Raw genomic sequence first — 109,930 nt, 5'->3', positions numbered from 1 at the left:
TGCTACAGGGGACAATGCATTAACATGAATTCACTGAATAGCCTCTCTGAAATCAAAGTCCCAGAAAAAGGTTTATTGACTGCCAGCACCATCAGCTTTACTACATGGGACAATGCATTCAACATTCAGAGGACAGTCTCTCTGATAAAAAAAAAAAGTCTCAGAGGATTCAATGACCTCCAACACCATCAACATAGCTAGAGGGGACAATGCATTCAATGTGAATTCAGTGGATAGCCTGTCTGATAACAAAGTCCCTGAAGATTCATTGACTGTCAACACCATTACCCCACTACAGGGAACAATGCATTCTACATGAATTCAATGGATAGCCTCTCTGATAATTTCTCCACCTCTGAGCCACCTCTGAATGGGAAATACATAGGGTTTGTGAATAGGACCTTCACTGAAGAGAAAACAGAGTAAGACAGGACCAAGGAGCAGCCCCAGGTTGTACCCACAGCCTCTGTAACCAGGCCACACTGGGGCTGGAAGCTAATGAAGTGAATTTCCTGTGCACTCAGAGCACTGGGCTGCTGCCTGCCCACCCAACGTGGGCAAACGGAAGTGGCCTAGGAGAATTTCAACCTTGGTAAGGAGGGCCTGCAGCAGGAGGGGGACAGGACAGAAGCTCAGTTGCTGTGGCCTGCAACCCAGGGCAACAGGACTCTGCATCCATACTCCAGCTCCAGGTTCAGCTTTCTTAGTCATGGAAGTCTCTCGATAGAAAAGAAATCCAGGTGCCCCTTCTGTGTTCACTCTGGACCTGAGAAGAACCTACTCACATGTGTGGGGAACGTGCATCCCTTTAGATTTGTCTGCAAAAGAACAATGTCTGAAGACACTAAGAACAGCACTCCCAGTGCCACACGTCCCCATGAAGAATGCGGACATTCTTTCTAAGCATTGGAAAGAAGTTTCACGTCCTTGGATTTCATTGAGTGTGAACAAATTATGCAGATTTGGAGTTTAGTTTTTATTTATCTCTAAGAAAAATTTTATTAGTAGATCTTAGAAATTCTCAAGTAAGTTCAATTTAAATGAGAAAGTAGTATATATATGATTTCCTCTCTGTTGATAATGTTTTATTTTAATATTAGACAGTCATTTGTAACTTTGAAAGCCCTACATAGACACTCAAATTTATTGAATAGCTCAAAACGAGAGAAACTCCTGGCTCAGACTTGCAGGAGAAACTTCGGTCAGTCTCCCCAAGCCTCTGTTAGCCTGCCAAAACGAGTCAACATGAGCATGCATGGCAAGAACTTCCTCCCTGAGCCAACCTAAGGGCTGCTGCAATATCCAGAGACTGCTGACCAAGAGAAATCTGACCAGAGATGCCAATGAAGGAAGGACAACATAGCACAGTTGGCCACTTGAGCCAATGGAACCCTTGGTTGGGATATGAGAGGCCTGCCCATACACTCAACAAAGGTGTTGGCCTTTGGTAGTCACCTGACTTCCAGAGTACCGACAACACAGGTTGATCATGGCTCAATTTTCCTTCAGATTTCTCTCCCTCCTTCTTTTCCCCTTCCTCTGTATTTTCTTTTGTGGCCTCTGTTCTCAGGTGGCTCTCTGGGGCTCACCTTCTCAGACATGTCCCAGTTCAGTAAGAGCCCAGGCAACATCAGCCCACTCTGTCCTCCCAGGTCACCTCTGAGAAGAGGATATTTAGCCCCAGTCAACCTTACAATAAGTCCTTTCACTGAGTGTCTTCAGCTCCAATTGCCCAGATTAGTCACCTGGCTATTGTTGAGCCAATCACTGTATCCTAGGTAATGTGAGGCTCTGATTGGCCAGGCTTGACTCATATGATCACATAGGCTGAAGATGAAATTAATTTCTTTAGAACCACAGACATTGAGAGTTAAGGCAAAGCAAGGGACAGGAAAAGAAGGGCTCTTATCAGATTAGGGTGCAGGCCAGCTTCCTACCAAAGAAGGGAGCAGTCACAGGATACCTGTCACAGGGATAGAGGGCTGATTAAGTTGGCATGCTGTTCATACCAACTCCACTGGGAGACTGACCCAAACCTTTTTGCCCAGAGAACACTTAAAATTTCTTTCTTCTTTTTTAGAATTTTAATTTCACATGTATGGAGTTCACAGAAAAAATGATCACCAATTCTCTCCTGCCATGTGTGTCCCAGGCCTTCACATTGGCAGCAAAAAAAAATACCTGGGGAGACTAGGGGCTCTGCCATGTGCTTGTAGCTCTGCCTTCAGCAGGAGAGTTTCAATTTAGACCATAGTTATCACAGTTTCCTTCTCTAGCCTACGCAGAGGAGTTCCTTTGTGACCACACATGGTTTAAGAACTACCCCTACTTTTCACTTGACAAAATTTCTGGTAAAGATTGGAGGTTGGAAAAATCAGATCTGTGAAGAAAATACAAGGAATAGATTTTAGTGGGCCAGGATGACTATGCTAAAACACACAATATAAATGAAGATACACTTAATGAACTCATCTTCCAAGAAAAGGAAAAAAATGGCATCAGTCATTGTAGGAAGCCACCTGGAGGCACAGGTGGTCCTGCAGTTTGGAGGTATACAAGTCCATACCTGGCTTAGCCACGTGGGGCTGAGCACCCTTGCCTGCACCCTTGCTTGCACATGCTCAGACCAGCAAATGGCATTAACCAATCAGGACAGCGTTCAAGCCTCTCCACCATTTAAAAGCAGCTGCCTCTGGGCTCAACTTCCTCTCTCTAAGCTTTCTCTCATCCGGGCTCTATCTTCCCTTCCCCCAATTTTCCTCAATCAAATGCTCCGAATAAAGACGTGACCAGGGAAGGAATTCTCATTTTTAATGGCGTTCATTCCTGCTGGTCAGGATGCGCGTCGCAAGTCATTCCTGAGGTCAGCTGAGGATGGAATAAAAAGCAATCCAGAACCATCCTTCCTCCCCCCCTCCCATTCACCCAAGCCATCCCCAATCCTCCCCCTCTCCCCTCTCCCTAACCATCTCCCCTTACTTCCACCCACCCCATCCCCCATGCACCCAAGTTTGCCTGGCAATCTTGCCTACTTCTAATATCCAGGAGGATAACTTTATGATTTTCTTCAGGTTCACCTTCTTATTTAGCTTCTCTAGGATCACAAATTATACACTCAAAGACCTTTAACTATGGCTAGAATTCACTTATGATTGAGTATATACCATATTCCTCTTTTTGGGTCTGGGTTACCTCACTCAGTAAAGCGTTTTCTATTTCCATCCATTTGCATGCAAAATTCAAGATGTCATTGTTTTTTACCGCTGAGTAAAACTCTAATGTGTATATGTTCCATACCTTTTTTAACCATTCTTCTATTGAGGGGCACCTAGGTTGTTTCCATGTTCTGGCTATTACAAATAGTGCAGCTATGAACATCGTTGAACAAATACTTTTGTAGTATGTTAGGGCATCTCTTGGGTATATTCCCAAGAGTGGAATTGCTGGGTCCTGAGGGAGGTTGACTCCTAGTTTCCTGAGAAACCATCACACTGATTTCCACAGTGGCTGTACAAGTTTGTATTCCCACCAACAATAGATGAGTGTTCCCCTCACCCCACATCCTCTCCAGCATAGGCTATCATTGGTGTTTTTGAGTTTAGCTATTCTGACAGGTGTAAGATGGTATCTCAAAGTGGTTTTGATTTCCATTCCCTGATCGCTAAGGAGATTGAACATGTCCTTAAGTGTCTTCTGGCCATTCGAAGTTCATCTGTTGTGAATTCTCTGTTCAGTTCAGTATCCCATTTTTTAATTGGGTTAATTAGAGTTTTAGTGTCTAGTTTCTTGAGTTCTTTGTATATTTTGGAGATCAGACCTTTGTCTGATGAGGGGTTGGTGAAGATCTTTTCCCAGTCCGAAGGTAGCCTTTTTGTCTTACTGACAGTGTCCTTTGCTTTACAGAAGCTTCTCAGTTTCAGTAGGTGCCATTTATTCATTGTTTCTCTTATTGTCTGTGCTACTGGGGTTCTACTTAGGAAGTGGCCTCCTATGCCTATATCTTGTAGACTACTTCCCACTTTCTCTTCTATCTGGTTCAAAGTGGACAGATTAAAGTTGATGTCTTTAATCCATTTGGACTTGAGTTTTGTGCATCGTGATAGATATGGATCTACTTTAATTCTTCTACAGGTTGGGGGGAAGGATGGTTATGGGCAGGGAACTTTATATCTCAACTAAGGGAGCCATTTTAGGGTTTGCAACAGACTTGATTCTGGAGGAGTTCCCAGGCCCAAGGAGAGGTCCCCAGATTGTACTCTGGGCAGCAGAGGAGAGGGTGCCTGATCTGGCCTTGGCCCATAAACATACTGATGAATATTTTGCATGTCACCACAGAACCTTCATATGGCGATGGATGGAGATAGAGACAGAGACACATATTGGAACACTGGACTTAACTCCCTAGGTCCAAATGAGAAGCAGAGGGAGGGAGATCGTGAGCAAGGAAAGCAAAATCAGAGGGGCCTTCATCCGATGATGGATGGAGATAGAGACGGAGACCCACATTGGAGCACTGGAAGTCAGGACCGCGAAGGGTGCATTCACCCACTGATACAAGGGGACTGATTGAATGAGAGCTCACCAAGGCCAGCTGGACTGGGACTGAACGATCATGTGATCAAACCAGACTCTCTGAATGTGGTTGACATGGGGGCTGACTGAGCCCCCAAGGTCCAAATGAAGACTGAGAAGCCATTGACAATGGCACTGGGTCTTGTTTCGTATGCATGGACTGGCTTTTTGGGATCCTGGCCTGTTTGGATGCTCACCTTCCTGGACCTGGAAGAAGGGGGAAGGAACTTGGATTTGCCGCAGGGCAGGGAACCCTGACTGCTCTTGGGAATGGTGAGGGAGGAGGAGAGGGAATGGGGGGAGTGGGGGGAGCAAGAGGGTATTGAAAGGAGGGGAGGAAGTGGAAAGAGTGTTTTCGGTACTTGAATAAACAAGTATAATGGAAAAAATAAAAGCAATCCAGGTAAATTAAACCATTAGAGAATAAACATGAAAGACATCTTTGTTCAACCATGGCCTAATTTTTAGTCTCTAATTGTGAGGCTCCTGGGGGCAGCAGAATAATGTAGTCTTCATCTTCCGGTGGCAGAAGATGGATGGACACCACAAAACTGTTCATTCAGTACTTTGTGAAACAGGTTCTATGCTTTTCAGAGTTGATCAATGGCTAAAAGTGTCTCCATTATCTACAGTATATCACCAGTAAGAGTGTTTGGGATGTGAATACCAGATACCTGACTTTATTGGTTGAAATGAATGGGGTGTGGAGGGATTGCTTTCCTTCATAACAAAACTATAAAGGAACCACCTGATGGCCCTGATTTGCTGGTCATAATTTTGGCTTTTTCTTCTAAGTTTACAAGATGGCTACTCCAACAGCAGATACCATCACCACCTTGTTTCCTTGTTCAGTGAAAGCTTACAGACCTGCGTGCAAGTCCCCAACACCAATGTAATGTCAGAATCATTGGTTTGTGAATCTGTGATCCCAGCACTCCTACATCAAGATAGAAGGTAGAAACAGGACAGTCACAGCAGATCACATACTACTACCCTGCATAAACAGTGGCCATGAAAACCTGTCTCCAACAGGTGGAGGAACAACACACAAAGAGGTCCTCTGACTTCCACATGTGTACTGTGGCACACATAGCTCTCCCTGTACTCACTTATATTCTTCACACGCACCTTCTCTCTATATTTGTCTCTCTCTGTGTCTCTGTCTCTGTTTTTTTCATACATGTACAGACATACACAGACACACACTGACATACACACACACACAGGCACACAGACAAACACCACTAAGAAGCAAAGAAGTAGAGAGAGGAAGAGGAAACATGTAATCAGGAAACTTCATTCTGCCAAGGTGAGCTTATGTTTTGATTGTCACCTCCATATGCAATGCGACTCAGGGGAAGGTGTGAGAATGTGGTTTACCAGTTCTACCCACAGTTTCTGCATCACCTCCAATACCCATCTATGAACAAGATGTGGACAAGTTTTTTTTTTTCGTAGCTAATGCATCCCAGGAATATCTAGACAGCCTCTATCAGTTTCAGTTTTCCAAGCCAATTAACCATTCACAGTTGGTCCTTGTACTTGTCAGTGTTCTCCAGAAGAAGAGTTGTGCATGGAAGGAGATTTACTTATCTTTCTTGTTATTAATATATCAGACAACAGTTTAATTCTTATTAGTATTTTGCTATTGTATATATGTAAGTTCTGGAGATCAAATCCAGGACATCAGGCTTGGTGACAATTATCTTTACCTCGTGATCCATCTCACTAGCCCTGAAAATTTATTGGACTGGGAAAAGCTTAACAGAAGGGCTGGCATAGTCCAGCATTGATAAATAGACATGCCTAATGTGGAAGCTGGATGCCTCCACAGTTCCAGTCCGCTGGATTCATAGAATCTCCCTTACACTGAGTTCACATTGAAGGAAAAAGGAGTTGGAATGATGTCCTTGGAGGATTGGTACAACACTGGGCAAATTCCTCAAAGAAGGGGCTTGCACACCCAAGTCTTCCTCTTCCCCTAATCTTCTCCCTGGCCTCCCAGCCCTTTGGATGGTACCATTCACAATCAGGGTGTGTCGAATCCAGTCACTGTACCACATGCCAACCCTCTGAAAATTCCCCTACAAATGCACAAGTGTGTAGTACCCATCCTATACACTCATCCAGCCAGGTTGAGAACCAATACTTCGCAGTTCTGCCTAATAGCTTGAAAAATTATTACCCACAAACTCTTGGTGGCAATGATTACCCCAGAGAAGATTCATCCACGGGACTGGACACATGCCCTGAAGTCCTAGTAATCTGAAGACCTGGTCCTGGAGCTGATCCTCCAGAAAGTCAGGTGATCTGGGCAGGCCAATCAGCATTCCTCCACAAGGCTTCTGACACAGAGAAAGAGACAGATCTCCCCATTTTCGGTAGTAGATGCAGAAGCAGAATCTTCTGGTAGAGAAACTGAAGCCCTAGAAGGGAAAAATGAGGGTGGGAAGTTAAAGAATTGCCTGCAGTAGACAGCAGCATATGACAGACCAAAGAAAAGCTCCACCAGGCCAGTGTGGTGAAGCAGGAGATTCCTGGGGTTATTTATGGGAGCGAGGAGGATGCACAGGCAGCTACAGTAAGTTTCCCTAGGTGTCATGCAGGCAGTTACACCACTGAAGATGCTCCACTTTGAAACCCACCGGCAGAGTTGTCAGTGTTCCCACATATTAAGGAATTTGGACTGTCTCTGTCTAAAGAGGCAACCAATAGATGTCCTTAACAAGGTTCTGCAGGTTTCTGACAGCACAGGCCTCTCATTCAGTGTTAGGCACCAGCTTCGTGAGCTGTTACCTGAAAAGAGATCGATCACGTGAACTGTCTGTGTATCTGTGCAGCTGCATATGCAGTGTGACTGTGTTCTGCTTCCAGGGCTGTGGTCAGAGTGGCACAGTGAAGGCTGGGACGTGTGTGACCCACTGTGTCCTTCTAGACAAACACACATTCCTGTATTCTAACCACAGATATCAAAGCCTCACCTTCTCAATACCTGCCTCTATCAACCTGTCTATGATGAAGCAAGACAGGGCTCTGTGTGTTTATGTATTTGTGCATGTATGTATGTGTGTGTGTGTGTGTGTGTGTTTGTGTGTGTGTTTTCATATCTCTAATTGCAATCCTTTCTGTATTCAATCTATTTCTCACCCCTTCCCCAACCTCAATATCCCCCTAGAAAGATTTCCAGGGTCTCTGAAGGTTTAGCCTCTGCTTAGTAGGTGTGCTGGATAGTTTTATGTCAATGTGATATATGCTAGAGTTATCTGAAAAGAGGAAATCTCTGTAAGATTTAACGCATTTTTAATATTAAAGTTTATAGTGGGGTACTAGCCCATTGTGCGTGATACCACCCTGGGCTGGTGGTTCTGGGTTCTATGAAAAAGCAAACTGAGCATGCTATAAGGAGCAAACCTGTAAGCAGCACCCTTCTATGCCTCTGCATCAGTTTGTGCCCCAGATATTTCCCTGCTTAAATTCCTGTTCTGACTTTCTTCAGCGATGAATCACAAGGTGGAAATCAAAAACATCCTTACCTCCCATAGTTACTGTGGTCATGGTGTTCCATCACAGCAATAGAAATCCTAACTAAGGAAATACGTGATCTAAAAGTGAAATGTTTTCTGGAGATGTGGCTCAGTGAATAGGAACTCTTGCAGCATAAGCATGAGGCCCAGAGTTCTACCCCCAGGAACCTTGTAAGAAGCCAGGTGTGGAGGTGTGCAACTGTAACCCTGGCACCAGGGAGTGGAAACAGGTAACTCCCTGCAGCTCACCAACCAGCCAGCCAGCCAGTCTAGACAAATCAATGAGACCCTGTCTCAAAAATAAGGTGGCAAGGGAATGAGAAATAAGCCAGGGTTCCTTGACCTACCTGGTTTATCTCCTTTAGAATCACCTGGTGGACAAGCCGCTGGGTGTGCTTGTGAGGGAGTTCTATATTGGGTTGACTGACAGGTATAAACCCACTGTAAATGTCTGTGGCAGCAGTCCATGAGCTGGAGACCTGAGCTGAGTCTAAAGGAGAGGAGATTGGAGGACCAGCATCCATGTCTCTGACTCTAACAACAGATGCAATGTGACCATCTGACTGAAGCTCTTGTCTGCTGTGGAATAAGCCTCTCGTCCATTTTAAATATTTGTTACTCGAATCGATTTAACTGCAGATTTGAACTGTGAGCTGAACCAAACCTCCTTCCTCAGGTTTCTCCCTATGGCATTTTGTCACAGCAAGGAGAAAAATAAGAAGTGCTCCTGCCATGTGTGAAAGCACAAACACGTGTGTACACACACGCATGCACACACACAGATATGCATACACACACATACAGGCACACACACACACACACACACACACACACACACACACACACACCCTTCAAACACCATAGCATTAGGGTCAGAACATGGGAGTACAAAGACTTCCAATGTACTTCCCAAGCTGGAGTGATGCAGAGAGTGGTGTCATTTACTAAGAGGTGCAGCAGAGGCGCCCCTGCTGAGAAGAAGGGCTGCCTTTGACCTAGACTAAGTTGCTCAGGCCATGGGAATGTGCTGATTTATGTAAGCTCCCCTCATGCCTGAAAATGGAGACTCTGGTGGGGTCTTTGGAAGTGGCCCTGTCTCTGTTATGGAATTCTAATCCTTCTATTACAAAGAGAACCATGCTCCTCACAAAATTCCACCTATTGCTATTGTTAGTGTGTCCACAGCAATGGACTCCTGTGTCTGAAGAAACTGATCAAGAGGAAGACAACTGGCTCACGTTGGCTCTTTTTTCTCCATTATTATTTGAAGTATCTTCTTTTTTTTCCTTTTTGATTTTATTAATATTTATTGAGCTCTACATTTATCTCTGCTCCCCTCCCTACCTTTCCCCTCCCCCTTCAATCCTCCCACAAGGTCCCCATGCTCCCAATTTACGCAGGAGATCCTGTCTTTTTCTACATTCCATGTAGAATAGATCTATATAAGTCTCTCTTAGTGTCCGCATTGATGTCTAAGTTCTCTGGGATTGTGATTTGTAGGCTGGCTTTCTTTGCTTTATGTTTAAAAACCACCTATGAGTGGGTACATGTGATAATTGCCTTTTTGTGTCTGAGTTACCTCACTCAAAATAACGTTTTCTAGCTCCATCCATTTTCCTGAAAAATTTCAAGGTGTAGTACTCCATTGTGTAAATGTACCACATTTTCCTTATCCATTCTTTGGTTGAGGGGCATTTAGGTTGTTTCCAGGTTCTGGCTATGACAAACAAAGCTGCTATGAACATCGTTGTGCACATGTCCTTGTGGCGCGATTGAACATCCTTTGGATATATACCCCAAAGTGGTATGACTGGGTCTTGAGGAAGGTTGTTTCCTAATTTTATGAGAAATTGCCACACTCACATCCAAAGGGGTTGTGCCAGCCTGCATTTCTCCCAGCAATGCAGAAGTGTTCCCTTTTCCCCATAACCTCTCCAGCATAAGTTTTCATTAGTGTTTTTGATCTTGGCCATTCTTACAGGTGTAAAATGGAATCTCAGAGTTGTTTTGATTTGCATTTCTCTGATGACTAAGGATTTTGAACTTTTCGTTAAGTGTCTTTCAGCCATCTTAGATTCCTCTGTTGAGAGTTCTCTGTTTAGGTCTATACTTATTGGATTATGTGATCTTTTGGTGTCCAATTTCTTGAGTTCTTTGTATATTTTGGAGATCAGACCTCTGTCTGATGTGGGGTTAATGAAGATCTTTTCCCATTCTGTAGGCTGTCGTTTTGTCTTGTTGACCATGTCTTTTGCATTACAGAAGATTTTCAGTTTCAGGAGGTTCCATTTATTAATTGTTTCTCTCAGTGTCTGTGCTGCTGGGGTTCTATTTAGGAAGTAGTTCCCTGTGCAAATGCGTTCAAGTGTACTCCCCACTTTCTCTTCTATAAAGTTTTCTGTGGCTGTCTTTATGTTGAGGTCTTCAATCCATTTGGACTTGAGTTTTGTGCATGGTAATAGATAGGGTTCTATTTTCATTCTTCTACATGTTGATATCCAGTAATGCCAGCACCACTTGTTAAATATGCTTTCTTTTGTGCATTTGATATTTTTTGTGTCTTTATCAAAGCTCAGGTGATCAAAAATGTGTGGATTGATATCCAGGTGTTCTGTTTGGTTCCATTGGTCCTCTTGTCTGTCCTAAAGTCAATACCAGGCTGTTTTCAGTAGTGTAGCTTTGTAGTAGAGTTTAAAGTCAATGATTGTTAAGAATCCAGAATTTCTTCTTTTTTTTAAGTGTATAGATGGTGAAATTATTTTTAAGTATTTATTTATTTATTATATATACAATATTCTGTCTATATGTGTGCCTATAGACCAGAAGAGGGCACCAGACTTCACCACAGATGATTGTGAGCCACCATGTGCCTGCTGGGAATTGAACTCAGGACCTTGGGAAGAACAGGCAATGCTCTTATCCTCTGAGCCATCTCTCCAGCCCCAGAATTTCTTTTATTGAACAATATTGTTTTGGCTCTCCTGGGTTTTTTGCTTTTCCATATGAAGTTGAGCACCAATCTTTCAAGGTCTTTGAAGAATTTTACTGGGATTTTGATAGGCATTATGTTGAATCTATAGATTGCTTTTGGTAAGATTGCAGAATTTGTTAATTCTGCCTACCCAAAGAATAGGAGATCTTTCCATTTTCTGGTGTCTTCTTCAATTTTGTTCTTCATAGATTTAAAGTTCTTGTCATACAAGTCTTCCACTTGTTTGGTTAGAGTTACTCTGAGATATTTTATTCTATTTGTGGCTATTGTGAATAGTGTTGATTCTCTGATTTCTTCCCCAGTCCTTTTGTCATCAGTGTACAGAAGGTCTACTGATTTTTTTTGAGTTAATCTTGTACCCTGATACATTGCTGAAAGTGTTTATGAGTTGTAGAAATTCCTTTGTAGAAGTTACTATTTCTTGGTAGTTTACTATCATATCATCAGCAAACAGTGAGAGTTTGACTTTTACTTTTCCAATTTGCATCCACTTAATCTCCCTTTGGTGTCTTATTGCTCTAGCTAGGACCTCAAGAATTATATTGAATAGATATGGAGAGAGTGAACAACCTTGACCCGATTTCAGTGCAATCGCTGGGAGTTTTTCTCCCTTTAATTTGATGTTGTCTTTTGGCTTTCTGTATATTGCCTTAATTATGTTTAGGTATGCTCTCTCTAAGACCTTCATCATGAAGGGATGTTGTATTTTGTTGAAAGCTTTTTCAGCATCTAATGAGACAATCATGTGGATTTTATTTTTCAGTTTGCTTATATGGTGGATTACATTGAGAGATTTTTGTATGTTAAACCATTTCTCCATCTGTTGGATGAAGCCTCCTTGATCATGGTGTATGATGGTTCTGATGTGTTCTTGGATTCAATTTTCCAGTAATTTATTTAGTAATTTTGCATCAATGTTCATGAGTGAAATTGGTATGCAACTCTCTTTCTTAGTAATGTCTTTCTGTGGTTTAGGTATCAGGATAATTGTAGCGTCATAAAAAGAGTTTGACAATGTTCCTTCTGGTTCTATTGTGTGGAATAATTTGAGGAGTATTGGTATAAGTTCTTCTTTGAAAGTCTTATAAAATTCTGGGCTGAAACCATCTGGTCCTGGGCTATTTTGGTTGGGAAATTTTGATGACTGTTTCTATTTCTTCAGCAGTTATAGGTCTGTTTAATTTTCTTATCTGGTCTTGATTTAATTTAGGTAAGTGATATTTATCCAGAAAGTTGTCCATTTCCTTTAAGTTTTCCAATTTTGTGGAGTACAGGTTTTCAAAATATGATCCTTTGTATTTCTTCCATGACTGTTGTTATGTACCCATTTTCATTTCTGATTTTGTTAATTTGGATATTCTCTCTCTGCCTTTTGGTGAGTTTGGATAAAGGTTTGTCTATTTTGTTGATTTTCTCGAGGCACCAATGTAGGGTCCTGGTCTCTCCTTCCTCCTTGGGGCAAATTTCTAGGATGCTTCTGGCCACCCAGCTAGCATCCTCTTTGCTCCTGTGCTCACTCTGCCATAGCCTGGTGATTTAGCTGTAGGGATTTGTTTTATCTTTGGTATGGTAATTTCCCACCTTCCCAGGAGAATTTCTACAGGGTGCCAAGTTTTCTACCAGCTGTTGTAGCTGCTTCTAGCCCCCAACCCCCTGCCTGGGAAGGTAAACCTATGGCACCAGGTCCCATATGGCGCCAGGTTCCCTATGTTGCCAGTTTCCTCTCTGGCTGGGAGAGAATTCCTTTACTGGGGCCAAGGTATATTAGCCTTGCATTAAGCTAAATAAAGTGGCATTTGGTGATCATTTGTTAAATGACTCTGCTCTCTTGTGTCTTTGTTCAATCTCCAGGCCTTTGCCCAAACTCGTAAGGTATGGAGGCACGCGACCATAACCGAGAAGGGTAACACAGATTTGGGTGTTACACACCAACTCTTTGTCTCATTGATTCTTTGTATTGTTTTCTTTGTTTCTATTTTGTTGATTTCAACTCTCTACTTGATTATTTCCTGCCTTTTAGTTCTCTTAGGTGAATTTGCTTCTTTTTGTTCTAAAGTTTTCAAATGGTCTGTTACTTCACTAGTGTGGGATTTTTCCAGCTTCTTTATGTAGGCATTTATTGTGATGAACTTGCCTCTTAACACTGCTTTCATTGTGTCTCATAAATTGGGTATGTCATGTCATCATTTTCACTGAATTTTAGAAAATCTTTGATTTCCCCCTTTATTTCTTCCTTGACCCATTGATGATTCACGTGAGCATTGTTTAATTTCCATGTACTTGTGCACTTGGAATTAGTATTGCTGTTGACTTCTAGTTCTAAACCATGGTGATCTGAAGAGGTACATTGTGTTATTCTATTTTTTTTTTGTATTTGCTGAGGTTTGCTTTGTTACCTAGTATGTGGTCAGTTTTTGAGAAGGTTCCATGAGGTGCTGAGAAGAAGGTATATTCTTTTCTGTTTGGATGGAATATTCTATAGATGTCTCTTAAGCCCATTTCAGTCATAACATCTGTTAGTTCTCTTATTTCTCTCTTCATTTTTTGTCTGATTGACCTGTCCAATGGTCAGAGAAGAGTGTTGAAGTCTACTTCTCTTAGCGTGTGAGGTTGAATGTATGATTTAAGCTTTAGAAGTGTTTCTTTGATATATGAGTGTGCCCTTGTATTTGGGACACAGATGTTCCATATTAAAATTTCTTCTTGATTGATTTTTCCTGTGATTAATATGAAATAACTGACCTTCTTTGTCTCTTTTGACTGATTTTAGCTTGAAGTCTGTTTTGTTAGATATTAGGATAGCTACACCTTCTTGTTTCTTAGGTCCATTTGATTGCTATATATTTTACCAACCCTTTACTGTGAGACAATGTCTGTCTTTGAGGTTGAGATGAGTTTCTTGTATACAGCAGAAGGATGGATTCTGTTTTCTTATCCTATCTGTTAGCCTGTGCCTTTTTATAAGTGAGTTGAGTTCATTTACATTAAGGGATACTAATGACCAGTGATTTCTATCTCCTGTTAATATAGTTTTCATTGTTGGTGAAGTAAATTTGTGTATTTATTCTTCTTTGGGATTTGCTGTAATGAGATCACCAATTGTCTGTGTTTTTGTTGGTGTAGCCATCTTCCTTGGGTTGGAGTTTTCCTTCTAGTATTTTGTGGGCCTGGGTTTCTGGCTAGATATTGGTGAAATCTAGTTTAATCATTGAATATCTTGTTTTGTCCTTCTATGGTGAGTGAAAGTTTTGCTGGGTATATTAGTCTGGGCTGGTATCCGTGGTCTTCTAATGTCTGCATAATGCTTGACCATAACCTTCTGGCTTTCATTGTCTCCAATTAGAAGTCAGGTGTCATTCTGATAGGTCTACCTTTATATGTTACTTGGTCTTTTTCCTTCTCAGCTCTTAATATTCTTTCTTTACTCTCTATGTTTAGTGTTTTGATTATTCTGTGGCAAGAGGACCTTTTTTGGATCAGTCTATTTGGTGTTTGTAAGCTTCTTGCATCTTCATATGCATTTCTTTCTTTAGGTAGGGAAAGTGTTCTTCTATGATTTTGTTAAATAAATTTTCTGTGCCTTTGAGTTGAACTCTTTCTCCTCCTTCAATATCTTTTCATGGTGTTTCATATTTCATGGATATTTTGGGTTAAACTTTTGCTAGATTTAATGTTTTCTTTAACTGAAGAGTCTATTTCCTCTATTGTATCTTTAACACTTGAGATTCACTCTTTCATTTCTTACATTGTGCTGTTCATGCTTGCGTTTGTGGTTCATGATTTCTGTTTCTATAATTCCTTCAGCTTGTGTTTTCTTTGTTTCTATTTTAGTTTTCAAGTTCTGGATAGTTTCTTTTATAGGTTTGATTTCTTTTTCTTGGCTTTCTTTAAGTGATTTACTGATATCTTCCGAATTTTTGTTGGTCTTTTTTTTTCAATTTTTTAAGGCAATTTCTCATTTCATCTTTAAGAATTTCAAACATTGTCTTGAAGCTATTTTTTAGTTCATTTTCTTCCTATTCATCCATATTTGGTTGTTCAGGCCTTGCTGTTGTAGGGTCTTTAGGTTTTACTGGTGTTGTGTTGCTCTTTGTGGTGTAGCCTGTGATCTTGCCTTTTCTACTCATCTTTTTCTCTGATAGGGTTGGTTAAGGCTGTCTGAGATTCTGTTGAATAATCTTCTAGGTGCCAGTGAATCCAAACCTCAGATGGTTGTTCCCCCCGGTACAGACAGTGTCACAGTTCTAGTTGCCCCATTGGTTACTCCTGTTCCTGGAGATAGCTCAGCACTCCTGTGCTTTGCTCTACTCCCCTGGAGTTTGCAATCTCAGGCCTACTTTGGCATAGGTTGCTGGGGTTCATCTGTTTCTATAAATCCTGGTTTGGATTCCCTCCTGTAGAAGTCCCTGGATTGAAGTTGTACCTGTTCTGGTGGAGATTGCTGACACTGGATCTGGTTACTGCCTCTATCCTGATCTGCCTATGTTCTGGGACTGGGTTGGCTTCCAGGACTGGATTTGCTCCTGGCTTCTGTTCCCTGTGAAGCTTGTTTCCTCAGGTGCTCTCTGTCCTAGGTAGTTCACATTGACTGTCTTTGCATATGGCTGCTGGAGTTCCTCCATTCAAATCAGAAAGCATTTAGAGCCCTGGTGCATAATGGGGCTTGCTGGAATGCTCTGGGCGTTGTCAAAAATGTCTACTGCTTATTTGGCTTTAGCCAATGCGCTGCATTCCTACAAACTGAAGTACACTGTGAATATCTTTGTCTTACTGAAGCAAGAGATCTGGGATCTAGTCATAGAATATTATTTTAAGATGGGTTACATTTGTTTATGTTGAGGAACATTTGTTTAATGATGCAAAGATGTGCTGCATTCTTTTAAGTTGCATTTGTTTAACTCCGTGAAGCTGATTACTTTGCCTGTCTGAATTACTTGATTGCTCTAAAAAGAGCTGAATGGCCAATAGTTAGGCAGGAGAAAGGATAGAGTAGGACTGGAGGCAGGGGGAATAAATAAGAGAAATCTGGAGAGAGATAAAAAGTAAGGATAGGAGAAGGAGAGGAGGCCAGCAGGGGCCATGACTTCCTGGATGTGCCTGAAGGTGAACTTGGAATTTCTCTCCAGTCCAGCATGGCAAGTGCAGGTGTTTGTTCCCCTCCCCCACTGCTGCTCAAAAGTTAACAAGAAAATCCAGAAGCTTCTGAACTCCTATTCCAGCTGTTCAGCTTCTCTTCCAGTTGACTCCCTCCTCCTCCATCCCTCAGCCTGTGGCCTTCTAAGGCTGTCATGAAGACTGCTGGGAAATAAACTCCGAGTCCCCCATCCTCGCCCTCCCTATATGATCAAGTGGGAACAACTGGAGCTCTAAGCAATTGCCCAGAGCTATTTTACTCAAGATTATTTCTGCTCACCTGTCTTCAGGTTTTGTGTTTCAGCATTGTTCTTCTGTCTCTCTCTGGTTTCTGTTGAGTCTAAAACTGCAAAAGAGAGAATAAGTATTTTGAAATACAGATTCCTGGGCACTCTTTATTAGAAAGCTGCCTTGTGAATTCAGTTATGTAGTGACACATATTAGAAATGAATATAAGCTGTACATATATTGACAAGTGATTCTTATGACTCTAATTAAATGCTAGTTTTAGGAATCGAGATATGACTCAGAGGTTAAAAGTAATTGCTGCTCTTCTTAATGCCCTGAGTTCAGTTCCCAGCACCCACAGGATTGCTCACAACTGTTTAATACCCTCTTCTGGTGTGCTGATATATATGCATAAAAAGCATACATATACATAAAATATATTAGTAAGTAAATCTTTTTTAAATACCTAAATTAATATATGCTAGTGTTTTTATGAATACAGCTCTTCGACCTTGGAATTAGTTAGGACAGTTCTTGGAACAACCTTTGCTGAGCCTTTCCCAGAAATGAGTATTGCGAACTTCAGAAGTAGAGGATGTGTGTGCAGGTATGAACGGACCAACATGGGATCTGAGATCCAACCTAGGGTCCTCTGGAAGAGAAGATAGTGTCCTTACCAACAGACCTCCTGTGTATATGCACATGTTTGTGCATGTTCATGTATATAGTTGTTTGTGTGCTTGTGTGTATGTGCAGGTTCTCATGTGCCATTGTATGTGTAAACCAAAAGACAACCTCAGTTGCTGACCCTCTGGTTCCATCAACCGTGTGTGTGTGTGTGTGTGTGTGTGTGTGTGTGTGTGTGTGTGTGTGTTTGTATGTGTGTCTATGCTCACTGGAAAAGGCATGTGTATGCAGGGGAGGGGTGCAAGTGTGTCACAGTGCTCATAAGAAGATCATAGGGCACCTTTCCACATTGTGGAAAGTCACTCACTTTACACATTGCTTAATCCAGGGTCTCTTTGTTGTGTGCTTCTGTAAATTAGCTGAGCCTGGAGTTTCTGAAGAGTTTCCTGTCTCCACCCCTCCCTTTCTCACAAAAGAATCCCTAAAATTATAGGCACACCCTACAGTGTCCAGCTTTACATGAGTTCGACTGGTTTGAATTCAGGTCCTCTGATTTCTTGCAAGGCAATTGCATTACCTACAGAGCTGTCTGCCAGTCTGGAAAAGACTGAATTGCCTTAAGGCAAGTATATAAAGGAACCTCTACCTCATGATTCTAAGAGACTCCCTGGAATCTTGTATGTGTGGGGAAAACTCTAAAGCGTATGGACCATCTACAAATACTGTGAATTTGGTGGCAAGAGAGATGGCACAATGTACTGGCTGTAACTGAGAGGACTTGGGTTCAGTTCCCAGCACCCACATGTTGACTCATCAACTCCAGGGCCTCCAACTCCCTATTCTGACCTATTTGGGGACTTCAAACATGGTACACATATATGAATGAATAAATAACATTTATGCCCTGGCAATGTTGAAGCATGCATGGTCAGCCCATATAAGGTGGTTCTGTTGAACTGGTCCATATTGGGTTTAATGGTCTAAGTTGATGATGGCCACTGACCAGGTCTCGTCCTCAAGAGGGCACAATATCTCATTACAGATGGTTGTGAGCCACCATGTGGCTGCTGGGAATTGAACTCAGGACCTTTGGAAGAGCACGTAGTGCTCTTAACCAGTGAGCCATGTCTCCAGACACACATCCAGTAAAACACTGATAAACAAAAAGTAAAATACACAAACTTTTAAAAGAAAAAAAATAGTCTGATTTTGACTACAATTTTGCATAGAAATTTGCCTGTGTGTTAATGACAGTCATGGGCACATAGACTGAAAATACTCTGTGGTCCAGCTATGTCACCCCCAGCTCCTATGACTGCTTTCTAGTCAAAGACACTAGCCTTTTGTCACATGCCAAACTCAGAGCTGCAGGCTCCATACCCAGCCACAGGAATTCTTACTAGAATCCATGAGCATTTTTGCAAGAAAAACTAGATCTTCTCTAAGGAATCCAAGTTAATCTCCTTTATGATGCCATTACCAGAAGCAACTCACCTATTGGTGGTAAAACAGGTGAAAGAGGGACAGGAAAATGACTGAGTTGAACATCTAAGGAACGAAAAGCTCTGTAAGTGTCTTGGTGCAGTGTTCTGATTTAGTAACAGGATGTAATGGCTGCAGATTGTAGCAACCATCTGGGATTTTCTTTTTTATTTATGAAAATTTATTTTATTTATGAAAGACTATTCATAAGCAGATACATAGAATGGTGGAAGGACCATCTAGACTTCCTGTGTCCTTTCACCACTTTCAACTAATGACCACCTCTTCCAGCCTATAAAACAGAATCTAGAAAATGCCTGGGAACATGGTGTCGAGACCTTTATAGCACATATCACAAGCATAGATCAGGATAAAGTTAGTGAAGACTCCAGTATTTTCATCCCTGAGAATTTCACACCCCTCCTTCCCTCTACCATTCTGCCTGGAACTGCCAGTGGCTACCCCGGCATGATCTCAGAGGCATTCCCTATAAGGTTTCTAGCAGAAGAAACAACAGAAACCATGGAACACTGCACTAGTTTAGCAAAAACATGGCCAGATATCAGAACTTGAAGTTCAATCACCTGAGACCCAGATACCTAAACATCAGTGTAAAATAAATCAGGAACAGCTAGGACAATATGTCTCCACTATAGACCAGCATCCTTACCACAGCAGACTCTGAGAAATGCAATACAGCTGAAGCACAAGACAATGACTTCACAATAGGCTTTATGAATATGTTAGAGGGCTTGAAAAAGAAATAAAAGGCTTAACATTGCCAGTACCTTTCAGAGTCAGACATGATTTATCAAGTGTTTTAGCTACTTAACCTCTTATTATTTCTGAAAAATCAGCAAATAGTGAATACTCAAAAGGATATATAGAATGTAAATACGACCCTATATGTATGAAAGATCTAAAAGACATTAAGTAATCAGTAGTATCTTCTGGCATACATTCACCATATGTAAGGCAGTTGAAAAGACATGGGCTTCAAGAAATAAGTTACTCGACAAGACTGGCTTCAGTTAGTCTCAGCTGTATTCAACCATAGTCCACAGCTACAATGGAAGAGTTACTAGAGAGAGGAAGCTAAGGATCTTGAACATCAAGGTAGATTCAGAGGTTTCGAGATCTCCCAAGATCAAATCCTTGGTGAAGGCCACTATGCAGATCCAGATAGTCAAGCTCTATACACTGCACACAATTTGTCCCTTTGTCGTACAGCAGCCTTGAATGCTTGTGACAGGAGTCAATAACCAGTGAAAAATAATTGAATATATACTAAATCTATACAAGTTCCAAGAAAACAATTCATTGTCTTTTTGCAAATATTAACTAAAACTGTACAAATAGGGGTAGCAGATTCAGATATTAAATGAGTACTCATTGAATTTCTGGTTTTCAAAAATGATAATTTAGATTGTAAAAAGATAATAGGGCCCTTAAATATCAGAACACCACCAATGGAGAAATCGACTCTACACATAGTCAACGTTGAGTACTTTGGCTCTAACATTGAGGGTAGGAGAGACAATTTGAAAAGGTATGAAGAGACATCAAAATACCAAATATTTTAATTGTAGTAGAATAGGCCATCTGAGAAGAAATTGTAGCCACTATTCCTAGAAAAACTTCTGGGAATGACCCAAATAGAAGGCCGAAACCTTCTGAGTTATGGAGAAGATGCAAAAAGGCCAACAATGGACCAGTGAATGTAGATCAATGTAAGCCATACAAGGCAACCCACTATCATTAGGAGACTCCTTGTGGGAACTCTCACTGGCAACCAGAACAAAAGTGGTTCAGTCATTCTCAGTCACTGTGGAGGAGATATCTCCCCATGAAAAATTAGAAAATCCAATGCCTTTTGTAAAAAAAAAATACACTTAATGACAGAATAACTATGGATGATGAATCAAAAATTCAAAGGGAAATTGGAAAACATATATTTTGGCAAACTTCTATGAATGATCAAAGGCCAAATGTGATAGTATAAATATGTAACATTTTAATTAAAGGACTATTAGACACAGGTTCAGATATGACTATTATTACCACAGAATCTTGGTGTTCACATGGGCTTCTTCAAGAGGTAAATGTCCAAATCCTAGGAATTAGAACCCTACCTCAGGTAAAGCATACCTTGAGATGGGTTGAATGCATAGGGCAGGAAGGACAGAGAGGAATGCTGAGGCCATAAGTGGCTAATGTAGCAGTGAATCCATGGGATCATGATCTGTTACAACAGCAGAATACCCACATTAACATTCTGCAGTCACAGAAATGGACCTTAAACCAACTCATATTTCTGGAAAGGATGTTATAAGGTACCTTAAAAAACAGTCACTGACTATTTAGGTTGTACAGAAACATAGAACAACCACAGGCAATCTCTCAGAGATTTTCTAGTACAAGGTAATGCAGAAATCAATCAACAACTGACTGGAAATGTGCTGAAGGTCTCAGAATTTCATAAAACAACATCATGTCAAAGTCAAATGTTTCAAAAGTGCTTTTTCCATCACATGGCAACCAGAAAAGAAAATTGTAGAAGAGGTCTGACTTGTTCTTTATACAACCAAACACCACTGCCTGCAGGGGCTAACCGAATCGGAACTCAAAGAAATAAAATCTGCATTGAAACCATCTGGTCCTGGGCTTTTTTTGGTAGGAAGATTTTTGATAACAGCTTCTAGTTCTTCACGACTAACAGGTCTATTTAGATTGTTCACCTGGTCTTGGTTCAACTTTGGTATATGGTACTTATCTAAAAAAATGTCCATTTCTTTTACATTTTCCAACTTTGTGGCATATAAACTTTCGTAGTAAGATCTAATGATTCTCTGAATTTCCTCTGTGTCTGTGGTTATGTCCCCCTTTTCATTTCTGATCCTATTAATTTGCAAGTTCTCTCTCTGCCGTTTGATTAGTTTGGATAGGGGTTTGTCAATCTTGTTAATTTTCTCCAAGAACCAGCTTTTTGCTTCATTGATTCTTTGAATTGTTTTCTGTGTTTCTATTTTGTTGATTTCAGCCCTCAGTTTGATTATTTCCAGTCTTCTACTCCTCCTGGGTAAATCAGCTTCTTTTTTTTCTAGAGCTTTCAAGTGTGTTGTTAAGTCTCCAATGTGTGCTTTCTCTGTTTTCTTTAGGTGGGCACTTAGTGCTATGAACTTTCCTCTTAGCACTGCTTTCATTGTGTCCCATAGGTTTGAATACGTTGTGTCTTTGTTTTCATTATATTCAAGGAAGACTTTAATTTCTTTCTTTATTTCTTCCTTGACCCAGGGGTGATTTAGTAGTTGACTGTTCAACTTCCATGAGTTTGTTGGCTTCCTGGGGGTACCATTGTTGTTGAATTCTAATTTTAATCCATGGTGATCTGACAAGACACAGGTGGTCACTAATATTTTTTTGTATCTGTGGAAGTTTGCTTTGTTACCAAGTATGTGGTCAATTTTCGAGAAGGTTCCATGAGCTGCAGAGAAGAAGGTATACTCTTTCCTATTTGGGTGGAGTGTTCTATAGATGTCTGTTAAGTCCATTTGATTCAGTACCTCCAGTAAATCTCTTATTTCTCTGTTAGGTTTCTGTCTGTTTGACCTGTCCATTGGTGAGAGAGGAGTGTTGAAGTCTCCTACTATTAGTGTGTGTGGTTTGATGACTGCCTTGAGTTCTAGAAGAGTTTCTTTTACATATGTGGGTGCCTTTATATTAGGGGCATAGATATTCAAGATTGAGACTTCTTCCTGATGAATTGTTCCTGTTATGAGTATGAAATGTCCATCTCCATCTCTTCTGATTGATTTTAGTTTGAAGTCTATTTTGTTAGATATTAGAATGGCCACACCCGCTTGTTTCTTAGGTCCATTTGCTTGGAAAACCTTTTCCCAACCCTTTACTCTGAGTAGGTGTCTGTCTTTGTGGTTGAGGTGTGTTTCTTGTAGACAGCAGAATGTTGGATCCTGTTTTCGTATCCAATCTCTAAGTCTGTGCCTCTTTATAGGTGAGTTGAGACCATTGATATTAAGTGATATTAATGACCAGTGATCGATGACTCCGGTCATTTTTTTGGGTAGTAGCGTGTATGTGTTTTCCTTCTTTGAGTTGTGCTTGTGAAGGGTCGCTAGATGTCTGAGTTAATGTAGGCAGTGTTGGGAATGTTGGATTCCTTGGGTTGTGATTTTCCTTCTAGTATTCTCTGTAAGGCTGGATTAGTAGCTACGTATTGTTTAAATTTGTTTTTATCCTGGAATATTTTGTTTTCTCCGTTGATAGTGAACAATAGCTTGGCTGGGTAAAGTAGTCTGGGTTTGCATCCATTGTCTCTTAGTTTCTGCAGTATCTCTATCCAGGACCTTCTGGCTTTCATGGTTTCCATCGAGAAGTCTGGTGTAAGTCTGATAGGTTTACCTTTATAAGTTACTTGACCTTTTTCCTTTGCAGCTCTCAATATCCTTTCTTTAGTCTGAATGCTTTGTGTTTTGATTATTATATGACGAGGGGATGTTTTTTTCTGATCCAGTCTATTCGGTGTTCTGTATGCTTCTTGAACCTTCATAGGAATATCGTTCTTTAGGATGGGAAAGTTTTCTTCTATAATTTTGTTGAGTATATTTTCTGGATCTTTGAAATGCAATTCTTCTCCTTCTTCTACTCCTATTATTCTTAGATTTGGTTTTTTTATTGTGTCCCACAGTTCCTGAATGTTTTGTGATGAGAATTTGTTGGATTTGCTGTTTCCTTTGGACAGAGTGTTTAATTTCTCTATGGTGTCCTCAGAGTCTGAGATTCTCTCTTCTATCTCTTGTATTCTATTGGTTAAGCTTGTTTCTGAAGTCTCTGTTCATTTACCCAGATTTTCCATAGCCAGCCGGCCCTCGGTTTGTGATTTCTTCATTGACTCCATTTCAGTTTTCAAATCTTGAACTGTTTCTATTACCTGTTTGATTGTTTTTTCTTGGTTTCCCAGAATTTCATTTACGGATTTAGTCATTTCTTCAAACTTTTTGGTATATTTCTCTTCCATTTCTTTACTCATTTCCTCAATTTTTTTGTTATACTTATCTTCCATTTCTTTACGGCAGATTTTCACCTCCTGTTTAAGTTCCTCTATTATTTTCATAAAGAAGCGCTTAGAGTCGATTTCTTCTATTTCTTCTGGAGTAGGGTGTTCAATTCTTCTAGTTTTGAGCTCCCTGGATTCTGGCGATGTCATGTTGCCTTTCAGGTTGTTGGAGGAATTCTTGCATTGGCGCCTGCCCATCTCCCCCACTCTGGATGAAACTCCTCAGCACTTTCTGGATAGAACTCCTCAGCACTCTCTGGGTAGGACTTCACAGCACTCTCTGGATAGAGCTCCTCAGCCCTCTCTGGGAAGAACTGCTCAGCAGGGCAACAGGGCTAGCTGGTCTTCCCAGGACTCAGGAGACAAAGGGCCCGCAGCAGTGGGGGGAGGGGAGGGGTCCCTTGGAACACCGAAGACCCTGCCGCAGAAGCTGAGGGGGGCAGGGCTGTGCTCCCTTCCCGGAGAGGCAGGCAGGCTGCCCAGGCTAGCACCCACAGACCTTGAGAGAGCAATAATCAAGTTTATATGGAAAAACAAAAAACCCAGGATAGCCAAAACAATCTTATACAATAAAGAAACTTCTGGAGGCATTACTATCCCTGACTTCAAACTCTATTACAGAGCTACAGTATTGAAAACAGCTTGGTATTGGCATAAGAACAGAGAAGTCGACCTATGGAATCGAATAGAAGACCCAGATACTAACCCTCAAACCTATGAACACCTAATTTTTGACAAGGGAGCTAAAGGTATACAATGGAAGAAGGAAAGCGTCTTTAACAAATGGTGCTGGCATAACTGGATGTCAACCTGTAGAAGAATGAAAATAGATCCATATCTATCACCATGCACAAACTCAAGTCCAAATGGATTAAAGACATCAACATCAATCTGTCCACTTTGAACCTGATAGAAGAGAAAGTGGGAAGTAGTCTACAAGATATAGGCACAGGAGGCCACTTCCTAAGTAGGACCCCAGTAGCACAGACAATAAGAGAAACAATGAATAAATGGGACCTGCTGAAACTGAGAAGCTTCTGTAAAGCAAAGGACACTGTCAGTAAGACAAAAAGGCTGCCTTCTGACTGGGAGAAGAACTCAAGAAACTAGACACTAAAACTCTAATTAACCCAATTAAAAAATGGGGTACTGATCTGAACAGAGAATTCACAACAGATGAACTTCGAATGGCCAGAAGACACTTAAGGTCATGCTCAACCTCCTTAGCGATCAGGGAAATGCAAATCAAAACCACTTTGAGATACCATCTTACACCTGTCAGAATAGCTAAAGTTAAAAACACCAATGATAGCCTATGCTGGAGAGGATGTGGAGAGAGGGGAACACTCATCCATTGTTGGTGGGAATGCAAACTTGTGCAGCCACTTTGGAAATCAGTGTGGCGGTTTCTCAGGAAACTGGGAGTCAACCTCCCTCAGGACCCAGCAATTCCTCTCTTGGGAATATACCCTAGAGATGCCCAAACATACTACAAAAGCATTTGTTCAACTATGTTCATAGCAGCACTATTTGTAATAGCCAGAACCTGGAAACAGCCTAGGTGCCCCTCAATAGAAGAATGGTTAAAGAAGGTGTGGAACATATACACATTAGAGTTTTACTCAGCGGTAAAAAATAATGACATCTTGAATTTTGCATGCAAATGGATGGACATAGAAAACGCTTTACTGAGTGAGGTAAGCCAGACCCAAAAAGAGGAATATGGTATGTATTCACTCATAAGTGGATTCTAACCATAGTTAAAGGTCTTTGAGTCTATTATTCGTGATCCTAGAGAAGCTAAATAAGAAGACGAACCTGATGAAGATTTTTTAGCTATCCGCCAGGAGGTAGGAAATAGTCAAGAGTCCCAGGTAACCTTGGGTGCATGGGGGGGGGGTGGGAGGGTTGTTGGAAGGGGAGAGGGTTAGAGAGAAGGGAGTAGGGGAGGAATGGAGAAAGCTCTGTTGACCGGGATGGGGGGAAGGGAGGAAGGATGAATGTGGGATCAGGGAAGAATATATTTCAACTAAGGGAGTCATATTAGAGTTTACAGGAAACTTGATTATATATGGGATCCCAGGTCCAAGGAGAGATCCCCAGATTGTTCTCTGGACAGAGGAGGGGGTGCCTGAACCGGCCTTGGCCCGTGACCATACTGATGAATATTTTGCTTATCACCATAGATCCCTCATCTGGCGTTGGATGACGATACAGATGGAGGCCCGCATTGGAGCACGGAACTGAGCCCCCCAAGATCCAAATGGAAGGAAGAAAATGACGATGGACTGCGAGGGATACTATCACCCACTGATACAAGGGGTCGGATCTAATGAGAGTTTACCAAGGCCAGATGGACCGTGACTGAACGAGCATGTGATCCAACCAGATTCTCTGAATGTGGCCGGATTTTCTGAATGTGGCTGGCCTGCAGTCTTACTGAGAAGCCATTGACAATGACACTGGGACTGGTTTCCTCTGGATATACTGGATTTTTGGGATCCAGTCTGTTTGTATGTTCACCTTCCTGGACCTGGAGGGAGGGGGGAGGAACTTGGACTTCCCACAGGGCAGGAGACCCTGACTGCCCTTGGGGACAAAGAGGGAGGAGAAGAGGGAGGGGGGGAGTGGGAGGGCGTTGGGAGGAGGGGCGTAAATGGAAACTCTTTATAATTTAATAAAATTACTTTCAAAAAAAATAAATAAAAATAAAAAAAAAGAAATAAAATCTGTCTCATGGATGTGTTCCATTTTGTAGGAATTGGAAAATTAAAGTATGTACACCACACCATTGATACCTATAAAGGTTTTCAATGGGCAACTACTTTGGGTTCAGAAAAGGCTGATACAGTAATCACACATTTACTCGATGTTATGGCCATTGTAGGTATACCTGCACAGATAAGAACAGACAATGCTTCAGCTATGTCTCTAAGAAGACAAAACACTTTTATGCTTATTATAACATAAAGCATATTACAAGTATATCAAATAATCCAACAGGTCAGGCATTTATAGAAAGATAAAAATCAAACTATAAATTGTATGTTAAAGAAGCAGAAAAGGATGATGAATCACCCCTATAAATAGATTGCATAAAACTTTATTAGCCTTGAATTTTCTTAATGAGCAAGGAAATACAGTTGTAAAAGGACATTGGACAATAGAAAAAACTTCTGAATTAAATCAGCCAGTGTACTTCAAGGATGTGTTGCCCTCAGAATAAAACCAGGAGATGTGCTATGTTGGAGAACAGGTTTTGCTCTTGTTTCCACAGAATAAAAAATTTGAATACCATCAAATTCAATCCAGATTCAATTTCAAAAGGAGAAAATTCGTGGTAAACAGAAATGACAACTCATCCACAAAGTTGACAATCCTACAAGCTACAAGGAAACCTCACAAGGGTTGGGGCAGGTTTCTTTTCCTGTTTTTGCAGGAATATAAAAAAATACCCATCTTTGAGACATCAAGAGACCTTAGACATCTAAAGAAGAAAGGTTCGCTATCCAAAAATAATCACTAGCAAAGAAAAATCTGGCTTATGATACCAATTTTCTCAGCGGGTTAATATCTCAGTACGTAAAATACATATCTCCTTTCTTCTAAGTATAACAATAGTCCCAACTCACTTAAAAATCAAAGCTGACTTTGGATTTGGACTGTGCCTCTCCTTCTCTAATCCAAGCATGTTGTTAAAAGAAAAATTCAGAGTTTCTGTCTCATATAAGAAGAACCACCTGATGTGGGACAGAAGGAAAATAAAAATCTAGGGACTAAAGTTATCAAAATTGTGCTTTCAAAATTCTGACTCTCCCTGTACTTATTTTTGTCTCTATGTTACCTTTATTTTAATATATTTCAATAAAAGTTTAGTCTTTCCATTTTGATGTGAATAACATTTAAGATTTTTCAGAGTGAACAGTAAATTTTCCTGCAGTAATCTTGGAAGTCTCCAGGACGAAGATGAAGCCCCACAACAATTCCATCAGGATCATATATTGCGATTCAGCTTATAGCACCACTTAAATAACGGCTTGGACTAAAAACTGCTTAGGACGATTTAGGTGGCTTGCTCAGATGATCATCCAAACAGACTAACCAGAACTTGAGACAAATCCTGAACTTTCCATTATGCATAGACTGCACAACAATTACTAAAGTTACCTTTCTCATAACTTGACAATTAAACAAAACTTCTTCTTTTCAGAATCCCCTAAAGATGCCATCAACCCAAAAAGTAGAAAGTAAGTTTAAGAATATGACACCCACATTCCCAAGGGGAATAGTGGATGGGTTTTGGTCATTCAATGCAATATGTATTTTGATTATTGTTTAGGAGTGTCGGTTACAAGTTATTATTAGTAATGGTCAGGAAAAAGCTAAACAAAGGAAATTATATTCAAGGGATGTTTATTAAATCTACTCTGGAAAGAAAATGTGAGGCTATAGATAACATAAGATAAGAAGTTAGGTTATTGAATCTACTTTTAAAAAGCAACTACAAGTTTTAGACATTTTACATTTGAATATACTTTTGCATATTGTATATAAACTTTGTAAATTGATACAAATTTGAGATTAGTTTTGTTAAAACATATTGTTCATATGCTTCCAATCTTGTTCAAGGTATTATACATATATAGCTCATTTAAAAATATAATGCAAACTTCCAGTCCTTGAATGTTTTATTACCAATTGTTTAGACTAATAAGGAAATTCAGGTTAGTAATTAGTCACTTGTTATAATATAACATATATTCATATTAGATATGTTTTCAAGGTCAAACAAAGATAAATTTTTGGTAGACAAGTTATCCTCAAATACTTCAGATTATTATAGAATATAGCACTTAAGATATTTAAGAACATAAGCTCTTTTTTATGACAATGTGATATGTCTGCTTCTGGCAGCACCAATCTACTTCAAAGAAGATAATCATTATCACAGAAACTCTACATAGAGTTTACATTCTTTGTTTCAAAAGTAATCCACTGGGCAAGAAAACGTCCTTGCCTCAACTGTTAACAGTATGCTGTTCTAATTGGACGAGCAGGATTCAAAATAAAGACAAGGAGGGACAGCCCTTCAGAATATTCCGTTTCAAAAAAAATCTGTCAGATATGCTAGGTCTGTTTGGTGAAGATGGATGCCCTGTGCTGCAGAGGAACTCAGGGTTGGGAGAGCCGTTTCTGTCATTTCTCACAATTTGGAAATCGCTTGCTTGCACTTCTTACTTACTCAGTTAATAATATTTCTTCTTGGGTCTCTGAGTGAGTTAAAGTTAAGATAGGTATAGTTATAGCTTTTCTTATGATAGACAGTAAATTAGGTACAAGACGTTGGACTCAACAAGATAGGGTAGACACGGAGTACTTTCTCATAATTTGTCAAATGCAAATGGACTAGACATTGATGATGTATTTATTGCCTGTATATATTGTATATACTTATTGTACTTCTAGTATATAGTTTTTCTTATATTAGTTATAGCCTTCTTTTTTATTTTAGTCAAAAAGAGGAAATGTAGTGATGTTTTATTCGTATTTTAATAAATAAAGCTTGCCTGAATGCAAAACAGCCACACTAGTCAGTCACATAGGACAGGCAGTGGTGGTTCACACCTTTAACCCCAGTACAAGAGAGGAATATAAGGCGGGAAAGACATGAACTCTCTCTCTCTTTCAGTCTGGGTGTTTCATAGAGATAAGAGCTCTCTAGTGCCATGGCTTCTGTGCTTTTCTGATCTTCAGGTTGAACTACAATGTCTGTCTCTGGGTTTTTAATTAATCATGCTACAGAAAAAAATGGTAGTATTATGGTAGGAAGAAGTTGGCTGAACATACTGCATTCACACTGAGATATCTTGGGGCGGAGAGGGAGTGGGAACACAGAAACCGGGATCAGCAACTGCGAAAATAAAATCGTCAATCTCAGGACAAGTGACTTCAGCAAGGTTCCATCTCTCAAAAGATCCATAACCTCCCCAACAGAGCCACCAGCTGGGAACCCAGTGTTCACACACAGGCATCTGGAGCGACTTCATAGTCAACCACAAAAGGCATCATGGACTCACATGAGCGCTGGAAACCCGAAGGCAGAGGTCTGAGAAGAGCATCTCCCACATGAACCTGGGATCCACATCATCCTCCGCTCTTCTCCGTCTCCCATAACCTACAACAGAGCAGGAACATCAGAGGTGCACTGAGTGGTCCATGGGGCAGAGGGAAGCTAGGAGCAGTGGTGACCACCAGGTAGGTGCTTATAATCCCTGCACCCAAAATAGTGCGCTGTTCGTTTGTTACACTCTGTCCAGTTCTCGGGCTCCCCCTTTGCACTGCAACAGAACACAAGCTGCAGCTTTTCCTTCCCCACTGTCCACACCTCCTGTGGATTAACACCAGCAAGCATCCCCCCACACCTGCCCCTTTAACACACAAGTCAAGCAGATCAGAAAAACTGGGAACACACACCCACGACACCCCGAAAATACATAGATAATAGAGAAACCAAGGAACAAAATACCCATGGAACCCAGACAAACTCTGAAATCATCCCAAAAACCTGATACCTAGTTGGCAGCATAAGAACAGAATCAAGGGTGGTGGCAGAGTGATCGTCCATGGAGTAACGGTTGACCATCTAGGAGAGGCTGGAGCAGTAGTGGCTGCTGGGAAGGGCGCGAGGCGATGCCAACTGACAGGGGCGGTATTGGGATGCACAGGCAGCAGAGCAGCAAGATGGACTCTTGGACATGCACCGCTGCAGAGCTGCTATGGTGACAGCGGAGAGAGGGGCCTCAGTGTCCCAGCCTCCTTCGGTCTTCAATGCCCGTTCCCCAGCTCGCCAGCTTTTTTTGTTGGAATATACTTTGTGCATTCATGGTAATTCTTAGTGTGAGTACAGACTTCTGTCAGGCTCAGCACAGCATTTTCGCTGACAAGTAAGCTCTGCGGATACATGTGTCATAGCTAACATTTCCTTGAAGACTCTGGATTCTGAGAATGGCCTCAGAAGTGGTAGACATTTTTTTTAACTTGCAAGCAAATTTATTTTATGACTCCAGTAAAATGAAACATCAAGTAAGCAAATGTTTTACCCTTTTAACTTGTCTCACTAGGGCCTTAATATATTTAAAGGCTGCTTAAATTTTGTATGTTGTTGGATTTTTTTTTTTTTTTGGAGGCTGTAAGTATCCATCTGCATTCATTTGAGACCGTAGTTGAATTTGGATTGAAGTGGATTCTGAACACTTCTGCCTGTGATGAAGAGAGAAGTTTTGTAAGGAGTAAACAAGTTGAATAGAGAACATAGTGATCAATAATAGGCATTTTATGGTCTTTTTAATGTTTTCCGCTGAGAAACATTTTCAAGATTTATTGAAGCTCCCCCACCCCATTTTCTCTACTACACTCACACTTGTGCTCATACTTTTTATTTGCCCTAACGAACATCCAGCCTCTGTAGAGATCTCTTACAAGAACATGTGCTTTCTGATAACTCACAACTCCACCAATCCTACTCTCAACGAGTTCACAGGAACTTCAGAAGTACTGAGTGACAACTTTGGTTCAAGTTTGGTGCTACCTATGATAAAGCTGCAGGTGCAAAAGGAGGAATCCATGTTCTAGATTGGCCATTTGATGACGGTGCTCCACCCCTTAATCAAACTGTAAATGACTGGCTAAATCAAGTTTGGTGAAGAGTCAGGTTGCTGTGCTGCAGTGCTTTGTGTGGCAGGCGTGGGAAGGGCCCTGTGCTACTGGCACTTGCTTTGACGTGGGATGCAGTGTGATAATTATCTTTCTGGGTCTGGGATACCTCACTCAAAATGATATTTTCCATCTCCATCCATTTGCCTGCAAAATTCAAAATATCGTTATTTTTTTCTGCTGTGTAGTACTCCATTTTGAGTTTCATCTTATACCTGTAAGAATGGCCAAGATCAAAACCACTGATGACAACTTATGCTGGAGAGGTTGTGGGGGTAAAGTGAACACTCCTGCATTGCTGGTGGGAGTGCAAGCTGGCACAGCTCCTTTGGATGGCAGTGTGGCAATTTCTCAGAAAATTAGGAAACAACCTTCCTCAAGACCCAGCAATACCACTTTTGGGTATATATCCAAAGGATGTTCAATCGTGCCACAAGGACATGTGCTCAATGATGTTCATAGCAGCTTTGTTTGTCATAGCCAGTGGTGCGGGAGAATTATCTGTACTCTGTCAATCATGTATTTTATTAAAACGCTGATTGGCCAGGCAGGAAGTATAGGCGGGTCAACCAGACAGGAAGTAGAGGTGGGGCAATGAGAATAGGATAAGGCTAGGGAGGAGAAAGCGCCCTCAGCCACTCCTGCGCAGACCACCGAAGAGGCAGCATGTAACTTGCCCAGCTGAAAAAGGTACCAAGCTATAAGGCTAACGTAGATAAGGATAATGGGGTAACATAAGTTATAAGAGCTAATAAGTAGCCTGACCTAATGGGCCAATGAGTTTATAACCTAATGGAGTCTTGTGTGTGATTTTTCTTTGTGGCTTGCCGGTTGTGGGGTACTGGGCAGGACAGATATCCCAAGAAGCTGGCCCGTCATTCTACAAGCCAGAACTTGGAAACAACCTAAATGCCCCTCAACAGAAGGATGAGGAAAATGTGGTACATTTACACAATGGTGTCATTCCATTTATAGTTTTCTTTAGAGCTGGGATTAAGGGCATGCACCACCACCACCACCACCAAGCCTCTATGATTTCCTAGTGTGGTTCCTGGGATTAAAGGTGTGTACCACCACTGTCTGGCCTGTATGGCTGACTAGTGTGACTGCTTTGTGTTCTGATTTTCAGGCAAGCTTTATTTATTAAAATAGATGTGAAAATCACTATACCTCCCTCTCTCCCTCTCTTCCCCATCTCACTTCCTGTACTCAATCTACTGAAACACCCATCGCTACAGATCTTTCGGATCTGCCATTGCAAAGTGGTCAAGGACTGGAATCAGGAGGTGTGAGAAGTCAGCAGGGGAGAAGAAATGTTGGTTGTCACTAACCTCTAACTGATGTTCATCACCTCCATCAGGAGAACAGACATCAAACCACAGCAGCAGTATCATGTGTCTCTTATCCCCAGGGAGCGCAGACAGTCCCATTAAAGACACTTTAAAACACACTAGTACATATGTGTACACTGCTCAGATGTTATGTATAACCCAGATCTTTAATCCTTCAGGATATTCATAAACTGAGCTTCCATTGAAATCTTACATATTTTATCTTGTGCATTCTCTGGGATACAGAAGACGTTGAGTCCACACAGAACTGCTTGTCTCTATTGATGTGGATCATGATTACACAGTCTTACCAATCTGGTAAAGGTATACGGTTTTGCTGGACCCTCATCCTGGGCTCCACCCTGACCACTGACTGGCATAAGTGGTGGGTGATGTCTTGAGCTTAGATGACAGGTTCTCTCCACTGAGAACAATCCTATCCACATACTGGACAGCATGGAATCTCAATGGCATACAGAGCGATGGTCTTTGAGGTTCATTTACAATAACTGAATAGGAGCCTGTGCAGGCTGCCACTGTCTTCTGGTACTTTCGGAACAGAAACCTCAGAGCATCTAGTCTGAGCCGTTGAGCCCTGGTGCTGGGGGTCGTGGTGTAGCCAGGTGGAGGAGTGTTTAAGTGGTGGAGTACAAGTCAGAGATTGTGCTCCAATTCAACAATAAATGCCATTTTTTTTAAAAAAAAGACCAAACTCTTCAAATATAATGTGATCAAAGAAACAATCATTTAACCAAATTATGTCATGGACATAATAAAGCTCTCCATCGAGTCCTCATTTTGTTTTGGATAAGGAAAGTGTTCTGTGGAGAGAGAAGGCTGGGGTGAGGGTGGACATAGCGGGGTGTGAAGGAGTTCCCGGAGAACTCAGAGGCATACAGCAGGATGTTACTGCTTCCACATTCCTGTCACTTGCTGCCAGGGCTTGGCTAATAACCTAGGCTCAGTTTAGACTTCCCATTTGTCAAAATCCAGTCATTATTTCCCCTAAATACTCTCACTGTGGAAGGAATAGGTTAAACAAACTAATGCATAAGGTTTAATGTTTATGTTAGGTTCGTTTGTGCATTCTGGAGCATCCTGGGGCATTCTGTTATTCCTCACACCACAGAATCCTGGAGTCCCCCTCAATACCCGACTGCTGCTGTACAATAGAGAGCAGAGGGTTGGTCTAGTTACCGTTTTCAGCCAAGAGAGCCAAAGCGGAGCAGCATGAGAATTTACCAAGAGCGAAGGTTTCCTGTCAACTGAAGCCTCTTTTCTGGAACTGGTTCCTTTGAACTCTAAGACTCAAAATGTTTTCCAGCTTTGGCGTTCTGTACCGTTCTTCCCGGACATCTAAGGCTGGCAGCCCTGGTCTCATAGCCCAGGATCTTGATGTCATGCCCACATCTGTCCGATCCTAGAGGCAGTAAACTGCAAGGGAACTCGGGCTTCAACCCAGACCAACTTGAATTCTTTGGACATCCTACTTGACATTTTGGAACGTCCGCTCTTCCACTGAAAACAGAAACAATTTGTAAAAACCTAGTAAAAAAAAAAACAAAACAAAACAAAACAAAAAACCCTCTTAGTTCATTTGGGGATCCCAGTCAAACCCAGGAGTCTCGCTGCACGCATCGGCCCGGCCGGGAGGGGGCAGCAGACTCCAGCCCTGCGCTCTGGGACCCAGGAAGCTCGGGTGACAAGCAAGTTCCCAGGGTCTCGGTTCCCGCAGCCCTACAGCAGCTCTCCGCTTCTGGGCACAGGAAAGCAGGAGGGTGTGGGATCAGGTGGCACAAAGCAGCTCCGAGGAGGACGCTTCTCTTCCCACTAAAACAGTACTCGGTGAGGGAATGCGCAGGCTCGGAAACTGCTTCCGGGATGAAGTACTGCGCTTGCGCATCCCCGCCCTTTTCCTTCTCCCGCTGCAGCAGCGGCTCAGGGCTGCAGGTGAGCCATGCATCCTTCTGAGAGATGGAGGTTTCTTTGCAACGGGGTGGGGGGTGGGGGTGGGGGGGATAAACGGGTCTTTGCTGAGCATGCGCCCTCTCCTTCAATCTCTCAATCTCCTAACTGAGAAAAAATTCAGAGGACCTGTGGAAAGAGAGATGGAGGCTGCCCTTCCAGAGATCTCCCCTGTCCTCATGCTGACAATTTCCTGATTTCTGCCTTCCTGGGGCCCTAAGTATAGCACTTATTTTACCTTCTACCACCCCAGGGGTGAGGTATGGTGGTCGGTACGGTTCAGCCAGAAGTCCTTCAAAAATGACTTTCATGCCTGCATAGCTCAAGGTAGGCAGTTGTTTTGTTTTTTTTAATGGGAAAACGCGTTGTGTATATTTATCTACAGATCTCTTAGTGGCCAGACCTTGGAGAACTTGGTACTGGGCAAGGCAGGAATTTGTCCTTCGGCTTTGTTTGCCGAGCAGTAAATCATTTCGGTGCGTTGCGTCCAGGAGGCTCTTTGGCCTTGTATCAGTACCTAGTCTCCCGTCTGTTTCAGGGACGTGCAGTGAGCACGCCTTCCTCTTCCAGTCACACCCCATTCCTTTCTTGTTCCTACAGCCTCTCCCTTAACGCTTGGTTGTGGTGGGGACAAGTGGCCTCTGCCATGGGGAAGAATCAAGAAATGTGATTGACATGTGTGCATTTTCTCAGTACTCATTGGTTGGAAATGAATTTCCTTTAGCCTTCTTTAGGGCAATGACGAGTTCTCGGTGGAGATGAAGGAACTGTTGGATTCCCGACAGTGTGTGTGGGGGGGGGGAGGCACTGCATGTGATAGTTTCAGGACATTGTGTGTTCGAGCCATCCAGTCACTCATTCATTCGGGGCTTTGAGCTTGGTGCTGTCTGTGTGCAGGTCAGCAATGGACGCGAGTGTGGTTTTGCGCTCAGAGAACTTGACTGACCTAGAAAAGAGAATCAGACAAGCACCACACCATATTTTATACCAAATTAAAGGATTGATGTCTAAGAGAGGATCACAGGAGCAGATTTGGGGTGCTCAGGAAGAAGATGAGTCTACTTTTCACACCTGAAGAAAAACTAAGTCCCTACTATTATCCAGTGATGAAGGAGCTGTCTTTTCAGGTCCGTATTTCTAAATAAGAGTATCTTCCTGGCTGTTGGACACCTCAGTCTATATTCCAAATACCCACACCTCACACACATTTGCTACTGCCCCAGGGCTCTGACTCAGGGAAAAGCATCAAGGCTTCCCACCCCCACATCTCTGAGAGGTCCAGGCCAGACAGCCATCCTTGCAGCTTCCCAGCCTTTCTGGCCCCACCTCCAGTTCGCCAGTTCTAACTGCTGAATCTCTCAAGTTCGTCCACGTTTCTCCACCGGCATTGTCGTTTCTGCAGTTTCTGCAGGGCGGATCACTCTCATCACCTGATTAGTGTACTGCATCAGCTCCCAACTTATGCCCCTGCCTGTCTTATGTTCCACTACCACAGCTAGGAAACACTGGGTAGACTTGCAGTCAGATTGCAAGGCTTGCTTATTTAACCCTTCGCTGACCTTAGGACAGGAGCCACAGCTACCCTTTGCGGGGCTGCTGAGTGCAGAGTGAGATTTCTGTCCTCACAGTCCATTTGTTTCCATTTTTAAGATTTGCTTTATTATTTATTAATTATGTGAGTCTCTGGGTGAGTTTGTGCACATGAGTGTACTTGCCCTCGGAGTTCAAAGGAGGCCATCAGATCCCCTGGACCTAGGGTTCCTGGCAGTTATGAACTACCCACACTGGGTGCTGGAAACAGAGCTAAGGTTCTCTGCCAGGCGATCCTCAGCCCTCCTCCACCCTCTGAATTTGCAGGCCAGCCTTCCGTCCCAAACCCTGGAAGCCTTTGCACACGTTCATTCTTCCGCCTGGAGCACTTGCTCACTGTGCATATTCCTGCTTTCCCCGCAAGATCCCAGCTGGGACCTTGCCTCTCCTGGACATCCTTCCTTGGGCTCCAGTGCCCGCCAGATGCCTGACATCTCGGGGCTCCTCACCCTCTGCTTCTCCCTGCTCTGTTGTACTGTTCACAAGCTTGTGTCCCCAACCTTTCCGAAACTGCTTCCTACTTCCTACAGAGATAATGCTCGATAAATACTTGTTGATAAGGAAGGAGTTTAAATATGCTTTATCGAATGTCCACATGACAGATTTACTCTGTCCGTTGGTCTCTTGTGTGCTGAAACAGTAATGACCTTAAACATAGGAGTAAAAATGAAAGAATACTATTACTGCAAGCTAATAATGGTTTCAAAATATACTTTTATTTTTAATTGGCACATAGTAGTTGTACACATTTATGGGATAGATTATGGCATTTCAATATCATATATTTAATGTTTTATCATCAGTTTAGAGCACTTGGCATAGCTATTACCCCAGATATTTATTATTCTTTTATGCTGGGACCATCCAAAATAATCACGCATACTAGCTACTGAGGAATCTGTGGCCAACCACAGCTATTTCACTTTGCTGAAGGATATTCCAAGCTGTTTCTCCTTGACAGCTACACTCTGTACTGCCAACCTCTCTCCCCCGACCCCATTCCCAGGCCCTGGTCATGTCTTAGCTTCCACGTGTAAGTAAGATCACACAGGATTTGTCTTTCTGTGCTTAGAACAGCTGATGTGTAGTGAATGCTCAGTGTGTGCCGTGGACTATTCTGGAGCTTGGATTCATTTTTAAGTAGCCATGGGAGCTAGACGTTTCTAGTTTCCTTCTGTGAAAATGGAGAGATGGTATTACAGAGCAATGAGGATGCACCTGATTTTACACAGCCTGTGAGCCACGGGATCAGCTTGATGCCCAGGTATGTGGTCCAGCGTGGCTCATCCCTACATAGTGCTAGGGAGGACTCACTGTGCACTGTGCATGGGGCAGAAGAGTGTGAGTCACCAGGTGGATGATGCACTGTGCTCACAGGTGTGGGGCCATTCAGGAGAAGAATTCACAATGGAGAACTCTGAAGCGCATCCCTTCCTCTGCCTGTTCACCTTGTTCAGCCCAATGACTCAGTTCTCAGGGATGCTAGGGCATAGTTTCTAACAACGAGACATCCCTGGTCCCAAAATCTTGGCTCTGTGTGGTTTGGACATTCCTTGCCTTTTCTGTGCCTGTTTCCTCACTTGGGAAATACATGGTAGCACTTCCCTCCCAAGTCCGCACAGTGATTGACTGGGATGGTGTGGAATCAAATGCTAGTAGCTCAGAACTGTATTTCCCATCACCTCTCTAACTGTTTCTTTTTAAGGTTTCCATTTGTTTATTTGTTTAGTTTTAAAAAGTTGAATTAGTTATGTACTCCGTGCTCCCACAGAAGGGTTCATGCAGCGCTGGATGGCCTAGAACTCATGGTGGAGTTCAGGCTGGCTTCAAATTCACATAGATCCTGACTGGGATTTAAGGCATATGCCACTATACCCCAGCCAGGGCCTTCCACACACAATGTGTGTGTGTGTGTGTGTGTGTGTGTGTGTGTGTACTTCATCACTGTGCTTATCCATTCCTTGTTTTTATTTTTTTCCCACATCACAATTCTTCTCTAGTTTTCTGGGTTTTTTTTTTTTTTCTTTTTAATGTTTTTGGGTATTTTGTTTATATGCCTGTCTGGACACCAAGGAAATTCCTGGTGCCCATGGAGACTAGAGGAGTGTTCCTGAGCCCCTAGAACTAGAGTTACAGGTAGTTATGAGCTTCCCTGTAGGTGCTGGGAATTGAACCCAGCATTATGGAAGAGTAGGCTGTGCTTTTAACCACTGAGCTGTCTCCAGCCCCTGCTATTATATGTTATCTCTTTTTCAGGCATCAAATGTTTTTTTAATGCAGGTCCTTCCTGTATATTTTGCATCTTGATGCTACTTCTTGGGTACAGATGACATCTGCTGGATTAGTTCTTCATGTCAGTGTGAGAGTTCTCTCCGTGCTGCCTTTTCTGTGACTCTGTGTGTGTGTGTGTGTGTGTGTGTGTGTGTGTGTGTGTTTGCGTGCGTGTATGGTTTTTTAAAACAAAACCTCATGCTGTAGCCTGACTGGCCAGGAAACCACTGTGTAGTGAGGTTGGTCTTGAACTCCTGGAAATTCTCCTGTCCCAGCTTCCTACATGCTGAGATTACAGGCGTGAGCCACCACATTTGGTTTATAGTATACTTTGAGTGACTCCGAGGAGAGTTTCGCACCTATCCTATTCTGAGTCAGTCTCATAGAACTGGTTCATCTACAGGAACACACAGGTGAGCCAGGGATACAACTCCGAAGTAGAGCAGTATGTGAAGACCTGGATTAGCTTCCCCATTAGAACACACATGCTCTTACGTATGCACACACAGACAAATGCACAGGAAACCTCAAACAACATTACCATGTTCATATTTACTAACATCAGTATTTTTCCTATGAACAAGTAGATAGAAAAATTTTAAAAATATAAAAATGTAAAGATTCCGTGGCTAGGTAAGTCCTAGGTCCTAGGGAGAGCCTCCTGCTGTTACCCTGATGAATGGAAACTGTATGGCAATGACTCCTCATAGCCTATTGCTGAACCCATACATTAGTGTGGTTTTCAGTCCTCATCAGAGAAACTCCCTGCAGTAGTCAGAGACTTCCAGTTGGTCACCATTCCGAAGATATTTGACCTGTGCTAAGCACTGAATGGGTTGCCTCTCGTACCCCTCCCTGCAGGCTCAGGAGTCATCCAGGAATAAGGGGTGGAGAGACTGCAAGAGCAAGAGGTTGTAGATGCTGACAGTGTTCTCTAGACACAGCCGGGCACGTGTGAACTCACATCGATTCTCACAGTGTGCACCAGGCCCGTGCAAGCTCCAGCCCGACAAATCCCAGGATGGAGAAGGGGAGATGGACACAAGTCCCACCCTCACTTGAGGAGCTCTTAGCATCTGGTTGTTGTGTTAGAGGGAAGGTCAGTTTCCTAAGTGTATGACCCTTGATAGGTCTACCACTGTCTAGGCCTCACACCCAAGAGCATTTTAGAAACGCAAATTTGACTTTATGAGAAAGAAAGAGAGAGCACAAAGTGTGTTTGATCTGGGAAGATTTGGGGGAGGTAAGAGAAGGTTAAAAATACATTATATGGAATTCTCAAAGAAATAATAAAAATATTATTAAAAAGTCAGTAGTCAGTGTAGACTTTAAGCAGTTGAAGAACCACATCTACATCCCTCACTTTGGGGACATGGGGAGATGAAGGGGCCTGACCTGTGGATCCACAGCCACCAAGAGCAGTGGTTCTCGACCTTCCCAATGCTGTAATTTTTAGTACAGTTCCTCACTTTGTGGTGACCCCAATCCTCCTATTATATTAAATGCTGTTCTGTAAGTGTAATTTTCTACTATTGTGAATCGTAATGTAATATCTGATATGGAGATGATCTTAGGTGACCCTGTCAAAGGGTCATCTGACCCCAAAAGGATTACAACCCACAGGTTGGGAACAACAGAGCTACAGCCTGATTTCTTTTCCCCTGAGACTATCTCACTTCTGTTGCATCCTGGGAGATTGAGGACAGGATTTCAGTGGAACTTCTCTCCATCACTGAGGGTGCTGTACCTGTCCCAGGATTCACAGGACAATCAATTAATTTCAGTGAAGGGCAATTATAATGCTCAGCGATTTACTATTGGTTACAAGTGGATGTCTTGTCCACTGGGATATTGGTAACAAAGCACATGGTCAGAGTGAATCCTCATTTAGAGGAGGCAGAAGCCACCACTGCAGAGCCCTCTCCAGACGAAGTCCAAAGAGTCGGTGAAGAAATAATTGAGAGCAGAGGCTGGGGAGAAGGTGCGGAGGACGATGGGCGCAGGGCTGGCTGTGTCTCATAGGGCGAGGGGGTGGGGAGAAGGTGCGGAGGACGGTGGGCGCAGGGCTGACTGTGTCTCATAGGGCGAGGGGGCGGGGAGAAGGTGCCGAGGCCAGTGGGCACAGGGGCTGGCTGTGTCTCATAGGGCGAGGGGAAAAGGCCTTGCAGGCCTGGAGTCGAGGATTGCTGGTGCTGTCTAGACCTCTGACCAGAGCGGAAGTCTCATTTAGAAATGAAACAGCAGAGGGTATGGCAGATCTTGAAGAGGGCATCACAGAATTAGCTGACGGATCCCCACTGCACATGCGTGTTTGGAGTGATGAGATGGGGGAGAGGAGCTGGGTGGTACAAGAGAGAAGATAGAGCTTCCTTTGTGTGGTGGGCCAGAGAAATCCCGCAGCTTCGTGGGATACCTATCATGTGTACACACATTTCTTCTCCAGAACGCTATATCATATGCCTCTCACCCTTTCCTTAGACTTGAATCCTCACCAATGGACCTGGTTGGTTTTGGTTATGCAGCCCTTGTGACAATTGGAAGTATTTTGGGATATAAGCGAAGAGGTAAGCCAAAACTTTCCTGTTTTCCGTCCCTCCGTTTCTCCCTCTCTTCCTCCCTCCCTGCCTCACTTTGGATACAGTGTTCCATGTAGCACAGGCTGGCTTCAAACCCACTGATCTGCCAAGTTCTGGGACTATAGGTGGGCACCACCACGTCCTACACAAATTCAACAAAGGAGCCGGTGGCTATACTGGGGAGTTGATGACTGAAGTTCAGCATTGATGGCTGTAATGGGGAGCAGGTAATTATAGTGGGGTGTCGGTGGTTATAGTGGGGAGTTATGTCTGTAGTGGGGACAGAAATGTAACTCTTCAAAGACTGAAATTTTATAAACCACCATGGAATAATTGTTGAGATAAGTTTTGTTAAAGATTTATGTAAATGTCTTCTATTGCTGAACTGAAAAGAATTTCTAAATATTTCTGCCTTCCTTGTTAAAGGGTGCTCTCTCTTTCTCTCTCTCTCTCTCTCTCTCTCTCTCTCTCTCTCTCTGTGTGTGTGTGTGTGTGTTTATGTGTCTGTGTGTGTATCTGTCTCTCTATTGTTGTAGGGTATTAACCAGGCTGCTTGAACATGGTTTTATTTAAACCTATAGTAAGTCTTTATTAACTGTTCCCCAACTACACTGGGTGTTCAAGATTCCAGTATAGTGGTGTGGGTAGTCATTCTGTATATGTGTTGTTGGTTAATAAAGAGACTGGCTTGGACTGTGATAGGGTAGAGTAGAGCTATGTAGAGAAAACTAAACTGAATGCTGGGAGAAAGAATGCAGAAGGGTATAGAGAGTTATAAAAGGAAGTAAATGGTTTTAAAAAATAAAACAAAGTCTTTAAAGAGATATGGTACAGACAGTCAAAGATTATAAGGAGTAAAAACTGAGGCACATAAAGATGGAATATACACAGAGAGTCTGGACTATATATATTATTGTGTTTTCTTTGAATTGTTTTGACTGTGAATGAGCTCAATACAGAGAGACATTTCATTAAATGGACTGCTAAGCTAAACCAACCTGTATATTTTAAAGATATCTTGATTCCAAAACTTGGGTCTAAGGATTTGTTGCTTTGGAAAGAGGTTTTTCTTTTGTTTCCACAGAGGATGAGAATCTATGTAATCCTTCCAGACTATTGTGGTTTGGTGGACTAAGACCCTCTGAAAGGTTGCCATGTACACTCCCCAAAAATTACTTGGTTCAACAAAAGCAGGACATTGTTTGAAGAGAGCTAAGCCCAAATTCCCCAAATGATTGTTTATAAATGTTTGATTATATTTAAAGGGGATATGCTATAGAGATTTGCATTGGTATGGATCTTTCTCTATTGATACAAAATTTAGATCAATTTTGTTATATGTATATTTCTATTCTTGATTAAGGTATTGTGTTTGTGCAGCTCATTTAAGAATGTAATGTATAATTAAGAAATATAGGTCAATAGAGAGTCATCTATAATAGTCAAGCTTGTAGTCATGTTAGTTACGTTTTCTAGATGTACAGAGATATATTTCAGATGGATAGCAGTTCTTCAAATCTTTCGAAGATCTTCAGGATATGGTGTTAAATCTTAGGACTTTTTATGACAATGAGACACATCTGCTCCTGGCAACATCAATTATTTCAAGAGAATAATGGGCATTGAAGAGGCTCCTCATGGAGTTTTCTAGCCATTTGGGCCAGAAATTGCTCTTCCCTGGATCCCTTAATGTTATACTGTATGAACTGGACATGCAGGACCCACAGAAAAATAACTGCTGAACGTACCTAACGGTGTGATGATCCTTCAGGATTCCTGCTTCATGAAAACGTCTACTAGACATTCTGTAGTGACTGACAAATAACCAATAGAGGCAAAACAGTCTTTAAAATTTCCTGCTTCGTGGAAAAGTCTGCTGGATACTATGTCCTATAGGCTGAAGATGGATGTCACAACAGTACAAAAGAACTTTGGGTGACTGTTCAGGCAGCAAGATGTCTCTGTCAATTCTAGAGTTTTGGAAGTTTTTTACAATGCACTTTTTGTTTACTTAGGTAATATGCCCTTCTGTGACCTTTGATAGACTTGAAAAATAGTTATAATTACAATTTCCCTTAGTTATGATAAAAGATAAAGTAGGTATAAATATTATAACTAATTTTTCTTGATAGCTGTTTTGTTATATATAATTTTACTATGTTAAAATTAAAATCTTTTTTTATTTAAAAGGGAAAATGGTATGGAAAGTTATTCTGTATATGTGTTGCTTTTATTGGTTAATGAATAAAGAAATTGCCTTGGCCTGTGATAGGGTAGAGTAGAGTTAGGTGGAGGAAAACTAAACTGAATTTTGGGAGAGAAAAGGCAGAGTCAGGAGAAGCCATGTAGTCCTTCCAGAGGCAGATGCTGGACAGCACCTTGCTAATAAACCACAGCCAAGTGGCGAAACACCTATTGATAGAAATGTAATAAATTAAGATATAAGAGCTAGTCAGTAAGAAGCTAGGGCTAATAGGCCAAGCAGTGAGTTAATTAATACAATTTCTGTGTGGTTATTTCGGGATTCTAGGAAAGGAGGGACAAACAAGCGACCTTCTACAACAGTGTAGCCCCAAACCCTTTTCAGGGTGAGCTTTTAACTACAGAAACTGATCTGAGTTGACATACTTTAGTTAACAAGAACAGTTAGGCAGAATCAGAACTACTGAAGCCCAAAAAGCTAAGTTAGTTACCTTTAGAGACTTTGCTAGAACTAGGGATTTTCATGGGTTAGGTCTGTTTTCATTTTGGCAGACGGGACTCTCTACATGCTGAGTTTTACATGTACATGAATGGTACTTTCATCATTGAGTCAGTTGTGCTAAAATCTAGAAGCCTACTAAGGTCTTGGACTCTGTTACACTATGTCTGTCTGTCTACAGGCATGCATGGATGGCTACAGTTTGTGACCCAGCAACATAGCTTAATTCTCTATGGGTATTTAACATATAGAGATACTTCGACTTCCACCTGGGACTTCTAATCTAAAAGAGTTTAAATTAGTTGAATTCTCTAAAGCAAGAATTACACACAAATTATTCAGTGTCTCCAATGTGCAGCTCTCTGTCTAGAGCATGGGAAGTACTTAGTATTTATCATGGTGCATCATGGTGGGTGGCTTGACTAGACACAAGGTGGCTGTGTCTTCTACTCTCCTTTTGTTTTTGAACGCTGCTATCTTGAGACTAGAAGATGATTATTCAAGACAGAGCCATTTCTTGACCTGCACTGCACTTCTCTCCTCACCCTCATAAGATAAAATATTTATAAAACCCATTTCCTGTCCTTTAACCCCTTAGTAAAAAGATGCTACCCAGGCGACTGGGGACATGATGGAAGAAGATGAGCAACTGAGGAAGTCTTTCTTACTCTTACCCATATTGCCTACCTGTGCAGTGTAGTGTTCATGTTCTCCCACCTTGCATTTAGTGTTTTGCAGGAAACTATCTGTGAAGAGATTCATACTTCATTTGCCTTTGTCTCTGTGGTGGTTTAAAAGAAAATACCCCCATTAGGGAGTGGCACTATCAAGAGGTATGACTTTGTTGGAGTATATGTAGCCTTGTTGGAAGAAGTGTATCCCTGTGTAGGCGGGTCTTGAGATCTCATATATGCTCAAGATACCACCCAGTGTCTCAGGCAACTTCCTGTTGACTGCAAGATGTAGAACTCTCAGCTATTTCTCCAGCATCATGTCTCACTGCCATTTCCCACCATGATAATAACGGATGAAAACTCTGAACTGTAAATGAGCCATGCCAATGAAATGATTTTCTTTATAAGAGTTGCCATGGTCCACTATTTAGGAGACCACTTCCTAAATATAACCCCAGAAGCACAGACACTGAGAGCAGCAATAAATAAATGGGACCTCCTGAAACTGAGAATCTTCTGTAAAGCAAAGGACACCGTCAATCAGACAAAAGGCAGCCTACTGAACGGGAAAAGATCTCCACAAACCCCACATCAAACAAAGGACTGTTCTCCAAAATATATAAAGTACTCAAGAAATTAGACATTAAAATTCTAAATAACCCAATTAAAAATGGGGTACAGAACTAAACAGGGAATTTTCAACAGAAGAATCTCAAATGGCTAAAAGATACTTAAGGAAATGTTCAACATCCTTAGCCATCAGGAAAATGCAAATCAAAACATCTTTGAGATACCATCTTACACCTGCCAGAAAAGCTAAGATTAAAAACACCAATGATATCTTATGCTGGAGAGGATATGGAGTGAGGGGAACACTCATCCATTGCTGATGGAAATGCAACTTGTCCAACCACTTTGGAAATCAATATTTCAGTTTTTCAGAGAATTGGGAATCAACCTATCTCAGGATCCAGCAATGCCACTCTTGGGCATATACTCAAAATATGCTCAACCATACTACAAAAGCATTTGTTTAACTATGTTCATAGCAACATTATTTGTAATACCCAGAACCTGGAGACAAACTAGATGCCACGCAACTGAAGAATGGATAAAGAAAATGTGGTATATTTACACATTAGAGTAATACTCACTGGTAAAAAAACAAAAACAAAAAAAAAACACCCAATGACATCTTGAATTTTGCATGCAAATGGATGGAATTAGAAAACACTATTCTGAGTGAGATAACCCAGACCCAAAAAGATGAATGTGGTATGTGCTCACTCATAAGTGGATGCTAGCTATAAACAAAGGACATTGAGCCTGTAGTTCATAATCCTAGAGAAGCAAAGTAATAAGGTGAATCCAAATAAAAACATATATAGACCCACCTGGAAATTGGAAACAGACAAGATCGCCTGATAAAGTTGGCATTATGGGGGTAAAAAGGAGAAGGGATGGTGGAAGGGGAAGTGAAGGGGAGAAGGGCAGGAGTGAGGAGAACTTGAGGGAATGGGATAGTCAAGATGGAGGAAGGACAGAGATGAGAGCAAGGAAAGAGCTATCTTGATTGAGAGAGCTATTATAGGATTAGCAGAAATCTGACTCTAGAGAAATTCCCAGGAATCCACAAGGCTGACTCCAGGTAAAACCCAAAGCTATAGAGGAAAGGGGGTCCAATCTTGATTTGCCCTGTAGTCAGACTGATGAATATCTTAAATTTCATCATAGAGCCTTCATCCAGCAACTAATGGAGGCAGAGGCAGAGACCCACATGAATTCCTTTCATTTTTAAGGTTTTCTCTCTCTTCAATATTTGCCTCTTTTTTCTTTTCTTTCTTTTTTCTCTCTTTTTAGGCCAGATCTCTGTATATAGCCCTGAAACTCTGTATAGACCAGGCTAACCTCAAAATCATAGAGCTAAAAGGCGTGTGCCACAACACCTGGCTGTAGTTCTCTTTTCCTCTTCTTCATTTTAAAAATACTTATTTTTGTTATTTTTAACTGTGTGTATGTGTGGATATGTATGCAGAAGTGCAAGAGCCCGAGGAGGCCATGCAAGAGCAGTGCTTCCTACTAACTGGATAGCTATGTATTCAGCTCATGTATCCTCCTCTCTGTCTCTCTCCTCCCACAGGCGGAGTTCCATCTTTGATTGCTGGTCTTTCTGTTGGGGTTTTGGCAGGCTATGGAGCCTACCGTGTCTCAAATGACAAACGGGATGTCAAAGTGTCATTGTGTAAGTGATATGTTTTCTGCAGTTCCAGAGGTTCAACCTGGAAGATGTTACCTTCACACTTTGTACCAGGCGTACTAGAAAATGAACCGTCAAAGTGTCCATGAGTCTGTGTCAAGACTGAACATAATTCTTGTTGCTTTCTGGACAGAACTGATCAAACTTATAATACTGATGGCCTAGCCTTCCACTTCATTTCTTTGCTTCCCCTGCCCCCTAGACAGGGTTTCTCTTTGTAATATTCCTAGCTGCCTTGTAGCGAGCTCTTGTAGACCAGGCTGGCCTTGAACTCACAGAGTTCTGCTTGCCTCTGCCTCCCGAGTCCAGGGATTAAAGGCATACACCACCACTGCCCGACTTCACCTCATTCTATAACATGTGTTGCAAGAAATTAAATCAGAATTCTGTTTAGTGCACCGATAGCTGTATGTACAGCTATGCCTTACGATTCTCTAAAGAACAGTACTTTTACTTGCTGTCCTAGAATATTTTTCCCCTGTGCACAACAGGAGAATGCCTGTTGTTTAACCCCCGGGGTACCTGGTTTAAGTTTTTTCACTAGCAAACACTGATAATGTTTAAAATTCTAATTCACGGTATTTGGGTTTCAGTTACAGCTTTCTTCCTGGCCACCATAATGGGTGTGAGATTCAAGAGATCCAAGAAAATAATGCCTGCTGGGCTGGTTGCAGGCTTAAGGTGAGAACCTTGCTTCTGATCTGTGCTTTCCTGTACAGTGTTCAGAGTGGTGACAGGCTACAGCAGTACCTCCCCAAATGTGCCCAGTCTTGCTAAAGTGTGAATTGTGTGAAGAATTCATTTTCATTGGGGATGGAGAGATGGCTCACTTCCAGCTCTTGCAGAGGACCAGGTTTGGCTGGTGGCCACCTGTAACTCTGGTTCTAAGGGATCCAACCCTCCCTTCTGGCCTCCGTGTGCACCAGTTACATACAAATATATGCGTGCGGGCAAAGCATTATTACACATAAAATAAAAATAAGTTAATATTTTTGAAAAGAAATTGATTTTCATGCTGGGGAAGTGACTTAGCAGTTACAAGCTGCTTTCCCAGAGGAACTGGATTTGGTTCCCAGAACCCACACTGGGTGTCTTACAGCCACCTGAAACTTTAGGTCCAGGGGATCAGGCAATGTCTTCTGGACTTTGCAGACACACACACACACACACACACACACACACACACACACACACACACACTGTATTAAATCTTTTAAAGTATTTTTAAAAGAATTAATTTTCATCTGAAAGGTCAGATAATTATTGCAATATTTTAACTATAACAGACATAAGCCACCATGGATTCAGTCATTCTTTGGTGTGACAACATTCCCCTCCGATGTGCTTTGTAGTATCCAATCAGATGTACACGTTTATCTTTATCAGACTTAAAAATTAAGTTCCCCCTCAATTTTCCTCAAGATTTCTTCACTTGTAAAATGATTTAGTAACAGTCTGAGTCATTGAATTCCAAAAGGAGATTTTTTTTTTTTTTTAGCTAGTAACCTTAAATTTCTCCTATTTTGAGTCAGGATATGCATTTCATTTCATTTATTTGTTTATGTTTTTGGTTGGGTGTATTAGTATATTAAATGTTTTTTGTTCCTGTGATAGATATCCTGACAAATAACAACCTAGAGGAGAAGAGGGCTTATGCCAGGGGAGTGTTCTGGAAGGGATGCTGTCCATAGTGTCAGCATGTTCCAGAGTGAATGCTGTCCATCATGTTAGCATGTTCCAGAAGGGATGCTGTCCATCATGTTAGCATGTTCCAGAGGGGATGCCCTCCATCATGTTAGCATGTTCCAGAGGGGATGCTCTCTATCATGTTAGCATGTTCCTGAGGGGATGCTGTCCATCATGTTAGCATGTTCCTGAGGGGACGCTGTCCATCATGTTAGCATGTTCCTGAGGGGATGCTGTCCATCATGTTAGCATGTTCCAGAGGGGATGCTGTCCATCATGTTAGCATGTTCCAGAGGGGATGCTGTCCATCATGTTAGCATGTTCTTGAAAGGATGCTGTCCATCATGTTAGCATGTTCCAGAGGGGATGCTCTCCATCATGTTAGCGTGTTCCAGAGGGAATGCTGTCTATCATGTCAGGCCAGGCACAGCAGCAGTAGGTGAAATGGCCTGGGAATCTGGAAGGGAAGTGACCATGTTCTGTGTACACAGAGAAAAGGAAGAGGGCCAGGCTAAAAAATCGCAAAGCCCACACCTTGGTAACACACTGCATTCAGCCAGACTTCTCTTCCTAGAGGTGCCATAACCTTCCCAAACAGCGCCACCAACTGGAGACCAAGTGTTCTACATGCACCTGTGGGGAAGACTTCTCATCCACAGCTGGTTATTAGTTAGGAACTGCAGCTCTTTCAATGCCGAGGACCAAACCACGGCCTGGCACGTGCTGCAAGCGCTCTGCCACCGAGCTACATCCCCAGCCTGATCCTGTGGTTCTGTCCATGAAATTAAACAGATTATCAATTAAAATATAGAAAAAAATGTGTCTAAGTCCTCCTGGAACCTGTCCTTGAGTGTTGAAAACCATAAACATTGCCTTCCTTTGGCACACATTTTCATTTCTCAGAAATTATTTCAAAGAAGCGTGTAAAGCCTAATGTTCACTTGGACTGTATTTCTAATAGAAAATAGTTGAGCCAAAAAATCACTAGAAAATAAATGTAAATATTTTATCTATTTAAGAAATATAGACAGGCATTTGCATATCATGATTGAAAACTATTTGACGTCACTGGAAATTAATAATGTCATAATAAAATATACAAACAGGATGAAAACACAGCAAATACAGTTTGACTCAGTGTTTAAAGATGTCTGTGGCAAAAACCAAGACAAGATGGAAGTACTTCAAAGTATCAGTAGTATTTAGCCCTGGGTAAAGCGTCCTGAGCAGTTTCATGCACTTGTGTTGCTGTTGAATTTTCTAGAACGGCTCTGTAATTCTCTAATGTGGTGGCTTTTTGTGCCAAAGGCAACTTTCTAACTGTGCCCCTGACATGAAGATGATGTTTGATGCTGGGAAGGATCAAAAGTAGGAGTTAGTGATGAAGAAAGGACCCTGAATGTACCTGATAATCTAAAAAAAAAAAAAAAAAATGCTCCCACTGAATTACTCCTTGTTCCATTTTCTTTTTGTAAATAGATTTGTCTTTTTCTCTTTGTCTGGATGTATATACATGTGCAAACACATGAATGTATATGTCATGTGTGTACAGGTGATTACAGAGGCCAGAAAAGGTCATCAGACCCCTTGGGGCTAGAGTTTCATATATTTTATTATTAGGATCACCTGCCATGGGTGCAGAGTGAACTCTGGTCCTCTGGAAGAACAGCCAATGCTCTTAACTGCTGAACCATCTCTCCAGCACCCTTGACTTTTTTCCAGTCACTTTCTTGGGTAGCTTTTGGAAGTTTTCATTTCTCCTGACCTTTTTCTCTTAATCCCTTATCCAACAGTGGGTTTGATTTTACTCATCTGTTCCGGTAATGTTTTTAAGTTAAAAAATAGGAAAAGTAAACCCCCCCCCCCCCTGCTCCAAGGAAGGCTACAGAGGCCACAGTACAGGAACAACACGACAGGCAGTACATGACCATCCTGTCCATCAGAGTGACCTTCATCTTTCTTCCTTTTGTATTTATTCAGCCTCGTGATGATCCTGAGACTGGTCCTGCTATTGTTGTAGCACCTAGAGGAGCCAAGACCCAACCTCCCGTCATTCCACTGTACCTGGCAGAGCAGCTTCTTCCATTTAAAAGATCTGTTTAAAGAGGTGGTAAATTTCTTACACTGAAATGGAAGTACATTGTCACCTGAAATTTAAAAGCTAATTGGCAATATTTGCTTGCCTCCCCCTTTTAATTTAAAGCACAAGTTTCACCTGTTTCCTTCTGTTCACCCTGGTCTTTAATGGGTTGTTATGTAGTCATTTGCTTTGTCTCATCTTGTGGGTGGAATTTGGGGGGGGGGGCTTCCTGTTTTCTGCTCTTGATAGTTCCAAGCTCTTATGGCTCAAATAAGATGAACGGCGACCTGTCATGTCATGGGTTCCCTGGAGTGAACCACAGACTGTTGATGATGTGTATGTCACTTGATACCCTTGCGATTTTATTTGTGTTGTTGTGAGGGATTTTTGCATCGACGGAATTCCGTCCTCAACTCATCAGTGGTGTAACGGAGTGCATTCAGTATTCAAATAAAATACCTTTTATCGTAAGCCTTTTTATTCATTTTTATGGCCTTTCTAGAAACTCAGGCATCGTTGACATTGACATTGTTTCACTACTAGTAAAAAGGATGTCAGGGGAGGGTTTGCACCAGCTCTCCGTACTTTGTAGGACCATCTCCCTCCCTTCCACATCCATGTCCTATCACCAGTCCATTTGTTTGTTTTGTTTTGTTATTTTGGAGACAGGGTTTCTCTGTAGCTTTGGAGCCTGTCCTGGAACTACCTCTTGTAGAGATCCGCCTGCCTCTGTCTCCCAAGTGCTGGGATTAAAGGTGTGCACCACTACTGCCAGGGCCTCACCAGGCCATTTTAAGAAGAGCTATAGCTTGTGATGTTCAAAGCAGTTTTAAGGACCAGATAGACCACCTGGAGATCCCCCCCTCATTCCCCACTGTCTCCTGTGGTCTCTGGGAAATCGGTTTTTCCCCTGGGGACTCAGTGTCTCATCCCTGAAGGGTTTCAGTGATTTTAGCATACCCCCCCCCCCCCAGTTCATCAAGGGTCACAGGTTCAGTCCTTCAGACAGCAGCCTTTCATGAAATGGGAGGGGTGGAGAGCTCCAGATGCCAGGCTGGTAGGCAGGGGACCTTACACTGCTGACATACTGCAGGTCGCTAAACTCTGAGCCATATGGAATTGAGAGAAGGAGAAAGCCAACCCACTAAGTGAACCAAATAGGAAACCCACACAAACTTCTTTGGCATACTTTAAGGGCTCCCTTTTTAAAAAGAAAAAAAAAAAAAGAATGCCAACTGACCCAGCAGTGCCAAAGAAATTGCTATCACACCTGGGCTGGAAATGTCAGGTGCCTGCCTCCTTGCCAACAGCCAAGGCTGACAATGGCTTCTATTCACCCTGTGATCGACACTGAAGTGAAGGCCAATTGTGTGACTGATTGTAGACATATTTACGATATGTATAAGATATAGTAAATAATGGGAATTTTTAGAAGGTAGTTGAAGCTATGCAGCATCCTGGACTTTTACCTAAAGGCAGTGAAAGTGAATGATGGTGATGCATGTGATTTTGTAATTCTTGTGTTTGTGTTTTAATCTGTGAGGGTCAGCAAGGTGGCTCACAGCTAAACCTGATAACCTGAGTTCAATCCCCCAAACCTACAGGGTATAAAAAGTGTTGTTCCCTGACCTCCACACATGTGCCACATCCAGGACAGATGTACACACACACACACACACACACACACACAGAGTGAAAACACTTTGACTTCCACTCACCACATACAAACATGTTCTAGCGCTGTACAGAGTGCAGAGAACCCTACTTGGGTTTTCTGGACTCATTCTTGGTAGCATGTCTTATCTGAAACAGGAATTGGCCTTCTGACGTATTGATAAGTTTTCAGCAGCTTATTTCCTTACACATTTATTTATTATCTCTTTATTGATAGAGCATCAGGATGTTTTCCTGGTCATTGATACAAACACTGTATAAAGAGTTTACTGACTTACATGGGCCTCTGTGTCTGACAATATCCAACTACAATAGTGCTCCTGTTTTTAAGAAACATACCTTTTTCAAATTTGAATATGTATTTCATGGTTCCAGTGGATTCATCATCCAATGGAGGCTTCCTCTGGCTTCCAGGTAGGAGAAATCTGTTCATTGTAAAGATCTGGCTGGTTATGACTTTGAAGTCCTGCAAGGTAAAAGGCCACAGTCCATGAGAAAAGAATGTAGCAAAGTAAATACAAAGGAGGCGTGTTCTTACAAAAAAGAAAAAATGTGTGAAATTTGTATTCCCTGGAGAGGTGGCTCAGTGGTTAAGGAAGTGTCCCACTCTTCCAGGGGACCTGAGTTCTGTCACCACCACCAGGTGGCTCAGTCACCTGTAACTCCTGCTCAAGGGGAACTAACACCCTCTCCTGACCTCCTCCAGGACCCACACACATGCTCGTGTGTGTGTGTGTGTGTGTGTGTGTGTGTGTGTGTGTGTGTGTGTGTGTAAGAGTATGTGCATGTGTGTGTGAGAATTTGTGTAAGTATATATGAGAGTATGTGAGTGTATGAATTTTAAAAGAAACAAACTTTGTTTTCTGTACTGTGAGAAAGGGGGAGGGTAATGAAATTTTCCTACATCGCCTATCATTGCCAGATGATACTGCCCTTGTGCAGTACAAGTTGCAATATTTTTATGATTAATAAAAACATTCATAAGCTGTAACCACTTGTTCTCATTTTTTAACTAATTGAATTTATTTATTTTATATCCCTTCTACAGTTTTGGGATTTAATTCACATCCCTCCCTCCTCTCCTCCCATTTCCTCCCCCAACCTTTCCTTTCTCCCAACTCACCCCCAATCCACTCCTCCTCTATTTCTGTTCCAAAGGGGGCAGGCCTTCCATGGATATTAACAAAGCATGGTGTTTCAAGCTGAGGCAAGACTAACCACCTCCCCTTGTATTAAGGTTTGGGTAAGGCAACCCTGTATGAGGAATAGGTTCCCAAAAGTCAGTGAAAGTGTTGGGGAGAGACTCTGCTCCCACTGTTATGTAGAGGGCCTAGGTCAGTCCCACGCAGCCTCCCTGGTTGTCAGTTCAGACTCTGTGAGCTCCTATGAGTCCAGGTTAATTGATTCTGTTGGTGTCCTTGTGATGTCCTTGATGCCTACAATCCTTTTTCTGTTATGCAGGATTACCCAGGCACAGCACAATGTTTGGCTGGGGGTCTCTACATCTGTTTCCTTCAGTTACTGGATGAAGGCTCTCTGACGACAATTGGGCTTATGCACCAATCTATGAGTATAGCAGAATATTTGTTAGGCATTACTACTTTGACATTAATTTTCTCCAGTCATGTTTGGTTCTGCCCTAGGTCTCTGGGCCAGCCAGCCTCTGATCCTGACACTCTAGGCAGTTTTAGGGGTGGACATGGGTCCCAGGCTAGACCAGTCCTTGGCTGACCACTCCCACAGTCTCTGTGCCCCAGCACATCCAATGTGCAGAACAGACTGTAGGTAAAAGTTTTTATAGCTGGGTTGGTGTACCAGTCCCTCTGCTAGAAGTCTTGCTTGGTTACAGGAGATGGCCAATTCAGCTACATATCCTCTATCGCTAAGACTCTTAACTAGGATCACCCTTGTGGATTACTGGGAGTTCCATTGCACTCGCTTTCTACCTCACCTGGAAGTGACCCCCTTTTCCAATTGTCTCTCCTGTATTCTTCCCCATCTACCTCTGAACCTGACCTGTCATGTTCCCATCCCCACACACAACTTTGAAAACATAAGAAGTGAAACATAAGGTAGCTATTCCAAATAAGTTTACAATATAATAGGAAGTGAAAAAGAATGAGGCATCAGAGTTGTAGTAAGTCTTGAATATTTTAAGTTTAGTTTAAAAATGAAAAACTTTGGAATTTAATCAGTCTGATAGTTGTGTAATCAGACAGATTAAAGTGTGAGTCCCAGTCCTTCTACCAATCCACAATGTTGAGGTTTTCTAACCTCCAAGTCCTGTGTCTTTACTTTGAGATGCATGAAATGAATGAGTAAAAGTGTGTTTGGTTTTTGGAGCAGTGGAAGGAAGATGGGCTTTATCTGTGGTTGCTGTTATTCTTAAGCAATGACTGTGTTGGGGGAAGCAGCACGATGGGCCAGACCAAGCCACACTGCCAGGAGAAGAAGCATGAACAGTAGTGCAATGGGCAATACCAGGCTAGGCCACCGGAAAGAGAAGTATGCGCAGCAGTATGGTGGACTGGGCCAGCACCAGACCAGCAGGAGAAGCTTGAGCCGCATCATGGTGGGCCATGATCAGTGGCCTCCAGAAATGATCTGACCATTGGGGTCTCAGCTGTAGTGATGAGGCGAGCAGGCCTGCTTTTTGTCCCCGCCCAACTCCCGAACAGCTAGCTTAGCCCCAGAATAATTACACGGAAACTGTATTCATTTAAACACTGCCTGGCCCATTAGTTCCCACCTCTTATTGGCTAGCTATTACATATTGATTCAACCCATTTCTAGTCATCTGTGTAGCACCACGAGGTGGTGGCTTACTGGGTAAGATCCTAACCTGCGTCTGTCTCAGAGAGGAGAGTCATGGCGACTCCCTGCCTCTGCTTTCTTTCTCCCACAATTCTGTTCTGTCTACTCCACCCACCTAAGGGCGGGCCTATCAAAAAGGCCAAGGCAGTCTCTTTATTAACCAATGAAAGTAACACATAGACAGGTGACCCTCCTCCATCACTCAGCCTCATACCTGCTAACACCGGAAGGAATGATCTTCTGAGCATTGGTCCAGTAATCTGGAGGAATGACCACCAAAGGCTCTCCTCTCCCTACACCTGAAGTAGCAATCAATGGAGCCATAGCTTCCAACTACACCAATTGGAGAATACAGGATCCCCCCCACCCCGAAATGCAGGCTCTACCTGTTCTGATTGGAGAAAGAGATGGTTAGACAACAGGGACAGAATACATCTGTTGGGAGCCACCTGGAGGCACAGGTGGTCCTGCAGTTTGGAGGTAGCCACGTGGGGCTGAGCAACCCTGCCTACACCCTTGCTTGCACATGCTCAGACCAGCAGAATGGCATTAACCAATCAGGACAGCGTTCAAGCCGCTCCACCGTTTAAAAGCAGCTGCCTCGGGGCCCAACGTTCTCTCTCTAAGCTTTCTCTCGTCCCTGCTCTATCTTCCCTTCCCCCAATTTTCCTCAAGGAAATGCTCCAAATAAAGATGTGTCCAGAGAAGGAATTCTCGTTTTTGGTGGGGTTCATTCCTGCTGGACGGGATGGCGCCCCGCAACTGGTGCTCGAAACTCCGGGACGCTGAGGGACCCTGACAACTACGCCGGGGGACCCTGAGAAAGCCCGGGAGAAAAAGCCAAGATCAGACACCAGCACAGAGAGCCTTGAATTTCAGAACTCTGAGAACATGGAGCGGTGAGTGACGTCGGTTGAAATCCCCAGAAAGGGGAGGAAAAGAAATGTAAAAAAGAATTTCAAAGGATAGGCCTAAAATAGAAAAGAAAATACAAAAAAAAATCAAAGTTAAGGTATCTGAAAGAAGGTACAAAAAGCAACGGGGAAGAAAAATCCCTTAAGTTCAGTGCAGGTGGAGCTGAGAAAAAGCGAGGTTTACGGTTGGGAGATCCGCGGCTTCCTCCGTGCATACTCGCTGATAGAGACTGGAGGCAACAGTCTCGTAGGGAGGCAAACTTGATCACTGCCTTCCCTGTTCTTAAAGAGCCACAGAGCTTTTGGAGGTGATTTTCGCCTAATTTTGTTAAGAGAGCTCAGTCTCTGGCTCTCACGTACAAAAAACTTTAATTTTTGACTGAGAAAGACAAGCTGCTTGATCGTGCTGAGAGTGCTGGCGGCAGCCGGCCCGCCTTTGAGCGGTAATGCCTGATTAAAAACACGGAAATGGGCCAGGCACGGTGGTGCACACCTGTAATCCCAGCTACTCAGGAGGGAGACGCAAAATTGCACTCTCCAGTGCTAGCTCGTTCGGGAGGCATGGCCATGCTAACCAGCTGCTGGCGGGAAATTTGCTGGAGTCCGCAGAGGCCTGCGAATAGAGGTCGCGGGCGGGCTAAAGTCCGTGTGACATCAGAGGCCTTCTGGCGGGGCTATGGTTTTTGGAGGACTTTTTCAGCACCTGAGCGGACTCGCCTGACTGAGGCGGAAGCTGCGTGGTGAGCAGCGGCGCCATAGAAAGCAGAGAGGAGCTGAATCGGCTCTGCGGAAAAACTGTGTTTCCATAGCAACATGGGCGAGCGGGGAGGTGAGTTCCCAGAGAACGGGGCTCTGCGCGCGGGCGGACCGGGCAGGAGAAGCCCCCCCACGGGTGGGCGGATGCCCCCCCCTCGCCGGAGCTTGGAAAAGGCTCACAGCCGGCGGTGCGAGTTCATTGCCTGAGGTGAAACGGCGAGCCCGCGCACGGCCCGGGGCAGAGCCATGCCTTTGGGCCATGCGGAGCGCGCCATTATGGGCTTCAGAGGCGGAGCTGTGGCAGCCGCCGCTGTCCGCTGCTGCCGCCGCCCTCAGCCAAGGTCGCTAAGAATTCAGTCAGATAAAAACATTTGTCGCCAAGAATTCAGTCAGATAAAAACATTTATCCCCTAAACAACGTCCCTTCGTCAGCAGGAAGTAGCCAGATCGATGCTACGCCCATTCTCCCTTAAAGAACTGGTCGTGATTATCATAATAAAGGCATGTTTACCTAGTTACCGTATCCTAGGTAACAAAGAAAGGCAGACCTTTTGCCTGAGGCACCTGGTGAGATAAACAATGCTACCTAGAGGTTTTTCCATCTGAATAGGGGAGCTGGAGAGATGGCTCAGAGGTTAAGAGCACTGACTGCTCTTCCAAAGGTCCTGAGTTCAATTCCCAGTGACAACTGCTTTGGTTTTTAGACATAAGAGGGGGAATACACTACCAGTGACAGCTTCCCCCAGAGAAAGGATTTCTCTTGCATTCTTTACACTTAATTTTTAATTCAAAATTTTGCTGGTACAGGCAAACAAGATTTGCTCTTTGAAACGGAGACATGCAAGTCTCTAAGTTCAAAACCAGCCTACTTCCAGTACTGATTGTGCTGAATTTTTACACTGAGAGTTTTTAATACTCTTAAATGTTTATTTGGGAGGAGAGTTTTGTTTATGTTTTTCTAGGAATGCTGACATACATCTGGATGCCAGCGAGACCGACCAGAGAGATAAAGAAGATGACCCAATAGATGCTGAATGTCCTGCTGTGGAAGATTCGTACGGAGACAGCAGAGATGACCTTCTGGGCGGTGCCAAGAGCAGCTGTTTCACACCATCGACTTGAGCAACACCCTGTGCAACCTCTTATCTCTGACTCTATTTTGCCTTTTCCCTCCTTGGGGATGGGTGGGAGCAGATATCCTTGGCATGCTGCGTCTAGGTGGGGACCAGATTGGAAAATAGTTTTGCCTTATTGCTCTTAAAGACAATAATTAGGGGGAGATGTTGGGAGCCACCTGGAGGCACAGGTGGTCCTGCAGTTTGGAGGTAGCCACGTGGGGCTGAGCAACCCTGCCTACACCCTTGCTTGCACATGCTCAGACCAGCAGAATGGCATTAACCAATCAGGACAGCGTTCAAGCCGCTCCACCGTTTAAAAGCAGCTGCCTCGGGGCCCAACGTTCTCTCTCTAAGCTTTCTCTCGTCCCTGCTCTATCTTCCCTTCCCCCAATTTTCCTCAAGGAAATGCTCCAAATAAAGATGTGTCCAGAGAAGGAATTCTCGTTTTTGGTGGGGTTCATTCCTGCTGGACGGGATGGCGCCCCGCATACATCCAACAACATAAAGAATAATTCAGAATTCCTTAAGCTTTTTCTGGCTATCCAGCGGGGTGTGTTCCTGCTGCTGACTTTCTTTACCACATTCTACCCTGCTCTCAAGCCCTCCTTTTTGTCAGCGAGGTCCTTAGAATCCCCAACACAGCCTGCTTCAGGGCTGAGGGGACCAGAGAGCCAGCAGGGAGTGTTACTGCCACTGGGCCTACTTTCTACCATCCCACCCTGCCCCAAGCCTGCCATTTTGTCTGCAAGGCCCTTGGAACTCTGCAAGAGACCCTGCTCCCATGCTAAGTGGAAGCTGAGAGGTGAGTAAGTGGCCACATAGCTGAACAGCCTAAAGTGCCACTCTCTGAGACAGTACCTGGGGGACTGAATCCAGGACCCCTCAATTCCCTAAGCTTTTCTAGCAATCCAACAGGGTGTATTCCTGCTGCTGGCTTTCTTTACCCCATTCCATACTGCCCCCAAGCCTGCCTTTTCATCTGCAAGATCCTTAGATCTCCCAACACAACATACTTCAAGGCAGAGGGAATCTGAGAGCCTGCTTCAGTGCTGAGGGGACCTAAGAGAGGGCAGACCAAGAAAAGCTCCCAAGTACTCAGTCAGCCACAGCAAATATTGGACCAAGATGCCAAGACTCTGCTGGCCTCATTTGAATGCAGAGATGGGTAGGCACCAATGCAAGAATTCATTCAACATCCTGAAAAGCAGCATGGTAACACCAGAATCCAACAAACATGCAACAGGAAGACTTGAACATCCTAACCCAGAAGAAGTAGAAGAAAATGACTTTAAATGTAGCCTTGTGAAAATGATGGAGACCTTTAAACAGGAAGTGAAAAATTGACAATGACACTAGGACTTGTTTCCTCTGCATATACTGGATTTTGGGGATCCAGTCTGTCTGGACACTCACCTTCCTGGACCTGGAGGGAGGGGGAAGGAACTTGAACTTCCCACAGGGCAGGAAACCCTGACTGCTCTTAGGGATAGAGAGGGAGGAGGAGAGGGAGTGGGAGGGTGTTGGGAGGAGGGGCGGAAATGGAAACTTTTATAATTTAATAAAATTACTTCCTCATAAAAAAAGAAATGGAAGAGAAGACAAAAAGTTAGAAGAAATTAATAAATCTCTCAACAATAACAAAGAAAACCAAGAAAAAGCAATCAAACAGGTTTAGGAAAGAGTTCAAGACTTGAAGACCAAAATAAAGGTAATAAAAAAAACATAAACTGAGGGATGGCTAGATATGGGAGATCTGGACAGGAACTACAGAGACAAGTATAGCCAACAGAATACAAGAGATAGAAGAAAGATTCTCGGGCACTAAAGATACTGTAGAGGAAATAGACTCATTAATCAAAGAAAACATAAAATCCAACAAATTCTTAATACAAAACATCCAGGAAGTCTGGGACACCACAAAAAGACCAAACCTATGAATAATAGGGGTATAAGAACTCCAGCTCAAAGGCCCAGAAAATATATTCAACAAAATTATAGAAGAAAACTTTCCCAACCTGAAGAAGGATATCCCTATGAAGGTACAAGAAGCTTACAGAACACCAAATAGACTAGATCAAAAGACAATCCCCTTGTCATACAATAATCAAAAGAAAAAAATATACAGAATAAAGAGAATATTAAGAGCTGCAAAGGAAAAAGGCTAACAAATAAAAGTAAACCTATCAGAATTACACCTGACTTCTCAATGGAAACCATGAAAGCCAGAAGGTCTTGGATAGAAGTGCTGCAGACACTAAGAGACCATGAATGCAAGCCCAGACTACTATACCCAGCAAAACATTCTTTCACCATCGATGGAGAAAACAAGATTTTCTATGACAAAACAGATTTAAACACTAACCCAGTCTTATAGAAAGTACTAGAAGGAAATCCTCAACCCAAGGAAGCCAACAGCACACACAATCGCACAGACATTGGATGACCCTCCACCAACACAGCTCAAAGAAGAGAAACACACAAACACTACCACTAAAAATAACCAGAGTGATCAACCATTGGTCATTAATATCACTTAATATTAATAGACACAATTCATCTATAAAAGGCAGAGGTTAAGAGAATGGATATGAAAACAGGACCCAGCATTTTGCTGTTTATAAGAAACATACCTCAATCTCAAAAATAGACACTAGCTCAGAGTAAAAAAAAATGGGAAAAGGTTTTCCAATCAAACATACCTAAGAAACAAGCGGGGGTGACTATCCTAGTATCTGACAAAGTTGATTTCAAATCAGAAGAGATGGAGAAGAACACTTTATGCTCATAACATGAACAATTCTTCAAGATGTAGTCTCAATCTTGAATATTTTTGCCCCTAATATAAAAGCACCCACATATGTAAAAGAAACATTACTAAAACTCAAATCACATATCAAGCCCCTTACCTCCTAATAGTAGGAGATCTCAAAACTCCTCTCTCACCAATGGACAGGTCAACCAGACAGAAATTTAACAGAGAAATAAGAGAACTATCAGATGTAATGAATCAAATGGATTTAACAAACACATATAGAACATTCCAGTCAAACAGGAAAAAATATACCTTTTTCTCAGCACCTCATGGAACCTTCTTGAAAATTGATTGCATACTCAGTAACAAAGCAAACATCCACAGTTACAGAAATAAATGGAGCAACCACCTGTGTCTTATCGGCTCACCATGGAACAAAGTTAAAATTTAAAAACAATACCACCCCAGAACGCCTAAAAACTGAACAGCCAACTACTGAACCATCCCTTGGTCAAGGAAGAAATAAAAAATTAAAGTTCCTTGAATTCAACAATAATGAAGAAACAACATATTCACACCTATGGGACACTATGAAAGCAGTGCTAAGAGGAAAGTTTATAGCACTAAGTGCCCACATAAATAAAATGGAGAAAGCTCACATTAGAGACTTAACAGCAAACCTGAAAGCTCTAGAAAAAAAAAGAAGCAGACTCACCCAGGAGTAGAAGACTGGAAATAATCAATATGACAGCTGAAAAATAGAAAACAAAATAGAAACACAGAAAACAGTTCAAAGAATCAATGAAACAAAGAGCTGGTTCCTTGAGAAAATCAACAAGATTGACAAACCCCTACCCAATTAATCCAAAGGCAAAAAGAGAACACTCAAATTAACGAAATCAGAAATGAAAAGGAGCCATGACAACAGACACTGAGGAAATTCAGAGAATCATTAGGTCTTACTACAAATGCCTGTATAACACAAAATTGGAAGAGATTACAATTGTTTTAAATAACAAGATATCCTGAGTAAATTGGGAGCATGGGGAGCAGGGAGAAGGAAGAAAAGGATATAGGAGGAAGGAAGCAGGTAAGACAAAATGCATAGCTCAATAAAACAATAAATAAGAGTTTAATTACTTTATCGTTGGCTAGTTTTAGCCTTGTGGAATAGTCATTCCTCGCTCTACCTTGTATTTGAACTAACATCTTGTGATAATACATAAAACCTTCTAGAAGATATTGATGTAGAACTAACATGTAATAATATTTTTATAAATAAATAATAAATAGAAACCGCTTAGAAGCTATTAACTTAACAGGACCCTAGCTCACTGATCTGAGAGCGAAGAATATTATTAGAGATTCTGTTAAGCCTGTAGAATAACTCCCTTCATCTCCTTCTCCCTGCCTGTCTGGTGCGCACACCAATGGACTTTTAGCTTGCCTTGATTTAAGGTTTTCCTTGATCTCTATAACTATAAAAACTTTGTGAAACTGCTTTCCACTTTGCAGTGGTCTGAATAGGTATGGCACCTATGGACTCTTGTGTTTGAGTACTTGGTCCATAGGGAGTGGCACTATTAGGCAGTGTGGCTTTTTTGGAGTAGGTGTGGCCTTGCTGGAGTAGTATATCACTGTGGGGGGGCAGGTTTTGAGGTCTCACATGCTCAAGGTATGTCCAGTGTGGTACACAGTTCACTTCCTGTTCCCTGCAGATCACAATGAAGAACTCTTTGCTACTCCTCCAGTTCCTTGCCTATCTTCATGCCACCATGTCCCACCATGACGATAATGGACTAAATTCTGAAACTGTAACCCAGGCCTAATTAGATTTTCCTTTCTTTGAGTTGCCATGGTGATAGTGCCACTTCACAATAATAGAAGCCCTAACTAAGACAATCTTAGAAAACAGAGTTTAGGGTAAGCTAACGCTGTGTTCCCAGGGCTATGCTAGCTCTTAATAAACTATCCAGAATAAACTTTCTTATTACATTTAAGATGAGTGCTTTGGCTCCTATGTTGACTTCACAAAGGTCAGCACTGCATCTGTCCTCCTTTGCCTGTATCCCCAGGACCTTGTTGTAGGGGAGAGGGCCTGTTTGTCTGTCCCAGCCACTCAGCTAGCTTACACCTGAAATAACCACACAGAAATTGTATTAATTAAAACACTGTTTGGCCCATTAGCTCTAACTTTTTATTGGCTAACTTACATCTCAGTTCAACCCATTTCTATTAATCTGTGTTTTGCCACATGGCAGTGGCTTACCAGGAAAGATTCGGCATGTCTGTCTCTGGTGGCTCCATGTTGAATCTCTCCTACTCCGTCTTTCTTCCTCCCAGCATTCAGTTCTGTCTTTCCTGCCTACCTAAGTTTTGCTCTATCAACTAAGTCAAGGCTGTTTCTTTAATCATTAACCAATGAAAGCAACACACAAACAGAAGAACCTAGTAAATAACTTGACTTCTCTAAATAATATGAATGAATGTGTTTCATGGTTATCAGAAGGTATGTACTGTCTCCAGCCCATCTTTCTTCTGGAGCATGAATTTTAATTGTAATTACATTTATTTCCCAAGAGTGTATGCTTCAGTCCTTTTATTGTTGCTATGTTGGATACATATACAAGTAACAGAAAATTATTGTGTTCCTCACTATACTCCTCACTTACATTCAACAATTGTCAACTCAAAGCTACAGAGTTTTATATACACCTTTTCTTTTGTAATCTCTTGAAGGAAATCTCAGATTTCATGTACTCTCACATCCTCTATAACACTGTTTGGTTCAGCCATAAATTGTGCAAAGGTAATCACATAGGTTATAGCAGAATTTCAGAATTATCACAGCATGGTGACTGCCACAGATTACAAAGAAGACTTGAGGAATGGCAGTGGAGTGGGACATTTAGGAGCGTTCACAGGGCGAGTCATTTAAAGTTTAAAACATGGACCACAACATGGAAAAGTCTTTTGTTTGCAGAGAGGAAGATTATGTTCTAATAGCTGCTTTCAAAAATGTCAAGAGAACTCATGCCAGAGTGACATCGCCTCAGATGAGCCTCAAGCAGACACATCAACAGCTGCTCTAGATTAGAAGACATTGTCCTCACAGAGCACAACAATTTATGTAAACCACTGTCCTATGACTTTCCAGTAGGACAAGATATGGAGGAGGAGGATGGTGACACCAATAACTCTATTGGACTGAGGCTAAAATTTTTGTATAAGTACTTTCCAGCCTCATGGCTGAGATACCAGCCAGAGCTGTGTTCACTACCACAACTCTATGGCGTTTCAAGGCCCTTGCCAGCGAGCATGCTGAAGCATTCTGCTCACAGACCACACTCAGTTGGACTGCCTGCCTGAAAGAATCAAGAGTTTTTCCTGGCAGGATAGCCCAGAAAGTCGGCATTTTAAAACAGCACAGCTTTTTTCCTACTACGGCTGAAGACCGAAAAGCATGCGTTCAGCTTTTCGTCAACACCATGTAAGTGTTTTGTAACAGGATCTTTTAAAAGAGCTGCAAGGTTTTGCAGCTGAAGCTGAGTCAGGACGCCTCCCTTAGATGAGAGTGCTTGCTTGCCTCTAGCAAGCAGAGCAGACCTGAGAAACTGCTGCTACCCACAAAACATGCTTTACTCTATTCTTCCCCAAGCTTTCTCAGGCTTTCTGTGGATTCAGTTATCCACGTGGGCGCCATAAGTAGCATGTGGGCCAGCTTGTTGGGGTATCTGTTCCCGCCCAGTACCCCACAACCGGCAAGTCCCAAAGAAAATCAATCACACAGGACTCCATAAGATTATAAGCTGATTGGCCCATTAGGTCAGGCTTCTTATTAGTCCTTGTAACTTATATTAACCCATTATCATTATCTATGGCTCAGTACCTTGCTCAGTGTGGCAGCTCACATGTTGCCTCTTCGGTGGCCTGGGCAGGAATGGAGAGGGAGCTTCCTGCTTGCTAGAATACTCCCAGCCTCTTTTCTTCACCTCTACTTCCTGTCTGTCTTTCCCACCTATACTGCCTGCCTGGCCAATCAGCATTTTATTAAAATATGATTGACAGAATACAGACAATTCTCCTGCACCACCCTCTCTCCTTCCTGGTGTGTGTGTGTGTGTGTGTGTGTGTGTGTGTGTGTGTGTGTACAGGGAGGCTGTGGTAAGAGAGATTTGGACTTTGAGTTACAGGGGTTGTCAGTTGCATGAAGTGAGTACTGGGAATTGAACTGGGGTCCTTTGGACGTGTAGCAAGTGCTCTTAACCGCTGAGACTATTTTCTAGTCCTTATTTAATGATTCCTAATGAAAACAATAATTTGTTAGGATAAATCTGTGGGTCACTTAGGAGTTGGCAGGTTTTAATTTTGGCCATCCAGTAAGACACTTTGATGGTTCATGTGAAAAAAATGTTCTCTCCATTTAATTTGATGTTGGCTATAAGCTTTCTGTAAATTGCTTTGTTATGATTAGGTATGACCACAGTTTTCTTAATCTCTCTAGGACTTTTACCATGAAGGGCTGCTGGATTTTGTTAAAGGCTTTTTTGTTGGCATCTAATAAGATGATGATGTGGTTTTCTCTTCCAACTTATTTATATGGTGTGCTTTATTACTGACTTTTGTATATTGAATCATCCCTACATTTTTGGGATAAAACTTTCTTGATTGTAGTTGATGATCTTTTTATGTGTTCTTGGATTCAGCTTGCAAGTATTTTATTGAGTTATTTCACACCTATATTCATAAGGGAAATTGGTCTGTAATTCTCCTCCTTTGTTGAGTCTTTATATAACTTGGATATCAGTGTATGTGGCATCATAAAATTAATTAGAGAATATTCTTTCTGTTTCTGTTGTGTCAGTAATTTGAGGAGTATTGGTGTTAACTCTTCCTTGAAAGTTGTTTAGAATTCTTTGCTAAAATCATCTGGCCTTGGGCTTTTTGGGGTGGAGATTTTTAAGGCCTACTTCTATTTCACTAGGGATTGTAGTTGTATTTAAATTGTTTATCTGATCTTGATGTGACTTTGGGAGTGATGACTATAGAGAAAATTATCCATTTGTTTTAGATTTTTCAATTAGATGGACCACAGGTTTTGAAAGGTACATCCTTATGATTCTCTGGATTTCCTCAGTGTCTGTTGTTGTAACTCATTTTTATATTCTGATTTTACTAATTTGGATATCCTGTCTTAGTCTTTTAGTTTGTATAAGGATTTGTCTCTCTTGTTGATTTTCTCAAAGAACTAACTTTTTGTTTCATTGACTCTTGGTATTGTATTTGTTTTTATTTTATTCATTTTAGCCCTGACTTTGATAATTTCTTACCACCTACTTTTTCTACTTCTTTTTGTTCTAGATCTTTCAGGTGTGCTGTTGAGCTGCTAGTATGAGATCTCTGCAATTCTTTTATGTAGGCACTTAGAGCCATAAAATTTCCTTTTAGGACCACTTTCATTGTGTCATATAAGCTTGTGTATCTTATATTATTTTTACTGAGTTCTAGAAAGTTTTAATTTTTTATTTCTACCTTGATCCATTTTTATTGATTAGAGAGTTGTTCCATTTCCATGAATTTGTGAGCTTTCTGTCGTTTGTTTTTGTTGATGTAGAGCTGTACATTGTGGTATGATAGGATATAGGGGGTTATTTAAAGTTTTTTGTATCTATTGAGTCTTGCTTTGTATCTAAGTATGTTGTCTGTTTTGGAGACAGTTTCATGTGGTGCTGAGAAGAAGATATATTGTTTTGTGTTTGTGTGGAATATTCTGTAAATATCTGTTAGATTCATTTGGTTTATAATGTCTGTTAGTTCCAGTATTTGTCTATTAAGTTTTTTTCTGGATGATCTATTCATTGTTGATAGTGGGGTATCAAAGTCTCCTACTTTTGGGCATAAGTGTCAATGTGTGGTTTTAGCTGTAGTAGTGTTTCTCTTACAAAGGGGGTGTCCTTCTGCTTGGGGCATAGATGTTAAGAACTGAAATGTCATCTTGGTGGATTTTTCCTTTGATGAATATGTAGTGTCTTTCTGCTTCGTTTTGATTAATTTTGGTTTGAAATCTATTTTGCTAGATAATGAAATGCCTACACCATCTTGCTTCGTATGGACATTTGCTTGAAATATCTTCTTCCAACCCTTTGAGGTAATGCCTCTCCTTGATGTTGAGGTGTGTTTATTACATGCTGCAGAAGGATGGGTCCTGTTTTCATTTCTATTCTTTTAATCCCAAATTATTTTCATTTGGAAAATTGAGGCCATTAATACTGAGAAAAATCAAAGGACCATGGTTGGTGTTCCTTTTATGCCGTTGTTATCGTGGGTGGTGGTGGTGGTGGTGGTGGTGGTTGTGGTGTGTGTGTCTCCCTTCTTTAGTGTTGCTAGTATGAGATTATTTATTCCATGTGTTTTCATGTGTGTACTTAACCTTTTTGGTTTGGACTACATCTTTTCAGTAAATGTAAATTAGGCAATGTAAATTATGGCACATGTATCCTCCAAGCTCACTTGTCAGTGAAAATGCTGTGCTGAGCCTGACAGAAGTCTGCCCTCACATTGAGAATCACCATGAATGCTCAAAGTATATTCCAACGAAAGACGCTGGCAAGCCAGGGAATGGGACTTGAAGACTTAAGGAGCCTGGAGTGCTAAGGCACTTCTCTCCTCAGTCACCTAAGCGGCAGCTGTTTCTGTCGACGAGTCCATCTTGGTGCTCTGTTGCCTCTGCCTTTCCCCTACGGCCGTTGTCAGTTGGCATCGCCTCGCGCCCTTCCGGGCAGCCACTGCCGCTCCAGCCGCTCCTAGATGACAACCGTTACCGCATGGACGATCGCACCACCACCTTTGATTCTGTTCTTATGCTGACACCTAGGTATCAGGTTTTGGGATGATTTCTGAGTTTTCCTGGGTTGCATGGGTGTTTTGTTCCTTGATTTCTCTTTCCTCTATATATTTTCGGAGTATGGTGGGTGTGTGTTGTCTGTTTACTACTCTGTTTGACTTGTGTGTTAAAGGGGCATGTGCGGGGGAGAGGGGATGCTTGCTGGTGTTAATGCACAGGAGGTGGGGACAGTGGGGAAGCAAAAGCTGCAGCTTGTGTTCTGTTTCAGTGTAAAGAGGGAGCCTGAGAACTGGGAAGAGTGTAACAAACAGCGCATTATTTAGGAGTGCTGGGATTGCAGGCCTGTACCACGGTGCCAGCTTCTGCCTTTCCTTTTAAATAAGCCAAGGGACAACGGTGGCTCACCTTTCACAGGGCCTCCTTGTGTTTGTGACCCTCTAGCCTTTCCTCACTCCCTGTGATCTAGAACGTGTTGCTGCACTCTGTGAGATATTTGAAACTCAGGGATGCAAGCTTTTGTGGTCTGCAAGACCTTTCTTGGCCTTTCTACTAAGAAACTAATTCCTGGAATAGATGCCAAATAGTTTTAGCAGCGGAGGGGGAAAGCAGAGTAACAGGAAGTAACAGAAAATTGTGATTGCACAGTAGCTATCCATATTTCAAAAGTTGTTTGGGTCAGACCTAACATTTACATGTAGCAGTTTCGTTTTGGTCCTGTGCATGGAACCACACATGCTGTGCAAGTGTGCCCACTGGGGTAAGTCCACAGCCCTGCAGTGATGGGTCAGATGAGTGAGTCTGAGTGTCTCTGCCATTTGAGGCAATAGTCGCAGGTGAGTCTTCTCCTGCCATTACATTCTCATTCAACAAATATTTAGAGTGCCCGTTACTGTCAGGCCTTGTTCTGGGTACTAATTATGGGATGACAGCATTAAACAAGCATTAAAGAAGGAGGCAAGGCAGTCTGGAATCAAATTGCACCTACTCTTGAAACTGGTAGTTACACGGATTCAGCTGCTTGAAGGTGGCATGAAAGAGTGAAGGGAGCTTGGACTTCAGTCTCAGCTGACAATTTATTAACTGTCACCTTGGGAGGATCTCTCAACGTCTCTAGGATACATGTATTTCTAGTGAGCAGATAGCCATGACATGTGCTGAACTGACTTCTGTCTGAGCACAGGGATAGTACCTGGTGGTCACCTCTGCTCCAAACATCCCTCTACCCCATGGACCACTCAGTGCACCTCTGATGTTCCTACTCTGTTGCAGGTTATGGGAGACTGAGAAGAGCGGAAGATGATGTGGATCCCAGGTTCATGTGGGAGATGCTCTTCTCAGACCTCTGCCTTCGAGTTTCGAGCGCTCATGTAAGTCCATGATGCCTTTTGTGATAGACGATGAAGCCGCTCCAGGTGCCTGTGTGTGAACACTTGGTTCCCAGCTGGTGACTCTGTTTGGGAGGTTATGGATCTTTTGAGAGGCGGAATCTTGCTGAAGTCACTGATCCTGGGACTTGCGGTTTTATTTTCCCAGTTGCTGATCCCGGCCTCTGTGTTCCCACTCCCACTCTGCCCCAAGATATCTCAGTATGAATGCAGTATGTTCAGCCAACTTCTTCCTACCATAATATTACCATTTCTTTCTGTAACACGATTATTTAAAAACCCAGAGACAGGTACTGGGGTTTAACTTGAAGATCAGAAAAGCAAAACAGTCAAGGCACTAGAGAGCTCTTAACTCTGTGAAATTCTCAGACTGAAAGAGAGAAAGTTCCAGTCTTTCCTGCCTTGTATTCTTCTCTAGTGCTGGGGTTAAAGGCATGTTCCACCATTGTCTGGCCTATGTGGCTGACTAGTGTCCCTGTTTTGCATTCTGATCATTAGGCAAGCTTTATTTATTAAAATATAAGTGAAACATCACTACATTTCTTTTTTGTCTAAAATAAAAAAGAAGCCTATCACTACTATAAGAAAACCTATTTACAAGAAATACAATAACTATATACATACAGGCAATAAATACTCAACAATGTCTAGTCCATTTGCATTTCAAAAATTCAGAGAAAGTACTCTCTATCTATTCTATCTTGTTGAGTCCAAAGTCTTGTACCTAATTTACTGTCTATCATAACTTTCTTTCTGTGCCTGTTAAACAAGAAAAACTATAACTATAGCTATCTTGTCTTCAACTCACTCAGAGACCCAAGAAGAAAATATTATTAACTGAATAAGTAGTGCAACCAAGGGATTTCCAAATTGTGAAAAATGGCAGAAACAGCTGGCCCAAACCCAGAGTTCTTCTGCAGCACTGGGCATCCATCTTCAGCCAACAGACTAGCATATCTGATAGATTTTTTTGTGTGTGTGAAGCAGAATATTCTTATGGGCTGTCCTTCCTTGTCTTGACAATAGTTGATAGTCACTTTATTTTGCATCCTGTTCGTCCAATAAGGACGGCATACTGTTAGCAGTTGAGACAAGGATGTTTTCTTGCCCGGCAGATTACTTTTGTCACAAAGAATGTAAACTTTATGTAGAGTTTCTGTGATAATGATGGTCTTCTCTACAGTAGATTGGTGCTGCCAGGAGCAGACATTTCTCATTGTCACAAACAAAAAGAGTCTATGTTACTGAAACATCTTAAATGCCATATTTGTAATTTTCTGGAGTCTTTGAAGATGATCTGTCTATCTAAAATTTATCTTTGTTTGACCTTGAAAACATGCCTAAAATGACTACAAGTTTGATTATAATAAGTGACTGATTGCTAACCTGCATTTTCTTATTAGTCTAAACAGTTGCTAGTAAAAACATTCAAGGACTAGATGTTTGCACTATATTTTTAAATGCGCTATATATATATATATATAAATATAATACCTTGAACAAGATTGGAAACATATGTACAGTATGTTTTAATAAAATTGATCTCAATTTTTTACCAATATACAACATTTATATACAATATGCAAAAGTATATTCCAGTATAAAATGTCGAAAACTCGTCGTTGCTTTTTAAAAGTAGATTCAATAATCTACATTCTTATCTTATGATATCTGTATCTTCACATTTTCTTTCCAGATTCAATAAACTACCCATTTATACTCATATCTATATCCCCCTCTGTTGCTTTCCAAAACAAGAACCTTGAATCTAATTGCCTTTGTTTAGCATTTTCCTGACAATTACTAATAATACCCTGTAACCGACACTCCTAAACAATGACCAATATCCATAATGCATTGAACAACCAAAACCCACCCACTCTACCGCTTGAGTATTCTTAAACTTACTTCCAGCTTTCTGGGGTGATGGTATCTTTAGTGAATTCTGAAAAGAAGAATTTTTGGTTAATTGTCAAGTTCTGAGAAAGGTAGCTTTATCATTTGTTGTGCAGTCTATGCATAATGGGAAAATTAAGAACTTGTCTCTAGTTCTGGTTAGAGTAGTCTGTTCGGCCTGATCAGCTCAGCAAGTCCTGAGCAGTTTGTAGTTCAATGCTGATATTTAAGTGGTGCTATAAGCAGAACTGCAACAGATGATCCAGGTGGAATTGTTGTTGTGGGGCCCCATCTTCTTCATGAAAACTTCCAAGATTACTGCAGGAAAATCTACTGGTCACTGTGATAAACTTAAACATTATTCATATCACGATAGAAAGTATGAATTTTGATTGACATATGTTAAAAGAAGGGTAACATAATGACAAAAATTAAGTATGGGGAGAAGTAGAATTTTGAAAGCAGAATTTTGATAACCTTACCCTAGATTTTTATTTTCCTTCTGTCCCAAACCAGGTGGCTCTCCTGATATGAGCCATAAACTCTGATTTTTCTTTTAACAACAAGCCTGGATTTAGAGAAGGAGAGGCAAGTCCAGGTCCACAGTTAGCTTTATTTTTAAGTGAGTTGGGCTATCATTATATTGAGAAGAAAGGAGAAACGGATCTTTAAGCAGTGAGATTTGACCCAGCAGAGAATATTGGTATCATATGTCAGATTTTTCTTTGCTTGGTGATTTTTTTCTGGATAGCTATCATTTCTTCTTCAGATGTCTAGATGTCAAAGGTCTCTTGATGTCTCAAAGATGGGTATTTTCTTTATTTTCCTAAAAAGACAGAAAAAGAACCCTGCCGCAAGCATTGTGTGATTTCCTTGCAGAGTGTAGGATTGTTAATTCTGTGGATGAGTTGTCATTTCTCTTTATCAAGAAGTTTCTTTTTTCAAACTGAATCTTCCTTAAATTTGAGTTGCCTTTTGGTTACTTCCTGCAGGCCGTGGTGTTTTGTTATATAAAGAACAAATTGGACATCTCCTACAATTTTCTTTTTTTGTTGCCATGTGATGAAAAATCACTTTTAGAAACGTTTGCCTTTGGCATGATTTTTTTTAATTCTAAGACCCTCAGCACATTTCCAATCAATAATTGATTGATTTATGCATTACCTTGTTCTAGAGGACCTGGCAGACCCATATGGGATCAGACTTGTGTTATGTATATAAGATAAAGCCTATTCCTGACTATGTCTTGAAACTGAATAAATCATGAAGTCAATTCTGTATTATCTGGTATTAATTCAGCAGTAGCATTTTGCAAGAAGTCAGTCTAGTGGAGTAGCTTATTTCTTGAAGCCCATGTATTTACAACTCCCTCACATATGGTGAATGCACGCCATAAGATACTATCTGCTTGCTTAATATCTTTTAGATCTTTCATACATATAGGGTCCTATTTACATTCTATATATCCATTTGAGTATTTACTGTTTGCTGACTTTTCAGAAATAATAACAGGCTAAGTAGATAAAACTCTTGGTAAGTCATGTCTGACTCTGAGAGATACTGGCAAAGTTAAGTCTTTCATTTATTATTCAAGCCCTCTAACACATTCATAAAGTCTATTGGAAAGTCCTTGTCTTGTGCTTCAGCTGTTTCGCATCATAGTAAGGATGCTTATCTGTAGTGGAGACATATTGTTCTAGCTGTAACTGATTGTTTTTATGCTGCTGTTTAGGCATCTGGGTTTCAGATGACTGTACTTCAAGTTTTGATATCTGGCCATGTCTTTGCTGGACAAGTGCTGTGTTCCTTGGTTTCTGTTTTTCTTTTTGATATTTAGAATATTGTGAAGGCTCTGGGTTGCCTGGTAGGGAATCCTTCTAAGATTGTGCCAGGTATGGTCACTGGCAGTTCCAAGCAAAACGTTTTTCTAAATATTGAGAAACTGACACCTAGGAATGGAAGTGGGCTAAAATGGAATTCTGATCATGTCACAGAATGGTGGAAAACAGGCATTCACTAGGATATTCTGAGTCCCCTGGGAATGGGGACAGAGAGGAAAGAGAGGACACAGCAGGTGGTCTACTAAAGATCTGGGGATAAGAGTGGGGTGTGTAATTTGGAGGACAGAAGGGAGACTGAAGATCTGAAGCTCTTCAACCAGTTTTCCTTGCAAAAGGGTTCTCAGGGAATGCCTTTGGGAATTAGTGACTGATGGAATGGGGAGTGAGCAATATAAAAATTCTTCTTAATTGATTTTTATTGAGCTTTACATTTTTTTCTGCTCGCCTCCCTGTCTCTTCCCTCCACCCTTCAACCCTCCCTCAAAGCAACATGTTCCCAATTTACTCAAGAGATCTATCTTTTTCTACTTTCCATGTAGATTAGATCTATGTAATTCTCTCTTAGTGACCTCATTGTTGTCTAAGTTCTCTGGGATTATGATATGTAGGATGGTTTTCTTTGCTTTATGTTTAAAAACCACCTATGAGTGAGTACATGTGACAATTATCTTTCTTTGTTGGATTACCTTACTTAATTTTTTCTAGCTCCTTCCATTTTCCTGCAAAATTCAAGATGTTGTTATTTTTTTTTCTGCTGTGTAGTACTCGATTCTGTAAATGTATGACATTTTTCGTATCTATTCTTCAGCTGAGGGGCTTTTAGGTTGTTTCCATGTTCTAGCTATGTCAAACAACATTCCAATGAACATAGTCGAGCTTATGTCCTTGTGGCACGATCAAGCCTTTTTTTGGATATATACCCAAAAGTGGTATTACTGGGTCTTGAGGCAGGTTGTTTCCTAATTTTCTGAGAAACGAGCAATATAAATTTCTTAACAAATTTTTAGCAAATAGAATTGAGATCCATAAAAAGCTAACCTCAAAAGGGCACATTAAATGATTTCATTTCCAAAATGACAAAATTATAGAGGCCCAGAGAAAATTTGTGTTTGCCAGTGGTAATGGTGGTTGGAAGGAGGACTGTGAACTCCTCAGGAACAAAATTGCTAGAGTCCTGACTAACTTTCCTCCGGATCTATGCTTGTGATATGTGCTATAAAGTTCTTGATGTCATGTGCCCAAGCATGTTCTAGATTCCAAGCTGTTTTATAGTTTTGGAAGAGGTGACCATTAGTAGAAACTGGGGAAAGTACACAGGAAGTCCAGATGGTTCTTACAGTTTTCTATGTATCTATTTATGAATAGTTTTTTAAGAAAATCTCAGGTAGTTGCTACGATCTGCAGACATTACCTCCAGTTACTAAATCAGAACACTGCACCCAAAGAGTCATCCATTGATGAGCCTTTCAACTCAGTTTTTTTTCCTGTCCCTCTTTCACCTGTTTTATCACCAATATGTGAGTTGCCTCTGATAATGGCATCATAGAGGGGATTATCTTGGATTCCTTAGTGTAGATCTATTTCTCTTGCAAAAATGTTCATGGATTCAAGTCAGAATTCTTGTGGCTGGGTTTGGAGCCTGCAGCTCTGAGTTTAGCATGTGACAAAAGGCTAGTGTCATTGGCTGGAAAGCAGTCACAGGAGCTGAGGGTGACATAGCTGGAGAGGAGAGTATTTTCAGTCTATGTGCACATGACTGTCATAAACACACAGGCAAATTTCTATGCAAAATTGTAGACAAAATCAGACTATTTTTTTCTTTTAAAGGTTTGTATATTTTACTTCTTGTTTACAAGTGTTTTCCTGCATGTATGTCTGAAGAGATGGCTCATTGGTTGAGAGCACTACCTGCTCTTCCAAAGGTCCTGAGTTCAAGTCCCAGCAACCACATGGTGGCTCACAACCATCTGTAATGAGATCTGGTGCCCTATTGAGCAAGAGACCTAGTCAGTGGTCCTCATCAACTTAGACCATTAAACCCAATATGAACAAGGTTAACAGAACGGCCATAAATGGGCTGACCATGCATGCTTCAGCTTTGCCAGAGCTAAATTTCATCCATTCATTCACGTCTGTGAACCACATGTGTCAAGTACCTGAAGAGGTCAGATAGGGTGCTGGAGCCCCTGAAATTGGTGAGTCAACATGTGGGTGCTGGGAACTGAACCCAACTTCCCAATTACAACCAGAACGTTGTGCCATCTCTCTTGCCACCAAATTCACAGTATTTGTACATGGTCCATACACCTTAGAGTTTGTCCACACATACAAGATTCTAGGGAGTCTCAGTGAGGTTCATAAGATATAGGTTCCTTTATATTAAGGCAAGTACAGTCTTTTCCAGACTGGCAGATAGCTCTGTAGGTAAAGCAATTGCTTTGCAAGCAACTGGAGAACCTGAGTTCAAACCACTTGAACTCATGTAAAGCTGGACACAGTAGGGTGTGCCTATAATTTCAGAGATCCTATTGTGAGAAAGGGAGAGGTGGAGACAGGAAACTCTTCAGAAACTTGGGAGTCAGCTAATTTACAGAAGCACATAACAAAGAGACCATGGATTAAGCAATGTGGAAAGTGAGTGACTGAAGGCGCCCTCTGACCTTCTCGTGAGCACTGTGGCACACTTGCACTCCTCCCATGCATGCACATGCCTTTTCAAGTGAGCATACACACACACAAACACACACACACAAACACACACACACACACACGGTTGATGGCAACAGAGGCTCACCAGTTGAGGTTGTCTTTGGCTTACACACACAATGGCACATGTGAATCTGTACATACACACAAACACACACACAACTATATACATGAACATATTCATACATGTACATATACACAAGGGATCTGGAGAGATGACTCAGATGATAAGGACACTAGCTTCTCTTCTAGAGGACCCTAGGTTGGATCTCAGATCCCATGTTGGTCCGTTCATACCTGCACACACATCCTCTACTTCTGAAGTTCACAAAACTCATTTCTGGGAAAGGCTCTGCAAAAGTTGAGCCAAAACCAGACCATACTAATTTCAAGGTCAAAAAGCTGTATTTTTAAAACACTAGCATTTATTTACTTAGGTTTTTAAAAAAGATTTCTTACTAATGTATTTTATGTATATGGATGCTCTTTATGTATATACACCTGCACACTAGGAGAGGGTATTAAACAGTTGTGAGCAACCATGTGGGTGTCGGGAATTGAACTCATGACCTTTAGAAGAGCAGTGAGTACTTTTAACCACTGAGCTATATCTCGAGTCCTAAAACTAGCATTTAATTAGATTCATAAGAATCACTTGATAAGTGTCAATACATAACTGAATTCACAAATCAGCTTTCTAATAAAAGGTGCCCAGGAATTTGTATGCCAAAATACTTATTCTCTCTTTTGCAGTTTTAGACACAACAGAAACCAGAGAGAGAGAGAGAGAAGAACAATGCTTAAACACAAAACTTGAAGACAGGTGAGCAGAAATAAACTTGAGTAAAATAGCTCTGGGCAATTGCTTAGAGCTCCAGTTGTTCCCAGTTGATCATAGGGAGGGCAAGGACAGGGGACTAGGGGTTTATTTCCCAGCAGTCTTCACGACAGCCTTAAAAGGAAACAGGCTGAGGGATGGGGGAGGAGGGAGTCAGCTGGAAGAGAAGCTGGACAGCTGGAGGAGAAGCTCAGAAGCTTCTGCATTTTCTTGTTAACTTCTGAGCAGCAGTGGGGGAGGGGAACAAACACCTGCACTAGCCATGCTGGACTGAAGAGAAATTCCAGGTTCACCTTCAGGCACATCCAGGAATTCATGGCCCCTACTAGCCTCTTCTCCTTCTCCTGTCCTTACTTCTTGATCTCTCTCCCCAGATTTCTCCTATTTATTCTCTCTGACCGCCAGCCCCACCTGTCCCTTCTCCTGCATAGCTATTGGCCAATCAGCTCTTTATTAGATCAATCAGGTGATTTAGACAGGCAAAATAATACAACTTCACGGAGTCAAACAAATGCAACTTAAAAGAATGCAGCACATCTTTGGATCATTAAACAAATGTTCCTCAACATAAACAAATGTAACCCATCTTAAAATAATATTCTACAGCAGGATCTCAGGTCTCAGTAAGAGAAAGATGTCCCCAGAGTTCCTCAGGTTGTAGGAATTCGTCCCATTGGCTGAAGCCAAATGAGCAGCAGACAATTGTGCCAGCAACCAGAGCATTCCTGCAAGCCCCATCATGCACCAGGGCTCTACATGCTCCTAAATGATACCGTGCTCTGAATCACTCCAATTGGGAAAGTACCTTGGAAGTCTTTATACTCTCATATTCCGACACTATTTTTGTCGTGTTTGAAGGGTGTGTGTGCCTGCATGTGTGAGTGTGTACCTACATGTGTGTATGTGTGTACCTGCATGTGTGTGTATGTGTGTGTGTTTATGCACGTGTGTGCGCCTGCATCTGTGTATGTGTGTGTTTGTGTGTGTGTGTATGTGTGTGTGTGTGTGTGTGTGTGCATGTATATGTGTGTGTGTGCCTGCACACAAGGCAGGGGCACTTGTTACCTTTCTCCTTGCTGTGACAAAATGCCAGAGGGAGAAACCTGAGGAAGGAGGTTTGGTTCAGCTCACAGTTCAAGACTGCAGTTAAATCTATTTGAGTGACAAATATTTCCAATGTACGAAAGGCTTATTCCACAGCAGGCAAGAGTTTCAGTCAGCTGGTCACATTGCATCTGTTGTTAGAGTCAGAGACATGGATGCTGGTCCTCCAATCATCTCTCCCTTTTATTCAGCTCAGGTCTCCAGTTCATGGACTGTTGCCAGAGACATTTACAGTGGGTTTTACCTGTCAATCAACCCAACATAGAACTCCCTCACAAGCACACCCAGAGGCTTGTCTACTAGGTGATTCTAAAGGAGATAAACCAGGTAGGTCAAGGAACAGCCTGGCTTATTTCTCATTCCATTGCCACCTTATTTTTGTGACAGGGTCTCTCATTGAGCCTGGATTTCATTGATTTGTCTAGACTTGCTGGCTGATGAGCTGCAGAGACTTACCTGTTTCCACTCCCAGTGCTGGGGTTACAGATGCTCACCTCCACGCCTGGGTTTTACAAGAATGCTGGGAGTAGAACTCTGGGCCTCATGCTTATGCTGCAAGAGTTTGTAGCCACTGAGCCACATCTCCAGAAAACATTTCACTTTTAGATGACGTACTGCCTTGGTTAGGATTTCTATTGCTGTGATGGAACACCATGACCACAGTAACTATGAGAGGTAAGGATTTGTTGATTTACACTTTCACCTTGTGATTCATCACTGAAGAAAGTCAGCACAGGGATTCAAGCAGGGCAGTATCTGGGCAGGAACTGATGCAGAGGCATAGAAGGGTGCTGCTTACTGGTTTGCTCCTTATAGCATGCTCAGTTTGCTATTTTATAGAACCCAGAACCACCAGCCCAGAGCGGTATCACCCACAATGGGCTAGTACCCACCTATGAAATTTAATTTAAAAATGCCTTAAATCTTACAGAGATTTCCTCTTTTCAGATAACTCTAGCATGCATCACGTTGACATAAAACTATCCAGCACACCTACTAAGCAGAAGCTAAACATCCAGAGTCCCTGGAGAACTTTCTAGTGGGGATTTTGGGGGTGAGGGAGGGGTGGTAAAAAGGTTAACTACAGAAAGTATTGCAATTAGAGATATGAATACACACGTACACACACACGTACACACACACGTACATACACAGAGACCTGTTACTTCATCACAGACAGGTTGATAAAGGCAGGTATTGAGAAGGGGAGGCTTTGACATCTGTGGTTAGAATAGAGGAATGTGTGTTTGTCTAGAAGGACACAGTGGGTCACACACGTCCCAGCCTTCACTGTGCCACTCTGACCACAGCCCTGGAAGCAGAACGCAGCCACAGTGCATATGCAGAAACACAGATACACAGACACCTCACGTGCTCGGTCTCTTTTCAGGTAACAGCTCACTAAAATGCAGCCTGACAGTGAATGAGAGGCCTGTGCTCTTAGAAACCATCAGAACCTTGATACGGATGTCTGTAGGTTCCATCTTTAGACAGAGATACCCCAAGTTCCTTAACTTGTGGGAACACTGAGAATTCTGCCTGTTACTATTGGCCATTGGATCATGGTGGTTTTGCTGGCCATGGCTGTGGGGAAGAAGTGACCAGACTCACTCTACTCCACAGCTTCCTCACCACACTGCTCTCATTGGTGTGAGGGGTGAGGGACGAGTCCATCATCTCTTATCTGATCACCCTCTCGCATGGACATTGTACCCCTTCCTGTTGCACCTTGGATATGAATATCACATTGTTTTTCAATGTTATCTCCCAGTGAATCTAAGAATATACACTCTTCTCTGCATGTCTCTGAGTCAAGGAGACTGCAATTGGCCTCCTGTGTGGCCCTGGGTGTCTCTATGTCCATGTCTCTAAGTGGTCTGTGTAGGGACTGGAGTAGCCATTGGTTTCATTCTTCTTGATGGGAAACAGATTCAGCAACCACACTTGGGAAGTCCCAACAATCTAGTAGAGCAACCCCTTTATGGTGCAGACAAGACATTTATAAGGCAGTCAAGAGGTGTTCCCTGGAGACTCTGTCCATACTGTCCAATCACAGAAGACTCCTGGCCTCATGGAAAACTCACAGTTAGTCCCAAGTGGTTAGCTGTAGAGGACACACCCACACAGCCCTCACAGAGATGAGAGATACTTCCTGGCTCCCTTCTAGGTACTGGACCAGGATGTTGTATGAAGTCCTTTCAGTAATGTAGCCCACAATGTACACAATTACTACATCAGGGTATCCCACATGTGCAGGCTGTCCGAGGGATACTTAACAACCTTGGAGAAAGACAGGGTGATTCCCAAAGCCTAACTAAGCCTGCAGTGTTAAAGGAGTGGGAGGCTGCTTTCCCGCCTGCCACCTGGCTAGCTTTCCCTGAAATAATTACTCGGAAACTGTTTTTTTTAAACACTGCTTGGCCCATTAATTCCAACCTCTTATTGGCTAACTCTCACATCTTGATTAATGTGTGTAGCACCACGAGGTGGTGGCTTACCAGGAAAGATCTTAACCTGCGTCCATCTTGGAGAGGAGAGCTACAGCGTCTGCCTCATTGCCTTCTTCCTCCCAGCATTCTGTTCTGTCTTCCCCATTTACCTATATTCTGACCTATCAGGCCAAGTATTTTTTTTTTATTAATTAACCAATGAGATTAACACATAGACTGATGACCATCCTCCATCACTGCAGTTACATGTTGCATTCATCATTGAAAGTGCACCAACTGCACTGAGAACCATAAATGCATTCTGCATGGCCTCCTGTCCTGTGACAACCTCTCCCCTCATTTTCACATCAGTTGCACTTACATTTGTAGTGTTTGTATAAATTCTGAAACAATCATGACTCTTATCCACAGTGGGAGGAAATTTAATACCAGCTGGTCAAAAGTGGGATCTTTGGGACTGCAAGGGTCCATTCACAATCAGATACAAGGTTGCCCTTTGTGCTTTCTCCATGGTTCTCTTAAATTCTCAAGTCTGTATGATGGGAGCTTTGGTACCGTGATTATTTTCTCTGGTTTGAACATAAATTCAGTCATATGGAGACACAGAAGTTGTTCTGATCGAAAAAGAAAATCCTCACAAGATCATGCAATTTTCCCTTTCTCTTGAGGAGGGAGGAGAGGCCCACAAAACCCTCCTTCTCTGAGGTCATTTAAATGGCGAACAGCTGCTGGGGTTTCAGAGTGGGGCATCTTCAGTGGTGTAACTGCCTGCATGACACCCATGGAAACCTTCTGTCTTTGTCTGTGCATCCTCCTAGCTCCCATAAATAACCCCGGGAACCTCCTGGTTCACCACTCTGACCTGGGTGGAGCCTGTCTTTTGTCTGTCATGGGTTGCTGTCTACCACAGGCAGTTCTTGAACATCCCACCCTCAATTTTCTCTTCTAAGGATTGATTTTCTCTACCAGATGATCCTGCCTGTGCATCTACTACCAAAAATGGGGGAGATCTTTCTCTCTCTGAGTCAGAAGCCTTGTGGAGGGATGCTGATTGGCCTGCCCAGACCACCTGACTTTCTAGAAGATCAGCACCAGAACCAGGTCTTCAGATTACTAGGACTTCAGAGCATGTGTCCAGTCCTGTGGATGGATCTTTCCTGGGGTAATCAGTGCCACCATGATTTTGTACGTAAGCATTTGTCAAGCTAACAGGCAGAACTGTGAAGTATTGGTTCTCAACCTGGCTGGATGAGTGTCTAGGATGGGTAGCACACACTTGTGCATTTGTAGGGGAATTTTCAGAGGGTTGGCATGTTGTACACTGACTCCAATAGACCCACTCTGATTGTGAATGGTACCATCCAAAGGCTGGGAGGCCAGGGAGGAGATTAGAGCAGGGGAAGACTTGGGTGTGCAAGCTCCTTTTTTGAGGAATTTGCCCAGTGTTGTAGCAATTGTCCAAGGACATCATCCCAACTCCTTTTTCCTTCAATGGGAACTCAGTGCAAGGGAGATTCTATGTATCCAGCGGCAGACTGGAACTGTTGAGGCATCCAGCTTCTACACTGGGCATGTCTGTTGTCAATGCTGGACTATGCCAGCACTTCTGTTAACCTTTTCCCAGTCCAATAAATCTTCAGGGGCAGTGAGATGGATCACCAGGTAAAGATGCTTGTCACCAAGCCTGATGTCCTGGGTTTGATCTCCAGAACTTACAGACACACATTAGCAAGATACTAATAAGAATTAAACTATTGTCTAAAATATTAATAGCAAGAAAGATAAGTAAATCTCTTCCATGCACAACTCTTCCTCTGGAGAATTCTGACAAGTGAAAGGGCCAAATATGAATGGTTAATTTCCTGGAAAAACTGAAGTTGAGAGAGTAGTGGTCTAGATAATTCCTGGGATGAGAACACTAGCTATGAAAATACATGTCCACACCTTGTTCACAGGTGGGTATTGGAGGTGATGCAGCTACTGTGGATGGAACTGGTAAACCACATTCTCACACCTTCCTGAGTCACATTGCACATGAAGGTGACAAGCAAAACATAAGCTCACCATGGCAGAATGAAGTTTCCTGATGGCATGTTTCCTCTTCCTCTGTCTGCTTCTTTGCTTTTTATTAGTGTGTTCCTGTGTGTTTGTGTTTGTCTGTGTGTGTCTGTATATGTTTGTACATGTATGAAAGAAAAACAGAGACAGAGACACAGAGAGAGGCATACATAGAGAGAAGGTGCATATGTACAATATATGTGAATACAAACAGAGCTATGTATGCAAAAGCACACATGTGGAAGTCACAGGACCACTTTATGTGTTGGTCCTTGTCCTCCAATTGTTTGAGACAGGGTTTCATGGCCACTGTATATACAGGGTAGTGGTCTGTGATCTGCTGTGACTGTCCTGTTTCTACCTCCCATCTTGCTGTAGGAGTGCTGGAATCACAGATTCACAAACCAATGATTCTGACATTACATTGGTGTTGGGGACTTGCATGCAGGTCTACAATTTTCATAGAAGAAGGAAGTAAGTTGGTAATGGTACCTGCTGTTGGAGTAGCCATCCTGTAAACTTTGAAGAAAAATCCAAAATTATGACCAGCAAATCAGGGCTATCAGGTGGTTCCTTTAGAATTTTGTTATGAAGGAAAGCAATCCCTCCACACCCCATTCATTTCAACCAATAAAGTCAGGTATCTGGTATTCCCATCCCAAACACTCTTACTGGTGATATCCTGTAGATAATGGAGACACTTTTAGCCATTAATCAACTCTAAAAAGCATAGAACCTGTTTCACAAAGTGCTGTATGAACAGTTTTGTGGTGTCCATCTTCTGCCACCCGAAGATGAAGACTACATTATTCTGCTTCCCCCAGGAGCCTCACAATAAGAGACTAAAAATTAGGCCATGGTTGAACAAAGATGTCTTTCATGTTTTATTCCCTAATGCTTTTATTTTATCTGAATTGCTTTTCATTCCATCCTCAGCTGACCTCAGGAATGGCTGATTTTTTTCCCTTTTCTTGGGAGATGAGTTCATTAAATGTATCATTCATTATTATTTAATGAATAATTAATGTATTCATTAAATGTTGTGTGTTTTAGCATAGTCATCCTGGCCCACTGAATTCTATTCCTTGGATTTTCTTCACAGATCTGATTTCTTAAACCTCCCATCTTTACAAGAGATTTTATCAAGTGAAAAGTAGGGGTAGTTCTTAAACCATGTGTGGTCACAAAGGACCCCTCTGGGTTAGCTAGAGAAGAAAACTGTGATAACTGTGGCCTAAATTGAAACTCTGCTGCTCAAGGCAGAGCTACAAGCATGTGACAGAGCCCCTAGTCTCCCCAGGTGTATATTGTTGTTGCCAAAGTAAAGCCTGGGACACACTTGGCAGGAGAAAATTGACGGTCATTTATTCTGCCAACTCCATACATGTGAAATTAAATTCTAAAAAAAGAGAGAAATTTTTAGTGTTCTCTGAGCAGAAAGGTTTGTGTCAGTCTCCCAGTGGAGTTGATGTGAACAGCATGCCAACTTATTCAGCCCTCTGTCCCTGTGACAGGTGTCCTGTGACTGCTCCCTTCTTTGGTAGGAAGCTGGCCTGCACCTACATCTGATAACTGTCCTTCTTTTCCTGTCCCTTGCTTTGCCTTAACTCCCAATGTCTGTGGTTCTAAAGAAATTAATTTCATCTTCAGCCTACATGATCATATGACTCAAGCCTGGCCAATCAGAGCCTCAAATTACCTAGGATACAGTGATTGGCTCAACAATAGCCAGGTGACTAATCTGGGCAATTGGAGCTGAAGACACTCAGTGATAGGACTTATTGGAAGGTTGACAGGGACTAAATATCCTCTTCTCATAGGTGACCTGGGAGGACAGAGTAGGCTGATGTTGCCTGGGCTCTTAGTGAACCAGGACAAGTCTGAGATGGTGAGCTCCTGAGAGCCTCCAGTGAGTAGAGGCCACAAAAGAAAATACAGAGGAAGGGAAGAAGAAGGAGGGAGAGAGATTAAGGGAAATTTGAGCCAAGATCAACCTGTGTTGGCAGTGACTCTGCAGGGACACCACTTGTGGGAGGGGGCAAGAAGGCCTGGGGTCAGGCATATAGACTCTGGACGTCAGGTGACTACAAGAAGCCAACGCTTTTACTAAGGGATATGAGAGGCTGGCCTCTCATATCCCATCCCAAGGTTCCATTGGCTCAGGTGGCCAACTCTGCTATGTTGTCCTTCCTTCATTGGCATCTCTGGTCAGGTTTCTCTTGGTCAGCAGTCTCTGGATATAGCAGCAGCCCTTAGGTTGGCTCAGGGAGGAAGTTCCTGCCATGCATGCTCATGTTGGCTCCTTTTGGCAGCGTAACTGAGGCTTGGGGAGGCTGACTGGAGTTTCTCCTGAACATCTGAACCAGGAGCTTCTCTCGTTTTGAGCTATTCATTAAATTTGATTGTCTATGTAGAGCTTTCAAAGTTATAAATGAGTGTCTAATATTAAAAGGAAACTATCAACAGAGGGGAAATCATATATGTACTACTTTCTCTATTTAAATTGAACTTACTTGAGAATTTCTAAGGTCTACTAAGAAAATTTTTCTTATAGATAAAAACTAAACTCCAAATCTACACACTTTGTTCCCACTCAATGAGATCCAAGGACGTGGAACTCCTTTCCAATGCTCAGAAGGAATGTCTGCATTCTTCATGAGGACGTGTGGCACAGGGAGTGCTGTTCTTAGTGTCTTCAGACATTGTTCTTTTGCAGAAAAATCTAAAGGGATGCATGTTCCCGACCCATTGTAAGTAGGTTTTTCTCAGGTCTAGTGTGAACACAGAAGGGACACCTGGATTTATTTTCTATAGGGAGACTTCTATGACTAAGAAAGCTGAACCCTATAGAGAAGGTGCCGTTGCCACACTAGAGCAGAACAATGTTAAATACAGTCAGATGAAATTTGTAAATCTTTTGTGACCTGGACAAAAGAATGCAAGGAAGTTGGATTGAAATAGCCAGGAAACACCCGCGCCCTGGATGGATTAAGAGCATTCTTGCAGTTCTGTCCAGAAGACAGTCCCAAATTAAGTTGGAGAGGATGGAGTGACCGAGATGATAAGACATGAGTTATGCATCCAAGTCATTGCAGATTGGAGAGGAATTTGTTTTAGGCACTGTGGGTACTGGTCCTAAAAACACCACCAAAGATGGGGAGATAGAGGCTCACTGGGCAGATGTGCCTTCTGTCCAGCTCTGGATCTGGCAAGCAGTGCCTGGGCAGCAGTAAGCTAAAGGAGAAATGGACTGGCAGCTCAGAACCTGAAGCTGGAGTATGGACGCAGGGGCCTGTTGCCCTGGGTTTTAGGGCCAAGCAACTGAGCATCTGTCCTGGCTCCCTCCTGCAGCAGGCACTCGTTACCAGGGCTGGAATTCTCCTAGGCCACTTCCGTTTGCCCACGTGGTCTGGGCAGGCAGCAGCACAGTGCTCTGAGTGCACAGGAGATTTTGCTTCTTCATCAACTTCCAGCCCCATGTGGCCTGGTGCCAGAGGCTGTGGGTACAACCTGGGGGTGCTTCTTGGTCCTGACTAACTCCGTTTTCCCTTCAGTGAATGTCCTGTTCACAAACCCTATGCATTTCCCATTCAGATGTGGCTCAGGGGTAGAGAAATTATCAGAGAGGCTATCCACTAAATTCATGTAGAATTCATTGTTCCCTGTAGTGGAGTGATGGTGTTGATAGTCAATGAATCTTCAGGGACTTTGTTATCAGACAGGCTATCCACTGAATTCACATTGAATGCATTGTCCCCGGTAGTGATGTTGATGGTGTTGGAGGTCATTGAATCTTCTGAGACTTTTTTATCAGAGAGGCTATCCAGTGAATTCATGTTGAATGCATGGTCCCATGTAGTGGGGTTGATGGTGCTGGCAGTTAATGAATCTTCTTCTGGGACTTTGATTTCCGACAGGCTATTCACTGAATTCATGTTAATGCATTGTCCCTTGTAGCAGGGTTGTTGGTGTTGACAATCAATGACTCTTTTTCTGGAACCCTGTTACCTGAGTAGTGCCTCTCCTCTGGGTACCTGTATGTGTGGTGTGTAGCCTTGCATTGCTTTTGCATCTGATCAGCAGAGCCAATTCGCTATGTCTCCTCTTCATGGTGTCAGGGAGGCTACAGCATCTGCAGGGATGATATTTTGCAGACTGCTCTCCCCAGTTCTCAGTTTGAATTTGATGATGTTCATGGTTGCTGTTAAGTTATTTGACTGCTGATGTTATAGGGATGATACAATCTCGTTGCAGTTGTAGCCAATGTTGTGATGTGTAACACTGACACATCACCTTCATGACTTGGGGGAGGATTTCCTTTTCAGGTGTTATGTTTCCTCAATATGGCAGAGTAATGGTCGGTCGACAAGCCTTGATGATGTAAGCCCAAACCAGATATAAACCGTGAGCAATCTTGCCAAGATGATATAACAAGGTTTAATAAGATGATTTGGCATGGGGCACACGGTGGTGGTAATAAGGCACAATATGATTTTGACGGTGGATTTTTCATAGGGGAAGTGTCCGGTCACCATGCCATAGAGAACAATGCCCAAGTTCCACATGTCCGCTGCCATACCATCATATAGTTTCCTTGCTAGGATCTCTAGGGCCCAATATGGCAAGGATCGCCAAAGATCCTGCAGCATCTGGCCCTCTACAAGCTGAGTGTCAAACCTGAAATCATAAAGCTTGACTTGGCCAAGTTCATCCAGCAGGATATTCTCTAACTTGATGTCACAGTGTGCGATTCTTCTTTGGTTCGGGAAGTTCACAGCAGATGACAAATGACTGAATGTCAGCCTAGCCTTCTCCTTTTTTAACCAGCCTCCTCCCTGATGACCTTCTCCAGGTCTTTTCCTTCAAGGTATTCCTTAACCACATATGCGCTATTCAGAGTGTTAATGGCAAGGAAAAACTGAGTGATATTACAGTGTTGAAAAGATTTATACATGGTTACTTCAGATCTGATGTCTGCCACAGTATGATGCGCTTTCTGGAGTGCCTTGACAGCCACCTGGGTATATGTGGGAAGGTGTTTGGCAAGCATCACTTCGTGAAATGAACCCCAATGTAGAGATGTTAGGATTTTAAAATCCTTCTTGAGGATGTCCTCTTCCCAGGGACTGGCCATGATGATCACCTTATGTTCTCTATATTTCCTTGGAAATTTAGAGACACACAAAGCTAGAGGAAAAAATGATACTGGTTTAGGATGGAAGTTTATAGGTATGAATTCTCTGTCTTGTAAACTGAGATAACCCAAACAACCTAAGCATGCCTTTAAAAGCCCAAGAAATGCATGAACCATTCAGAGGATAATTCACATCAAGACACTGAATAATAGTGTAGCAGTATCTGTTGAGATTCAGGGGAGGAGCCCATACTCAGACACAGTGGGCACTGAACTGTTCTGCTCTGTGGAAGTAGCTGCAAGTAGAGAAACTCTCATCTAAGAGAAACAAATTCTACAAAGAGAAATATGATCTTTTCCTCTGCTGTGCATTTGAGGAAGAAGAGGGCTGAGCCTTTAACAAAGGAAGAGCATTAGTCACAGAGATGGAGTGGAGCAAGTGATAAAGTAGGAGAGTTTGACCAAAATGCTGGCTAGGCATGGATAGAATGCTATAATGAAGTAGCTATGGGTAGTTTACAGTAACAAGCATTCTATCTGAAGAAATTGAAAGCACAGTAGAAATAAAAAATGAAGGCTAAATGAATTTTTCAAATACGAAGTTGGGTAATAATGAAAAAATAGATAAGATATTCACAACTCAAACCTAGGATGTAAACTAATAGCATAAATATAAACACGAAATAGCAAAGCTGAACCCTGGAGCCAAACCAATGAACTGGAAAGGAACTCACTGTAGCAGAGTCCAGTAGATTAGAGATTCATAGTCAGTCACAGCCAATATTCAGTACACTTGCTCTGTAGACTCCCGACAGTGACTCTGAGATACAAGGACAGGAGCTCAAAGCCGGCAGTGCCTGAAACAGAGTAGTTGTTAGCACACTTCATGATGCCTTCTTGTGATGTCACCCCAAGGATTCGCCCAATCATGGCTTATCATTGCTGACAGTTGTTAGACCAGGTTCTGTACCACAACCAGTGCCCTGAGTATTTTTCTAATGGCTGGCACCAAATCAACTCCAGAGAGGGAGGGTTTGTGTTGTGTTGTGTTGTGTGTGTGTGTGTGTGTGTGTGTGTGTTTGTCTGTGCTTTCAACATATGCTGAACCATGGTTGGGGAGCATCTTGTTTCCAATAGAGTTGGTACTAGGTGGCTGCTCACACTGAATAGAAGGTGTCGATTCCCAAGCCCACAGTTCCTCCAGCTCCCCACATCTATGTGTTCCACAAATTCCCAAACTAGAACCCAAGTTCTCAGCGCATCTGACATACAGTCTACAATCCCACTGTGGTCATTTGAATTAGAAATGTCTCATACAAATGCAACATTTGAACACTTGGACACACAAGTCAGTTGATGATCCAGTTTGGGACTTTTATATGGTGGGACCTTAGTGACAAAAATCTATTAGTGGGACTGCTCTTTGATGAATCAGCATAGGCATTATGTCTTGTCTTTGAATTTTAGTTGGTCACATCTCTATCTCCTGAATTTTCTTTCTGCAATCCCACTAGATTCCATGACTCTTACCCAGACCAAAAGACTCTTATCCCTCCAAAACTAAGAGAGACAGATGTGCTCAATCTTTCTTGTTAATACAAGCACTGGTCACATGACATGGGGAGGGAGGTGATGCAAGCTGGTGAATCTTATAGCACAGTTCAGTAAATTCCTCACTGTGTGCCTACAAACAGGCAGTTTTTTTAAGAAAAAAAACAGAGCAAATCTAAGAAATAAAAATAATATGAGATAATAAATTGATTGTCTCAGGCATTGAAAGAATAGAAATAGCAGTCACATTTTAAAACAAAGTAGAATTTTATCAAACAGAATTAATAAATACGTGTCAAACACTGAAAGTCAAGCAGAGAACAAGGGAAACTTCCTTGTACAGGATCCACCCACTTTGGAATGTCCACGTCTATGAGAAATAACTGAGTCCAAATTCTCATCCAGCAACCAGCTCCTCCTCTGTGGTTCCAGGACAAAACCCAGCGCCATATAGCACTTACCTGACTGGTCTCTAGCTGTCCTCACAATGACTCCCTGTGATGCCACTTACACTGTGACAATCGCTGGTGGGCTTGCAGGAGCAGCACAGTGCTCTGAGTGCAAGGAAAATTCGCATCTTTATCATCCTCCAGCCCTGGTGTGGCCTGGTTCCAGAGGCTGTGGGTATAATCTTGGGCTGCTCCTTGGGTAGTCTTACTTTGTTTCCTCCTCAGTGAAGGCCTTGTTCACAAACCCTATCCATTTCCCATTCAGAAGTGGCTTAGGGGCAGAAAAATTATCAGGCTATCCACTGAATTCACTTTGAATGCATTGTCCCCTGTAGCGATGTTGATGGTGTTGACAGACAGTGAATCTTCTTCTGAAACTTTCTTACCAGAGAGGCTATCCAGTGAATTCATGTTGAATGCATTGTCCCCTGTAGCAGGGTTGATGGTTCTGACAATCAATGATTCTTTTTCTGGAACCCTGTTACCTGAGTAGTGCATCACCTCTGGGCAGCTGTATGTGTGGTGTGTAGTCTTGCATTACTTCTGCATCTCATCAGCAGAGCCAATTTGCTATGTCTCCACTTCATGGTGTCAGGGAGGCTACAGCATCTGCAGGGATGATATTTTGCAGACAGCTATCCCCAGAGCTCAGTTTGAACTTGTTGATGTTCATGGTTGTTATTAAGTTACTTGACTGCTGATGTTTTAGTGATGATACAGTCTCTTTGCAGGTGTAGCCAATGATGTGATGTGTAACACTGACACATCATCTTCATGATCATGGGGAAGATTTCCTTTTCAGATTTTGTGTGTTCCTCAATATGGCCCAGCCATGGTCGTTTGACAAGCCTTGATGATGTAAGCCTGAACCATATATAAACCGTGAGCAATCTTGCCAAGATGATATAATAGTGTTTAGTAAAATGATTTGGAATGGGGCACATGGTGGTGATGATGAGGCGGTAATAACTTCAGTGGTGGATTTTTCGTAGGGGAAGTGTCCGGTCACCATGGCATAGAGAACAATGTCCAAGCTCCACATGTCCCCTGCCATACCATCGTATGGTTTCCTTTTATGATCTCTGTGGCCCAATATGGCAAGGAGCCCCAGAGATTCTGCAGCATCTGGCCCTCTACAAATTGAGTGTCAAACCTGAAATCACAAAGCTTGACTTGGCCAAGTTCATCCAGCAGGATATTCTCTAACTTGATGTCACAGTGTGTGATCCTTCTTTGGTGCAGGAAGTGCACAGCAGATGACAAATGACTGAATATCAGCCTAGCCTTCTACTCCTTTAAACAGCCTCCTCCCTGATGAACTTCTCCAGGTATTCTCCTTCAAGGTATTCAATAACCACACACGTGCTATTCAGAGTGTTAATGACATTGAAGAACTGACTGATGTTAGTGTTGAAAAGATTTATGGATGGTTACTTCAGATCTGATGTCTGCCACCGTATGATGTGCTTTCTGAAATGCCTTGATAGCCACCTGTGTATATGTGGGAAGGTGTTTGGCAAGCATCACCGCGTGAAATGAACCCCAACGTAGAGATGTTAGGATTTTATAATCCTTTTTGAGGATGTCCTCTTCCCAAGGACTGGCCATGATCATCACCTTACGTTCTCTGTAATTCATTGGAAATTTAGAGACACACGAAGCTAGAGGAAAAAATGATACTGGTTTAAGATGGAAGTTTATAGGTATGAATTCTCTGTCTTGTAAACTGAGATAACCCAAACAACCTAAGCATGCCTTTAAAAGCCCAAGAAAGGCATGAATCATTCAGAGGATAATTCACATCAAGACACTGAATAATAGTGTAGCAGTATCTGTTGAGATTCAGGGGAGGAGCCCATACTCAGACACAGTGGGCACTGAACTGTTCTGCTCTGTGGAAGTAGCTGCAAGTAGAGAAACTCTCATCTAAGAGAAACAAATTCTACAAATGAAATATGATCTTTTCCTCTGCTGTGCATTTGAGGAAGAAGAGGGCTGAGCCTTTAACAAAGGAAGAGCATTAGTCACAGAGATGGAGTGGAGCAAGTGATAAAGTAGGAGAGTTTGACCAAAATGCTGGCTGGGAATGGATAGAATGCTATAATGAAGTTGCTATGGGTAGTTTACAGTAACAAGCATTCTATCTGAAGAAATTGAAAGCCCAGTAGAAATAAAAAATGAAGGCTAAATGAATTTTTCAAATACGAAGTTGGGTAATAATGAAAAAATAGATAAGACATTCACAACTCAAACTTGGGATGTAAACTAATAGCATAAATATAAACACGAAATGGCAAAACTGAACCCTGGAGCAAAACCATTGAACTGGAAAGGAACTCACTGTAGCAGAGTCCAGTAGATTGGGGATTCATAGTCAGTCACAGCCAATATTCAGTACACTTGCTGTGTAGACTCCCAACAGTGACTCTGAGGTACAAGGAGAGGAGCCCAAAGCCGACAGTGCCTGAAACAGAGTAGTTGTTAGCATACTTCATAATGCCTTCTTGTGATGTCACCCCAAGCAGTCACTAAATTATGGCTTATCATTACTGACAGTTGTTAGACCAGGTTCTGTACCACAACCAGTGCCCTGAGTATTTTTCTAATGGCTGGCACCAAATCAACTCTAGCAAGGAAGGGTTGGTGTGTGTGTCTGTGTCTGCATCTGTTCTTTCAATACTCGTTGAACTTATGGTTAGGGATCATCTTGTTTCCAATAGAGCTGGTACTAGGTGGCTGCTCACACTGAATAGAAAGTGTCGATTCCCAAGTCCACAGTTCCTCCAGCTCCCCACATCTATGTGTTCCACAAATTCCCAAACTAGAACCCAAGTTCTCAGCATGTCTGACATACAGTCTACAATCCCACTGTGGTCATTTGAATTAGCAATGTCTCATACAAATGCAACATTTGAACACTTGGACACACAAGTCAGTTGATGATCCAGTTTGGGACTTTTATGGTGGGACCTTAGTGACAAAAATCCATTAGTGGGACTGCTCTTTGATGAATCAGCATAGGCTTTATGTCCTGTCTTTGAGTTTTAGTTGGTGACATCTCTATCTCCTGAATTTTCTTTCTGCAATCCCACTAGATTCCATGACTCTTACCCAGAGCAAAAGACTCTTATCCCTCCAAAACTAAGAGAGACAGATGTGCTCAATCTTTCTTGTTAATACAAGCACTGGTCACATGACATGGGGAGGGAGGTGATGCAAGCTGGTGAATCTTATAGCACAGTTCAGTAAATTCCTCACTGTGTGCCTACAAACAGGCAGTTTTTTTAAGAAAAAAAAACAGAGCAAATCTAAGAAATAAAAATAATATGAGATAATAAAATGATTGTCTCAGTCATTGAAAGAATAGAAATAGCAGTCACATTTTAAAACAAAGTAGAATTTTATCAAACAGAATTAATAAATACGTGTCAAACACTGAAAGTCAAGCAGAGAACAAGGGAAACTTCCTTGTTCAGGATCCACCCACTTTGGAATGTCCACGTCTATGAGAAATAACTGAGTCCAAATCCTCATCCAGCAACCAGCTCCTCCTCTGTGGTTCCAGGACATAAACCAGCGCCATATAGCACTTACCTGACTGGTCTCTAGCTGACCACACAATGACTCCCTGTGATGCCACTTACACTGTGACAATCGCGGGTGGGCTTGCAGGAGCAGCACAGTGCTCTGAGTGCACGGAAAATTCACTTCTTTATCATCCTCCAGCCCTGGTGTGGCCTGGTTCCAGAGGCTGTGGGTATAATCTTGGGCTGCTCCTTGGGTGAGTCTTACTCTCTTTCCTCCTCAGTGAAGGCCTTGTTCACAAACCCTATCCATTTCCCATTCAGAAGTGGCTTAGGGACAGAAAAATTATCAGGCTATCCACTGAATACACTTTGAATGCATTGTCCCCTGTAGCGATGTTTATGGTTTTGGCAGACAGTGAATCTTCTTTTGAAACTTTCTTACCAGAGAGGCTATCCAGTGAATTCATGGTGAATGCACTGTGCCCTGTAGTGGGGTTGATGGTGTTGGTGGCAAATGAATCTTCTTTTGGGACTTTGTTTTCAGACAGGCTATCTACTGAATTCATTTTGAATGCATTGTCCCCTGTAGCAGGGTTGATGGTTTTGACAATCAATGATTCTTTTTCTGGAACCCTGTTACCTGAGTAGTGCATCACCTCTGGGCAGCTGTATGTGTGGTGTGTAGTCTTGCATTGCTTCTGCATCTCATCAGCAGAGCCAATTCGCTATGTCTCCTCTTCATGGTGTCAGGGAGGCTACAGCATCTGCAGGGATGATATTTTGCAGACAGCTATCCCCAGAGCTCAGATTGAAATTGTTGATGTTCATGGTTGTTATTAAGTTACTTGACTGCTGATGTTTTAGGGATGATACAATCTCTTTGCCGGTGTAGCCAATGTTATGATGTGTAACACTGACACATCATCTTCACGACCATGGGGAAGATTTTCTTTTCAGATGCTATGTGTTCCTCAATATGGCCCAGCCATGGTCGTTTGACAAGCCTTGATGATGTAAGCCTGAACCATATATAAACCGTGAGCAATCTTGCCAAGATGATATAAGAGTGTTTAGTAAAATGATTTGGAATGGGGCACACGGTGGTGATGATGAGGCGGTAATAACTTCAGTGGTGGATTTTTCGTAGGGGAAGTGTCCGGTCACCATGGCATAGAGAACAATGTCCAAGCTCCACATGTCCCCTGCCATACCATCGTATGGTTTCCTTTTATGATCTCTGTGGCCCAATATGGCAAGGAGCCCCAGAGATTCTGCAGCATCTGGCCCTCTACAAATTGAGTGTCAAACCTGAAATCACAAAGCTTGACTTGGCCAAGTTCATCCAGCAGGATATTCTCTAACTTGATGTCACAGTGTGTGATCCTTCTTTGGTGCAGGAAGTGCACAGCAGATGACAAATGACTGAATATCAGCCTAGCCTTCTACTCCTTTAAACAGCCTCCTCCCTGATGAACTTCTCCAGGTATTCTCCTTCAAGGTATTCAATAACCACACACGTGCTATTCAGAGTGTTAATGACATTGAAGAACTGACTGATGTTAGTGTTGAAAAGATTTATGGATGGTTACTTCAGATCTGATGTCTGCCACAGTATGATGTGCTTTCTGAAGTTCCTTGATACCCACCTGTGTATATGTGGGAAGGAGTCTGGCAAGAATCACCTCCTGAAATGAACCAAAACCTAGAGATCTTAGGATTTTAAGATCCTTCTTGAGGATGTCCTCTTCCCGGTGACTGGTCATGATGTTCACCTTACGTTTTCTATATTTCCTTGAAAATTTAGAGACACACGAAGCTAGGGGAAAAAACAATATAGTTTTAAGATGGAATTTTATAGTTATGAATCCTCTCTCTCAATTTCTGGGATATCCCAAATAACCTCAAGATGCCTTTAAAGCCCAAGAATTACACGAACTATTCAGAGGATAATTCACATAAAGACACTGAACAAGAGTGTAGCAGCATCTGTTGAGATTCAGGGGAGGAGCCCATACTCAGACACAGTGGCCCCTGAACTGTTCTACTCTGTGGAAGTAGCTGCAAGTAGAGAAACTCTCATCTAAGAGAAACAAATTCTACAAATGAAATATGATCTTTTCCTCTGCTGCGGATTTGAGGAAGAAGAGGGCTGAGCCTTTAACAAAGGAAGAGCATTAGTCACAGAGATGGAGTGGAGCAAGTGATGAAGTAGGAGAGTTTGACCAAAATGCTGGCTAGGCATGGATAGAATGTTATAATGAAGTTGCTATGGGTTGTTTACAGCAAAACGTTTTCTATCTGAAGAAATTGAAACCACAGTAGAAAAATGAAGGCTAAATGAATTTTTCAAATAGGAAGTTGGGTAATAATGAAGAAATAGATAAGACATTCACAACTCAAACCTAGGATGTAAACTAATAATAGCATAAATATAAGCATGAAATAGCAAAACAGAACCCTCGAACCAAAACCAATGAACTGGAAAAAAACGCACTGTAGCTGAATCCAGTAGATTGGGGATTCATAGTCTTTCACAGCCAATATTCAGTACACTGTTCTTTAGACTCCCGACAGTGACTCTGAATACAAGGACAGGACTCCAATGCAGGCGGTGCCTGAAACAGAGCAGTAGTTAGCACACTTCATAATGCCTTCTTGTGATGTCACCCCAAGCAGTCGCTAAATCATGGCTTATCATTACTGACAGTTGTTAGACCAGGTTCTGCACCACAACCAGTGCCCTGAGTATTTTTCTAATGGCTGGCACCAAATCAACTCCAGAGAGGAAGGGTGTGTGTGTGTGTGTGTGTGTGTGTGTGTGTGTGTGTGTGTGTGTATGTGCTTTCAACATACGCTGAACCATGGTTGGGGTTCATCTTGTTTCCAATAGAGCTGGTACTAGGTGGCTGCTCACACTGAATAGAAGGTGTCGATTCCCAAGTCCACAGTTCCTCCAGCTCCCCACATCTATGTGTTCCACAAATTCCCAAACTAGAACCCAAGTTCTCAGCATGTCTGAAATACATTCTACAATCCCACTGTGGTCATTTGAATTAGAAATGTCTCATACAAATGCAGTATTTGAACACATGGACACACAAGTCAGTTGATGGTCCAGTTTGGGACTTTTATATGGTGGAGCCTTAGTGACAAAACTCCATTAGTGGGACTAGCCTTTGATGACTCATCACAGACCTTAGGTCCTCTCCTACTTCTTCTTGAGTTTCAGTTGGTCACATCTCAATCTCCTGCATTCGCTTTCAGGAATCCCCCTCTATTCCATGACTCTGACCTCTGCCAAAAGGTTCTTATCCCTCCAAAACTAAGGGAGGTAGACATACTCACTATTTCTTGTTAATACAGGAACTGGTCACATGACATGGGCATGGAGGTAACTCACGACTGGCGAATCTAATATCACTGTTCAGTAAATTCCTCACTGTGTGCCTACAAACAGGCAAAGTTTTTTTTAAAGAAAAAAACAGAACACATCTAAGAATTAAAAATAATATTGAATAAAAAAAGGAAAATCTCAGTCATTGGAAGAATAGAAATAATAGCCACATTTTAAAACAAAATAAAATTTTATCAAACAGAATTAATAAATAAGTTTCAAACACTGAAAGGCAAACAGAAAACAAGGGAAACTCCCTTGTTCAGGATCCACCCACTTTGGAATGTCCACAACTATGGTAAATAACTGAGTTCAAATTCTCATCCAGCAACCAGCTCCTCCTCTGGGCTACAAGGACAAAACCCAGCACCATGTAGCACCTTACATGACTGATCTCTAGCTGACCTCACAATGACTCCCTGTGATGTCACTTTCCCTGGGCCAATCATGCCTGGACAAAACCACAGTGTTTTGTGGTTGTGTTCCCTCTCAATTTCATTTAAATACAATTTTTTATTTCAAAAGGTTTTTCCATTTTACATAACAACCATAATTCCTCCTACCCCCCCCCCACCATCTCTTCAATCAGCCCTCATCCACTCCTCAAAATGGTCAGGCCTGCCATGGGGAGTGAACGAAGCCTGGCATATCAAGTTGAGGCAGGACAAAACCTCCCCTGTATTGAGACTGGGAAAGGTTTCTTCCATAAGGAATGGGCTCTAAAAAGCAAGTTCATATTTTGCATATCACCATAGAACCCTCATCTGGCGATGGAGGGAGATGGAGGCGGAGACCCACGTCGAAACACTGGACCTAGCTCCCTAGGTCCAAACGAGAGGCAGAAGGAAGGAGAACGTGAACAAAGAAGGCAAGAGCAGAGGAAACCTTCATCCGACTTTGGATGACAATACAGACGGAGACCCATATTGGAGCACCGGACGGAACCCTCCACGGTCCAAATGAGGAGCAGAAGGATGAAGAAAATGAAAAAAGAAATCAGGACTGCGATGGGCGCCATCACCCACTGATACAAGGGGACTGATCTAATGAGAGTTCACCAAGGCCAGCTGGGCTGGAACTGAACGAGCACGTGATCTAACCAGATTCTCTGAATGTGGCCAGATTCTCTGGATGTGGCTGGCCCGGAGTCTTTCTGAAAAGTCATTGACAATGATACTGGGACTTCTTTCCTCTGTATATACTGGATTTTTGGGATCCAGTCTGTTTGGATACTCACCTTCCTGGACCTGGAGGGAGGGGGGAGGAACTTGAACTTCCCACAGGGCAGGAAACCCTGACTACTCTTGGGGATGGAGAGGGAGGAGGAGAGGGAGTGGGGGAAGTGGGAGGGTGTTGGGAGGAAGGGTGGAAATGGAAACTTTTATAATTTAATAAACTTTAAAAAAAAAAACAAGTTCATGCAATGGGGATAAATCCTGGTCCCACTGTGCTCAAGTCACAGAACTGTCACCCATTTTCAGAGAGCCTAGTGTGGTCCTATGCAGTTTTCCCATCTGTCAGTCCAGTATCAAAGAGTTCCCACGAGCTCGGGTCAGCTGTCTCTGTGGGTTTCCCCATTGTGATCTTGACGATTCTGATCCTGTAATCCCTCCTCTCTGTCTTTGACTGGATTCCAGGAGCTTGGCCCAGTGCTCCACCCAGAAGTCTCGATTAACGCATTATTTATGGACCAACCCATTTAGTGTTTGCTTCTGTTCACTTTGTGGATTCTCTTTCCCAGCTACAGTGTCTTTCTCTCTTCTTCCTCTCCCTCCACTTTCATCACTTCTTTTTCCTCCACTCTTGTCCTTGACAGAGTCTTACTCTGTAGTTCAGCTGGCCTCAAGTTCACTGTGTAGCCCTCAGGGTTGCAGCAATCCTCCACAGCCCCCATGGACAAGGATTACAGGCATGAACCTGTAGACCTGGCCCTACATGTCCTCTGCTTGAGACCCATGAGACTTAGTTCAGCCGTGTTGCCTGAGTTAGAATTACCTAGATTCTAGTCTCCATGTCTTCTCCTCTATCTTGCTTGAGTTTGAGTTTGTGACATCTCAATCACCTGCATTTGCCTTCAGAATTCTAGCTAGCTTCCATGCGTCTGATCCAACCCCATGGACGCTAATCCCTCCAAAGTGAGACAGACAGATATGCCCACTCTTTCTTAAGATGCCATGTTTATAAACTTTTTATCACAACATAATGGTAACCAATAAACATGGTCTTAGCAGAGCTGGTTGCTCCCCATCCCCTCCCTACCCATGTTGGCCAAAGCCAATGCAGACTCACTGCTGTCACAGTCTATTCCATCATGTTTCACCAGAGAAAGAGAGAGTGACCCCTTCAAGTAGCCTGAAATCCAGGTTTTGCCCTCTAAGTTGTAGCACAGGTATCATACTAAATAAACCTGCTTACTGTTGGTGTAGGACCTCTCTTTCCCTCAGAAACCAGGAATTCCATGGAGACATGCTTTGTCTGACAGGAATGAAATTTCTCCCATTGTGTGGCCATCATTGTTAGAATCCATGTGCCTGGATGGAGGATCTCTCCTAGCATCACAGTCCCTCTTTAGCTCCTAACTTTCCTTGTTCTCTTCTAAAATGAATACTCATATAACAAGAAAATGTATAAGAATCTGGGAAAACTTAAAAGTTGAAATATAAAACTAGGCAACACAATAGGAAAGAATCAATGGGATTACCCTCTCTTGTATTGTTACCAGGAAAACTCACTGATGAATCCCACAATCCAAAGAAATAACTGTAAAGATCCACAAATATTCCAGTAGTTCATATAACTGAGGAAAGTGATACTTTCAATTCTTTGTATAAAGCAAACTCTTCTTATAAAGCCCTTACTCTTTAGCCAAGTAAAGACACCTTGTAAAGGGATGAGTCTCTGAAAGAGTCATTGACTAAGAACAGGGGTTTATCCTTAAGTAGTGTACTGGATCATTACTTCTCAGTATGTGGCACATTAAAACGATCATTCTTCATGATCAAGATGCCTTTGGAGGAACAAAAAGTCAGTTTAGAGGGCTGACCATATGGCTCAGTAAGTATAGACCCTTACTACCAATAGGGAGGGCCTATATTTGATCCCTGGCACCCACCTGGTGGAAGGAGAGAACTGATGACCTGAGGCTGTCCTCTGATGCCCACCCTCTTGCTGCCCCCTACAAGTCAAATTGAGTAAACAATAATAAAAAAGAAAAAAGGAAAGACTGCCTGGATGGCTTGGAGGCAAGATAATCAGTAGATCCATATATAGATAGTATTATGGATTAGATGTGTTATGTTCCCCATACTCTCTAGTTTCCTGCTGGGGAGGCCGAGGAGCCCTCAGCTCATAGGTTGTCCCTGGAGAAGCACACCATATAGGAACATGTGGTTATGTTTACTTCCCACTTTTTCTGTTTTCCAGTTCTATGTCTATGAAAAATGACTAGATCCTACACCATACACTCTTTCTGCTCTTGTGTTCTAAGTGCATGGCCCTTCTGAGACTATTACCCAAGACAAATCTCTCCTGGAGGTAGTGTCTGGTCATAGAGACACAGATGTAGCTAATCTGGATGGATGTATGCATGGATGGAAGGAGGGAGGGAGGTGGGAGGGAGGAAAGAAGGGACAGAGGAAAGTAGGGATCGATGGATTGGTGGGAACAATAGTTTGGGGGAGATGGGTAGGTTGGTAGGTGAGTGGATGGACGGACAGTTGACAAGCTAGGTAGCCTTTGACTGTCCCAGCTGAGGTAGGCTCTCAATCTTAGCTGCTAACTGTTGGGATCCACTTGAAGGACCCTACGGTTGGAGTGTCCTTTTATTCAGTGATAGCATCTGAACCCTGACTGAAGAGAACTCTCCTGGCCTTGATTACATTCCATGTTCCTGTCTGACTCCCCTTGTGTTTAAATAGCGATGTCTCCACAGGGTCATAGATTTGAATGCTAGTCTTTAGGGGTGGTGCTACTTGACAGGGAAGAAGGGGTGTGACATTGTTGGAGTAAGTGTGTCACTGGAGGTGGTCTTTTGGGTTTCAGATGCTCAACAGGCCCAGTTTCTCTCTCTCTCTCTCTCTCTCTCTCTCTCTCTCTCTCTCTCTCTGTCTGTCTGTCTTTCATTCTAGCTATGGTCTCTTATAAAGCCACCAGTCCCTTGGGACAAGGGTCTCAACTCATGATCTTATTTAATACTCATTATTAAAGAAATACTCATTATTTCCCAAATATCTGACTTCCACAAAACCATAGTCAGATTGCAGTTATACCCTCTTAAGTAGCTAAGAATGGGAATTTATTTCAAATGAGTTTTGTGGGAACACTTTCATCATATCCTATTTTTATATGTTCATTTAAACAAGCACACAGAGGAGATCTGGCCACACAAACAGCATCAGATGGATGTCTTTGTCTTAGTTTAGTTTATGGTGGAGACAAGTAGAGTGGCAGAAAGGGGGGCATTGTCTCTGGAATTCTAGCTTTAGGTTATCAACATTACTTTGAAGAAAGCATGCTAGCAGGGAGCCTCTCTGAGAGATCAGTGTTTTCAACTTTTATGTGTTTCTGTAGAACAAAGTACTACAGCATGCAATGTGTGTGTGTGTGTGTGTGTGTGTGTTTAATTAGTAGAGGTGTGCAAGCAAGCAAGAAGAGCTAGTCGAACAATCCACCTCTCTCTCTCTCTCTTAACTGTAAATAGTTTCTTCTCTCATACGATCCATCCCACCCACAGTTTTCCCTCCCTCCACCACTCTTTGCTCTCCCACAGATCCCCCCTTCTTCCCCAGGTCCACTCTCCCTCTATTTCCTCTTCAGAAAAGAGGCCTGTAAGAGATGACAGCCTTTTGTGGAAGGGACAAAATAAGAAACAATAATCAAGGCAAAAGTCCTCATATCAAGAGTAGACAAGGGAACCCAATAGGAGGAAAGCAGATCCAATAGCATTTTAAAAATTCAGAGATAATCTCTCACTGGGGTGCACAGAAATACAGACTGCTGTGGGGTGTGAGATCAGGGCAAAGTAGAGAACCCAGCACACTGATACTAGTCCACTGTCCCTGTAGCTAGATCTACAGCACAGAGGATGCACATGGCAGTGACTGGAGGGGGCAACACCTGCAGGTGAGCACCCAGAACAAGCTCTAGGGGGAGCAGAACAGAGGCCTGTGTGGTATGGAGGGATGCCACACCAACCCCAGGAGAGTCTGTGAGACAAGTTCCTCAGACTGAGGCGTTAGACTCCAAAGGGGTGAGGTCTTCTGGAGTTGGTTGTGGAACCCTCCAGCTGGAGAAGAATATTGAGCCGTAGTTCTCATGGCATTTGCCTGCTTTATCTTCTACTCCTTTACTATATTTATGAGATGCTCCTGATAGCCTGGGCAAAGATTTAAAGTGAGAAAATTGGATAAGAAGTCACCGCTTGGAAAGGGGTCACTGACCATGACCTCTTCTATAAGAGATTCAGTGCTTTGCTTCATAATCATTTACATCATTACAAATAAATACTTTGGTAGAATATCCTTCTACAGTATATGAATTTGTATGGCTGTGCGTGTGTAGATGAGTTTCGCTCTGACATTGTGGTATACAAAAAGTTGTTTAGTATAGTTTTAAATTGAACATTGATGATTTTTAATGAGATCGAAGCTAGATGTTAGATAAGGATTACTCATGGAAATTTATTTACTTGATCAGGACGTAGGGTCCATAACCAAGTGCCTTAAAGAATTTTAAAACTCACTTCTAAAAGTTTGCTATTAACTATAAGTGATTCTCTTGTAGTTTGTTTTGTTTAGTGATTATGAAGGTATCTGTTCCATTCATAATTGATTCTTTGAACTCACTGTTATAAAATGTAATACCTGATTGATTTTGTGTTTTCTTGTGCCAAATGATTATGATAATTATTCTTTTTGACAACTTCACTGGACACATCTTTTAGAATTGTAATACCTGTTTTTCTTGTATAAAAAGCCCTGCTTGAGAGCTGCAAAATACACTCAGATTCAAACTGCCTCTGTGTTTGCTTCTGTTTGTCACCGTCGAATTCTTATCCACCCAGTCTTCCAGGATCCACGTCCCAGGAAACCCCAACCCGACTGGGGTGGTCAGTGGCAGAGGGACGGCTCTAAGATCCTTGAGAACACTGTGGGGGGGGAACCAGAGGCTCCCCCGTGAGTGAGAGAATGCCCACCCCACATGGAAAGACAGAATCCAGACACCCAGTTCTCCACTTGCTGCTCGGCAACCTCATTTCCCAAAGGCGCCTCCCTTGTTGTCTTCAAGCCCTGCAGACTGCAACACTGTGCCCTTCCGGGTGCAGTAGGTCCATTGCTACCAGAAAGGAACTGCAAAGCAGCTCCAGTGCTACTGGACAGTGTGGCTGTTACCAGAACTGTGAGACAGTGTTGTGGGAATTCGTTCCCTTAGCCAATTGTATTGTGGCAGCCTGGCCCAATGGGCGTGGTCTTCTCTAAGAACTGAAAGCAAGGGGTCAGGCTTTCTTGGAAAGTGGTTGAGCTGGCAGCTAGCCATGGCTTGGAGCTTCGCCATCATTTTTTGGAATCAAGATTGTAGAGCAGCTGGTGACATGGCCAGGATTCTTCATTCTGCCTTGTAATCATTATGCATGGATTTTGATATTAATAAAAGGGAGCACAATCCCCAGATTTCCCTTTAACACAGCTATGTAATGTTATATTATTTGTATTTTGATAAATAAATCTGTCCTGAAGATCAGAGGCAAAGCTAAAGCCACTAGAGGTCAGGTAAGGTGACACACCTTATCTTCTTTCTTCACCTGCTGCGAGAGAGCCCGGGTCCTTCTCTTTGACTAAACCATGCTTGTTAGTGAGAGTGTCGTCAGGAACTGTGAGACACAGCCCTAGGCTTCAGTCTTCCTGGGATGCATACCCAGGCCCAGAGAACTAGTGGGGCTGGAGACTGTAGGTTCAAAGGCAAGACTTTTTGGGAGGGAACAAGAGGAGCTTTAACCTTGCTGCACAGTCCAGCACCTGGATATGCTCAACAGTATCCTGGGGAGGGTGTGACTGAAGACTTACCACATGTGTTTTAAGAAGGTATGGATTCTATCTCCTCAGTGACAGAATTCATGGTGACTCAGTGCATCATTCCGCAAGACAGAAATCAAAAATTTCCCAAATTACAGTCCTCTCTCCCTCTCTCTCTCTCTCTCTCTCTCTCTCTCTCTCTCTCTCTCTCTCTCTCTCTCTCTTTTCTCTATCTATCTATCTATCTGTCTGTCTGTCTGTCTGTCTGTCTGTCTGTCTGTCTTATCTATCTATCTATCTATCTATCATCTATCTATATCTCTCTCTCTCTTTATGTATCTCTCCTCTTTCCCTCTGTGAGTGTGTGTCTGTCTGTATGCCCGTCTTTATCCACTTTGTGCTGAGGAACAAACACAGGACAAATATGTCATCTGCATTCCATGAACCCCACTTCACTCTTTTGTTTATCTGACTTTCTAGAAACATTTTGCACCTCCAGGACTTCAGAAGCCAGATTTCTGTAGAGAATTCATAAGTTTGCACACAAAACGGAGCTTCCACATGAGTAAATGTAGGTCTCATGGTGGTGCATGCTTGAAATCCCAGTATACAAAGACACACACACACACACACACACACACACACACATGGGCAGGGGTGTTCCATCATTAGAAAAATAATCATTTCGCATCCAAGAACCCTGTCACACTGGTCTACAGAGTTTGGTGTGTTTGTTACTTCTCAAATCCCCAGCACCACCCAGAGTTCTGCTTCTGTGGAGGTTCTTATCTCTGACAACAGGGGAAGCTTGTGTGCTTTGTAAGACTTGTAAGCAAACACTAAACATGTGTAGAGCAATGACAGGGCTTGTGGAGACCATTTGGACCCATCTTTTTCATCACAAATGCCTGGCCAAAAGCCAGAGTGTCAATGATGTCCCAATCAGTCAACTGGGCGAAGAAGTGGCACCATTCCACATGCGGACAGAGTTAATAGAAGTGAAGTCATCTGGAGATACCTGAAGGCACCTGCACATTTTCTGCAGTTACAAGGAGCATGAACCAATGCGCCTTCTAGGGGGAATCACACATCAGCCGGGTTTATGTGTCCCTGTTGGACATCACGTTCATTTTATTGACAGAGAAATTGAACCTCTGCATTTGGGAGACAGTTCGGGAGGATTATCACATGTGTGACAGTCTAGAGCATACAGCAAATTTTAAGGCAGCCAGCATCAATAGAAAGAACATATCTTTAAAAAAAAAGACATGTTTTTTAAAAAAAGAGGTAGCACTTAAATTATCTGTAGGTGGACTGGAGAGACAGACAGCACAGCAGTTAACAGCACTTGCTGCTCTTGCTGAAGACCTGAATTTGGTTCTCAGCATCCACATGGGAGTTATGAACACCTGAATCTACAGCTCCAGGGGACACATAGACAGATGCACACTCATAAGAATTAAATAAATCATGATGACCATATTAGGTGGGTAAGTGGTTTGATGTCCCGGAGTCAAACCAGAGGCAACTGCTGGCAATCCTCTCTTCTTACTCTGTCTCTTGGGTCGCTCTGGTCTGGGTGTCATGGCTGCTAGTGTGACAGCTCTGGGGAACTCTGAGACACAGCCCTGCAGTCTAGCAACAGAGACACAGGAAGCCCGGGAATGAGCAATGTGTTGCTTTCCTACATAGGCTGTAAAACGTTACCAGGACTTCTTCCCATAGGTTCTCTCATCCAAAGACCTGACAGGGACTCTGTTTATTGACTTATGGTTTCAGAGTTTTTATTTCATGGTCATTGGTTCCCTTTGATTCTAGGCTTGGAGGGAGATCAGAGAGGCTTCATGGTGGAAAAGGAGCACAGCAAGGAGCATGTAGGAAGAGACCATGGCGAGGGGTAGTCCCCAAGGACGTATCCCCACTGACATACTGGCCTTAGTAAACCCCAGTCTCAGTAACCCCACCGTGTTATGGATCTGCCATGAGATTAAGCCATTGACTGGGTCAGAGTCCTAAGGATCTGAGGTCTCTGGAAACGCTGTCACAGAGCTGTCACAGACCCCAGAGCTGAGCTTCACTATCTCCCAGGACTTTCTCAATCTAAAGAAGTTGACAATCAAAATGAATCGTGACACTTGGTGACTGAAAATAGCTTGGATCTGGGATGAGTGTGGAGTTCAGCTAGTAAAGATTCTTGCTGCCAAATCTCATGACCTGAGTTTGATCCCTGGAACATACATGGTGGAATCAGAGAACCAACTTCCACAAACTGGCTTTTAACTTCCACAATTGCATTGTAGCATGTGTATCCCCCCTCCTCCACACTCCTGCCCCTGCTACAAATAATTTATTTTAAAACAGCTGGAATCTGCTGTACTGCTCCACATTAAAGTTTTAACTTCTACAACCTTCTATCAAGGCTCCCCCCAGGCCTGCTCCCTTCATCTCAGCCTTCGCCTTCCTCACCACGGTCCTATCCTTCTGCTCCCAAGTCTTGCTCTGATCAGGCCTCACGATGACATGGAGTCCAACAGATAACCCAGGGAACTCCCATGGAAAGACCTTTAGCTGAATCGAGGTACAAACTTCTGCTTGCCACATCGGTTACAGAGATCAGGATCCTGATATCAGTGTGGACGGTACTCAGTCAACCACAAACTCACACCGAGTTGCAAACCTCAGCTCCAGGAAGGCTGTTTATGAACCACGTATCATCTTGCTCTTAAAGCACTGCAGGAGCTCTCTGGTTATAACAATGAGTCTGAAAGGTGAGATTCAGAAAAAAAAATGAAGCAGTATTGTGGTCCTGGGAGATGAATGCACGGTCAGTTCTCTTGGATGCCAGGGTGTGTGTCTGCAGGAATCATAGCTTGTGTGGCTGTGGGTTAAGGAGCTAGCCTGTAGCTTGGGCCAGGTAGGGAGAGAAAGAAGGGGTTTAGCATAAATGATTTCAGACACAGGTAATGTAGCACTTACAAGTGGTTAAGTTTTGATAAAGAACCCATCTGGATGGCAGGTGTGAGTGAATCCCACGTTTCTCAGGTGGCAGGTTCTGGCAGAAAGAAACCTCATCTCCAGGTCTAAGATCTTGTCTTCCTGAACTGTGAAGGCGCTCTGAAGGGTCATTGAAATTCTCTGGGAAGGGAAAAATGAAGATCATTGGAGGACAGGGAAAGATGGTTGGACTCATGTCTAAGTTTCATACATAGGGAAGTCATGCCATCCCCCCATAATCTTCCAGCCCATGCAGTCTCTCTTGCTCAACCTCTCCACCTAATTGTCATGGAGACTATGACTGTACAATATTCACCTGACCATCAGTCAATGTGAGGCCCCAGCACACAGTGCTTTCCTGGTTTGGGAGAAGGACAGAGGCTCTCTTCAAAGGGCCCCATGAAGCTCTAGCATGTAGACAGGGCTGGGTTTATAATCGTCTGTGTTCACTGACTCAGGGAAGATGAGATGATCCGTTGGGAAAGTTGTTTGCATGAAGGTCTGAATTCAATTTCCAGAACCTTTGTAAAAAGCTTCATATGATGGAACATGCTGGAATCCCAGTGTTTGGGAGACAGGTAGTTGGATCCTTGGGGCTCACTGGGCAAACAGCCCCAGATCCTAATGAAAGAACCTCTCTCAAAAACCCCAAGGTGTTTGACTCCTGGGGGTGACATCTGATTTGACCTCTAGTCTACACAAATGCACTGCTCTCACTCTCGGTCCTTCCAGCACACGCCAACAGACCAGCACACAAGAACCCTCTCCTTGGGACACCACTTTCTCACCCAGAGCATGGGAATGTGGGGGGATGACCTCTTGGCTAAAGTGCTTATCCCATTGCTGATGGGCACCTGCCATATTATGTATCATCTCAGATGAGGGAAGGGGAGACAGTGTGCTAGATTCCCATGACTTGGGAGATGTCCAAATGCTTGTCTCATACAGTTCTAGTTTGTTCTCTCCATTTGTCAGGCCTCTGAGAATATTGCAGACCTGATACATCTCTTCTCTGCCATGGGCTCACGGTGTGTAGGAGAAAAGTGACCCCTCAATCACAGGACCATGTGGCGTGAGGAATACTGTGACCGGTGAGGCATGGGAAAGCCTGGATAGCAGAAGGCGCTTCCTTGCATTGTCTGGTCCCTGGAATTAATGGAGGAAGGCTTGCCTTGAAGATGCTCTGTGGTCTTGCTCTGGAGAAATGTCAACAAATGGCCACTCATTCAAGATAAGTCACCAACCACAGCCCAAACTAATGATTCCATTTGAGTGTAGCTTGGTGAACCAATAAGTTTCTCGAGCTTAGTTACAGAGGGTGGGTGGGGATTATTGCAGCAATTTGGGTGACCCCAAGGCAGCCACATCTCCAGAACATCCCATCTTGCCTTGGCCCCAATGGTGAGGTCCTCTGGTTAACTTTTCACCCACATGGATTAGCATCTTCTAAGATCACATGAAGCTGGGGCAGAATTAGATGCCACTGGCAAGAGAGAAATGCCGAAATAGAAAGAGAGGATTCAGTGACCCTCCTTGTAACCCCCTTCTATGAGGACCTGTCAATAGGCATGAGACCTAGAGTCTCTGTGGGTGGTCACAGCTGCTCTGGTGAAGATGGTAATGGCTTCAGAAGGCGACATTCTACAACAAATGTGTGAGTGGGAGCTATCCAAGTGACCTAGGGATAAGTTGGTGAAGTTTGGGGAGAAAGATTCCACACAATGGAAACCGAATAGGGAGAAGCAAGACAGTGTGGAAACAATACAAGATACTAAAGAATTGAAGAAAATTCCAGTGTGGCTCCAGGACACAGTATATGTTCAGACTGGGATAGTGAGACACAACATAAGAATTCAGCTTGCTGTGTTAACTTTAGGCCTTTGAAGAGGAAGAACCATGTCTTTGGTCCTCTTATGTTTAGTTGATCAGCTCAGGGTTGAACCTAAACACTTAAAGTTTAATGTTTGAATGTACAAAACTCATGAGGATAAAAAAAATGGCAGGCACGCATAGAAGTATATATGAAATGGAAGACATTCTATAACTCAAATAACTGCTGAAAATTCAGTTTATATTTTTCTACTTTTTAATGTATATTTTAACATATAAATATGTAACTACTTTTTAAAAAGTGGAATACTGCCTGTGTTACTCTATGACTTGCTTTTGTTTCTAAACAGTGTATCATAGAGACAACATAGAAATGCCATGGGATATAAATGAATCTCATGTTTTTTTTTCAGTGACTGAATAGCATGTCAGTATGAACATGCCACAAACCACCCAGATGATCACTTATTGATGAGCACTGCCAGTTTCTCCTCCTGGGGAAAAACATGCTGCAGTGAAAGACCTTCACTGCACATGATATGACCCCATGCAAATATTTTGCAGTTCATGTTCTTAGCAGAAGAATGACTGGATTAAAGGCAACGTACATTTTACAATGGAATGGATCTTGGGATTTCACTGAATTGTACTTTGCATTGCTTGTCCAATTTATACTTGTATTAACAATGTGTGATTGTGCTGGATTTCTATCCTTGTGGCCTATGAGGAGCCATTAATCTTTTCCGTAAATTTAAATATTTAAAGAGAGAAAACATTACTCTCTACCCTTCCAGTTATGGGGATGGGCCGCTGTGTTCCTACCATGCCCTCTTTGAAGCCAGGGAGGATTAGGTGATGGGCCAGGAAAGTAGAACTCTGTAGCAATGGAGTTAGTAGGAATTTATTTCATGTTTTGACTGGTTCATAGATCTAACTTGGCTCCCACTTTCAGATATTCCAGCCTGTAGTCTGGGCTCATGGTAAGACAGACTATGGAGGCTTTGGGAGTGTGTTTGCCTCATGGGCATGAGTTTTGGAGTCAAAGTCCTCACTTCCTCCCTGGTTGCAACTGATGCTCATACTTGGCTCCTAAGGCCTTCCCGGTCCTCTCTCACATTACAGATGACTTCTTCAAAGCCTGCAGGAAGTTCTTCCTCCATTTGGCTGAAACAGAGGTGACAGTACAAAGGGCCAAGCGTCTGATTTTCTTTATTCATATGTAACCTGATCAGAGCCCGAGATTTGATTTCTAAGAATCTCCTACCTGGGAGGGGCAGTCTGCATTTGACATCAAGGGAAGACATTTGGGTAGTAAGTCTTACAGCACTTGTCCCTGGAGCTCTAAGAACCCAACCTGCACCACTGCATCAAGATTGTGGGAAGCTGCCCATCCACACCCCTCCCTCCAGGAATTGTGGGAAGCTCATCAAAAGATGGCAAACTTGGGAGAACTCCTATCTTCTTTTAGGAGACAGATCAGATGCCCAACCACATACATACACATGACGCCTGTCCCAGAGGCATCCACATTCTACACACAATCCCAAATATGCATGCAAGTTTACATACATAAACCTCTATACCTCCAACACATCCAATGGCATCTCTGCCCCCAACAAAACTAGCATGGTGGCTCAGACACTCACACTATTGCAAGCTAGTCTCTTCTGAAGAAGGCAGGAAAGAAGATGGCAGTGGGCCTCTGGCTTCAGGACACTGAGAGCTGTCGTAAGCAGGACAGCTGTGTGCAGGTTTGTCTCTATGAAGCCATTTAAGAAATGTTGCATCTTCTCAGGGGACATTGTGTTCCTGGTTTTACAGTGAGACATCATAGGTCTCAGCATTAGCAACTTTCTCCAGATGATGGAGTCAGGGGCTCAAGGAGGCTACTCTGAAACCATATGCTGTCATCTGAGTCGGCAAATAGTGGGGGACACCCGGTCGGCCTTTGCACCCAGGAATACTATACATTCCTCTGAACAAGAAAAAGCACAGGAGAATGACCAAGGTGGGTACCAGAAAAGTCTGTCAATGGTCCCTGAGTGGCCAGGGATGAGTAGGGTAGACAACCTGGTGACAGGATGACAAGATTTCTCAGCACAATGGCTGAGACATATTTTTTGAGACAGAATCTCATTTTGTAACCCAAAATGGCCTGGAATTCACTGTGTAGACCAGGCTAGCCTGAAATCTACTATGTGGGCCAGGCTGGCCTGGAATTTACTATGTGGTCCAGGCCCCATAGTAGCTTTCTTGAAGTTGTTTATTCATTTCATCTTTAAGGACTTCAATCATCTTCATAAACGTGATTTTAAGGCATTTTTCTGTGCTTCACCTATGTTGGGATATTCAGGGCTGCTGTGGTAGCATAGCTGGGCTATAGTGGAGACATATTGCCTTGGCTGTTAATGACTG

General features: G+C 42.6%; 1 protein-coding gene, 2 long non-coding RNA genes and 1 pseudogene across 6 annotated transcripts; 3 read left to right on the top strand and 1 right to left on the bottom strand.

Moving 5' to 3' along the window:
• Nucleotides 1-3,991: 3,991 nt before the first annotated feature.
• Nucleotides 3,992-34,241, bottom strand: LOC125399596 (uncharacterized). The gene is made up of 5 exons (XR_014998263.2): nucleotides 33,919-34,241; nucleotides 30,205-30,892; nucleotides 29,710-29,807; nucleotides 16,502-16,567; nucleotides 3,992-6,998 (listed from the first exon to the last, which is right to left on the bottom strand). It is a non-coding gene; the product is annotated as an uncharacterized LOC125399596 (long non-coding RNA).
• Nucleotides 34,242-34,474: 233 nt separating this feature from the next.
• On the top strand, nucleotides 34,475-50,947 carry Tmem14a (transmembrane protein 14A). 3 transcript variants are annotated; one of them, XM_087898028.1, is made up of 6 exons: nucleotides 34,500-34,626; nucleotides 34,895-34,968; nucleotides 40,981-41,066; nucleotides 46,594-46,695; nucleotides 47,304-47,391; nucleotides 50,377-50,947. In XM_087898028.1, exons 3-6 carry the CDS (start codon nucleotides 40,997-40,999, stop codon nucleotides 50,414-50,416), a joined length of 300 nt encoding a protein of 99 aa, XP_087754154.1. In that variant the 5' UTR covers nucleotides 34,500-34,626; nucleotides 34,895-34,968; nucleotides 40,981-40,996; the 3' UTR covers nucleotides 50,417-50,947. The 3 variants fall into 3 exon arrangements, with proteins under 3 accessions (XP_087754156.1, XP_087754154.1, XP_087754155.1); XM_087898030.1 differs by lacking the exon at nucleotides 34,895-34,968 and having other exon boundaries at nucleotides 34,475-34,626; XM_087898029.1 differs by lacking the exon at nucleotides 34,500-34,626 and having other exon boundaries at nucleotides 34,752-34,968.
• Nucleotides 50,948-56,658: 5,711 nt separating this feature from the next.
• LOC148119100 (Nuclear RNase P) lies at nucleotides 56,659-56,849 on the top strand (annotated as a pseudogene).
• Nucleotides 56,850-67,283: 10,434 nt separating this feature from the next.
• On the top strand, nucleotides 67,284-82,605 carry LOC148119099 (uncharacterized). 2 transcript variants are annotated; one of them, XR_015735401.1, is made up of 5 exons: nucleotides 67,284-67,378; nucleotides 68,618-68,715; nucleotides 75,930-75,999; nucleotides 77,310-77,445; nucleotides 80,538-82,605. It is a non-coding gene; the product is annotated as an uncharacterized LOC148119099 (long non-coding RNA). The 2 variants fall into 2 exon arrangements; XR_015735402.1 differs by lacking the exon at nucleotides 80,538-82,605 and adding an exon at nucleotides 77,544-77,787.
• Nucleotides 82,606-109,930: the final 27,325 nt, after the last annotated feature.

This window comes from Myodes glareolus, chromosome 18, assembly GCF_982192425.1.
Source record: "Myodes glareolus chromosome 18, mMyoGla1.1, whole genome shotgun sequence".
NCBI classification, from domain to species: Eukaryota; Metazoa; Chordata; class Mammalia; order Rodentia; family Cricetidae; genus Myodes; species Myodes glareolus.
This window is presented reverse-complemented; position numbering and strand designations above follow the sequence as displayed.

Coding starts and splice junctions, on each gene's coding strand:
- Tmem14a (XM_087898030.1), top strand. CDS start 40,997: ATGGACCTGGTTGGTTTTGGTTATGCAGCCCTTGTGACAATTGGAAGT. Junction 41,067..46,593: donor TTTGGGATATAAGCGAAGAG/GTAAGCCAAAAC, acceptor CTCCTCCCACAG/GCGGAGTTCCATCTTTGATT. Junction 47,392..50,376: donor GGGCTGGTTGCAGGCTTAAG/GTGAGAACCTTG, acceptor GTATTTATTCAG/CCTCGTGATGATCCTGAGAC.